Source organism: Leuresthes tenuis, unplaced genomic scaffold, assembly GCF_036924035.1.
Source record: "Leuresthes tenuis unplaced genomic scaffold, fLeuTen1.0.hap1 SCAF_5, whole genome shotgun sequence".
NCBI classification, from domain to species: Eukaryota; Metazoa; Chordata; class Actinopteri; order Atheriniformes; family Atherinopsidae; genus Leuresthes; species Leuresthes tenuis.
This window is the reverse complement of record NW_027325359.1, coordinates 29,819,965-29,964,143: the sequence shown is the minus strand read 5'-3', so window position 1 is coordinate 29,964,143 and position 144,179 is coordinate 29,819,965. Positions and strand designations below refer to the sequence as shown.

At 41.0% G+C, this 144,179-nt stretch overlaps 4 protein-coding genes across 4 annotated transcripts in view; 2 read left to right on the top strand and 2 right to left on the bottom strand.

Moving 5' to 3' along the window:
* The window catches only part of tead1a (TEA domain family member 1a), a 48,681-nt gene extending 14,592 nt beyond the window's left edge, over nt 1–34,089 (top strand). Inside the window, exons 2-12 of the mRNA XM_072386604.1 lie at nt 3,629–4,011; nt 12,899–12,963; nt 15,967–16,029; nt 17,669–17,800; nt 17,989–18,038; nt 21,023–21,084; nt 24,155–24,282; nt 25,884–26,057; nt 28,521–28,661; nt 28,975–29,127; nt 30,575–34,089. Of these exons, the coding sequence (XP_072242705.1) occupies nt 3,807–4,011; nt 12,899–12,963; nt 15,967–16,029; nt 17,669–17,800; nt 17,989–18,038; nt 21,023–21,084; nt 24,155–24,282; nt 25,884–26,057; nt 28,521–28,661; nt 28,975–29,127; nt 30,575–30,688 (1,287 nt within the window). The 5' untranslated portion in view covers nt 3,629–3,806 and the 3' untranslated portion in view covers nt 30,689–34,089. The remainder of the gene's footprint in view (nt 1–3,628; nt 4,012–12,898; nt 12,964–15,966; nt 16,030–17,668; nt 17,801–17,988; nt 18,039–21,022; nt 21,085–24,154; nt 24,283–25,883; nt 26,058–28,520; nt 28,662–28,974; nt 29,128–30,574) is intronic.
* A 3,557-nt stretch (nt 34,090–37,646) lies between these two features.
* On the top strand, nt 37,647–41,868 carry rassf10a (Ras association domain family member 10a). The gene has a single exon (XM_072386603.1). It carries the CDS (start codon nt 38,016–38,018, stop codon nt 39,426–39,428), a length of 1,413 nt encoding a protein of 470 aa, XP_072242704.1. The 5' UTR covers nt 37,647–38,015; the 3' UTR covers nt 39,429–41,868.
* Nucleotides 41,869–59,300: 17,432 nt separating this feature from the next.
* LOC140306691 (uncharacterized) lies at nt 59,301–110,163 on the bottom strand. The gene is made up of 15 exons (XM_072385290.1): nt 109,995–110,163; nt 109,237–109,324; nt 109,038–109,145; nt 107,488–107,680; nt 107,035–107,160; nt 105,362–105,485; nt 104,470–104,539; nt 103,984–104,098; nt 101,991–102,108; nt 96,620–96,732; nt 77,268–77,372; nt 75,792–75,976; nt 74,426–74,529; nt 70,347–70,625; nt 59,301–59,519 (listed from the first exon to the last, which is right to left on the bottom strand). Exons 1-15 carry the CDS (start codon nt 110,135–110,137, stop codon nt 59,426–59,428), a joined length of 1,965 nt encoding a protein of 654 aa, XP_072241391.1. The 5' UTR covers nt 110,138–110,163; the 3' UTR covers nt 59,301–59,425.
* A 2,702-nt stretch (nt 110,164–112,865) lies between these two features.
* Nucleotides 112,866–120,201, bottom strand: olfml1 (olfactomedin-like 1). Its single transcript, XM_072386602.1, has 8 exons — nt 119,692–120,201; nt 117,744–117,847; nt 117,425–117,615; nt 117,232–117,335; nt 115,773–115,964; nt 114,858–115,038; nt 113,423–113,582; nt 112,866–113,257 (listed from the first exon to the last, which is right to left on the bottom strand). Exons 1-8 carry the CDS (start codon nt 119,818–119,820, stop codon nt 113,116–113,118), a joined length of 1,203 nt encoding a protein of 400 aa, XP_072242703.1. The 5' UTR covers nt 119,821–120,201; the 3' UTR covers nt 112,866–113,115.
* Nucleotides 120,202–144,179: the final 23,978 nt, after the last annotated feature.

The following is a 144,179-nucleotide window of genomic DNA, read 5'->3' as shown; positions in this document are numbered from 1 at the left end:
TATAGGTTGTGTATCTTTCTGCTGGCTTACATTGTATTTCGTGTAAAATGTCTTGGTTCATCTCCGTGAGGTTGAAGATTGAAGTAATTTAACTCTGCAGTAACATTGACAGAGACGGTTTTTAACATTATGGCCTTCAACACTGTTTTGAAAGTTCACAACCCCTAAATGCAGAATAGGACTGTTTGATGTTTGAAGATTGTTGGGCAATTTTTAAAAGGGACTTTTGAGTGTTTTTTGATACAAGAGATGTAGAAATGAAGCCATGGAAGTATAAAGCCCTTTGTCAGCACTTCAGCAGTGGGCCTTTAGATATTGAATGTTTTGTGAGTAGTTCTTCATCTGAAAATGTCTGAAAAAGTTGCTGCGTTTGTATAACTTCATGTCTTAAGCTTCATGCTGATATCGTCATCTTTTTATGAAGGACACCTTAAAAGATGAGCTGAATGCAGGAACGCTTTTATACCTTTTATCCAAACTTCACTTTACTGTCAAGGTCTTGAAGAAAAGGCATCGGGTCCTTTTGATGCATTTTAATTACTTTTTAGAATGAGCCAAAACACAGAGAAGCCCCTCTTATAGCTCTTCATAATATTTCACCAGCAGCTGCTGCCAAACTTCGGTTTTACTTCTTTTAGATCTTACTGTGGCTTTTTATACAGTTGACCACTTGGTTTTAATCTAACGTCTTAATTTGGTAGGTTATCATTAAGTAAAGCTGTTCACAAGCATTATGAATTTAAATTTATACGCATTCAACTGACAGTTCTGTTTGTTTACTCCGTCAACACATTTGGACGAAAGATCTTTCATCCTGGATTACATAACAGATGAGCTTCCTGCTCCTTTGTAATGGTTTCATTATGATTTTATAACAGCCCAGTTACATTACTTAAACTGTCAATATTCTACTTTTCCATAATGTCGAGCTCATGCAGATTGAACAAGTGCATACACACAGAAAGCCAGCACAACACTGCAGCATTTTCACATATTCCCACTCCCTGAATCCATATCAACATAAGAGAAATGCTTCTTTTTATCTGTAATGAGGTAGGCACCATAGTACAATTAAATTAGCATCAAAATAAGCCGCCTCGCTAAACTAGCAATGCTGGTCTGTCTGTGCAGTTGGCTGTGAGATGAGCACGCAAAAGTCTACAAAGAGACACTGCTGCTTTGTTTCTTGTTAGATAAAGTTGGATATATTGTGATTTATTCTCAGTTGTCCAGTAAACCTACAGTATTTTGAGATCTGAATCAGTCTAAGAAGGTTTATTTATGAACTAATAGTTGAGGTTCCCACTCAGGTAAAACTTTAGATTTCTTTTCCAAATGCAAGTGGTCAGATTTCCGTTCACTAGTAAATCAAATCTAAATTGATCCTTTTAAAAGCATTAAAAAAAAAAAAAATTTGAATCAGACATGTTTCCATTGATCGGTTTAAAATGAAAACTCGAGGCTGTGCAGTGTCACCATAGGGTGGCGGTATAAGCTGTGCTGCTTGTGCTTGTAATTCAGTAGAAGAAGTAGTTGTCCAAACTGGAAATGCACCTGGAAGAAGAACACAGACGTGGTAGCCATCCACATGAAAATGTATAACTCTTAAAAAGAAAGAAAATCAAACTTAAAAACAACATAAATGTCATTTTTAAGCCTCTACTGCAAAAGTTGGCAAAGTTTGCAATGAAATTGTTGAACTGTTTGCCCCTACAAAACCTATCAAGTCTTAACCTGGTTTGAACCACCAGCGACAAAACTGAAGCCCCATATTTTCTTAAGTGTTAAAGGTCAAGAACACAGAGCATACAAATAGATAGCATAGAATTTGGTTCCCCTCCATCTTTGTAAGATGAGAAAATGTGTGCTACTAGTGAAGAGGGATACTTGACTTTAACACACACACAAAAAAATAATTTTGACAAATGCACACAAACTCTGTAAAGGAAACAAATGCTGCTGTGGCTCAACCATACAGCCAGCTGGGTGAATGAATCCTTGTTTGAATGGAAAAGTGCTGCAGAGGGTCAGGAGGGAAGCATGGAAGACGGCGAGGGTGGGAAGCTTGAGAGGAAACGGATATGAGGGTGAATAGAATAAGCATGGAGAGAGCACCAGAGGACAAACTCTGGTAAAGCTACTAGATCCCCTTCATTACTCATGCCTGTGAGTCCAAGCCAGCGGATGTTTTCGTGCCGACTTGCAGTGTTTTCCCTCTGGTGTTAAAAAAAAAAAAAAGAGCCTTGAGCTGAGCTCAAGTGTTCAGATGAAGTTAAAATGTGTCCAAAATGTTCCCTGCTGCTTTGCATGCTTCACTTGCATGCGTGCGTACTGTCAAGTGTAATTGTGTTAAAATTAGCCTGGCTGACACACACACAGAGATTTCACACTGCAGGCTTGTTCAGGCTGTGGCAGGGGACAGTGCATGGGAAGTGTGAACAGTAGAAGACCAGACAAAATGACATGTGTTCGCCCAAGGGGCTGGCACTGTAATTGTGTGTGTCACTGTGCATGTGTGTGCATATGTTTACGTGTGAGTGTGGTGGTTACTGCGCCAACCCTGCTGTTTACCGTGGGGGATTTTAGAAGAATTGTAGGCAGCTGGCAAGCCCCTTCAGTTCCTTTCTTTCTTTTTTTTCCCCTCCTCCCTTGAAATCTGTTTTTACTGGTGTGTAGTTGGACTCCGTTTGTCCCCCACTCACTTGCTCCACTTACGTGCATGTGGATTTGATGTACCGCAGCGGTTTAACAAAATAGGCAATTTCCTTCCTGAAAAGAAGCAATAATTTCCTTGTAGCAGCCTGGATACAGTCTTAAGACATGTTGCTCAGGACTTAAAGCTACATTGGAATATATCTTTTAGTGAATTTCACACTCAATATTGGCATGAATCATAGCATAGAGAGATTAATGGCTTTTTCTTTCTTTTGTTTTTAATCCTGGGTTAATTTAAATCAAAACAGCTGCACGATCAGTTCTTTAAGGATTCAGGTTGTTATCCCCTCAAATCTTGAAGAGCGAGACTATATTCAGCTAAAACTTCCAGCAGGTTTAATGAAATTTGAAAAAAAAAAGCTCACCATTTTAAGATGTGAAATGCTTTGGCCTCAGTTGTTTTAGTAAAGGTCTGTTAGTTTTTTTGTTGCTGTTTTTTTTTAAGTAATGCAGCGGATCAACTGAGACTTTAATCTTTTTGCTTATAGTTTACAGTGTGTGTCAGCTGCAGTAAATGATGTAAGAGCTGTGTGTGGTTTCCCCTCTGATGAAAAACACAAAAAACAAAACCAAAATTATTCTAAAAGTGTAGAAAATGCTATAACGTTTCACAAAACACAACAAAACAAATGAATACTCCCCTGAGGGTGAAAACGATGTAGAAGACGGACATGTTGCAAACCAAAACGACAGCAAACTTTCAGAAAAATGTGCTGACGGAGCAGAAAACACATTTTATGACACGTACGGCAAGAAATGAGCACAGTGGGCCCGAGATGAAAAACACAAAAATTACACAAAAGCGTGTAAACACTTGTATTCTGTGTATTCTGAAGTTTAGTTTGGTTGCTTCCCTGTAGTTGAACGACTGTATGAACTAACACAACATTTGTTTTTGTCTTCCTCTCTGCAGGCTTCCTGCAGTGTGGCGCTGGTTTGCCATTTCTGGTGGACGTACCATTATCGAAGTTAGCATTAGCCTTCAGTTTCTACAGTTATTACCATTGTTACTAATTAAAGCTTGAGTTTAGCATTAGTTTTGCCACCACTAGCACTGAACTCACATCCACTAGTTAACGTCAGCTGCCAGTATGGAGCACAGTAGCTGGAGCGGCAGTGAGAGTCCGGGGGAGGACATGGACAGACTGAGTGATTCAGGAGGGGACAAGACCATGGACGGGGACCCTGAGGGGGTCTGGAGCCCGGACATCGAGCAGAGCTTCCAGGAGGCTCTGGCCATCTATCCGCCCTGTGGGAGGAGGAAGATTATTCTCTCAGATGAAGGAAAGATGTATGGTGAGTGACTCCAGCGTTACTCGGTGTGAATAATATGCCTTTGAAAGTAGCATTAAATTTGCAACGGACCAATTAGCTCATTTAAAGGTGTTTTAACACAGGTGAGATGAAGTTCATGTGGATCTCTGGGCTCTAACGTCTCACACAGACTCATGAATGTTGGTTACACTGTCCAGGTAATGTCTCTTGTTAGTGTACTTGTATTGTGACGAGCGCCAACAGTTCGTATTGTTCACTTTGGGCGTTGCGCTGGAACGCAGTATCTCCGAACAACGATTTAACCACATCCTGTGATTGGCCGAGCTGTTGAGGCGCTGCTGTTAGACGGTGTGAATAACGACACAGACGGCTGTGATGGAGGGATGTCTCGCTGCGCATCAAGTGTCAGAGACACAGGAAAGAAAGATAAGCTGTAAAACGGAGGACGTGGAAGCAGGCTGTAGGTGCATTATGTGTGTGTGAATGAGTATGTGAGCGTGACAGAAGAGGCAGCGTATTTGTGTGTGTGAACTAATAGAGTGATGAACAGATGGTCCTCTGGCTGCCACCAGCTGCGTCCCCCTCCGACTCCATTTCACTCTTTTTTCTTTGCTTTGCTTTCTATCTGTTTGTCGAGTGCACTCTACTGATTTCTGTATGAAAAGTGAGTTTTTCAAATCTTTATTTCCTTTACAGATTCCTACTCTGTGAGCTCAGATTTAACACGTTACAGTGTTTACACATTAATATTTAAATTTTAACAATGGGCAGGATTGCACTTTAGAGTAATAAAGAGGCTCCTTAAAGGGACAAACTGAAACCAGATAATCCCAACAACAACCCTAACAACGGTGTTATTTTAGTTTTCTGTAGCTCAGTGGACTAAAAATAGCAATGGCACTATTAAACCAGTTGCACAAAACACCTTAAGTTAAGGCTTTCTTCTTGGAGTTTAGGGCAATTTCCTTTAATGGTGTTGTTTTAGTTTGGAAGGTTCCGTAGGGAAATGATCTGGAAGCATCTAGGGCCTTTACATCTTCCTCAAAGTTCCAAGATACATTTTAATGTGGGGAAACTCAAAATATTCTTAAGATGACAGTCTATAGGTGCTTCAAATCAAAGGCTATATAGACGGAGGCACACCCATCGGTAAAATAAATCAAGGTTATAGTTGCTAAGTTGCAACAAAATTGGAGAAAACTAGCAAGCGAAGCTGTCCCAAGAAGACATTCACGCAATCCGAGAAGGCAGCTTTAAACAAAGCAGCTGTCTTTCTTTACAATAACAAAGCTACAGACTCACCTACGAGTTTGTCACCCAAGTGGTGCAGCAGGAGTGCAACAAGCAAGCGATGAAATGTCGGGTGTTTACCACCGTCTGGCTGCCAGCCAATCAGCACAGTTGGCTACAGTAAGACCTTTGCCATTGACAAGATTGCAAGGTTTGTAGCAAAGATAAGCAATCTATCTGTGTTGTTTCAGGACAGAGGTTTGGGGAACTTTTGATGGAGTTAGGGCCATGATACACTTGACATTTACTGTAAGTTCTTTATACTGAGGAGCAGAGGTGAAGCCACACAGCTGGTCATGTTGCAGGAGGCATCTGCAGCACACTGGATTCATTAAACACCTCTTATAAAGCGGCTGTAGCTGTCCCATAAACTATTTGAGTTCAGAGCGATGTTCAGATTCATTCAAAAAACGTAATGTTATCCCAGACCTAATTTATGGTTTCGGCACTGGCTTGTGTGGGTATACTAGGGTCCATTTAGCCACTCTTAACCCTTTTCCACGAAATCATTTCCAGGGCTGGTTCGGGGCCAATACTGGTCCTGGTTCACAACTCGCTCAACTTGCGAACCAGCTGAGAACCAGTTTGCTTTTCCATAGCTCGGGGTGCTAAGGGGAGCCACGTTACGTCGCTGCGTTTGCCGACACGTTGGTGCAAACATGGAAGCAACAACAACACGGGGAAGAAGAAGAAGCAGCAGCAACAACAATAATGGATGACTTTGCGTTTGTACAGCTGCTGCTTCTGGCTGCTTCATCGGAATCAGAAAACGGTAGATCCGATATGTTTGTGTTGATCGGCAGGTTTTGAGTGGACGGCGATTACGTTCTAGGAGACAGGTAATAACCTAATAACGTTTTGAGTCTTATCTTACTTGCACTGAATGTGAGATGGTTATGTTAGCCTTTGTTATGAGCTAACGTTAGCCGGCGCTATGTCCCTGCTGGAATCGTCACAAATTCACAAATATATTAGGCTACTGGCGATTTTTAAGTCGCCGCTCTGAACCCCCCCCCAGCAAAGAGCTGCTGCTACCCTGGAACCGTTTTTTTCTGGCCCAGAGCCAGTTCTTTGTCAGTGGACACAGAGAACCCGGTTCCAAACTAAGCACTGGCCCTGAACCAGCCCTGGAACCGATTTGGTGGAAAAGGGGTATCTGTGCTGGTGTCCATGCGGCCCAGAACTTTGTGACTGAGCATTAAAAAGTACACAAGTATAAGTGCTATTGAAATCTGTTCTTCCATCTAGGTCAAATAAAAAAGAAATGGGAGGTAATTTTGTTCCCACGTGACTGTGGACTCATTTTGTATCACAAAGCACCTTTTTGTCGTCTCTTTTAAAATGTAAAGACGAAATAAAACTACTTCCTGAGTTTGTCACATCACAGGTTTTGGTCTTTGCTGACCTTTTTTACTCAATCCCTGGATTGTTAAGGCAGGTCTTAAATTACAAATCCATGACACAGGATTTGTAATGTTTACTGTGCACCTACAGTTTAACAGGCTAAATCTATAATTCGGTAAAACACAGTTCTCAGCCTTTTCGTCTTAACACATAACTTGTTTCCATGCAAAACTTTGAATTTACTTGACTCTGACACTCTATATGTAAGGTTTTGTTTTGTTCTTCCTCTTACTTTTAAGGAATCCCTTAAAGTTATTTACAGTGTTGAACAAAATACTGAATTTAAATCTAAATTTCAGTGCTACATTGCTGAGTTTATGTTGACGGAAGAAGAGAAATGAAACCGTCCTAAGAATAGTTACCCAGCTGGATTTCCTTAATGATGAGCTCTTCAATTGATTTTACAATATAGATTCTACCATGAGTTCGTTAAAGATTTGTCTGACTGTTTAGAGCTGGATCATTCCGCTTTATGCTGCTCTACTCCTCCAGCTCCTCAGCAAAACATTTTCCACCATTTTATGCTAACTGTTTCTTCTTCTTCTTTTGAAGTATTAAGTTCAGTCTTTTCATGCTTCCTTTTATTTTCAGATTCGTGTCTTCTTCTTTAATTCCTCCTCTTTTTCCCCTCGTTTACAACTGGGGCCACATTAACGCAGATTTAAGACGGTTTAAGTAGGAATTTGCAAAAACAAACAGGAAACTGAGTATTGGCTGAAATAGCAAATGTGATGGTGTACTTTTAGCATTAAGGTTTCAGGAAAAACAACCTCAGATCAAAACATAATGGACGTATGTGGCTGTATGGAGCAATGAGACCTGAAATGTTGACATGCAGAAGTCCCACTGATACTAAAACTCCTGCTCAAGCTCCTTTCGTGTTATTGATCAGTCTCCAATCAATCAGTCTCACTCTGTTCTCTGCCTTGGTGGCATGATCAGCGCTGTTTGTTTATCATGTTGACTCTGTGTCCAGCTTGTTGACACGTTTATCATAGTGACCTAATCAAGTTAGACAGTGTCTGTTTTCAGCAGCAGAGCAGGAGAGGGCGTAAATGGCAAAAAAGGGATGAGCAGCATTTGGCCTCGAGACTGGGGGGGTTTTAATCGTTACCTGGAACATCTGTGCAAAACAGACTCACGAAACAGCTTCCAGTTTCTTCTAATGTTTGGCTCCTGGTTCCCACAGAAGAGGACAGGCTCACATTTCAGTTCATGCATGCTGTGTCACTGGACTCTTGAGAGCATGAAGTCTGTGCTGTTTTTTTTTTTTTTTCCTGCTTGCACAGGAGCTACATAGTGTACACACAAAATATTTAGGCTACTTGAAAAGCATTAATTTCTTTGCAGTTCAAAGCAAACCCCACTATGATTAACTGGGGTTTTGTGGTTTTCTTGAGTGTTGCATTAAAGCAAAATGAGTGGCGGGTGAATAATCCCACAAAGAAGAAAAATATCAGAAGGTTAGGGGACCTAGGAGGGTCTAAAATACCTCCCGTGGGCCACAAGGAAATGGATTTTAATAGAAAAGAAAGAAAATGTACTAAAAGTGCTGTGATAATGTGGATGCATAAAAGGAGGAAATTACAAACAGGTGAATAATAGCGCTATTATCCCTGGCAAAGGTACAGCGAGGGTACAGTGTGATGGCTGGTGGCTTTGTCCCCCACAGACACATCCAATACAGAGCTGCTGGACCAATATGAAAATAAGCATTTATTTTCCTTTTCTACCTTTTCAAGCAGAGGATTAAGGGCACGTCAAAGTAGATGTTTGTGAAGGAAACCACAAAATTACAATGCCAATCAAGGCCGTGTAGGCGGTGGCAGGGTGAGACTACTACTGTCGTGATATTGTGTAAAACAAGCATACGTTTCCTATCAATGAACAATGTGATGCTGTCTTACTAGAGATGTTTCTTCATGTCTGTCATCAGAGCTGAGCGGCCTTGTTTGTTTACTGAAAACACGGCAAAAATATTACAAACTCCACTTATTACAGCATCACCGACTGCTCGAGGAGAAGACCGCCTCTTTCTGTGACTGCAGATTAAAACACCAGCTTTTGTCTCCTCGTGTCTTGTATAACATTTGCTCCTCTTTAAGCTCTGTTTTTGTCTCGACCACCTCTAAAGAAAGTATGTGCCTTTCCCCTGCTGTGTCTCACTGTTATGGGTGATATGTTTTATTTCTTTAGCTCCATTATCACCTGTGGTTATCTTTCCCAGTTGGGCTGTAATTTACAGCATTGTGAAAAAGTCCTGAGTCTCCTCTCATTTATTTCTTTATATTTTGCTCCCAAGCAGCCAGACTTTCTTTTAAAGTGGTCTTGAGCAACGGTTCTCCAAGATTTTAGAAGGTTTTCTAAAGTTTTTTTTATTTGGAAATGGACTGTTTTTTTTCACTAATTTTCACAAAGACACATCATTTGTTCCCATTTCTTTAGTTGCATCTCTGAAAAACACCAAAGATAACACAGTTTGACAGACAGAAAATAGGATTTCTGCAGCAACAAGGTGATTCCCAAAGAGCTATTAGCTGAAAACTTGGCATATCTCAGCACAGTGTGCAGTGTGTCCCTAAAACATTTGAGGAAACTGGACAAGTGGAGAACAAAAGAAGAAATGTCAGGCCTAAAAAACTATCTACAGCAGATGGACAGTATCTGAAAGTGACGTCCTTAAGAAAGAGGAAAAAATCCAGCAAAGACCTGACAGGACCTGAGAGATGCATCTGGACCTTCAGCTGATCCATCTACTGTTGGCCCAAGCCTCATCAGAAATGGTCTCCATGGAAGGGTGGCTGTCAAGAAGCCATTCTTAAGGAAGGGAAACAGGGAGAAATTTACAAGAAAGCAAGAGTAAGAGAGTTCAAGCTACGTTGAGGTACTGAAGGTGTCATACCTAAACCTAAAATATGCTGTATTTCCGTTTATGTTTGCATTTAATCAATTGCTGCACCTATTCATGAGTTATTGCACTGTAACTGGAAAACATGCAGCGCCCTTATGGATCATACTTTTGATTTTTGTTTTTTTCCTATACACCTGCCTGCCAATATGATTAGTCATGTATTTATTCATTTTGATGACTGTTGAACGGTATCTGACCTGACTGACTGACTGACTATCTTAAGGGACCTATTAAGGCAGACATTGCATACTGAGGCCTTATTTTAATCATAGTTAATAGTTAAAGATGTGTACGGGTTTCGGTTTTATGGTGTTTTATCAGGGTGGAGATTGTAAAAACACACAGATTATAGTCCATCATATTGTGTTATGACCTCCATGATAATATTAGAAATGTTTCAGAGCTTTACCTTGAACAATTACATTTTATTCAGACAGGGGCTGCCTCTTAGTTTCCTGAAAGCAGGCCAGATACACAGCTGCTGTTCCTCTGTACTGCTTTTAGTCAGTACCTGTGATGTTGCCACCTGTTGTGCTGTGCAGGTGACATTAACTGTCAGCAGGGAACCCGACAGCTTGTTTGTAACAAATAGCATATTAACTTGTAACAGTGGCTGTGATAATTTCAGAAATCCTGCTTGGAAAGATGAAGTGAGATCTCAAATCTTTGCACTTAAAATGCTGTTGTAACAGGCACACTCCAGGCTCCAGGCAAACTCCAGGCTCTGGGCCAGAGTTTTGGCCCCTGTGGTCACCGGGGTCCTCTCAGGGTACACAACAATACAAGCCACTCAACTGCAGTAAGTGCGGTCAGTGAGGCTTTGACCTTATTCTGAAACGGCTCTTTTGAGCTGTTCCATAAAGCAGCTGAAGCTCTTAATCACTCTGCTAACTGAGTGACGGGACGAGCAGAACACGGCTGCGGTGGCGTCACAGAAAACGGACACGTTTCGACTACATTAAATACAGGAAGCTGTAGATTTTTTTTTATACTGTATTTTGAGCTATCTTGTGTCATCTGAAATGGATTTAATTTTCACATCGTTTTGAGATTTTTGTTCAGCTTCTGTCGAGTTTTCAAACCTTCAGTAAATGATCCAAAATCACATTACAAATGTGTCATTTCTGTTTTGAGTGGGGTGTCCATGCACACCGAGTGGCCTCAGCCTGGAGACGGAGAGCGAGGGTTGCTTCTGTTCGTCATGGTTAATGACCATCTGACTTTGGCCTTGAAGTCTTTCACTGGCTGAAGAAGGAGGGAGCAGGAGGGAAGCCCATTCACGAGAAGAGGGACAGAGGAAGGGGGGGCGGGCAGCCAGACGAGAGCATGGATGGATGAAAGGAGGGAGGGGTGGTTGTTTCGTGTGTGTGTGTGTTTGCTGGAGAGTTTTTGAGAAAGAGGGAGGGTGAGAGCGAGGGATGTGTGCCGCAGGGTTAGTGAAGGATGATAATTCACCGTTAAGCCTCCTAGAAAGACCAGCTGGCCCCTCTGGAGTCAGATGTCAGCCTCCGCAGCCAGGCCTCATTCTGTTTATGTGTGTAAGTGTGTGTGTGCTGGCACTCATGCATGTATATACATCGACGTGTGTGTGTTTGCGTGTGTGCTGTCGTCGGTCACAGCTTTTGACTGCTAGAAGGAAAACACCTGCATGGGGAGCTGGAGATTTTATCAGTCTAAGCTCCCTATCTCAGTGTCAGCGGGACTGGTCAGAACACACACACACACACACACATGCACAAACACACACATGCACAAACACCATCTGCTAGTTAGTTAGGGCTATTGTTGCGAGCCATTTGGGTAGTGTGTAGAGGTTTGGCTTTGTGCAGATCTTGACCATCGGTTGGCCAGCTGGCCGGACTTCGGTTTTCCACTCGGCTGCAACAGAAAACGGGCCAAGAGAGAAATCAAACCAAACCAAACCAAACCAAACTGAGCCACAGAGGACCAAATTAGCTTGTTAGCAAATACAGCAGCAGTCAAATAACCTCATTTCACTGATTATCTAAATCTATCTGATGTATTTAGCTTTCAATCACTGTAAAGCTGTAATGTGGCCAGGCTGTGGAGACCTCTGCAACGTAACGTGTAAACACGCACACACCTGCTCACGCACACACATCTCTCTGTTGCAGGTTTTCTGGATTTAAAGTTGTGGTTTTCTGCATTTTTTTTCTTTCTCCCCTCTCTGTCCCCCTCTCCCTCACTAATCTATACTAGCCAGGTCATGCTGAGTCTGCTGTGCTCCCTATTGAATGGGCTGAATTATTCAGCATTGTGGGCGCGCGCGTGTGCGTGTATGTGCACGCACGCAAGCATGGGTACAGCTGGCCTGCTGGTTCCTTTAATCAGGGGACGGCCGGTCCACATGAATGCCTGCATTGTTGGGTCATGTGTATTCAGGGCCGTGGCGTGTGTGTGATTTTGAGTGTGTGTGTGTGTGTGTGTGTGGAGGACTCAACAGGGGTATCGGTGATTACAGCGTTTCTATGTGAAACTGCACGTCACAGGATCACTGGGTCAACAGCTCTAAATCAGGCACTAAGTTGTTTGTCGGGGTCATGTGATGTCTGCCTGCGATTGTCCCTGAGAAGGAAATAAAATAAAATGTGGTTTGATGTGTGTGTGCTGCAGAGGAAAAAAGGAGTTGGCATGTTTACAAAAAAACCTGAATTCATTGGGTTCGTCTGACCAAAACCAGACTTTAAAAAAACGCAAAAAAATGCAAAAAAAAACAAGTTAGTCTGACAGAAATCGTACAAATTCGAGCATCCCAACCCCAGAATGACACCTAACAGATAACTCCTGCAAATAAATGCTCAACTAGACCCAAATGGACCATTTTTTTACTTTTCATGAACAGTAAAGTGTAAGTGTATATTAATCCAGCTGAATTCCCGGTAAAGCTGCTGTCATTCACATATGTTTCTGTTTTGTGTCAGAAATCAGCTCATTAAGGCAACGTGCCAACTCCCTTAGAAAGCCTCCAGACTGTTGCTCTGCTCTAATAAAGTCCTGGTTTTACAGCAGCATCTGTTAAAATAACGTGTAAGCACATCTTTGCACGTGTCATGATCTCCTACAGAAAAAGTTAGAAGCAGCAGAATGTCTCGAACGTTTTCTCACACATTTCACAGTGTGGCGACGTCTTGACATACTAAAGTCAATAACTCGATTCTGCTCCTGTGCATGTTAAATAAGATGGATGGTGGTCCTCTTAAATGGCTAAGTTAAGCTGTCACCATACCTTGACCAACTGTGCACGTAACTGGGCTGAATGTGTTCTACGTCTCGTCTTTGCAGGTCGAAATGAGCTGATAGCCAGATACATCAAACTCCGAACAGGCAAGACGCGGACAAGGAAACAGGTAATAATGGGAGTGTTTTAAATCCAATCACACTGTCTACAGTATATTTATCACCGTGTACTGCGTTATACACACACCATGAGGGAAAAAGTAAGAACTGAAGTGATAAAAAGGTTGTCTGAAAAAGCTGAACTGTGAGGAAATCTGAACAAAGGAAAAAAACATTGAATTTACAGGTTTACTTTTCATTGTGATTAAGTGAAGGACACTGCTGCCTCTTTTCACTCTCAACAATAATGTCACATACATGGAGAGTAAAGAGATCAGAGGGAGGAGAGGTGCATGATGGGAGGTCCCCCAGCAGTCTGGACCTATAGCAGCATAACTATGGGATGTTTCAGGGTCACCTGAGCTATCCCTAACTATAAGCTTTATCAGAAAGGAAAGTTTTAAGCCTAATCTTAAAAGTAGCGAGGGTGTCTGCTTCTTGAACCCAAACTGGCAGCTGGTTCCACAGAGAGGGGCCTGATAACTGAAGGCTCTGCCTCCCATTCTACTTTTAGAAAATCTGGGAACAACAAGTAGACCTGCAGTCTGAGAGCAAAGTGCTCTGTTGGGAAAATATCCAACTACGAGATCTTTAAGATGTGATGGAGCTCGGTCATTAAGAGCTTTATATGTGAGGAGAATAATTTTAGATTCTATTCTGAATTTAAGAGGGAGCCAATGAAGAGAAGCTAAAACTGGCTAAATATGGTGTCTGCTGTTAGTTCTCATCAGAACTCTGGCTGCAGCATTTTGGATCAACTGGAGGCTTTTCAGGGAGTTCTTTGGCAGCAAAGAATGGCCATAGTCCAGTCTTGAAGAAACAAATGCATGGAGCAGTTTTTCTGCGTCACTCTGAGACAGGATGTTTGCAATATTATGAAGGGGAAAGAAAACCTGTTTTATTTGTGCATCAAATGATAAATTCTGGTTAAAAAAAGATAACTCCAAGGTTCCTCACTGTAGTATGAGAAGCTGAGGAAATGCCGTCTGGAGTAAGTATATAACTAGTCAGATTCTTCCTGAAGAATAAATTTGTATAAAAGAAGTGAACGTCACCACAAGGATGTCAGCCATTGCTTATGGATGATCCCTTTGAAGCCTGGAAATTAGCATTTGTCTGTTGCTGTCTTGTTTTTTTTCTTTTCGGTGATAGAAGTGACCATATTTGGACGACAAGGTGAATCTGGGGAAGGATAAAAGTACTTGTCCCTGAGGTCAAATGTCCACTTAAGTATGGATCTATTTTCAGAACAACCACCAGCACCGATCACAAGGGTTGGATTTAGCTAATGACATTAAGAAAAATGAGTATTCAGTGGACTGGGCGTGGCTTCGCCATCTCTTATGTACTTTTGTACATATGCACCTGAAGACTGTATGAAAGAGATGAATTATTGGTGTCTGGATTCAGTTCAACATTGTAGTTGCCATCTTTGGCTTTTGAAATTAAGAGTTAGAAGTGAGTGGTGTGACATCTGACTGTGAACCACTGAAATGATGAACCCCAAGAACTCATTTGCTGTCACATGATTCATAAAGGTGTTAATGCCAGATGGAGGGGAGGAAGTAGAGAGTTAAAGGAAACAGATAACAACAAAACACCACAGTATGAGTCGGATGTGATCTGCATGTTACCAAGAGGAATATTTTGAACCGAAGTGACACAGTCGACTCCCGTTGAGAAAGCAGACATTGAGGCATACAACGTTTTATCAGTTAGGCTCACAACTTCGCTACCAAGATCATCAACAGTGATCACTGTTGTAAATAACACAGCTCACTGCAGCTGTGTTTTTAAGCATTAGGTCAGAATAAAGGAGAAAAATGTCAGTACTTGCTGCGATAATCTGCAATAAAAGTGAAAATAAATGGCAGCAGCTTGAATGTTATAAAGTCAGGAAAAAGTTAAGCTAATTAAGTGGTCAGTGCATACAAGGGCATTATGTAACTCTGCTTTTCCTGACCACAGACAAGTGTTTTCAGGTGCTGTGGGGGTAGTTTTGCTTGGATTTCCCTCCTTTAAAACTACAACAAGTTTCAAAGATTGTACTTTCATTGTAAGAAATCACTTCCTGCCCTCAGTTTGTATTTTGTGCCATAGGAAGCTACCGATTTAGTTGTGTCTTTTAAATCAAAATAAAGCCCTGCTCTTTTATCATATATCTATCATATCTATTAGAAAAGACATGGAACTATAGATTGAAACAATAAGATTTACTGTGCTCACAGAAGCAGGACTGGAGTCATTTTCCCATAAATTTCTGTCTCCCATTAGACGCGCCCCCTGCTGGCCATTAGCTATAAGGCAGGTTTAAGTCATGTCTGCATTGGCTTCATTTTTCAGATCTTTTCCGTTTTTTCATACCACTCATGAAAACAGCACATCCTGAAGTGTACAAACATAAACTTGATGGTTAACAAAGCTCTGTGAAACACGCCGCTAATGCACTGAAAGGCCTCTAATTTAAAGGGCCTCTTCTTGATGTCCCTTTAAATTGCAATAAAACATTATAATTTACAGGAAGTAGATATGTTTGTCACGTACATCTTTGTGTCAGATTTACACTACACACAGGCACCAAACCTGATGGCATACAAAATTTGCCTCAGAATTAAACCACAAGGGCATTTTTTCTTTTAGTAGGGACATTATTCTCGCCATATTAAACCATATTAAATAAAAAAGGAAATAACAAATGATCACATAGCTGTCCAAGTAAAAACAGAGACTGTTTTGATTCTTTGAAACAGTACATAACATGGTAGTAAAGTGTAGTTCTTGGCCTGTGTTCCCAGGTGTCCTTTTGCTCTCTCAAAAGATGTGCATAGATGGGTCTATTCACTGTTGTCAGGGGAGTAGTGCATGTGTGTCTGTGTGTACTTCCAGTATGGCAACAATCCTTTCATAACCATGGCAACGCACTGTTTGGTCCTTCCTCCTCTCTTTTCTATCCTCCAACCCCCCCTCCCCTTCCTTTTACCCTTCCCTCTCCTCGCCTCCCTTCTCCTCTCCAGGTATCCAGTCATATCCAGGTCTTGGCCAGAAGAAAATCCAGGGAGTTCCAGTCCAAACTAAAGGTAAGGAGCAGTAGAAATCCATAACATTTCTGCTCCACGATTAATTTCCTGTGAAAAATCCACTGGCGCGCAGGAAGTGCTGTGTTTTACAATCCTGGTTTGTTTGGAACAAACACAGCTGATTAGTGAAGATTAGACCTCATGACTGCAGCGGATGAACAGGCTGAAAAAGCACCACCCACAGAAACCCAGATAGGTTTCTCTACGGCACATAATGCACAAGAACAATCTCAGTTCAGTGTTAGGCTCTTGCTGTGACTGGAAGGATGCCTGTCACAGTATCTGCAGTATCCTAGGTGTCTAATTAGGCCTGTTTAGGTTTTCCAGTCTCCCCCTCCTCTTCTAGCCTTTCTCCTCTATGCATACATTCATTCATTTTCCTCGCCTCTTCCCTCCCTTCTCCTTACTCTCTGTCCACCCTCCTTCCAGTCTATTAATCTCCTTCCCTCCTTGTCTCGTCCTCTCTTTTGGCGTCTCACTTTCTGTGTCTTCCTCACTGTTGGTTGTAATTAACTTCGTGTAAAGCAACAAAGGAGCTCTTGTTCTCCGAGAAGACAAGTCAGAACTCTGAATTGATGTTGGCCGTCATAAAATAAATGACACGCATCTAATTATAGTCGAGAGCAAAGATTATCAGTATAGATCAGTATGATATTACTGAAATGGTAAAAATGCTGAAAATTATTTCTTTGGAACAGGAAATGTATTTAATTAAGACTTTTTTTCCACGATTCATGAAAACATTTTTGGGTTGTTTTTCCCGTTTTTGTCTGATAAATGCTTCAAAATCCCAAGATATTATATGTCAAGTTCCAGATAAAACAGAAAGGCAGCAGATCCTCAAGTGTGGCAATATTCAAGTTGGGCTGGATGATGTGTCCAGTCTTAGATATACAGTGTATAATTCCTACGGAGCTCCTTTGGTTGCTATAGAACAGTAAGACATATTAAACCACTCAAGTTTATACCCACAACAGCAGCTGATATGCATTGATCCACATCTGAAAAGTGGCTAAAAACTTATTTTGTCTGCTGTTTAAAAAGAAAAGGAGACGTATGATCTTAGTAAATAATGTGTATTTTCTTTCTTTTGATTTGATCATTGCATGGGAGCTTAAACTAAAACACACGGGCTGCTTGTTCAGGTCAAGGATGTTATCAAACCCATATGGCTCCTGGTATTTAATATGAAAATCCAGCATGATTCCCGTCTCAGTACCTCCTATAATGTTATTACCTCTCCCAGGAGGGGAGATTTCTCTCAGTGCCAATTAACTTGAGTGAAGCTGCCAATTAGTGATTCTCCAGCTATCACAGTGCCTCTAATTCTATTTCGTTCAACTGTTTTGTGCTCCATGTTACCTTTTGTTCAGATTCTATAAATGAGCCCACAAATTTGATGTCTCTATAAATCTGCAGGGTTTAATTGTTTGCCTCGAGGCGGCTCCAGCCGCTGATGTTCACCGTGTCGTACGAGCTACATTTAGCTCTGCTGCACACCTTTGATGTGGCCTTGGTTTTTATTGGGATTTTAGATTCCTTTGCCCAAAATAACTGCTGTATTTCATGTGTAACCGTGCTGCCGTGCGTGAAGTGCACTCGTAATGATGATGGGGTTAATGTGAGCGTTCACGTGCAGGACCAGAATGCCAAGGAGAAAGCTCTGCAGAGCATCTCGTCCATGTCTTCGGCTCAGATCGTCTCGGCCACCGCCATCCACAGCAAGCTGCTGCCTGGAATAGTCCGAGCCAGCTTCCCCGGCAACGCACAGGTAACTCACACGTGTGCAACTCGACAGCAGGCAATTATTCTCCACAAATAATTACTCACTGTTTCTTTTTGTAGAATGAGCTGGCCACATTTGCACTGTTCAAAGTGCTCGAAGAGCAAGCACACATTGCTTTACATTAATAGATTGCATTTTCACGTCAGTGTTTTAATGTGTGCGTCTATTTTCAGCTGTGGCAGGGGATGATTCCTGGAGGACAGTCCAGCTCCACCACAGAAGAGTGAGTCAAGCTCAGATTACACACTCATGTCTGACTTACTGCTTACTGTCTTACTGACTTACTGTCAACCTTTATTTGTGATCGGTGGGTAGTTGGTTGTTCAATTCATTCTTCTGAACTAGCAACCGATCATTTTTAGGCATCTGTTAAGTCTAAAGACAATATTTTCTTTAGTGTAAAATCTTGAAAAAATAAGAATTTCTGTCTTTTCATTAGCTTCAAACTAGGGCTGGGCGATAAAGCGATAGAGGAATAACTTTTCCTCGATATAAATATGAAACATGATCAGTATACTTTTTCGATAGATTACATTCGTCCATCTTATAACAGACGATATGAATAGCCAATGACAACGAGAGTTCCGCCACGCTGAACCAATCACGTGCCTGGAATAGAGTCATGCCAGCAGCTAGTCGTGGTGTGTTTGTTTGAGCTGTATAAAAAAGAAAATGAGTGCTCCCTCGGAAGAAACGTCGGAAGGCACAGCCCACAGCGTGAGGGATGACCTTGTTGATAAGAAGGGCCCATAAGGTTCAATGGTGTGGAGGTATTTTGGTTTTTTGAAGTCCGACATGAAACAGAGTAGTGTTCACTGCAAATTATGTCGAGCATATGTTCCGACAAAGACGGGGAATAACGCTAATCTTTATCATCACCCAAAGCAGCGGCACCCGTTTGAGCACGGAGAATGCAAACTTTTACAAACACAGCCCGGAACAAGTGCTAATCTTCCCCCAATAACAACGCCTGTGCAGCAGCAACAGAAGACCAGAGTCTGCTTTATCCAGCGCCGTATGACAAAGAATCTAAGAGACAACGTGATGTTACAAACGTAGTAGCTTATTGTATTGCAAAATACATGTTACCTATAAGCACAGTGGAAAATAAGGGGTTCAAGTTATGAAGCCAATATATATCGATATAGACTGATATAAGAAAAAAAAATATCGTGATATGACTTTTTCCCATATCGCCCAGCCCTACTTCGAACTGTTCCTCCTTTCTTCTCTTCTATGTTACAACATTGGCCCAGAAGAGACCGACCAAACACTGGCTAAATGGCGGTTATTTAATTGTTTGCAATTTGCAAGATGTGCCACTAGAGGTCACTACATCCTACACACTGTTCCTTTAAAAGCAAAATAAAAGTTTCTTGCAAAATCTAGTGTATTAAACACAGCAAACAGGCTTCATTCATAAAAAGCCATGAACTCTGTCCAGTAAATTCTCCCAGTCGCTGTTAACAGTGGCGTTTTTATTTAAAGGAAGTGATTCCTGATACAATAAGGAAGCTGAGGTTATGTAGAAACAGCTGCTCAGATGTCCACAAATATTACAAGATGCCGAGTTTGTGTTTTTAAAATATGTATTTTGAATCTGATGCAAGTTGTTGGCTTTCTACTTTTCATCAGTAGAAAAAATGAAGTTAAGTGACTGATGCAAAAAAAAAAAGCACAGAAGATCTTCCCTGTGTTATGAAATGATGGGCCGTGCACACATTTGCTGTCATGCTTTAGAGGCTGACACAAAGACGCCTTCAGTAGCCATCGAAAAATGCCAAGAGACAATGTGGTGTGATGTTCCAGGACTTCATATTAGTTTCTCTGTAATACAGTTTGCTTTCTCTGATTCATATTGTTGAAAGATCTGAATGTATGAATGTGTGAAATCAATACATGTGCAACAGAAAGCACATAGTAAACTTTAGTGTAAAATTCGATCAAACTGTTTCACATGAGAAAGCTAACCGAGCTTCATCTGTGAAGCAATAATGATAAGGTTATAAATTTGATTTTAATCTCCGATAAACAACACAACAGGGATGAACACGCTGCTGTTGTAATGTTGTGTGTTTCCCTTAGTCATGATACGGAGCATTACGGTCAATGTCTGGAGTAAATAAACATGGTTCATTAGTTTTATTAGAGGAATCAACCACAGCTTCAGTCTCCTCTGATTTACAGCCTGATCAGAGCAGAGGGAGACATGATCATGATAGGATTTTTTATGATTATTAACCTGCATGTCAGCAACATCACCAACAGAACACGGGAGCTAATCCATTATTACTTACCGATAGCAGCAATGAGGCCAACTCTGCATGTGTTTATCACAGGAACGTTCACAAACTCCTCTAGTGTTGCTTTAACGTTTGATTATTAAGGGGATTGTGTCTTTCACAAGATTTGTTTGTATTCCACCAACTTTTGAGTTTATTTGATCCAAAGAGAGTTATTTGATTTTCGGGCTCTTTGGAAAGACGATGATCGTCAAACAGATGTAAATGCCTGTATCTGCACTCTATATAACACTTATACAGAGCCAGGCACGGAAATGTATTAATTGATATGATCCTCACTGACGAACAAACTTCATCTTACGAAAAAGAAGCTTTTCATTCAGTGTTGTTGGTGCTTTCAGGTGAAGATTGTCAAGTTTTTTTCCCTAAAGATACAGTTGCATCTTTTTATTTGTAGGAGCCAAACATCAGAAGACTTCTTCAGAGTCTCAGTCATAAACATTCAAATGTGCCGTCAGGCTGAATCTGCACATGCATGATCATCTCAGCTGATGATTCAGAAACCTTACTGTGCTTAAACTCACATGTCCACATGTTACTGCTGATTATTGCTATTGTCAATACAAAGACCACCTGTAGAGTTAAAAATGAAGTAAACAGATCTTAAACCCTGCCTCCTGCTGTTTCCTTGTCTTGCATCAGTGTCTGCTGCATGGCTCAGAGTGTTTCACCGCCAGCGGCTGGAACATGTGCACGATGGTAATGGTAGTAAATGGGACTGTGTCGCTTGTACTGAACTCAGAGCTGCTCTTGACCTCTGTGCTCCTGATTCTGTTCATACGAGACACAGAACAGAATTCTTTTTGTATAATGTGGGCACAATGAGACTGGTCCCACTGTGTGTCTCCTCTTTCAGCCTTTTCTGTATGTAATGTTCTTCTTTCTGTTTCTCTGTCTCTCTCAGCATCAAGCCGTTCTCCCAGCAAGCCTACTCTGTGCAGACAGCAGGCACCACCACAATCTCAGGTGAGAGGGACTGCGGGACAATTATCTTTTTTTCTGAAAAGCGGACTGGCGGTTCTTTCTCCTGCCATTTACGCTGCTTCCTCACCACAGGGTGGTTTCTGACTCTGTTGGGGCACCTGGGTCTCCTGCACTTCATTCTTTGTCTTGTGAAGAGGTCAAAAAGACTGTGTCAGTCTGACTTTTCTTATCTACGACCAATAGGTTCATCTTGGTTCTTACAGAATCTTACTTTTAAAACCTGACATTTAAACAGAAATTAGGTGTTGGTTGGTGTTGAATCAGAAGAAATTTAGCCGATTATATTAGATTTGCATGTTTAGATGGCACTTGAAAGAACTAATTACTGATATTTTGACCAAAACGCGTTAGAGCAACCAAAATAATTGTAACTCGATGTACTGCTGCATATATATGATCAGCTAAAGTCAAATGGACTTAGGTGCTCTTTTAGTAAAAACAGTAAAGTGTAAAGCCTAGTTTATGCTTCTGCGTCAAGTCGACTTGGACCCCTACAGGCTACGCTGTAGCCTGACGTGCACCTCCAAAAAAATCCTAACTACGTGTCGAGTTGACGGCATTTGTTCTTCAATATTAATGAGCTCCAACTGCCAATACAGCCGCTCCACCTCGGTTGCCATTGTTTACTGTTGTTAACTGTGACTGGAAGAAAAAGCAAGAATTCGGCTATAACCCCTGAAACCGCAGCACCGTGCTGCCGCCACACCCCCCCTAGCAGCATGGCGGTGAATTGCAGAGCAACGTGTTCGCTCACCGTCGACGTGACGCAGAAGCATAAACTACACTTAAGTGTATATTCATGCAGCTGGCTTCCCAATAAAGCTGCTCTGATTCACATATATTTATCTTTTGTCAGACGGCTAAACGTCAGAAGTTGTGAGAAAGCATTTCCAGACTGTGGCTCTGCAGCAACAATTAACAAAATCAGAGCTCAAGTTAAGACGGTTATACTTACATGTACAGTTATCTCCCAAAGAGAAAGTTAGAAGCGGCAGAATGTCTTCAACATCTTCTCATACAGTCCACAGCTTTGTGACGTCAGACACGCTACAACTTCCAAATTCCAAATGAATTCCAAATTAAATTGAAGGCATCAGCTTGATTAATGATTGATTGATTATTCAATTTCCAAACTGAACTGAATGCATCATTAGAGCTGCCAAATGCTGAATAGGCCAGACTTCTTGAACAGTTTCCTTCCCATGAGCCCTTTTTACACTGGTAAAAACACCCTTTAGCATTCAGGAGCACATGCTAATTGTCACTGAGGATGCTGCGGTTGGGGCTACAAGAGTGAGAACGGCTCACTTTTTCTTGACAGAATGGCACATTCACCTCTGAAACTGTAAAAAAGCAGTCAGCTGACTCTTTGTCCTGCTGTGTGGGGCTGACATCCATGTTCCTGCTAAAAAAAAATTAACTGACAGAGTTTTGCTTATCAGAAATGTGGTCCAACATGTCCAGTGATGCCATCCCCACATGTTGTCATAGTTACAGGCTTGTCCCTGGGATGTAGCGGTAGTTACTGGACCAGTAAATTGTTGTCTTCAAAGCGCTGAAAGTAAACGCACCACTGCTGGCAATATGAAGGGATTTAATCATGTTGTTTAGTGAGCGTGCCCGCGCGCAACTTTTGGTGTAAAACTATTATTCAGACACGTTGAGTCGGTTCTGTGACTAGTGTACTTCCACTGAGCTTCATGTCTTCCCCCAAGTGCACATCCATACCTTCCAAACAGGATGAAGGTGGCACATCAATTCTGCCTTAAAGAGAGGCACCATTGAAAGTGCTAAAGGCTGCCTATGCATGGATAGAGCTAATGTTTGAGATGTAAATCTGATGCAAAATATAAAATCACGATGACAAATAGGAATAAATGAGAGATAAAACATAGCAACCGCACAAAGTAATTCATTTATTTATCATATTCTACTCGAGTGGAAAGCTGCGGTGAAGAGGGAAGCGATTTGAAGGTTTATGGAGAAGTAAACTATTCGGTCACAACGAGAACTCGACCACCTCTGCTTTTTAATCCTGGAACATGTGAGAGCAACTGGCAGGCTGGCTGCAGTGCTCCTGCAGAGGTGTGGATGTGTTAAATAGGATGATGCCAATCCATTTAAAACTTTAAAAGTAAGCAATAAAATCTTTAAGTCTGTCTGGAAATGTTCAAGCAGCCAGTGAAAGTCATTTAACTTGATTTGTGGGAGGAAAAGTTATGATAAACTGACGTTAGCCACAGGGGAGATGCAGATTTTGCAAACATTAGTAACTAACTTTCAGGCCAGGCAAAAATGATAATGTGCATTTTGAGTGAACTGCACCTTATTTCTCATGAAAATCGAACACGTTTCCTTCCATCCTGCGAGTCGTGGGCCTGTGGTCTCATTTGTAAACTCCATGAATGGCTGATTATCTGTGGGTTCATGATTGTTTTTTTATTCTGAAACCAAACTGATTTGCTTCATTTTTTCAAATTGATTTAATAAATGAAGCATGAAGAACATATTTTATGGAAAAGCAACGGGGCAGTTGAGCGTGTCCCACCCATTCAGTGGTGACAGTGTAAGCCAATCAGAAGCAGAGGAGGGCAGGTTGGCGTTGCTATCCTTAGAAGAAACACTCGGTGGAAGATGAGGCTTATGAGAGGAGATTTAGAAATGGTTCTTCTCATTGCTTCCTGAGAAATAAATGGATATAATCTGTATGCATCTGTGTAACCTGCACCGCACCAGAGTGACGGGTCAACCAAAGCTCATTTTCAGGATTTTAAGAAAGCAACACGTCCTTTTATATACTTTAAAAACCCCACTGAGGTTTCCGTGTGGAAGATGTTCGCTGCTAGTTAAAGTAACACAATATTAAATGATAATACAGATGTTTTTTTAAGTTAAATGTGGTTTTTCAGTCTGGCTTTTTCCAGTACTGGCTTAAATTTTACATGTAATGCTCGTATTAGTGCTTACCCTGCATGATTTTACATGATTACAATGGTCAATTGGGGGTTAAACTCTCTCTCTCTATATATATGTGTGTGTGTGTGTTGTCCAGCCTACGAGCCTCCTGCTGCAGCCCAAACACACAGAGAGCCGGCGTGGCAGGGTCGCTCCATCGGCACCACCAAACTACGACTGGTGGAGTTTTCGTCTTTTCTGGAGACACAGAGGGAGCAGGAGGCAGTGAGTACACGATCACACACACACACACACACACACACAGCACCAGTGTACAATAAGCACTCCCTATTGTCTCATAAACAGAGATGACAGATAACCCTACAGTGCAGAACAGCATTAAAGCCCTTTGTGTGTCTCCTACTATGAATAACCTTTGTAAAGCTCTATCTCTGCATCTGCTCAGTCTATCTGTCATCCTGTCACACTGTGGACTCGTTGTCATTTTTCTACCTTGGGCTCACAGACAGCTGGCATTCATCTTGTTGCTTTCTGTTTGGACAGTACATAAAAATGTTCTACAATGACTTTGAAGCCGATTCTGTGAAACAGCATCATGTGTCCTGCATTATTTACACCACAGCTAGATGGGTCCTTAAAGGTTGTCATCATTAAATACAGTAAATCATTATTTTTTCCATAAGTTCCAGTCCTGTATTTGTTGTAAAAATATTCGGACTTTTAAGTCTACAACGACAGATTTTCTGTATCGTATAGTTTTCCCCACCAACTTTCTGCTCTCGGAGACAGATAAGGGCCCAATGCCTCCTGTGGGTGCTCCTCCTCTGTTTAGCAAATTTCCTTTGGGGACACAGAAGTAGTGGTCATCTCACCTTTTAACCAGGCTGGCGGAGGTAATATGGATTGCAATATGGCCGCCAATAAAACCGCTGCCTCATCGATTGGACAAAAGGAGGGGCGGGGCTACGTAGGAAGGAACCAGGATTGAGCCTTGGGCACAAATTCAGACTGATGATTTTACACCCTTATTTCCCTCATCTGTATCAGTTTTGCATCAGGTGCAAATATCTTAATAAAAACAACAAATTCTGACTAAATCTGATCTTAATCAAGAGTTTGTTAGAGACAACTCTCAGATTATAGTTCCAGTTGCAGTTAAATCTGTAATTTTCACCACCATTTCCAACTTTAATCCCCAAGTTAGCAAACTTTCTGAACGTTTCTTCCATAAACACATGGTGTGTACATGTTGGACTGTAGATAAGAAGCAGATGCAACCATGGCAACATCACTAATCTGTTTGTGAACTTTTGTCCTGAAGTCTCGGGTTGGGCTTTCAGTTAAGAACACGATTGGTCAAAAATACACCTGGTCAAGGGCTAATGTGAACCAGCATGCAGATCAGGAGCCCATCCGACACTGTAACAACATGTGGGAGAAGCACCAAGTGGTTGTTCGTGGTGTTGCAGATTAAACCCAATAGATTCACTGTTAACATGGAGGGATGGATGTACAGTGTATGTGTGTGTTATTTAGAGCTAACAGCCACGCCGAGTGTGCTTCCTTCCCATTACAATGTTTATAGGTGCAGCATTGACATAAATTAGGAGAGCGTCGGTTCGTTCCTAAACACACACCCTCTTATACAAGCAATCAGACTTCATTTGGAAGCTTTCATTTCTGATATGTACAGAAACTGAATTTCACAACCTTTTTGGATTTTCATGCTTATAGTGAAGAAGAAAAACTAAAGAGTGGAACAAGAGTGTTTGATTAATCACAATAAGATCAGTGTTGCAGCTAAAGAGTAGATCATGCTCCTGTTTTCCACCTTCATCCGATTCATCCTCCTCTCCTCCCCTCAGTACAACAAGCACCTGTTTGTGCACATCAGCCAGAGCAGCCCGAGCTACAGCGACCCGCTGCTGGAGTGTGTGGACATCAGGCAAATCTATGACAAGTTCCCGGAGAAGAAGGGCGGCCTCAAAGAGCTGTTCAGCAAGGGCCCCCAGAACGCTTTCTACCTGATCAAGTTCTGGGTGCGTAAACGCTTTACCGGCTTCATCGGTGCTCAAGTTCATTCCATGTTGTCTTTAGTTCTAACAGGTTTAATCTGAGAAAAGTTTCAATCTGTTGTTGAAATGTTGGTCATCAGTAAGCGGAGTAAGCACGGACCCCGCGTTTTTTTCCCTGTATTTTTCCACGCAGCGCCATGTCTTTGTCTGCACTTCCAGGTGTGTGTGTGTGCGTGTGTGTGTTCTGTCTTTCCACCTGGGATATAGAGGTGGTGGGTTGATGAAAGCTCAGTCGCTTTGTTTGAACACCTGCTCACCTCTTGACTCACAGGTTTCCACCTGTGTGTGTGTGTGTGTGTGTGTGAGCAAAGTGTATACTTCACTGTTCTTTCTCGGAACTGCTCGAGGCATTTTAAGAATTTCGCTCTTAAAATAACTTATTAACAACACATCAAGCTGTAAAACAAAGGATTAACTTTTCAAAATGGATCTTAGTGAGTGAACAAGCTGACAGTGACTAAATCTTATTTTTTCATTGTAGTACATACAGCTTTTACACTTTAAAGTGATGATTGGTTTGAAGTTGGAGGCTAAAGTGATTAAAGCCATGTCATAACATTCGATTTTTGTCAGCTCTCTCGGTTTAGCATGCTATGAAACAAGCTAAAATAGTAGCATTTAGTGTTTGGTGCCGTTGAAGGATTATCTTTATTATTTTTGAAGGGTGAAGTACTTCTAGTTAGTCATTATTTAAAGTGGGAGAAATTCCCTGATTTAGCAATGTAAAACAACCTAAATGTAAAAAGTGTGCACAGCGTGACTTTAGCATCGCACAGTTAATTCCTTTGCTTGGGCTTCTTCCCATAATGTGTTTCGTGGACTCAGTCTGTGCTACTGTCTGATGCAGAAGCGACATGGCATTAGAATCCAAAAGCAGTGTTTGCTCATATCATTATGAAACTTGAGAGGTTTGAGTTGCTTTCGATGTTGAAACGTTCCCCTGCCCGTCACCCTTCTACGTTGCTTTTAGCTTCGCTCCCCATCAGAATTCCTCAGATTCTCCAAACAAACTCGTTTCTACAGCAAGTAAGACTCTGACTCTGCATAAGTGTTGGATGAGAGTATCCCATAATATCTAGACTGGAAAAGATGAGCTTTAACCCTTTAAGCTGAGCCTACAGAATGACTACGCCTGTCTTCTTCCATCTGTGAGGAAGCTAATGATATTCTAACAAACTGTTGTCTGTTGTCAGTCACCTGGAGGATATTTTTACTTCATGTGCTCCGATGACTTCACAGAAGTTTATTTGTAGCTAATCTTAACCATCTTGCCTTTGGAAGCAACCTTATGGTTGTAAGCAAAGTATGTTATGAATTTCTTACACTTTCCTTGTGTGTGTTCCCCGTGATAATTCCTCCAAAACGTTATTGTTGGTCATGCACTGCACCACCAAGCAGAGAAATCCAAAGCTGGCAGACTTGATGCGCCTGGTTACAGGTGCTTATCTATGATTGGAGAATCCCTCTTTGGGGGCGGAGTTTGTTAAGATGAAAGTGACTGTCAGACAGTTGAAATCATGCACTGGAGGGCAGTGGCTCGCAAGCTGGTGAAGTGGCTTCGGTAAACTGTAAGTGCAGAACCGATGAGGTGTACTCGCAGCACAAAAACAAAGAGTGTGTTTGTGCGTCATGTAGAGAGCCTCCCCTCTGAATTTAATTAAAAAGCTCTCAGATCTACCACAATGGAGCATGTTTATGATAATCTGCTGCTTTAATAGAGCACGGTTTGGTGTGAGTGTTGCACATGTGGGTGGCTTAGCATATGGTGTTTCGTGTGTTTGTTCTCAGCCCTGAGAGACACGATGCTCCTTAGAGAACTCATTACAAATGGTACACACCCTTCCCCACTTCTCCTGTAATCCAGGTACAGCACGTCCCCTCTGCTCTGATCAAACATTTTCCGGCTTCATTGATACAAAATTGCAATATTATCCGCTTGCTTTTTACAAATAAAGCCCATCTGTACAGAGGTTTGTATAAGATGAGAATAAAAACGGGGGTCACGTCATCCAAATCCCAACAGAACATTTTATTTAGAAATATGGTCACATTCGGCCAGGTTTTGGTGAGAAAAATACCAACAATTTCCAAGCATTCACAGCCATGACAAATGACCTGAAACATGTTGTGATGTGCAGCTAAACATCAAATAGAGCAGAAATAAATAAAAAATGTTAAAGGCGACAGTGAAACCTTTGAGTTTGGTTATTTTGACACCTTATCAGATGAAATTAAGCTTCTGTTCCTGCTTTATTTGATTATTTTCCACTCGAGTCATAAGAGGATCAGTGGTGCAGTGACCAGAGTGGCCAGCAGAGGACAGTGTTGCCACATTCGTTTTCATGTTTCAGGTTCTGTTGATCAAGTGTGATGGCTGACTTGATCTTTAATGTTTTAATACTGATGTTGCTGCTTTGTGGTTTCCAGGCGGACCTGAATTATAACGTGCAGGATGACCCTGCGGCTTTCTACGGTGTCACCAGCCAGTATGAGAGCTCAGAGAACATGACCATCACCTGCTCCACCAAGGTCTGCTCCTTCGGGAAGCAGGTGGTCGAGAAGGTGGAGGTGAGGATGGATGCAGAGCCTCATGGTGCTGTGTCAGGGATGGGAGCAATTTGGGATATTTTTATTTTTCAAGCAAAGGATTTGACTTAATCTTGGTTCTGGACGTTATTATGCCATCATACTCTTGTCTAAACAGATTTGTGATCTTGCACAGCTTGTATGACTGCGTTTGCCTCTGAAAGCTGAGCAGTTTCCCTGTTCTGCACTTAATTACGAAGCTCTGTTGTGTAAAATCGGTGCCGTTTCCTTGCAACAGTTGCCTATCACACATGGAGTTTGTTAGTAATCTTCCTTCTCTCTCTTTCTTTGGCAGACGGAATACGCGAGGTTTGAGAACGGGCGATTTGTCTACAGAATCAGTCGTTCTCCGATGTGCGAATACATGATCAACTTCATCCACAAGCTCAAACACTTGCCTGAGAAATATATGATGAACAGCGTACTGGAGAACTTCACTATTCTGCTGGTGAGAGCATCAGTTACTGTGGGGTTGAGCTGTAACTGTCATGGTTGTACTGGGGGAGAGTAGCTCCAGCACTGACTGGAGTCTGAGCCAAAATGAAGGACAGAAAAGAGTTTGCGCTCTGTCTGATCAGGTTGGAATATTTTGAGCTACTCCCATTCACAGTTGTTTAGTTAAACACACTTCTGTGTGTGCGTTGGCGTGATACGAATCTTTTAGGCAAAAAAAAAGCAGATTTTATAACAGCTACACTGTTGCTGTACAAGTAAAAGCCAGAATTGCCTGGTTAGCTTTGACATCATGTGAGATTCGCACTTTTTTCTATTTGTGGTCACTATGTTTTACACGGCTACTGTGCGTTTGGCAGTGTGATATGGAGCTGCATGGACAGAGCCTTGTGTGTCTGTTAGCGTAAGTGTTTCTGAACTTATTTGTTAAATTCAATGTCTGCTGTCGAGCAAGTGACTGAAACCCGTTGTGTGGTAGCCTCGTTCGGCCCATCAGAAATCAATCGGAGTAATCAGGGGCGGTCACTCCCCTTTCTGAATTCACTTTGTCTGGGCTAACCCTCATTGGATGGCCTCAGCCAAGTGCAATCAGCTAAGGTGTGGGCAGCTCTTTTCGTGTGAAGACCTTGGAGGTAAAGACCTGCATGTCCACCCAGCCGGACGCCAGACGCCGGACCTGTTCTGCTTGCCTTATCTGTGGCGCTCTTTTCAAATGTTCCCGAATCAAATTCCTGTTGTCTCCTGCTCACGCAGAAGGTAGACTCTACACACCCTTAATAACCTCCGCTCTCTACAACACGCTTCCTTGTGTGTGGGGTTGTGGAATTGCCAATCAGCAGGAAAGAACCCAAACTTCATCACTGCTTATGCTGACCACCTGTCACTGGACATCCTGGATTAGGACTGAAAACAACGCTGCCGCAGCTTCAACTATTCTCATACATCTGGGCGAGGCGTTGGAACAGGCCTGCTAATTCCCAACGAGTGGAACTACAGCACCTTTGAAAACCATGCCATCTTGATAACAGCACCGGTCAAAATCTACATGATTGTCATCGCCCACCACCACACCTCAGTCACTGTCTGGATGAACAAGACACCTTGCTCTCTTCCATCCCTGAGCATAACTGTCCCATAATGGGCCTTGGTGATCTGAAGATCCACCTTGACAGTCCGAACTCTTCAGATTTGCTGACATTGAGCTGGTCTGCCGTCCTCCGACTCACAAAGCTGGCTAAAAACAGCTAAATCTTGTTTTCAGGCCTTTCTGTCACATCTGTGTCCTTTTCTACCTATGAGGCATCAGGAACAACATAACAGTGCCCAACACACTCAAGAAATGTTACCCATCTAATGTGTGAAAACAGATTGTTGCTTCTGTGTATTTCTATTTAAGCAGTTTGACGCGTCTTTAACCTGCGACTCTGTTGCTTTGTGTCCAGGTGGTGAGCAACAGAGACACTCAGGAGACCTTGCTGTGTATGGCGTGTGTGTTCGAGGTTTCCAACAACGAGCACGGAGCACAGCACCACATCTATCGACTCATCAAAGAATAACACTCACTCTTTTGCAAACACACATAAATGGCCTTTGCTTGGTGATTAATGGTGACATTGGAGGAAAGATGTCTGAAAAGCTGAACCCTACGAAACTCTGTCAGCCGAATGACTTGACTTGAAGAACGGAAATGGCTGCATTTTCACACAAAAAGACATTACAACCACCATAATGGGAGAATTGTTAATTAGCTCCAGATATGGCAGTGAATCCTCCTCTACAGGAGCATTTCAACACAAAATATTAACTACATACTGACTACCAGTAGCTTCTTAGCTGTAAAAAGCACAGTGGCAGTGCAGCCATGGAAACCCATCAGAATCAACCCAGGTGGTTTTCCCAAGAACATCCTGACTCTGGTATCACCGGGAGATGTCATATCTCCCACTAATTGGTTTCTTCCCCCGTCTCTCTCTCTCTGTACATTTGAATTATTGCTGCTGTGATGATGGAAATTTCTGTCATGTGCTTTTGGGAAAATCAACCCAGGGAGAAGAAAAGAAAATCTAAGTTTTCTCACCCCTGCCGTGACAAAAGTGTGTGTTATCGGCCACGAAGGTGGAGCACACTGAAGGTCAGACCCTGTGTATCATCAATAACCAGATGAGGTGGCTGTTGGAGGAAATAACACTTCTGCGTTATCATATAGTAGAGTATAGAGGTGGATTTGTACATATAGACACTGCAAATCGTGTGAGTTGAGTTCTTGCACAAAAGAAGAGGTCGTCCCAAAGAAAATAATCCAATTTTTACCTTTTTGTATGTTTTCTTTAAACAGAAGAAGAAAAAAAACCTTTAAACTTTGGGAAATTGTTTATTCATAGTAGCATATAGACTATATTTTAATTCCACGATCACTATCTGAAATTTATGTTAATAAAGTTATAATTGAAAAAAAAAATCAGGTACCTTTTTGAGCAACAGGACTCATCTAGATTCTAACAAAATTACAGTCCTTTACATTTCACTTGGCTGCTGGTGTTAACGTAGCGTTGGCATCAGCGGTGACTAGTTAACACATTAAATACATACTGTAGGGCTCGTTCACACGCAGCAACTGTGAACTATTCGGGTTAAAACGGCTTCTACTGGGAAAAAAAAGATGACTGAATCTGATCCAAAATTATGGAGATCTAAGGATTATAATCTTAAACACACTGTTGTGAGTCCTTTAAAAAGCACTGTGAATTTTAACAACTACACACATCGTTTGTGATGTCCGACGGAGAGAAACGTTTCACTCGGTTAAAGCAGAATTCTACTTCTTTCTATATGGTTTCACTCGGCTCAGTTGAGGATTTGTACCAGCAAAGTGGAGCCTTAACGTGTCGACACGGCACCGAAGTGCACAGCCACGCTTTGACCGACTGCCCTGACCAGAAGCCTTAGCACCTCCGAGTCGGGACAGTTTCAACTCAAGATGACACACTTTTAGCTTCAGGCAGTTCGCTTCCTGCTGTTATGTAACATTACGTCCGTGTGAAAGTCGTTTATGAATCAGAAACCAAAAACTGTTGATGGAGTGTACCGTTGCAGGTGTCGTCCGGTGGTTTTGTGTGTGTGTGTCATGCTCAGCAGCATGAAGTGCCTTTGGCTGGAAACGGCAGTAGACATTTCTGTTCTGTTTCACTGAAGTCCTGATGGTTTGGTGTCGTGCATGGTGTGTAGAAATGAAGGCATTTTAGTGTACATCACGTAGTTCGCTCTCTCACTCTTCAGTGTCTTTGAGCCAGTTAGACGGTTGTTTTTAATGTCAGTTGTTGATTATCAGAACCAACAGAATATCCTTAAAAGCTGTTTCTTACCCATAATGCGTAGGTTCTCACCTGTACGTGTGGAAGAGCGTCCACGGTTGACGCCATCTGGTGCCTCATTCTTAAAATGCAACTCTTTGGACTTCTAATAGACCATCGATAACTCAACTGTAGCTCACTCTGCTCCACAAAATGACCCTTAATCAGCTGGACTAATTGGTTTATCACGAGCACAATTGGCAGATTTTTACTTTATATTAAGTTTTCTTTACCTTTCCTGTTTCCAGCTGTTTTCACAGAGACTTTTTTACTGTTAAGACATGTCAGTGGTCTTAGTTTGTCATTATACTAATGAAGGAAACAGCAATTCCTCAAACTATTGGCTTGAAAATGCAGCTATGGACAACACCGTCATAGTTAGAAGAGTCCAGCTTACTGAACTAAGCACATTTTCTGAGGTATCCAGATGACGTCAACCTCGGACCTGAAAGGTGACATACTGAGTCAGAACGAGTTAGGACCGACATTTGATTTTCACAAAGTCAAACCTTTGTGTTGAACGGTCCCTGCGCTGGACAACGGTCCCCGCGCTGGACAACGGTCCCCGCGCTGGACAACGGTCCCCGCGCTGGACAACGGTCCCCGCGCTGGACAACGGTCCCCGCGCTGGACAACGGTCCCCGCGCTGGACAACGGTCCCCGCGCTGGACAACAGCTACCGTCATATTTCGACCTGACCTTTTGACCCAAATGAGCTTTAGACCTCCGTGAGTTTTGTCTCACACCGCAGTAACTTGTTTGCAGACAGCGCTCACGCTGGAGTGTCAACATGTAACATGCAGGCGATAACCTAACAGACAGCCTTAAAGGAGCTGAGATTGCAATAATAACTCCGTCTGGACACCGTCTACCACCTGCTTACCAAAGACAGTCATCATGTGACACAAAATACTGAGAAAAAGTGAGACGGGCCCGGAAGATGTTTGGAAAATCAAACACGGACACCTCTTATCACCTTGGTTGGCAGACTGAAAAAAGCCCCTCGTGAAAATGTCAGTTAACCATTACAGCCACTAAAGCTTACTGTTAAATGTCAGCGCGTTATAATCGATGGAGAATGCCCTCCCACTACAGGCGTCCTCTGTGTATTCTCCATGCCTGAAGGTTTCACAGTTGGGTGAAGCGTAGAGTTTCTCAGTCATCGTCGTCTGTGTTCTCAATGTCGTCTTGTACGTGTACGGTGGATATTTATCTTCTATTCCAGACCACATGTGGCACAGAGATCCTGTCTGTAATCAATTCCAAAATGGCCTTGAATCTTTTCGCTCCGGTGTACCTGCAGCACATCTGTGGGCGCACTGAGGGTTTTGATAAGGTGCTTTGTATAAAAGTGACAATAACGTTTATTACAGATGTTGTGTATATCTTTGATATTCTAATGTTTATCCTATTTTGTGAAGAAGAGAGTACATTTAGAAAAATCAAGAAGTTCGTAAAGTGTGTGTATTGGTACTGCACAGGGTCTGATCTTTGCTTTTTAAACCTTTTCCCCCCCTTCATGGCTAAAAGTATGTTAGATATTTTCTAGCTTTGTAGAGACTTTGTACGCATATGCTATTCAGTTTAAATAAATGGTCAGTTCTAAATTGTGCCGTTTGCTTTTATTATTCAACCTCAGTTTGATGTTTATTCCATTTTTACTTGGATGTATTAAAGGGACACGTTTTTCAGTGGGGGTGAGTACTCAGTAAAACGTCACACGAGCCCATTTAAAAACACAACATCCCTTTAAAGCAGAACTAAGAGCGAACATGGGTTTAACCATTAACATTTTAGTGAATACAGCCTGCAGGTCCTTGTCCAGACTATTTAATCTTTCTTTCTTTGTCTCAGTTCTTACACTAAGATGACTGATTTGCCTGGAATTGTTACATCAAACAGTGGATTCTCAGTTTTAAGAAAATCTAAGCCGATGAGCGCTGTAGGGGCTTTAAGAATTAACCAGTTAATGGCAGACATAGACGAGGCACGGCTTTGCATTTGTGTCAGCTTAAAGTGATTACTGCGATGGTGACACTGGCCTGTCGTGAAAATCGAGATGAGAGGAGGCCATGTTAGACGTAAACTGACGTCCCTCTCTGCTGTGCTTCAGCTCTTTCTTCACACGAGGAGGATTTAATATATCTACACAGGCTTTTAACTGTGACAACAGTAACAGTGGAAGTTACAGACTGTCTGATTCTGATTGGTTGTTTTCAATCAGGGATGGTTTATTCTTACAGAAGCGAATCTGTTGGCTATAGAGAATTTTGAAGTTCACATCACAAAGCTCACACACAAAAAGGCGAAACAAGTGGGAAAATCAGTGGGAAGCAACAGTTCATATACTGTAAGTCTACATTAGTGTTTCTACTTCATGATTTTGACCTTCATTACAGCACATTTCTGAGGCAAATACTTTCTACCTTTAGCTACTAATTGCATCGTTTTGATTTTACAAAACAAAGTTTAAACCTTTTGTTTTGTGAGCACCCAGAAGAAACATCTCTGTTTTATCTTAAATGATCCATGATTTGATGTCAGTCTCCTTGATTTAAAAAACCCAAAACACTCCCTTTTATTAAAATCGTGGATAAACCTGCGGTTATCTCGTTGTGGCCCCATCACTTCTCAACTCTGGACCGGCCGCGTCCATCTACTGTACACTAGGAACGGCACCAAGCCAACTACAGCAGTCCGATTCTGGATGCTGAAACCGAATCTGGTCTTTTCAAGCCAAAATCCAGGCTACCACATGTGTTCATTAGCTGGTCTGAATGCTGACATGTGTCCTAATTGTCTAAAAATGACACAAAATTCACTTAGCCGAACCCAAGAGACAGTCTGGCCTGCATTACCGGGCCAGAGCTGACTCACTAGAAACTGTATACATAAAAAAAAAACAACTAACAAACAAACAGAATGCTATAAGATGAAAAAACGACCTTCTAATTCCTTTCTATACATTTATTTTATGGGTCTAGATCAGGAGTGTCCACATCCGGTCCTTGAGGGCCGCTGTCCTGTAGTATCTAGATGTTTCCCTGCTCCAACACATCTGATTCAGATCAATGCAGGACAGCGGCCCTTGAGGACCGGATGTGGACATCCTTGATCCAGATGAACATCAAGTCTGTGCCTTCAGTTTACTCTTTCAACAGCAGAGGGCGCCATATCCAAAAAAGTCAAAGCTCCACAACAACAACAACCAAATTTGGCATTATTTCACATCGTTAAGACATCTTCACCACTTGCCACCAGAAAGATCTGTTGCAAACCAACAGTTGGCAGATGTTATAAGAAATCAAGCCTCTTTTTTATAAATATCACAACAAAAGAACCAAACCTGACAGCCAATAAGTCTGCAGGTCAGACAAAACTCACAGGAAATGAGATCAAAGATGAGACAAACCAATTGGCGTTACCTCCATCCCAGACAATCCTCTTAATCCAAATCTAGAGTTTGTAATACATTACCACACATTTGTAATACTGAATGTTTGTGCGCATGCGGGCTCGCATCTTAGTGTGTGCGCTAACATTCCCAGATGGTTTTCTAAGCAGTTATTTACCAACAAATGTGGCCTGAACAAAAGTTACAGCACACAAACACACTGATAGTGTGTGGTGAGGATGAAGGCTTGCAGTTGATATGCAACACACACACACGCGCGCGCACACACACACAGCAAACTTAATGCAGAAAAATCCTCTGGAGTTCCAGCGACCATGTTGTGCGCTGAACTAGCTGAACGAGCAGCTTACGGGGTCAGACATTATGTGAGGACTCTGCAGGGTGTAATAGATGGATTTCTTTCTGCTTTATGCTCAGTCCAGCTGAGCTCTAAAACATTCAGCCCAGTGGAGATTACACAGATAAAACTGTGCAACAATGCATACTGCAGTGTGCCACTGCTGAGTTGGAGCATCATCTGGGTTTCTGCTTCAGTCTGGGTTCTTCTAACCTGGACTCTGCAAAAACTCCTCCATGAGAAAAACTGTTCGCTACTAAAAGCTGCTCATTTCAAATAAGTCTCTCAATTACAACATCTAGCCTTTAAAAACAAACCAAAGTTACCTCAAAACCGCAAAGTTAAGCGACTGAATAAAACATTGAGTTAACATTACAACTCTGTAATAAAACCACGTCTTTATGTGGGGCAACGTTTTACTGTCAAACATTCAGCCGTTTAAAGATTAAACAAGTTAAACATAAACATGTCAATATTTCTGTATCAATCCAGCTCAATTTAAAATTTAAAAGAGACACTGATACTTAAGACTGCTTCCTCTTGAAATTAGGCAGAAACACAATCAACAACACAAAATAGTCACAATTAAGCTCTTAAAATTAGCTAATTTCAAGAGTAGATCTGCAACACTTTTACTTGCAAATATTCTTCAAAATATTATAAAATTTGAGAAAAACTAAGAGGATCCAAGTTAAAAACTAGAGAAAATGTTCAAAATGCTGAAAACTAGCTTTCACACTCACTTGTTAAACTTGTGTCACATCAAGAAAGAACTTGCCGAATGAGTTACATTTATCATTTATTACATTGATTCCATTTTATTCTAAAATGCATTAAATGGCAGCTGCAGAGCAGCTGTCTGCAATCAACTTTTGATGTTTTCAAATTCTTTAAACAGCAGTTAAAAAAAAACAAAAGACGAAAAAGGTTTAAAAAAACATAAAATGCAGACTGGCCTCTTTCACAGTATTATTCATTTAGCATACTATTGAATAAGCTTGTTATAAATTAATTGCTTCATCACGCATCATCTATTAGCCTTCTATGACATAGTTAAACAGGCACCATTTGGTCCACTTAACAAGAATGCTTCATATTTGATTTAATAAGAAACAAAATAAGATAAGTCCATAAAATGGAGACTAAAACGAAAGCCATCAAAACTGGCAAAGTGTCCGTCGTCTCTGTCTTATCACCTAAAAAGCTCAAGGCATTTACAAATCTCGCACCGAGACAGTTGTAGGAGGAAACTTTTACTTGACGTCCTTCTGAAAAGACACTTTCATTGTCTGAGTTGCAGGTTTCCCTGCGTGGGAGGGGGGAGGGAGGGAGACAGGCGGGAGGGGAGGGGAGGCGTGTCCCAGCCGCTACAGCAGCCTCCTGCTCAGTCCTGAACACCAGAGCTGCAGCCTGTCCTGACGAAAGGACGCTTTCCTCATCATCTCCTCTCCGGAGCAGAGCGGAGGGCTGACACCAATCTGCCGGGCAGAGAGGGATGAGGTCCCGGCAGGCAGCCCGCAGACACACCGCCGAGGAACTCTACAAGGATGTCATTTTCCAAGGACGAGTTTGATAGAAAATTAAGACGCAACTCGGTTATCTGGTCGGACTTCTGAGCGCATTTAAAGGGGAACCTGATCCGGAGATTATTTGTTTTATTTCATTGCTCCCCGTCCATTTGAGTTTTAAATACTGCCCCAAAACACTCCTGTCTTCTATATTTTCTGAGGAACTGAGAGGAATCACCAAAGAAACTTTTTATTGATCCAGTTGGTCCAGATATGGAGCCGGAGGAGGGAAAAATATCGGTGTGGGTCTGCCGGGAGGAGAAACTGGTTTCCGGGCTCACGAAGCGAACCACCTGCGCCGATGTTGTCAAAGTCCTGCTGGAGGACCAGAACCTGCAGCAGAGCGTTTCAGCAGCGATGCTGTCCGGCTCCCCTCAGTCCTACTGCGTGGTGGAGAAGTGGAGAGGCTTCGAGAGGATTTTGCCCAACAAGACCAAAATCCTCCGGTTGTGGAGCGCCTGGGGAGACGAGCAGGAGAATGTCCGCTTTGTCCTGGTCAAGAACGAAGCTTCGCTGCCTAACAACGGGCCTCGGAGCGCTGAGGCGCGGGTCGTCCAGAGCCGGGAGAGTGGCGGTCCGGGCGGACTGCTCAAGGGCACCGCCAGGACCTGCTGGACCGCCGCGGCCGCTGCGGCCAACCTGTCCCAGGAGAAACAGAGGCGCATCGTCAGAAAGGCCTTCAGGAAATTGGATAAAATGAATAAAAAGAAAGAGCAGACGGTTCCTAAGGATAAAAGCTCCGTGGAGAAGATGGAGACGCTGGTTCACCTGGTGATCTCTCAGGATCACACGATCCGCCAGCAGATCCAGAGGATCAAGGAGCTGGACCGGGAGATCGAGCGCTACGAGGCCAAAGTGCACTTCGACCGCATTAAGAGACACGGGGTGAACTATGTGCAGGACACGTACATGGTGGATTCCTCCACGGAGATTCCCTCAGAGCGTCAGGACGCGCGCTGCACAGCGGAGGCGCTCGCGCAGTTCGAGGAATACGCGCGCTGCTGCGAGGAGGTGGTGAGGCTGCAAGAGGAGCTGACGGAGCGCGAGGCTCTGGTGGAGAGCATCACTGGGGAGATTCAGGAGGAGCTCAACAGGAGGTGGATGAAGAGGCGGCGAGAGGAGAGAGGAGCGGAGGCGGCGCAGGACGCAGATGGTGTCACGGAGGAGATGTGTCTCACTGCGGCTCCAGCTGTGGAACCAGAGGTCGAGAATCTGTCTGACAATGAGCTGGTGCTGGAAGAGGAGAGGATCAAAACCCAGCTGGACACCAGCCTGTACATCGGCCTGAGGCTGAAGACAGACCTAGACGCCATCAGAGGGGACTTGGACCTTAGCCTGGCTCTTTGGGAAACCAAAGAGAGTGAACTGTTGGACCTGCTGGCCAAAGTTGAAACCATGGAGATAGAGCAAGTGAACAAAACACTGAGTGATGATGCAAAGGCAGAGCTGGGTGCAGGGGGTGCCGAGGCTGATCCAGGGTCAGCAGAGAAGAGCAGTGGTTGGGTGGAGCAGGCTCGAGGTCTGTCAAAGGCCTGTAATACAAACGATGAGGACTCAGACACGGGTCTGAGCTCCATGCACAGTCAGGACTCTGACAACCCACCTGTGTGTGAGTCACTGGTATAGACTCGCTTTGTTTGGAAGCATGTTGGACCTTTATGCAATTCAATGCCACAAGCTCAGGGGCAGAGAAATCAGTGTTGGCAGGAGTGGGAGATGTTCTCTCCAACTCAAAATGCACCTCGGTATGAACACAATTCTATAGCAATAATTCCTACATGTAGTCATTGCACAATAAGCTAGACAGGACAGCATGCATAGATAGAGGTTTGATATGTGTATGCTGCTCCATAGATGACCTTTGACCTCCATGAGGAAAGTCAACAAAGCACCACTTACTAGGAGAAGTAGCCTAGAAGAGTATTATAACAATCCACTTATGATTTGTCGTCCTCAGACTATCTTAAAGGTAAACCTGATCACAGATAACAGCTTGCTTTCATCTGTATATTCTGACAACTTGGCTAAGCAAGGTTAAGTGTTCCAAACGAGCACTGCAAGTAGGCCTTGTAGCCGTAATCAGCAGGGTCTCTTCAAAGTGTCGAGTGTACCTTAATGCTACAAAAACACGTAGAAGCTATCTCGAATAAATGCAACGTAAAAGTGGGATCATTCACAGCAGCTTCCACAAAACAGGACTGAAATTTGAAATAAAAACTTATAGGAGTGTTTTTGGAGAAATAAACTTTAGACTTTGTAAACTAAGAGTAGAAACACCGATCCTCATCTTGGATGCTAAACATAGATGTTAGATCACTTAATATCTGTAGCATCTGTCACAAAATGTAATTTATATCAACATGTTGTGGAGCTGAGTGGAGGTAAAGCTCCCACACTGCATCTTTTACCGCTCAGCTTTTAAGCGTTCGATTCTCGTCTTTGTGTCTTCACGGTGTTTCTGGGACTTTTAGCATTGTTCAAAGCTGTGGCTTGTAACTTTGTGGGATTATTACCCGAACAAACGTTCTGCGTGACACATTTCTATGATGTATGATCATTTCAGGTGAGCACAGTTATATGTGCTCTGTGTTAATCAATTATGATAATTGTAGAGTCCTGAGGAACCCAAGAAAAAAAGCTGAAAACAACTGTATGAAGTGCATTTACCGGTAGTTATTTGATCACTGGGGTGGGTCGCGGCACGAGAGGGTTGATTAAAGTGTGGTCACAAAGATAATCAAGTCAAAACAAAGATTTGAAAACAACTGGAGGCAGCAGAGGCTGGGATATCCTGACTTTTAGTCCTCGGTATGGATCGGCATCCATAAACTGCGGCTTGAAATAAACGCTTCTGGCGCCTAGCTGCCCACTGCTTTTAAATCACAGACATCTTGGTTTGTTAGATGAATATTAGACAAGCACGATGGTTTTCTGATGGCTATTTTCCCAGGATGGAATTAACTCCTCCAGAAGGTTGGGCTGAAGAGGGAAACTGGTGGAGAGCCCCTTTAAACCCGTGTATGGCTTATTGTTATAACATGAGTTGGGCTGCTCTAAAAGGGCTTTGTTTCCACGAAAAGCTTCTTACTCAATCATAATCAATGTGAACAGAGAAGAAAAGCCTCGTGCTTATATAGAGGTTTAGGTCAAGGAATAACTTCCTATATCAGAGGGATGGCACAAGTCGTTGTCTAATGACACAGGAGTAGATAAGTGAGCCTGCATCGTCAGGGAATACGACTCAGATTATGCTTCGTGTCTGATAAGCAAATTTATGCAAACATACTATGGACAGCCAGGTATTTCTGGCCTCCTTTGGTCCTTGTAGCATTATTTTCGTTGCCAGTGTGGACAGGTGTAACAAAAACTGCTACACGCAAATATAAATCTAAAAAGTGACCTTGTATCTGGACACGTGAATCCTCCTGTGAGCGCAAACGGCTGTGAGATGGGAGTTTAAGATGCTTTTGGGAGAAACAACCCATTTAGGAATCCCGCAGTCCCTGCATCTCCGAACACTGTGACATTAAGAGGAACTATTTTAAGGCTCAGCTCACTTTTTATCCTGAGAATAGTTGCTGCAAAGAAGTTTTTGCTGTGCTTCCTGGTCGAACCGGCTCCTCTGAGACCTGCACAAGCAAGAGGCAAAAAAACAATAAAAAAATAAGATCGAATTCATTATTTTAAGATTTACCTTCAGTGAAAGTATTTACTGTGTATTTTGTCAGGATGTTGTGATGTCAAATCTTACATGTCTGACTTTGTCCAACTGTAAATTGTGAGAAATATCTTTGTAACACCTAAAAGAAACTGAAGATACTCTTCCTGTGGAGTTCGCTGTATCCAAATACTCAAATGAACTGTGTGTAGCTAATTTATGTCACTTGATCAGGGACAGTTTGGGCTTCTCAGTCTGTGACTTTCAGCCTGCTTTTTCTAGATAAACGGCTCTAGATCAGTAATTCTAAGGCTACAGCAGGAGAACTCATGCACTGTGGCAGCAGCATAACGCACTCAGCACATTATTCCACGAGTGTTAGTGTTGAAATAAACAGCAAAATCTGGATTTGTGTGTCTTCATTCAGTGTGACTGACAGGTCTGAAAGCGTTTGTATGTATGAGCAGTTTGGTGTTTTCACACCTCGGCTAAACATCTTTTCAGTACGCAAGATCGGGCTCATCTGCGTGGGTTTTGGATGGAAAAACAGTTTGCTTACCTCAAGGCTGCAGAGCTTGACATTGAAAAATGTGTGTGTTTGCAAATGTGTGTCACTCCTCCTGTTATGCTGGTCATGCATACTTGTGCTTAATCGCTGCTTCCTGATCACTCTTGCACAAATTTCTGCATTAATCATGAGAGGATGAAAGGGAGATGTGGCTGTAGAAAACACAGCCATACAGCTCAAGTTCCATTTAGTAACACATCCCTTCACGTATTCATCAGGGGGCATCTTAAAGGGTCATTTCACCCACTTTAAAAGAACTATGCTTTATCGCTTACACCCTTTGCTGAACTCGATGCTTTGGTTTCAGGTTTACTGCATCCATCCAGATCAGCGGAGATGAACAGAATCCAATTTGTGGCGTTCGCAGCAATAACAAACAATAAATCAACAACTGCAGGGCAAACTACGTCTGCTGAAGATCATGTGACACAATCAAAGTTTTTAAAAAAGGGTTTGACTGAGCAATTCTCATCTGTGGCTATAGTCTATGCTTTTCATGTATGTATTTACACCGACACGCACTTTTTTCAGCTGTTCAACTGTCTGCACACTCCCTCAAGACCTCACTGACGAGTCAAGCGTCTCATCAGTCCAACTGAGAGAATTCCAGAAATCTGGCGATGCAGCTCTTTGATTGCGACACTCCTTGTGGTTGTGAGCTTTGTTTGGTATTTAAAGAATTATAAATGTGTGTAAGAATAATCTTAGTAGCTACAGCCTAATCTTCCACAAGGGAACTGGGTCTTACGTGTACAGAGAAACAAATTCATGAGAAATGAGTTAATTACCGGCTTCACTCCTGGTAGTTGCTTCAGCAATTAGAAAAATATGAACAAGTGTGCAAATGTTCCAACGAGAAAGGGAGAATGTGCATGCAGCGGCTGAAAATATGAAAAAGAGTTTGAATACTTTAACGCTAAAGAAGTGATAACTTGTTGTTGTGCTTCTGCAGAGTGAAGCTGACATGAAACAGGGGAAATCATTAAGTGTTGGTGAGAAACTGATGAAACACTGAACATGGAAGGATTTCACATATCTAATGCTGATTAAATGACAGCTGTGTTGCACGTGGCTCCTGCAGCATCAGTAAATACCCAAGTTTCAATGCAGCAGAAACGGTTTCAAACATTTAGTCTCGTGTACGTATAGAATTTTCCCCAGAGGGCCTGTCCCACAGTCGACTATCTCCACACTGATCTGTCTCGTCTGAACGTGCCACCTAATATACCCGCTGTCACCCGATAGCTTCCATTTCAGCACAACACCTGTTGTTAAACCAGTCGAGGCCCAAATTTTCCTGTTTAATTCATCAATGATTCCACTGACTTGTGAGTCCATCTTCTTTGGATTCTGACACCTGCATGAAGTGATCCAAGTTGATAAATGACACCAACTTTCTCCCGCGTCTTCAGTGACAGATTACGGCTCAGTCGGGTTCATTTGATATCAATCGGCTCCTCACCCACCTCTTCACTTTCTCTCTCAGTCTGCTTTTCTCAGTGCTCCCTGCTTCTTATCAGCCTCCAGCCAGCGCCAGGTTCTCACACTCTGGTCACGCAGGAATCTGCATCTTCAACACATGAACATGTTTAGAAAGCTGCTCATTTATTTGATCAAAACCAATCTCGCTTCTTTGAGTTGATGAGCAGCCGTCACGGAAACGGTTCCAGGCAGCTGTTTCCGGTCAACAAAGGTTCTTGTTTTGGTAAAAGGGACAAAATGAATGCTTGGTGGCGAAGGCAGCTACAGATTTGTCTCAGCTGGTAACCGATAGGCCAGTAGTGCACCAGCTTCTTCCCTGTGTAGGTAATTAGCACCACCAGCCTATCGGTTACAAACTCCATCTGATCAGTAGCTGCCTTTGGCAACGATACAGGCCTTCAAATTAAGTTTTTTCATTCAACTGATCAAAACTGATCAACAAACAATTTACTTTATGAACACGATCCAGTAACAGATGATTGATTAATCGATTTACTCCAATCAGCAACCTCCCGTCCAGGCAACAATGTTAAACATCTGGGCCTTTAATTACACGAAAAACAAAAAGTTATCGTCTGTCGTTGCGACGCTTTGGTTCAGAAAACGTTCAAGCCATAACTTGCTCAGTGGGACGTCACTGTACATATATTTAAAGTTACCAGAATGTGTCAGATTACACTGCAAGAGTCTGGAAATGGAAATGTCTTTATGGGATGATTTTCAGTCGTCTGACAAAACAAACAGGAAACTATGTGAAGGAGAGCAGTTTTATTGATACTATATTATAAGATTAATAAAACTATTGTAACATAACTAATTCTAACTATAATACAACATTTCTACTTTACAGTTTTTACAAATGGATGCATAGGTGAGTACATACATGCAGGAATCATTCAGTCCACTTCCTGGAACCAACGGGACCCAAAGGATCAACTGTCAGTGATCCGGTGCCAAATGGCCGAACACATCCTCAGAGGTCTTTGTCTCGATGGGAGCCTCCTCCACACCAGGCAGGAGGTCTGAATGCTGAGGCTAACCTCTGCAGCTGTACAGGAATGTGACTTCTATATGAGACGGTTTCCACTGCAGCACGAGTTGCTTCTTGATTGGTAAAAGAAGTCTGCTAAAAATGTTCAAACTGCATTTTTAATTGGTAAATGCAGCTTGTTTTTAATCTGCATGTACTTTTTTTCTTCCACTCTATTATGAGCCTCTGACCTCCTGCTGCTATGCTTGGCATTCGCACTGCGAGACCATTCATTTTAGTCAAAACACTGGAAATGATGTAACTTGACATTTAGGCTGGGGGGAATACTTTAAAAGAGTGTGAGAGCGTGCGACTGTGTGTGTGTGAGAGACTGAGATTAATAGACAAAAACAGAGCTGAAGAGAGAGCGATACAGTTTGGTTACGCAATCTTGTTTGAATAACGTCTGTGTGTGTGTTAGACCCCCTGAGGTTGGGTTTGACAGAAACAGTGTCGGGTGGTATGAGGCCAGTTAGCAGCAGCTGCTCACATCTTTACACCGAAAACACAACAATTTATATAACCAGACCTGGAAACACAAGCTGCTGAGAAAACATGATTGTGTGTGCATCGGTTGAGTGGTAACATGACTAAGCTTTATGCCGCACACTGAAGTGTAATATTGTGAAAGCAATGCTGAGATACAAGATTAAGTGTGCAGCTGGTGAATCATATTAATTTATTGGTAAATCCCAGTAGCAAAAACAATCTCTAACCTTTAAAACAAGTTGTTTGCTTTCCATTGAGCTCATTGAGGAGCTTGAACATGTGATTAATGATCACTTTCTGCTGCCCCGTCAGTGTTTTATATACATGTCTTAACGCCTGGAAGTTTCTGCATAAGCAGGACAGAGCGTGTGTGTGTGTGTGTGAGAGAGAGAGAGAACAGCAGCAGGGGAGCATAAAAATGATGCTTCGCTGTTACGTAGAGTGAACTGAAAACCTCAACATGAAAAACTACTAAGAAGCACAACACAACAAACAAACAAACAAAGGCTTACAACAACATGACAAACTGAGTAAATGAGTTTCTCAGAGTCCCTCGGGCTGACGACATGAATACACAAACAGCTGTTCAGCTCGGACAAAAGAGGATAATGATTGAGTGTGTGTGTGTGTGTGTGTGTGTGTGTACGTGCACGTGCAGTTGTGTATTGAGTTAATCCCCGATGACAGCTTGCAGACAGACAGAACTGCATGGTTGTGTTTAGTTTTGGTGGTCACGATGAGGTCTGTGTGCCTTCCAAATCACAGTCACTTCCTGTTCCAACAGATCTGATGGAGGTTCGCGAGGATGGACTCATGATCCAAACACGGTCTCAAATTGAAACTTCGGAGATCCGTGCTTAGTGGTGTCAGAGCTGATCATCAGCAAGAAAAAGGTAAACTGAGAAAACGGTCGGATTGGAGCGCTTCCATTTGCCCTTTTAAGCTGTGTGTGCGACACCTGTCAGTCACACAGCTGCTAACAGATGCAGCTTCATCTTTGCAGCTGCTCATTTAAAACACCTTATCAGCAGCTAATCCCTGTTCAAATTAAAAGCGAAATAAAGCTCTTTAACAGAATACATTTAGTCAGTATCAGCTGGATGAGGACGTCTGATACGGTGTTTATTTTGTGTGTTTCTGCAGTTTTTAATCTGGCAAAAATCAGCCGTGATCAGAGTGAAAGAAACAGCTCACATTTCCGCTCGTTTTTGTGTCCTCTGACACCTTACGGATGCCCTCTGAGGATTCAACAGATCTGAATCACCGAATTAGTATCAGATAAGTATAGTTTTACATATAAAAACTTTTGCACAAGCTGAGAAAATCTTACAATAATTCATTGTTTGGGGAATAGGACTACAAAAAGATTTCCATTTGGCATTTTAGCAAAGTTACAGAACCCAAAAGTGACAAATGAAACCAAACAGAAAAACCATCAATGAGACCATGAATATCTGCTCTGAAAGCCTAAATGTGTCATCTAGTTGTTGATACAAAGTAAAAAGCTTCTGCAGGATACCAGCAATCACCAGATGAACAAAGAGCAGTGACCCGGGCACATTAATTCCCCCTCAATCATTAACCTTTTTATGAAGCCTACACAGAGCACTGACCCCCGAGTCACTCGGCTCGTGAGTTGTGGAGATTGTCAGCAATATTATTTATTTAGGCAGGTTTTGACCTCAGGGTAGAGTGCGCCCAAATCCACGCAGCCTATAAAATCCACCACTGACAAGTGAGTAAGAGACTACGATCATAAATAATGAGGCAGAAACAGCTTGTAGGGCCAGAGCTGCTGTTCTGCCATGTCAACCTGCATTAACCCAGGGATGGATTAGAATCAGACTTAGAGGTTTACAATGTGGTGGCAACAGTAAGAGCAAGTCAACATGCATTAGCAGCAGAAGCAAGTTTACACTGGGAAGAAAAATAAAGCAGCACAGCCTTAAAGACTTTAGAAGGACACACATTTGAGCAGTTTTGTTTACAGGCTTCAACACGAAGCTGCTGGTTTGAACTCCGTAAGGAGGAAGTGTTCCTTCTGCTGAAGTTATCGAACCCTGTGGAGTTACAGGGCTGCTCTGACAGATTCCTTCACAACAAAATCCATTTGGGTTTGGAAACAATCCTCATATTGCACAAGAAAAACACCAAAAAAGAATAAGCAATTAGCCTTAAAGATGGCACCAAGACAGTAAAAAAATAATGAGATGAGTCACACGGCTCAATCAGACGCACACTGGATGTTTCTGTCCAGGTTCAGCTGAAATTCCATGTTTAGTACTAATTTTCTTGTGGGACGAGAACAGGTGACTACTTGCTAAATTTAGCTCCTGTTTTAAACTTCTGATTAAATTTATGGGCAATACTGCCAATTGTTTTCCCAGTAAAACCAGCTGGCTGCTGTGCATATGAGCAGCGTGGGTGGAAGAAGCAACACGTTAACAGGGACGAGCTTTTCCAGTCAGGAAAAACAAGCAGACTTCTGCGGAGAGGGATGACTTCTTCTTGGTAGTCTAGATTTAACCGATGTTGTGTGCCAGTGTCAGAGGAAAAAAGGACGAATCAAAGCCTTTCACCGTTTTCTGAAGATATTACTGCTGGCTGCCAACTAAAGATAAAAGGGTTGATCCCGCTCAGTTCACCGTCTTTAGAAAATAAAACCTTGTATGAACACTCCTGACAAATATCTCTTTAAAATGTGTTACTGTAACTTTGACAAATAACACATCTGCTGTGAAAAAGAGCAACTCTTAACTCTGGTCACTATTCATATTCTTCTGTCTTAACATTTCCAACACAGATTTAACTCAAAGCTCAATGTTTCACGCAGAAGTTCACAATGACTTAAGTTATATATAATTATTTCTCTTTCTGATTTTATCAGGATTCATTAAACATTTATTCTGTCCCCAGTGATCTGGGGGGGTGATCTCATCTCCAGCTCCTCACGTGTTGCTTCTGTCGCCTCCTCATTGGACAGCATGACCTGATCTGGGTAAACTATGAGGGTGGGAGACTTGCATGACAGGACTGTAATTCAGGCTGATAAAATAACTCCTGCTGACAATCTGCAACGTGCAGCTTTAAAATTTCAGCCCCATCCTTGTATATAATTTAACACAATGGCCTTTTCATGGGATTGTTCCAGTGTGTTTCCCTGAAAGTCAGACTTAGTCTCTTATTACCCAGAAAAGCAGAGATGGATGGAGGTTAAAACAACAAAAGGAGACAGAACAGCAGGTAGAAAGCGAGGCGTGTGAAGGCAGATGATAAACAAGAAGAACGAGACAGTGATTTATACAGGAAGGCGGAGGGAGTCGAGCCTCGAGGTTTATGAACTTGATGAGCTGGTTCTGTTCTTTTCTCCCCTCTGTTTTATTCGGTCACCTCAATCATCTCCACGGCACGACTTCTGCCCTCGTCTGCCAGTCAATTAAGGCAAACGCCAGCAGTGAGGGCGGAGAGATGATCAATATTTCATGAAGGCAGGTTGGCCAGACAGACTGCTGCTGCTGCTGGTGATGTAAGAGAAACACTGAAAGGCTCCAGAGCTCACCAGGCACCGATTTCTTTCAATCTGTGAAGAAAAACAAGCAGGTTTGAGCATCAAAAGACACTTTAGCTGCTGCTTTCTTCAGGTAAACTGAAGGATTGTTTGGAAGTTCTTGGCTGCTGCTACTGTACTGTGTAAGAGTAGAGTTAATCCTGCCGTTGTTACCGGTTTAACCTTTTCTTTAGATCTCCCTTCTTCAGGATGTTGTGATGTTCTCTCTCCGTACATTCAACAATGATTGATGTTGACAATGAGTCACTAATATGCGGTAAAAGCATGTGCTATATTTACACAATGAAAAACACAGATAAAATTAGCCATCACACACATTTTTACCCAATCTGCAAATTAATAGAAGGTAAATCTATCAAACTGGGATGATTATCAAATAAGTATAAAATCACACTGACCATGTTTGGTTTGACAGTAAAAACAACCTTCTTGTGCTTTTCTATTTTATATGTGTTGTAACAATCCCTTTTATTGCAATTTTGATGTAAACAAACTTAAATCCATACATATTATTGCCGGTAAATCCCATAAAGTTAAAAAATAACAATCAGTCCCTGTGTAGTCCAATCCTGACATTTGTTCCCTTAATCCTCTTGCATCATGTTTAACACAGAAATCTTTTAAAGGGGAACTCCGGTATTTTTAAACCTAGACCTTATTTCTAGCATGAAAAACGTTTATCTACTCACCGAGAACAGTTTGGTGAAAGTCGGCGTCCTTCGGAGGATATTTAGATTCCTCGAGATCCATATGATGGAGTGGGGCTTAGACATGTTTCTGCAACTATTTCCTGTTTTCCGGGCAATATCTAAAGAAATGAGGGTCGGCTGAAAACTTGTACCGTACTGTAATTAGTTTAAATTTTCGGGGTTTAAACCAAAGTTATTTGAACACTGAGGTCTCTAAAATCCTGTTTTCTATTTGAGAAATCAGCAGCGACTTTCTTTTTGAGATAAAAAGTCCTATTAGGTTTTAGGCACAGTAGGTAAAGGGTTAAATATTGTATTTTTACATGAACTTAAATGGGAAGTTTTTTTTTTTTTTTTAAACCTGGACCTTACTTCTGGCATAAAATGGGTTCATCTACTTGTCGATAACATTTTGGTGAAAGTCGGCGGAGTCGGAGTTTGCTTCTGCTAGTTTTGTGCAACATGGCAGACTATTTATCAGGTTTTGACGGCATGGACGACGACTTTGAGTACGATGGACGTCCTTAACGTTGTGAGCCAGAATAGTGGTGAGAAGATAGCCGACCATCACAGAGTAAATAAGCTGTGTTGCAGCAGCGCGCGGCGATGACGTCATTCAACGAGACGCGTGTGTAGAAAGCCCCCGATAACAACAACACGGCAGCTCTGAACTAACAGTGCAATAGTACGCGTTCATTCATTCATTCATATAAATATATTACAACCTTTGCACAGAACTTTGGGAACTCTCAGCGAACACACAGCACATCAGAAGAATCCTCACTGATCTGAAAAGCACTTGTGCTTTGGGTCATAAAGCCAGACAAGAACTCACATCTCCAGAACAGTCCGGTCACGAGTCCTCGTTAGAGGAAGGGAGCCCAATCACATGAAGCGTCAGTGCATCACCTGCAGCAAAAACAAGAGATAAAAGCATGTTGGAAAACTGGCACCACACATGAGAGCATTTCATTTGGCGTTGTCCTCGCATCACTTTCAGATCACAGGAAGGACATCCGCTCATCTATTTTAGTCATTAGTTTTCCAGATGGGCTGGGTCAGGTCAAACAAAGTGGAACAGTCACCATCAGACAGATGGAAAGAAACAGATCTGTGATGAAAAAAATAATCTAATCCTGTCGGGGTGATGCAATTAACCAATAACTCTAAATCTGTTAAAGGGTCACATATGTTTTCCAGGATGGGGCTGCACGTTGGTGTGGTGATTAGCACCGTCACCTCACGGCAAGACAATTTGAGGTTAGATTCCCAGCATGTTAGGTTGATTGGGGTCTAAATTGTCCATAGAAGTGAGTGTGAGCATGCATGGTTGAGTGTGTCTTGTTTGTCTCCATGTGGCCCTGTGATGGACTGTCGACCTGTCCAAGGTGTACCCCCACCTAATGACAGAAGATTTCCGGGCATCTATAGCGATGTTGACTGTCAGTTTTGTAAGATTAAAGGGGAACTCCGGTATTTTTAAACCTAGACCTTATTTCTGGCATGAAATACATTCATCTACTCACCGAGAACAGTTTGGTGAAAGTCGGCTTCCTTCGGAAGCTATTTAGATAACTCGCGATCCATATAACGGAGTGAACGGGGCAAAGACGATGCAGCCTCTAAATAAGGCATTATCTGTCTTTATTTCACCAATACTTTAAGACAAATTAATGAATGAACGTGTCCTATAGCTCTGTTAGCTCATAGGTGCTGTTATGTGGCTACTTGCAGCTATAGGAGAGCTAACGGAGGGATTTCTACACAGGCACTCTACTGGGACCACTTCATCCACACACACCCTGGAGCACAGTTTATTTACTCTTTTCTCTGTGACAGTTGGCTAACTTCATACGGAGTTTGCTACTGCTAGTTTTAAAAATACCGGAGTTCCCCTTTAAGTTTAGGTAAATCAGCTTTAGAGTGTTAGTATTTCAAAGAGCATGCACGGCATGTTGAGTTTGGTTTGGATAGTTACGAGTTTTGCACAAACAAGCAAGGTTGCTTACTTATTATTTGCTGACCTCAATGAGCATTTAAAACATAAAGATACTTGAAAAAGAGTTGGCAAGCAGAAAACAATGAAATCCTGAAAAGAAAAAAAAAAATCACATCATTCAGCTGGTTTGGTGTGTAACGTGGAATATTTTGGTGAAGTTTGGTTTAAGACTTGGTGAATCGGTGTAAATGGACAGCATTTATATAGCATTTCTCCATGAAATGCCACATTCACATTTGACCTGTGTAACATGGAAGGCCTTGAATCAAGCCTTGAATCAAGCCAACCTTCCTGTCAACTGAAAAAAAAAAAGTTTGCAGGTGAAACAAGATAAAAAAAACTTGTTACATTAAATGAATAAGCTTGTAAAATTCTAATAGACTGATTTAAGGTCTCTAAATGATACTCGGTTCTGCGGTTCTGGCTAAAAGGTAAGAAAGAATATACAATGAAATTTTAAATGATAACCCTCTAAACTCTTAGCTTCAGTCCAAATGAACTAATATCTGGATCAAAACCTCTGATACTCTGTTGCTTTAGTTTGAAACATGTTTCCATCTATGTTTAGAGGTGTTCTGTGCATGTTTCTGCCCTTTTCAGAGTATGGGGACTGAGCTCCACCCAACACAAATGTAAACTCTGGGTTAAACAGCAGCCAGGAGTCAACACACGGCCTGGAGCTACCTTGACCTCACGTTTCTCCTTCTCTTTTTTCTTTTTTTAAAGTAAATATGCCTGTCTGTGTTCAACCTCGAACAAGGACTTGAATGTGAGTGAGTCTGTCTGTGTGTGTGTGAGGCATTCTGGGGAAATGAGTGCGTTCATTTTCTCACTGGAAACTTAAATGTTCCCAGAGGAAAACGAGCTGACAGGTTGCAGCACTATGAGAGTGTGTAAATGTGTGTGAACTCTGAGTTCCCACCGGTGGGAGGTATGAGTGTTGAGAGCCAGCAACTTATCAATCATCTTCCAGTGGAACAGAGAGACAGGTAACGCTGCCTGTTCTTGGGTTCTCCTTTTCCCTTCAGGAGAAAAAAGGGAACTTTATTTTTTTCTGGACACAACTTGTCATTGAAAATAAAGGATATCCACACTCCATCAACAGTGTGGTGCCTGCCTCCAAACAATGCTCGTCACAGCAGTATAATAGCTGTCATCTACCTGGCTTAGTTGTTGCTTTTGTAACTCTATCCATTCTTTGGCAAGAGGGGGTGTTGGAACATGAGTTCTTACAACAGAAAACAACTCCTCTGAGCATGTTAGAGATGGCAGCTTAAACAATGAAGAATTACTTAAATGGGACTTCTAATTGCAGAACTTGTATCAAAGGAATCAAACTGTTTGGGTTCTAGTTTAGTTAGATTAGAAAACCGAGGTTACATTTACATGCAAAACACAAAACTACTCACTTTTTAGTTTGTGGTTTTAGAGGAAGGTTGACAGATGACATACAGAACCTGACTTCCAGGTGCTGGAACACACTTTCTGACAGAGGCAGGCTGGTTGTTTCTGTTCGTTATACAAGGTTCTACCAACTGGCTTTAGCTCTGTTTTTACAGTACAGACGTAAATAGTATCAAAGAAAGCACTGAGGCAGTCTTTTTTTAAAATCATTTTTGCCCTTATTTTTGTCCAAATCTAATATATATCTGGCTCAATTTTTACATCTCCACTGAACCAAACAAATACTGACAGTTGTCTCCTGGGAAATGACGCAGAGCATGAGTGACTTTACAGATGATGTCAAACGGAGAAGTGGCAGGGCTGCACATCTGGCCAGAAATACTGTGCGTATGAGAATGAGGGAAAGCGGCACTCAGGATGTTCACTTGGTCTCCAGCCTCGCCGTCAGCCTCACCAACAGATGAATCGAGGGAAACAGATGCTGCCTTTTCACTTCCTGACTGCTACTTCCTATTACAGTACACATACAGTGTGCGCTTGTGTGTATAAGATGTGTGTTTCACACATTTTAACTTTCCTTTTTTGCCCTCTTCAGCACAGCTGGAAAGGGAAAACCGGAACTACAGCTCCCTTTTTTTCCTTAACACTAGACATCCACGAGTCCTGCGCCCTCAAACCTGACTTCACTTAGTTCAGATTTAATTTAGACTTCTGCATAATTCTTTTATCCTAATTATTCTTATTTTTTTTCCCCTAACCTGTGATTCTTTGGCCTTTTGTGGCAGCTTGTTTGTCTGTTAAGCTGCCAATCTGTCACCACTGACGTGATGTTTGTAAGTTGCTGTTAATGCTGCTGATCGTGTTGTTCTGTTATTTATGTGACTGTAGAAGAGAACTGCTAAAGTTATCCGCGTTTAAATCAGGGTGTAGACTAGACATTAAACGGGAATGAGAAGCTGACATTGTGGTGCATTTGAGGTATCAGACACCATACTGAAGGACTCATGTTGACTATAACAACCATAAGGACACTGTAACAAACACAAAAAGTCGGGATGAGGATCAAGCAACAAGAAAGCCAATAAACCACCACAAAGATCCTTCTTGCCTGTTAAATGCAGATATGAGTCCAAACGGTCTCATAAACTACAACATAAATTGTTTTACTGCCTTATATGTGCAGCTGGCAGCACAGGACCTGCTGGCTCTGACTATGTAAGGCTCCCATCTATGAGAGAGACAGACGGATAGAAGACTGTACAGGTATCTGTTTAGCAGAGGTGGGGCCACAGCAACTGACAGACCAGAGTGAAGCTTTTATTTTGCTCAGTTTGTAGCAAACTTTTCTTGCATTGGAAGATTCCATCTCCAACTTCCCCAGTTCACACGTCGAAGTGCCAAAAAGTGTTTCTCATTCGTCTCAGTGTTTTGATCTGCATTTAGAATCTGATCACAAAAAGCTTTTGCAGCTGCATTCTAATATCAGATATGAGCTCATGTATTTAGAGTGGTCCTCTCGATCGGATGCGCGGAGATGCCATGTATCAACAGGCCCTGAGTCGTTCATCGTCTTAGACCCAACTGACTTGAAATTCTGATTTCCAGATAATCCCCTGGAGTTATCATAAAATCATCTTTGTAAACTTTTATGATGCTGACCTTTTTTTTACTCCATCAAATCTTACGTAGCTGTATTTCTGTGTCTTTAATTGGACTCATTATACATACAACACATTTGAAGTGATTCCAAGTGTTTATGCTGTTATCACCAGATATGAGGCTGCTGTTCTGGACTCATCCTCAGTGTCAGATCACTCATGCTGCAGGCATAATGAGTTCAGAGAGACTCTCCTCTACTTTCCCATGGAATGAAAGAATGTGATGGTAGATTAGCTCAACAGGGAGGATGCTTGGAAAAGGGTGGAAATCATTAACCTCCAGTTCCTATCCAGCTATGGATTTCAAACTCTTTGAATTCTTTTCACATATTTGTTACTGCTCAGTGCAAGATTCACAGTGTTTTTCTGTGATTTTCCCACAAAACTGTGAGTGAAACTACATTTATGCCTACATCTTCACAACCTCACGTGAATTTGTGTGAGCAAAACAATATCAGGGTGTAGTACTTTAAGAAATCACGTGAACAAAACTGATAACAAAGAATCCCTTCTGTAGACCGCAGCTGTGTGATGCTGCTGTCCAAAGCCACATCAAAACTACAAGCCGACACACAAAACCCTTCACTGATCATTTCAGCAAAGCATTCAAATGTCTGTGCTGCTCACATAAGGTATAACAAAGCTTATAGGGGGTAGGAAGCAGAAGTATATGGTCTAATAATGTTGTAATAGACGAAGGATTAGCCTTAACACTGACATATTACATCATAGTTTGGCATCTCTTTACCTGCACCTTTAGGTAAATTTAGCTTAAAGGTCAGAAAGGAATTTGATGTCTTTTCCTCCTGGTTCTGACAGGCCATTTGGTTCAAATAAAGTGGTTGTAATTTCAGCTAATGGTCTCAAAAGTATACAATTAAAAAGATAATAAATGAACAAACCCCTAACCTCCGTGGTGGCAGTAATAACACGTTACGTGCCTTAAATCTTTCATCTCCCCGGATATCCCAAACAGCAATTTTCTGCCTGGATTCTTCGCTTTAAACATCACGGAGGCAGGACATTTCTCCTCTCAAGAAATCCACCTGGAGAAGAAAGACAATGTACAACAGGCAGAATATAGGCATGTTAATTATTAAGTCTGCAGCATCACAATATTTCAAGGATGTGAGAGTAAACAACAGCGTTAATGTTTGACCGCTTTGCTTTATATAAACCTCAACTTAAAAATAGATACAGTTTCCAGTAAATTTTTCAAATCTCTGACTAGATGCTTAATGTTTCTCATACACTGAGTGCTGATTAAACAATGATGTAGTGAAACTGTGCAGCCCAGGTGAGCACAGGTATGTGACCCCTGCGTGTCCACCCCCGCGTTTCTGTGCAGGTTGTGCAGCTCTTCTTTGATCCTGAACTACTGGGTCAAACCATTACGAGGTCAGAGGGTCCACTCTGGAAATTCCACAGCTTTTAATAGGTCACTACTGAAACATGTCACATTCCAAAGAAAGTTTGTAAACTAGAGTTGTCGGACGCAGCAGGAAGAAAGAAACAGGTTCTCGTGATAATTAGTTTAACAGCCTGTACATTACCTGAGCCAAGTACAAGTGTGTTCTCTCACTTTGCACGACAGAAAACTCCTGCACTAAATCAACCTCTACATGACTAAACATGACAAACACTTCGATTTCCAGGGGAATAAAGACACACAGGAAGACACTTTGAGGTAAAAAAACAAAGAAATAAATCTACAGTCTTTTCTAAAATGGTAGGAACGACGCAGTGACTTGAATATCATTACATTGTTTACAGCTAACAGATGCATGTGATGTAAAAGGACAAGTAGTCATTACAACTTAATGGGTAAATAGCGTGACTGGTTTCTAAAATGTTCCATGACTGCTTTTAGGGTGTGTTCAGACAGTAAAAATAAGGCCACGACTCGAACAGGTAATGTTTGTACAGTACGCTGACAAACAAAACCCTACAAGCAGCTGAATTTAGGGACACTGTGACTTACTGACGTCTTTGATGGTTGATCAGCAAAGCGACAGAGCCAACGCTCCGGGGAGTCGCTGCACACGGCCAAGCAGTTTTCAGGCATGTCACTGTTGAACCGCGCCTTGTTCATTTTGCACGTACATTAATTACAGATTCATATAGATGTACAGGAGACGTGATTTCAACAGAGACGGGCTACTATATTTCAGACATTATGGGCGGTCTGCTTCTTATCCAACTCTCAGGTTGAAAGCAGATCTAAGATTTTACCAAATGTGGAACTGCTGCTGTAGGTTTACATAAAAAAAATATTTTGGCTAACGTAGCTGCAAAGTTTATTGATAAAACTGTCTGCTTTGTAACTTGTCTGATCACTGATCATGTAGGGAAATCTTCCTGAGGCAGTGGGGTTTAGTTGTGGATGAGTACGGATGTTTCCTTTGTATCAGCCATGCTGACAGATCAGGTCTTCATTTTTCTTCCAAAACCACAGTCACAGCATGTAATTACTACAAATGCAGGTTGGAGTGTCTTCCATTATTCACAGGAAGTGTGATTTGAGCATACTCAGCTAAAATAGAAACATGACCATCAAAATTCACTCCGACGTAGAGATGGACTGAAATCATTTCACATTTTTCAGTCAAACTCAGACTCCCTGCTGTCCTCCTGGATTTCAACAACATTCATTTCCTCTGAAAACATTCCAAAAAGACTAAGACATATCTTTACATTGCATTGTTACAACAGTGATGATACAGGCTGCAGAATGAAGTGGTCTATGACCTGGGATCGTGAACCAAGTGAAAAACCTTCAGCTGAACAGGAGGAATGACTTTAGATGATGTTTAAGTTACATAGTTAAAGTCCTCTCCCTTATATATGGAATTTATCTTTAGCATAGTGTGTCCTTCACCAGGCCTCTCTGATCATCTAATCTAACAAGCTTTATTGATTCAAAAAACCTTGATTTAGTCAGAGAGGACTAGAATCGCCGACATAGGAACACAAAAGGACAGGACAGATAAAAACGAGATAGAAGACAGACAATGGCGGGTGTGTGTAAGGTGTACTGTGGTGCGTACAGATGAATGTGTGGAAGTTTGTGTTGTGGTCTGTAAGTAACAACAGAAATAAAGCCGTGCAGCAGTCAGACATAAAGCAGTGATGTTGACCTTCAACACTTACTCAGCATCAATCAGTGACCACAGCCAGTGACAGGCTGGATCACAGCTGGTGCTGGTGTGTTGGGCCAGTGCCATGCACGTCCACCAGTGCTCTGGATTCCCCTCATGCCCAGCAGGACCCTACCAGAGCCAGCCAGGGCATGAGCCCCCTCAACCCCAGGGGCAACAGGAAAGGACCAGCCTAGAATCCAGAAGAGGTACCAGCCAGGGCATGAGCCCCCTCAACCCCAGGGGCAACAGGAAAGGACCAGCCTAGAATCCAGAAGAGGTACCAGCCAGGGCATCCTGAGTAAACCAGTGGCCCCTGTGAGTATGGTACGGACGGTAGGAGAAGGGTAGCACCCCGGCCCCCCACCCTGTGACCCTGCCGAGGGCCCTGCCCTTTCCCCAGGACGCAGGGAAGAGCCAGGAGCTGTACGACACAGGGCCACCACCCCCTGTGGGAATCTAGCTGTTAAACATCCTGGCGGGGGTTGGTAGAAAAACACCAGTGGGTTGGAGTGACACCGACTAAAACCTGCAGCATCGCCCCACCCCAGCAGGCCTCCCCCCGTGATATCACCACACCAGCCCCACGGTCCCCCAGGAGTCGAACCACCACACACGACAGGGCAAGCCAGGGGGATACGGAGGGGGAGAGCGAGGTGATGGAAAACGTCCACCAGGTTCAAAGTCCTGCTTTCTTAAGAGCCACAAATTGTATCATTAGCATCACCTGATGAAAAGTTTCAGATATCCAATGACTGGACTTCCTTAGTTCGTTTCTGAGTGAGTGGTGGGGAACTCCAGGCCTTCCATTCCAATCTCTTGTGGTCATGACAGTACATGGAGTCCGTGGGATGACATGCGGATCCCTGAGCGATCACGACAGTCATCAGGGTCGCCTTCTTTGTGATTATTGCTCCAGTTCACGGCAGCAGCTGAAAACAGACCGAATCCTGAAATGTATTTAAACAGTTTCTGAATGTTCAATCCACTGAAAGGGTAAGTTCAGACTTCCAAACAAATGAACAGGCTACAAAAGCACACTTACCTGCTTTTATCTTGCAAGGAAAACTCCAGCTTAAGAAGTTATGTGCAGATTAGCACATCCACACATGTTGAGCAGTTGTCCAGCACAGGATAGACAAACAAACACCCAAATCTGCAAGTGCTCACTTTTTCCTTTTCCCACGATTCCACTAATCTAAGTTCTGGGAAAGAATGCTGTTCCAAAATCAGTACTCAGAGTTAGTCACTCTGCAGGTGAATCACATTCTGCACAGAAACTACCCACCGTGAGCTAACTGATGAGATATATGCCCGCTGCTCTGCTACAGTTTCCTGCTACATCTGTTCTCGATTCTGGATGAGGAGAGTCGGTGAGACGAGCGGGATGCTGCTAATCAGGGCCACGTGATCACTTTTAACATTTGAAGAAGCCACTGCTTTCATCTTGCAAGCCAACTTTTCCAAGATAAAACCCAACTGACCTAATTCCACAAGTATTTTCTCTCCAGTAAATTCTAATAAACACAAACATAACAGAGTGTGACAACTGCCTGCAGAGCGTTCTAGCTGGAAGCAATTAAAGTTCTTACCGAGACTGAAGATAATTGCAAAGCATGATTCATGTGTGAAAGCAGTATCAACACACACACACACACACACGCGCACACACACACCACCACACCCACTTTAAGCACAACAGCCCTGAAGAAAGGAACACACACACACACTTCTAAACAAATAACAAGTCACCATTAAAACAATATCAATATTTTATTTATACCAATTATCCAAAACGATTAAAAAAAGAGTCAAATGGAAAAATAAACGGCACCAGCAGTCAGACAATTTGAACCAAAATAGATGTTGAGTTCATGCATGTGTTCACTGACAGACACAAAGCAGACAACTTAAAACAGATTTACAGCTCAACATAATTCACTAAATCAGGTTCACCACAGTCACATTCTTGATCAGCTTCGACTCTCTGGCATTCCCCAATGCTGCACTGCTCTGATGTCTGGATGACAATTCTCTGGGAAAAAAAGACAAAAACAAACAGGCGAATCAGAGAAAATCTGAATCCAATTCAATCTTTTTAACAGATTAACACGATAACATTAACATATTACTTCAGTATGAACCCAGAAACCTTCTCTGTGGAAAATGTCGCTGGGTTAATGAGGACATCCTCTACCTGCTATGTGAACAAAGAAGACTCAAGTAATCTTTTTTTTTTTTTTTTTTTAAATGAACAGATTCAGTTATCGTTTACATTCTCCTGCAGTTGTCTCAGATAATGATCACATTCCAACTGTACCGCAGTGTTGCATAATAACTCCAACTGTCAGGACATTAAATCACATCTTACTCATCTCCTAAAGCCAGCCAAAGTTCTCAAGTTCAAATAAACCCCAAACCTCAGCGTATACACCCATGCAACTAATTCATTTCATCAGTAAAGCAGCTTTACATTTACAAACATCTGAGGTTGAAAACAGGTGAAAGCTCTGAAAAACTACCAGCCGACTTTCTCCTCTTTTGGTTCCACTTCTCTTCTTGAAGCGTTTTCTGCACACAAAGCCATTATAGCTGAAAAGCCTCTGAGCAGAAAATGGCTTCAATGTAATTCCTATTCTCAGACATGAATTTAGGAATCAGGTCATTTCACAATGGAGCGAACATTTTCCAAAACAGTACATGTATGACAGTGTTTTTATCTTACTCTGCTCTGTGAGCCACTCACAACCTGCCAGCCTTTATTCCACATACCATGAATGAAAATGTCAGGATGATTGAGGACGGACTTGAGGCTGAGCAAGATGTAGCGAGTGTTTGATTAAGTCATTCTGTGTTTCAGTCAGTGTGTGAGAGGCGATTAGGCTGAGCACGTTAGCTACGGAGGCTTTAGCTGCATGCGGTTGGACACAAACTGCTAAAAAGCTGTTTGTCGGTTTGTTTTTCCTACAACACAAGTCTATAGATGTCATTAAGTGGCTCCACTGTTACTCATGCTGCAGCATATGTGAAAGTCAGTCTTTATAACCATTTAAATGGTTCACTAAGCAACCAGTGAGAGGGGCCCCACACTGTGCAGTCTACTGCCTTTAAATTAACTCAGAGAAAGTAGTGCACCAAAGAAGGAGAATGACTCAAAACATGCAAATATACAGTATCAGTCACACATTTAGACATATCCACTCATTCAAAATGAATGGGCGGGAGTGGCTCGAATAAAAACAACAAGTAAAACACCCTCTGGCACCCACACACAAGCCTTGTTAAAAAAGGAAAGAGACCCAACATACCCCTGCACAATCACTGGATCTGAGCCTGCGCGCTTAATGACCCGTTCATTGTGCACAGTATATGTGCACAGACATACTGGCATGATGCAGTAGCAGTTCCTTTTATTTGGGGTAAAAACACTTATAACACTTATATCGCTTACTAAACTAATGCATACAAAGTGAGAACTGCACTCCTGGATAAAGCGGTGTGTTCTGTGGTGCCAGCCGCCGCTTATAAACACATGCTGACTCTGCTCTGCGAGCATCTCTGCAGGCCTGCCAGGAACAGGCAGTGTGAAAGTTAAACAACTTCAACTCACTAAAAACTTGCTAATTTACCCTCCTGTCAAACAAAATGACTAATCTAGTTTCTATTCATGACAAGCCACAAAGGAAATAATAAAACATTTAGAGTCGGTGTCAAGTTGGGACCACGTAACAGGGGAGTGGGAGTTAAGACTGAGGTGACTGGGTGAGGGCACGTGAAGCCCCGTCTCACAAGCCATGTTAAAGTCTGCTGTGTGTGTGGGTGAATAATTTAGATTCAATTACACCGTCAGGAGACAAAGGAAACTGGAGAGACTCCTACAGCCTTGATGTACTGCACCAGTAAAACCATTTTCTTTGCCGTGACTCAGCAACAAACACCAGCTGGTCTCAGTTACTCAGCTCTTTCTGTCTCCGCTGACCTCTTAGCAAAGAGATGTATCAGTTACACCTGGTACCAGAGGCCGATTCACCTCAGAGAGCCAATGTGTAAATGCAGTTTGGCACTTTCACCAGAGGCATGCCCCGTTATATGTTATCATTAACAGGGATGACTTCTTTCATCATTAATCAAACGGATATAAATGAATTTCCTAAACCTAAAATTAGAAAAACTAACATAGAAAGCACTAAGTAGAGCGATCTGTTAACTCCATACAGTTTCTTTATAATCTCAGAGTGTTGGGTTTGAATGAATGTCCCACATCAACATGTTTGCAGGTCGACTGGTTCAATGCAGAGGAAGCGGTTTTTACAAATGAATATCTAACGTCGATGTAGAATTGTTTATCAACGAGATAGTGCTTCAGAAAAATTAATATTGACTCATGGGGGGGGGGGAGGCTGGAACAAAAAAAAGCCTGTATGTGTTAAAACCTTCAATGTAGCATGCTGACCTGCTAACATAGGAATTAACATGTAGTTAACCTATAACAAGCAGATATTCCCTTTTCAAAGATCCCGTCCACATACAGTATAACATGTAAGCATATTTAGTACTGTATGTAAATGTGTTGTTAACAGGTTCATTACAAACTTAGGCAGGGAAATCAGAGGCTGACTTTACTACAACAAAACTAAAGTCACAGCATACTGTATTAGTGAGGAGACAATGGCTCTATGTGAGGGCCAAACTCAAACAAAGGTGACAGGAGGAAGGAAGACGAAGATAAGGAGGAGCAGGGCAGTTGTACAGGGGCTTAACTTAAAAACCATCTAGCTTTATGTTGATGGTACATTGAGTGACAACGACAGCCCACTGAAGTTGAAGTCTTGTCAGAGCTTCGCTTCCTCGCCTGTCTGCTTATTCAACCAACATATGTCCATCTGACAACTCAGTGACAAGTTCTAGCTTTCACAAGCAGAGACAAAGGACCCCGTCACACACCACCAACCTTAACAGCGTCATCACCCCCATCCTGTCCTCAGCAGGTGTTCACAGTAAGACATCAGATATCAGACACTATGTGAGATATGGGTTATAGGAAGTAGTGGGAAGTTACTAAAGAACTGTAGCATGACAGTTTATATAAAACAACAGAAGTGTGGATCAGGGTGAGCACAGACTGGAGTGGATATCTGAAACCATTTCCCCAAACACAGTCTCTGTGAGGGTGGTTTTATATCACAGTCTCACTACATTACAGAGTGTGGAACATAAATAAATGAGAAGTTTGTGTCATCTACTTTCCGAACACTTAACATGCTCACAGCAAGCAAAGAAATACATTAACCATAGTCTTTGTAAAATGGACTTTTTTTTTTAGCTAAATGTTAATATAAACACACTCGTAACGCAGTGCAGTCGTAGGGTTTTAAGCTTTGACTCTAAAACCGTCTGCATGCGAGAGCTGGCCTCACTAAACTACACAGAGTAGAAGATTAATCCTGGTGGCCTGAATGCTGCAGTTCGGGTGTCTTTCAATGATGATGCCAAATCATTTAGCATCTTTAAGAGGTATGATGATGAGCTACAGTTCTTATTCGGGGAAAGAAAGTTCAGGTTAAAGAATCGGTCTGTTGAGGATTATTACTTTAAAGGAGAAAACTGTAAACAGGAACATGAAAACATTACGGGATAAAGTTGTGTAGGTCCTGGTTCCCTGATACATTCAAGCAGCTCTGGGCTTCTGTTCAATAAGACGAGACCTATATCAAAACATGCATTTCCTGTAATAATGAAGTTGGCCTGGATGGCATCTTATAAATCCAATTTTTGTTTGAATATAACGTACAGTAAAAGAAAAGGGGACTACCTTTCTGAGTAGCCTGATGACACTTATTTAAGCACCTACATAGTTGCAGCTTGTTTTCGGTTATATTCTGTATTTCACCTTTTTTTTTTTTGTTTGTTAATGAGCTTTTTATCACCAATGTTTAGTCATTATTTCTTATTTTTTGTTTAAAAAACCTGAATCACAGGAATATTTGCTAAACATACAGGTTTCCACTGTGCTCCACATCCTGCTATAACACACAGAACCAGGCCAGGTCTTAACAAGTTCCAAACCCTCAGTCATATAATAAAGCTCCTGTAAGTTCACACGAACATCAAACAGTGAAATGTTTGGTTTTCAAAGCTGACACGGTCACCAAATCACACGAATGAATAAAACAAAAAAGCCCAAAAGTGAGAAATATGAACATGCGATAAATAAATCATTGGACCTTTGGTCACTGAGCACCAGTGTCCTTTCATCCAGGCTCCATTTCCTTTTACATTCATAACCTTGAAGGTGTTAGCGTGTCAGTCATTAACTCGGACCTCTTCCATTCACTGCAGGAACTCCAATTCAAACCAAACCCTTTCATTATGATTGAAGACGGGCAGCAAACTTTGACGTGTTTCTGTGACATCTCATTTTTTCATTTTTCAATGAGCAATGACAAATTCTTTGTTACACAGAGAGAAAAATGACAAGTCTACCTCACAAAGCAATTTATGCTCAATCTATCCATTTTATTACTTCCCTTCACGGCAGGTATGAGGGGGCAACCCTTTCCATTCAGCTCTCACAAAAAGAGTGGGGTGTGGTCCATTCATGGTTCACTCACTTTTACATTTGTACCTGTTGGCTTTTGTTCCACTTTCTAGATAAATAGCAAAGCTTACAGTATTCTGTGCTGCTGGCTTGAGGCTGAGCCCCTCTCAGTAAGAACTTAACCCTTTGAACACAGTATGTGTACAGGCTTTCCTATAATAAGGTGATAAACTTAGTAAGGATTTCAGATTACCAGATATACACTGAGATAAGAGGCTTAAGAATCCAATGGTCATGTAAAAGGACTATCCTATACTTTATACTATGAATAAAGTATTTTTCTATTCTATTCCTCTATCATGATGACTTCAGAGTTGCTTTAGTTTGGGACCAATGAAAATACTTTGCAAACCACAGTAGCATGCAGCCCGTATTGAAGTTCTTCACAGTAAGAGAAGACACTTAATGTTGAGGTTAAGAGATGGTGCATAGAAACAAGCTAAAGCTAATTAATACGGTGATATAAAATATGTTTGTGTATGATAGAAATTGAACAAGGCAAAACTGGAATGGAAGACTTAAAATAACTGGAATTAGTTGATCAAATCATAACGAATGCAGCTCTGAGTAATAGAAATAACAGAGAAATAAAAACTATAAGGGAACTTTAGTTCAGTCCTAGTTTAACCAGTTAATTCCCTTTTTGCTCAGACTGAGGTTTGATCAATCAAACACCGAGGTGTGGGATATCACTGTGACTCTTCCATCCACTCATGTGCGACCCTCGGAAAGTTATCGTTCACATGGGTAAAACCTTGGGCCGTTGGAGCCAAACAACAGCCGGGAAACGCTGGGAATCTGGAGTGATGTCATGAATCATTAAGATCACAGTGGTGTCGAGTGTCGAGGGAACAGAAATCAAACAAGGTGGACTTCATGCCAGAATACCAGCTAAAATCCTGATGGGTTAACAGTGAGTACACAAATTGCCTTCCTCATCATGAATGAAACGTATCATGTGTGTGGCACTGTTACAGTTTATCTGAGTTGGTCAAAGGAACAACAGGACAGGTGAGATGAGTCGTGTTAAGCTGTTAGAAGGGACGCAGGGGCAGGCGTGTTCTGACTATTTTAATGTTTAGTTGCAGTTCGACTGCCAGAGAGATGAATATAATCAGGACCGTCTTCATGAAAACAGAAATGAAAATGCTAAAAACAGTCGTTAGCTCAGACATTATTGACGCCTGCTAACTGGGCTGCTTCATGAACAATAACGGACAAAGTATTGATCTGTTTTGCTGTGCTATGATGTTACGTCTTAAAAAATATTTAAAAAAAAAGTTTTCTGACCAATGATTTAAAACAACACCACTATAACGGGCAAACTTTAAAAAGAAAAAAGAAAAACATTCATCACTGCACAACAACACGTCATGCGGGATGACTAAACCACGCAGCTAGTTTGGTTAACCAGCAGGTTTTCTCAAAAGTTCCCCATCATGGATGACTAAAACAGCAGTTTATCCTTTAGGACGCTTTAGGAGGCTGGTGCTGACGTTGGAAATGTTTGAATAACTATTTAACTTCATGCAGAAAGCAGCAACAGATGATGTTTCTCAGTATTTGTTGTGACTATCCTTTCCCATAAAAACATCCATGGTAGTTATGGTGCCCTTACATTTAAACTATGATAAAGATGATCAAAGTTCAATCACTCGACTTCTGATTTATTTCTTCATGTTAGTGAGGATATCTCACTGCCCCTCCTAAAACTCCTATCAGAAAGTCCTGTTTTGTTACATCCTATTGACCCGTTCCATTAACCATACACATAGTAACAGTGACTTTAACTATATGCCAGAGAATTAATATATGACTATATGAATAACTTTTTTGGCCTTTTCTTACTTTTTAGCTTTTAACTACTGCACATTTTATGGTACTTCAAGTGAAGCTGGATTTTTCTGATGTATTGTAAGGGCTCAGGGCATGAAGGTGTCACATTGTTTCCACTGTGGCTTTGTTTATTTACATAGGGTGAGCTGTAAGTGTGTGTGTGTTTGATCACTCAGCCGTCCTGTATCTTCACAACCCTGTTATATAACTGCATTCATGCATTTCCCTTACCTATGGTACCTATGTTATAGGCGGTGTAATCTGCCACGCTCGACTTTTTCATTGATATGAAAATCTGTGTTTTTCTTCACATCATTATCCATGTAGATGAAGCATAAACAGCTCAAAGCTCTCGTCCATTAGTGTGCACGTGGGTATAAAACATGTGTACACAAACAGATTTCCCCAGTGTGAGGAGATGAGAGGTGAGTACAGGATGTGAAAGTGGCTCCCACACTGCTGAGCTTACGACCAACAACACGGGGGGATCCGACGACAAGCTTCAACCCACACATACACAGACACACGTGCACAATCTCTTACAGCGTGCACAGACTGTAATCGCCTTTTTTCTCCCTGAAGCATGCACCCTTCTGGCATGCAGCAGAGACACATATGTTCCTTTGTTACATTGTGGGAAAACTATGGCTCTAATTGGGTGAACCTTTGCACTTTTATCATTGTCCTCATAAACACAAACTTACCACCATCAGTATGGAGAACACCCCCCCCCCCCCCCTCAGATATAGTGTAATTACAGCCCTGACCCCACTATTTAACCTTGCACTGTTTCCCAGACAGATGCACCTGCACATACCAGCATTTGGTATGCCCTGGTCTCGATTTAAAGTCAAATACAGCCTCAGACTAAAGCGAGTCTTATTTTAATGCAATGAAACAAAGAGGATTAAGAATAGATTTGTGAAAACATTTTCAACTGTTTGTTCTTAGAGAAAAGATGCTGAAGAGAAACAACGTGTGTGTGCGTGTTTTCAGTGTCAAAACAGGGGCTGATTTCAATCTACAGCTATACGGCCCATAAAACGCATGAGTGATATGCAGGCAGTGCAATAGCTGGAATGGCAGAGTGTGTTCAAAGTGTAGAACAGTATGTTCGTGTCTGACTGCCAGAATACTGGTTGAACTAGTTACTTGGCATCCTGTCAGTGTCAATAAGTTATGGGATTCTCATCTGGAAGACACACTCTCCTCCTGCCAATCTGTCATTCACCATATTAACAAGCGATTAACAAGCCCATGTCTGACATGTGTGTGTGTGTGTGTGTGTGTCAGAAAAGAGGACGAGCAGAGGAAATGTTACATACTGAAAAACAATTTAGAACCAATTAAAAAAAATAATGAAATAAATCAGAAAATAGAAATGAGTGTGCTGTTCTGCTGAGTGTGCAATCAGCTGAGGCACCTGTCAGGTTGCATTTTGTAAAGCGAGCACACAACAAACCTTACAGGTGAGCATTTTCCATACTGGTGTTAGGGAGTATAGTGTATGTGTGTGTGGCTTCTTCATCTCGTTAATGGTAATCCTAAAAGTTCCACAAGACAGAACCCAATGTTCTTCTTTTGTTTTGGTTCTTGAAGATATTTGAACTTTCACAGCTAATCAGAAGCTCTCAGGATTATGATGTGATTAGTTAAACTGAGGGTCTACAGCCATGCAGTGTAAAAGCAATCTCAGTCTAGTCCTGCAAAGAAGGCAGACTGGCAACCATCTTCATCATCTTACTATGGCACATTAGCATGCTAGCTTTGCCTGCTAATCAGCGCTAAACAGCTGTGCCTCCGACAACTGGTTTAAATTTAAGGTGACAATTAGAAATGCGACTTTTAGGCACATTTAGATGGTCTGGAAATAAATGAATAAACTAAGCCCCACAGTGATGTCAGAAGACGGCTATTCGGTCTATGTTACACGTGGCTGTAACAAACAGAGACAGGTTGCTAACAACAAACAACACGGAGAAAGAAGACTAAACAAAACTTGTCACTAGGCCACAAACGAGAGAAAGATACCACCACATATGCTGGATATTTATTTAATTTTTAAAAAAAAAAAAATCACCTGGAGAATGAAACGGGTCATTTATTTCATGCGAGGGAAAAAACTTAATTTTAAAAAAGCGTCTCTTCAAAATCTTTGAGGCATCTGCAGCTGATACAAATGTCATGATTTTACTGAAATGTCATGGAAAATTGACAGAAAAAGTTTGAAAACTCTGTTATGAACATTTGGACCAAACAGTCCCTTAAAGGCACTTCCATCCTGATGACACATCATTCCATTTGATAGATTCTTTTCTTTTTGAGAACTACCGATTCGACTCCAGAACCTGGTAAGAGCAAAGAATCTATCACGACTTAAACTAATATGCTTTAATTAAGCTCACATGTGCGGTACAGGGTTTAGTATCGTATGTAATGTACTATGTAAAAATGCACAATGGAACAACATTCGTCATCTTCATCCATTTTCAGTCACTTTATAAACTTCTGACGAATCAGAAAAATAAAACTGTTCCCCGCATGTGGGCTGTCACAAAAAGTGGCAATAATTGGAATAATTCTCAGGCTGACAGATAGTGTCCATCACTGCTCAACTCATGCTCATGTGTGCGTTTCAAACTGAGAGGGAACACCAGCCCAAAAAAGTCATTAAAAACCATCAGTTGTCGCAGTGTGTTTACCTCCCATGTGATTCTTGGGAGGGACAAAATGTTCAGAAGGTGCGTAACCCACTAAACAGGAAACTACTCGTCTATTTTAGTGCTGTGCGGTCCCCACCCTGCTCTGCTGTGAAATATCATGGAAAACTCAGCGGGAGGCGTTATCTCTTTTTGTCAGTCCCTTACACACTTACATTACATCACAAAGACCAGAAACTAATAAGTTTAGCAGTAACCAAAGAACTCTGGCGGTGGTGCTCAGCCAAAAGGAAAAGATTTGTTCTTAAAATAACTTATCATAGATGAGTCTGGCACTGACAGTTTCAATTCTAACTCCTTTACATGTAAAACTGTAGGCTGAATTCTGTAAACCCAAATGAATAATCTCTCTGCAGGTACAGCTTTGGGAGGATTCGACGCTGTTCTCTTCATTCCTTACCTGGTTTAGGTACCTGACACACCTCTATATGTACTGAATGAATGTATGTCAAGATGATCTGTACCTGATGAGCGTTAAGAGCCATGCAACATATGAACTAAACCAGAACTGGTTAAGAAGGTTTAAACTACTCTTTTAACATCCAGTGTTGAAACTGGACATAAAACGGTGACTGAACTTTTCAAACATAAACATATGTAGTAAAATTTCGGACTGAAAAGTTAGTCGTATACAGACATAAAAAAGACCTCCTACAGACGGTAAAAGATCCTGAAACCCCTCCCTGCAATTTTCCTGTTCAACAAAAGCCGAGAGAAGAACCGGTTTGGAAGATTGATGATGCAGAGCGTCTATAGAATAAAAACACTTCCTACAACCAAACCCTGAAATCAGACTAATGCAGGATTGCAAGCTGCTCATTTGGCTGTGTGGAACCTGACGTTCTGTGTGATGTGGTTTGCTCTGCTCACCACACCGACTTTAAGTTTGAGCACAGCTTCCTATTAGAGCCGTCATCTGCCAATAAAAGGGATTATTTGGGAAGTTGATCCAGTTAATGACTGGTGAGGTTCTCCCAACTTCCTACACACTGTGACAGGTTGATAAATCAACAACACTGCTGACCAAAACCAGCTGGTGCCGATCGTTCTGTGAGGTTTCTATTTGGGCAAATAGTTTTGTTGCCAATGTCCAACAACAACCTGCTTCTGTTTGCAACAAAACCATTTACACCAATTAAAATTAATAAGCTTTGTGATTCCAACAATTCAGAACATTTGATAATCATCCCTTCTTGATCATGAACTTCCAAAAATCATCAAATTAGTGTTCAATGGATCCATAAATAAGTCTGAGCAACAGCTCTGAACAGCGGGATGGAAAACATTCACTGTAGGTGTGTGTGGTTTGTGCAATCCAATCTCAGTGGAAGGAGAATCAATGGCAATATGAAGTTAATACTTGAATCCAATTGATGTTTTATGCCCTTGAGCTGTATAATAGTCAGAACACTTTTCACTTTTAAAGAACCTCTGATTCTCCGAACCTGAGGTGTAAATTGAGTTTTTCACTCAAAGGGACACATGTTCTTGCTGTTTACTACAAGGAAAACGTGTGAAGATCATGAGGGGTCACATGTTGTGTCGGCAGGCCTGCCCTCACTGAACGTCTGAGACTCATGAGGGATTTCGTTTTAAAAAACAGTGACAGTAAAAGACAAAGTCATGCAGGGCTGCATGCAATTTTCATAACCCATTAAACAGCTTTATGGCTTCAAAGTGACAGATGAAATAGATTTGTGGATCTTACTTTATGACAGCCGTATTGGGCGTGATGTGGTGCTCTTCACTTTGAGGAGATTTGGAGGACTGAAGACGTGCAGGGATGGAAGAAGATGGAGGAAGAGTAGAGGAACGCAGGGATGAATGGAGGAGAGGGGAGAGAGGCCTCTGCTTCGGTGGTCCCTTGCCATTTCGAAGAAGACGAAGGGACTTGGCTCTAGCATGATGAATAATGCTGTGGTTGCTATGACGATGGGCCACCTTACCAGAAGGTCCTGCACCTGATCTCTTAAAGGTTTGTTCGCATCTGGAAACAGAATCATGAAGAGCTGTATTAAGTTGAAGTGACTTCCTTAATGTGTTTATTGATCGTGTGCATTTACAAATCAAAATCCACATTAAAGCCAAAGCATTACACAGCTATACAAATCAGACGGTCTTTATCTTCAGATGCCACATGAAACACCTGCGTAGTTGCTCATTATAGAAGAGGTTGATGCTAAGTGAACTACAACAGGGAATTAATATGCATAAATGCACTGTATTTTAAGCAGTATATTAGAAGAAAGGCACCCAGACGCAGAATAGATTGTATAATGTTCCAAAGAAAGCCTGCACATTTGTACACACAACCGAGTCTGAATGACACATAGTGTCAAGTTTCAGAACAACTACGGTGGAGCACTGCGACACTCCAGACTGAACCAAGTCACCCAACAAACTGCTTCACATGATGCCCAGTGCTGCCCTGCCAGTATGGAAACATTCAGTGTCAGTCTGCATCACCTGAAACACATGCATGTAAGTTTATAACATAATGTCTAGGGGAAAAACATGAAGTTATGGTGAAATGCTGCCTGTAAAGTACTTCAAAGGGCACATGCCACAAAGGACATCCCATTGTAGATTCAGGGTCCTGACCTGAAGATGAAAAGTATCAACTGCCTAACAGTCTGTGTACGACGTGCATATGAACCTGCTGAGACAAGTAGACAAGAAGGGGGAATTCTGAGACACGAAGAAAACAGAGCATTCCTTCTATTGTTAGAAACTTCTCTTCATGTGCCTTCGTTTGTGTTTTGTCTACCAGTTTCCCAACAAATTCAACATGTCTGACAATAATTCTGAAGAGATTCCTTTGAGACAACAACGCAGAGAGAGTCACGATGCTTGGAGATTACCGTGAGGCGACAGATATGTCACGTGGTCATGGCATAATGTTAAGTGACTGTGATATTCAAGTTGTGTGACCCTTACCCTCAATTAACCCATACAAGGCCACCAACCCCTAATCTCTGACGAGTCTACAGATGAACTAGATATATGATCTGCATCCTCTTTAGTTTTCTTTTCTTTGACGTTTGTTGTGACAATCATGTCCAGTTCACGCTTACGAAAGTTGTGCAACTCATATGAAGTAATGCAGATCATTTCTGATCTTCCAAGCAATGTAGAATCTAAGATGAGCATGTCAGCTAGGAGTAAATCAGAGCGCCCACATAAACATATCTGCCTCTGCAGACCTGAGATACAGCGTTGGACAGTTCTTAAGTGTGGCTCTATAATGAAGGGACCAAATAAATAAACTGTCCCATGCCAAAAATCAGCCACATGGTGAACATGACCACTTAACACATCATTCTGATATATCACTTATATATACAAGTGAATCACTCAAAGTTACCACTGACACCATCTTGTGCGACATTAGATATCAAACCTTCCTGTTCTGATGCATTCGTGGCATTGCAGTGCACGTGTTGCACAATGAGCTCAAACAAGACAGCCAGAGGTCGTTTTGACATGAGGTACCTGGACATTCCGCAAACAACACATCAAATGCTAAAAGTATGCTCACATTTAACCGCACCTTTGCTGAGATGTCGCCGTGTTACGATGTTGGATATTAAGAGACTTTAGGTTCTGATCGCTGACAAAACTGACCCGTTTTTCCAAAATTTTATGGTCATGATAGCGAATTCTTTAAACTAGAAAGGAATTTTCTTATAATTAGATTTGAAAAAGCCCAGTATATGTCATGCTTTATAATGTTGGAGTATATAAAAAACAATCATAACACCTGTATGATGACCTCATCATATAATTTAACATCCTCGGCAGATTCTTGCAGGTGCCTCTGTTCTGTGAACTCAAACACATTTTTCCCGTCTCTCCCTCTAGCGGAGGATCCATCACTTGACATTCCCTAATGGCCTTTCTGGGAAGTTAGGTTTTGTTAAGATAAAGTGAGTTTTAAAGATCTGACACGAGAGTTCCATCCTCTACAACCAATTACAATAATCCTTTTGGTGACCCCTGACGACCCCTGGTGACCCACAGCCTGGTTCGAACAACCTGAACAACTTGACACAAAGAGCAAAGCTGTGAGGAATGACAAGTATGCTTGAGACATGCGCACAAACACGTGCATACATACAAATGTAGGGAATGCGCACACACAGACACACAAGCCAGTAACACACAGGTGACTGCCCTTATTATCATTAGCAGTGTGCCAGCTGGAGGAAGAAAACAACATTGCAATGAGAGGATTAGACAACTATTGTGAAATTCTAAATGCGGCTGGAAAATGGCCTGGTTTTATCACAAAGAAACAAAAGCTGAAGACTTTGGAGTTGTAGAAATTTCTGGCATTAAGTTACTGAAGTGAGTTTCAGAGAAGACGGCAGGCAGAGCATGCTAATGTGTGCTTAAAGGCACAGTATCCTCTCTGATTGCACTCGTCAGATGCACTGGCGTTGTCTAAACAGTAAACACTAAACAACACAGCTTTAATACATTTTTGTGATAAAAAGAAAAGAGAAAAAAATCATTGCTTTTAAGCCGAATGCAATGATTGGATGACCTGCCAGCTCCACGTCCCATTAACCTTCACTCCTGTCTGTGCATTAATTGCAGGTCATTTAAGTCTACAGATGGCTGCAGGGACAGAAAAAGAGCAGCAACTTAAACCTTTCACATCAAGTACCGCCACAGGAGGCAAGAAAAGAAAGGCTGTATCAGAAAAGGCTAAAAATAAACTTTAGAGGAGAACTGACCACATGGTTGCTGTTTTCTGCTGGACAGGTTTGATCTGGTTTGTTTTGTGGGGAATTTGTTGTTTTCATTACTTTACAGCTAGCGCCGCCACATTGTGTGGCAGTTTAAGACTGATGCTTTTATCTTGGTTTCTGGTGCAGCCAGAGACTAACACAGCACAAGTTGTAGAGGAGAAGCTTTGGAAGGAGCTCTGATGGGAGCTTTTCGGCCTCAAAATCTAGCTTTGTCTTGCTTTGGAACTGCGCCGTCTACTGCAGTATTTATATATATGCAGACATGTCTGTGTGTGTATGTGAGGTGAGTCTACTGTACAGCAAACAGTGATAGGGCTGCATGAGGGTAACATTATACAAAACTGTTTCTTCTCAACAGGAAAAAGCGTAAACAAAAGCACATCCAATGTTAAAATCAGTAAACAAATGTGAGAGTGTCTTACCTATTATTTCTGTATAATGCTCTAAAAGATCAAAGGTTTATTAAATAGATCCAATAAAATAAAGAAAGCATAAAAAACCATCTCAGGCACTGAGAGACAGACTGATGATCAGCTGCCTGCTGACTGACAAAAGCTCTCAGGACAAAAATAATATTTCAAAATATAATTTATGACTGTATAAAATACAAAGGGCAGCTTACAGTCCAAACAGCTGCGGGGGGAAATTTGAAAGACTTGTGGGAATCAAAGACCAAGATACTTAAGTGATCATAAAAGGAAAAGAAATGATGAAAATAAAAGAGTCTGTCATATGAATTATGGCACCTGTCTGGAGAGAAGACAGAATAATGTTGAGAAAAAGACCGATGAAGCCATTAACAGTCGGTATGACCTTCCAAAAGACTTAAAGTGGTTTTGCTATTCATCATATTCAGAGTGCACATGTTCATGCTTCTCTTTAGTAGGCAGTATACATAATATAGGGGAAACTAGCAGGAACGTGCTGAGATCTGTGCAACGTCTAAATCCTGAGTCAAAAGTAAAGAAACACCTCTTCAGGAAAGCTCGGACCGGAGCGATTGCAGGTATGTCGTGTTAAACTCTGTCCTCACCTTTCAGTTTTCCCACAGCCAGCAGCCTCCCTTACAGAGACAGCGCCTTGCACTGCGTGCTGGTGGGCGCCACCTTTCTGCTGGCTCCGCCTTCTTGACCTCGCCTGAAAGAAGTTACAAATGAAAAATGAATGGGTGAGGAAAAAGTGAAGAGATGGGTCTCAGTCTGACCAGAATCCGTCCGGGTGTTCCATTATGCACGTCCCAGTTCGTTTCCTTTGTTAAAGTTCCCGCCTCCAACAGAGCGTGTGACTAAACAGCATCGACAAACCTCCAAAATAAATAAATTAATTAATAATAAACAAATGAATAAATGAAATAAATAAGTTGGACATTGAAAACTTTACATTCTATTAATCATTTCAGTACTTATTAATCTAATTTTGACTGAAACGGCTCTCCATACTCCCTGAAACACTGCAGAGGAAAATACAAACAATTGAGGGTTAAATCTGCTGAAAATCCTTGTTACCAAATATTATGAAAGCTCATCACATTAATAGTAGAGATAAGCGCTATTGTGTCAAGTGATTTCCATAAGATGCCAACTTTATGAGCTTTACTTCTCATTCTGGCTTAAGGAGGAGGATTTGGCAGCTAAATGGAGCTGTTGAAACTCTGGCTGCCTGACACGTGGTGCTTTGTCCGGGGCTTTCAGACTTGTGGCTCTAAGAGGGTCATGGTCATTTTGAGACCTCTTTACTGTTCAGATAAGGGACTTTGAGAGAGTCTGCAGAAGTCGCAGCACACAGAGCAGCATTACTGCATCATTAAACATTGTTAAAGAAGAAGAAATGTTAAAATGTTTAAATACTAGGAAAATATCAATCACCACAAAAGGTTGTGTGAACCCGGACGGAGAGAAAGTTTCCTTGCAGAATTTCTCATTTTGGTCTCACACACGTGAACAACTCTTGGGTTACATCAATTGGAATTTGAAGGAGCAACAAATTGGTTTAGCAGAAACACTGGAAATGGTGGGGAAAATAATGTAGGATCACGTTCCTTTCCACAAGCTTAAAACTCATTCATTTATAAGTTGATACACATGTTTCTTTAATCTACACCAAAACAGATGTGTAAGGGGGGGTGCTGGACCATTTCTCCGTTTAAGCAATGACTTCCTCACTGCTGATGGTGATGACATCCGTAAATCTCCAATTAAATAAGTAATTTAGTTTGAGTTTTCATGCTTAGTTAAACTAACCAGCTGGTGAGAAGCTGAGAGAAGAATAAATCTTGTTTAGACGACATAACAGATCCACAGCAGGAAGCGTCTACGCCAGTGACTACTTACAAGTTGACTTACGACACGAGAAAAGGAATTAAATGCTATTTTTTACAGACTGCAGGCAGAATGTTTTACCTGAGGTTGTGGTAATGAAGCTGAGGTCCGGCTCCGGAAGACGCGCCCGGGACTTCGCTGTCTGGGCTTTGCCTGCGTTTGTGAACTCTTCTCTTCAACCTGCTGTCGGCCCATAGGGTCAAAAATGTACCGCTGTGCCATGCGCATCACCCGTGTCAGTACACTTAAAGGGCCTGGGGCCGAGTCTGCAGGTGAAAAATATTCTTTGGCGTTAATTCTTCACACTTCAGTTGTCCACCATCAAGAGCTCATTAAAATGGCTTGTGTTTGAAGGCTCTAAAATGTACAAGATGTTCGAAAAATGCTCCATATCATTGTAGTCATTTTACCATTCAGAAGACATCTGGGGCCTAAGCAACACTGAGACAGAAAATCCAGAGGACAACTCTGTGATGATACAGCACATATCGTCTGCTCAACACAAGTTATCATTCCACTACAGACCGAGCCCAGCTGAAACGGCTGTGTGTGTACTGTGCATGTGCTTTGGTGTGAGAATGTGTCCTTTTTATACACAAATGAATGTTATCAGTAGCTCCCCATATTTACCCAGGGGGCAGAATCTGTCTGTTTAGGCAAGCTGTGAACACAAAGACTTTCTTGTACTATGTACTGTCCATGTTTGTGTGCAAGAACACTCATGCATACAATCACAGTCATGGACTCTGCCGCCATATCTCATGTTTACAGAGAGCAAGCAGTTCAAACAGAGAGATCATTTTTTAGAATGCAGGGAGTGTTGAAAATAGATCTGATGTGATTGAGAAGAGAAAGCATTGATCGAGCCTTCTTGCTGCAGTCCGAGGCCGCCATGCAACCCAAGAAGCAGCCGAGTCTGATGTTCCAACCACAACACTGCTGTGTGTGATCCAACGGTACCGTTGGTAAACCCGAAAGAATTTTCCCTATTTCTGCATAAATATTACATGGAATTTAATTGGATTTTCACATACTGCAAATTGTCCTATAAAATATCAAGAGTCCTAAAACTGGGAATGGAGAACCCAATTAAATAGATTGGAGAGAAGTGCTGGCTAATGGCGAACTGCACGCACCAACGGGGACGTGATGTTAAAGTTCCTCTGCAGACGACTGCTCAATCTCGCATAAAAACATGAATCTGCACCGATTTCAAAGTAAATGTAAGAATCACTTAGTGTTTCTTTTTTGTTTGATTAGCATTTTCCGTACCATCACAACGTAAAACATTAGCATGAAGGAGATCAAACAGGCTCGCACTCGTCAATGTTTTCATACGACTCGGCTCTGCTGACAAGCTGAACTGATTTCGAGCCACTGACTCCTTTGCTCATCTCAGCAGAGAACATTCAGCGAAGCGAGGACACGGATGCTTAGGGTTAAGACCTGCTGCATAGAATAATGTTGTACAAACAAACGTGAAAAACCCAATGACAGATGAGACTAATGCATTCATTAGCTACACATGTACAGTAGGGGCACAAAACACGCACTTACCCTTTGAAGTCGTCTTTTCAGCTTCACATGACGTCGATAGATTTTGGCGCTCTTTTTCTGTTCTGACTTGACTGGACAGTGTGTCCTTTTGTTTCTCCAACTGTTCTGCAATACATCACAGAATAATTACAGTATAGTTCACAATGCTGGGTGGAGTCTTTTTGAAGTGAGTGTACATCACATACAATGCCAACAGCTACGCAGTGACAGAAATGTGAAAGCCGTCTGTCATGTCAGATCTGATCACTGTTCATCCGAGTATTCATCAGCAATTGTTTAGAGTCATATGGACATCATCTCTGACCTTGGTATTGAATTCCATGTTTCTCCCTTTTTGGTTACTGATACCACAGACTGGAGGGCTTGTGAGATCACTGTGTTACAGGAGGGTGCAGAGGTAGAGCCTGCTGCAGGATTTCCTTCCAGTGAGCTGGCCAATCCCACATTCAGAGAGTCCTGTTGACTCCTGATAACCTCCTTTGGAGAAAAGTTAGTTGACTTTCAAACACTGGTTTGGAGCTGGTCATTGCTGCAGAGCAGCGGTTCGGATTCAATTAAAAAAATATTAGGCTCTTCTTCGTATTTAATGGCAGAAACAGGTCTCAAAAAAGTGCCAAAAGAGCATCAAAAGGCTGGAGAAGTAAGCGGTACTAAAAAGAAACGACAGGAGGAACATGCTGCAACTAATTAGGTTGACTAGCATGGGTGGGTATAAAAAGAGCACCTTACAGAGGCGGAGTGCCTCAGAAGTAAAGATGGACAGAGGTTCAGGAATCTCCTAACTGTGGAGCAGTTTCAGAATAATGACTTTGAATATACTATTGTTTGCAGTAGTTTATTTCTGTAAAAGATCCAGAGAATCTCAAGACATTTCTGTGCACGAGGGACACAACAACAATCAGTATTGTGTGTCTGATTTTCAGGCCCTCGGGCAGCACTGCGTTAAAAGCACCCATCTCTTTCATGGAAATCACTGCATTAGCTCAGAGGCACTTTCAGAAATCACTGTCTGTGAACACAGTTGCATATTTCAGCAACACGATGACAAAACACATGCTGCATGGCTTCATACTTTAAGAGTCTGGGTGCTGGGCTGTCCTGCGTGCAGTACATTTGGCACATCAAGAAACACAAAAAACAGGGACTGCTGAGCTGATTGAGCCCAACCATCAGACAAGAACAGGACAAACCAACGGTTCCCAGACATTTACATGCTACGCAGCAGTAAACGTGACCCTTCAACTCGTTGGGACTGCCATCAGACAAACGCCTCTCTGTTGATCAGCTTCATTAACAGAAATCAGCTGTCTTGCTCACTGGGAGGAAGGCTCGAGTTCATCCTCGGCTACAGCAGAGCACCTGTGTTAGTTACAGTTTACTTTCTGAAAACTATTTGTCCACATTTCCGGCTTAATTTTGCAATTCTGTGAAAAAAGAAAAAAGAACTCAAACATGAACACTGTGTTTTAAACTTTAGTCGTAGTAGTTCAGTGACTCGCAGGGTTCGGTTACAGCTCCAGTCCATTTTCTCAAAATCTATTCATCTCGTTCTTTGTTACCAGGCCACAGAAAAGCTGAAATGCATGTCTGGTTGTAAGTTTGTGCACTGTGGGAGGGCAGGAGTAATGCAGGCTTCTAATTTGTAAGAGCACATTTCACTGACTGAGCACAAGCTTCAGGGATGAGGCTTCTGCCTAACAGGAAGAGCCAATGATAAAGTGCTGTGTCTACTGCCTAATGCAAGGCTTTTGGAGAATCCTGAATAGGGTTATCTTTGATGTTAAAACAACTCAGTTTCCCAGACACACCCTCCCCCCTCCTATAGCCCATGGCTCTCTCCCTCTGCCTCATGTCTCTTTCCTTCCTTCCCTCCCTCCGATCCATCTCTATCACTGTCAGACATCAGTTAAGGAGAGGTCCCTTTCCACGACCAAATTCAAAACACTGATGTGTCACAGCATGTCTCCTGTTAACCACCCAAAGACTAACAGGATAAAAATGTAAAGCTTTAGCTCATCCACTGAAATAAATTAGGAGGCTAAATTATTCTGGCATTGTGGGTTTGACAAGATGTTTGACACTGTTGACTCTTCCCAAATCTAAACTGCTTTTAGAGTAATTGACAGGTTGGGAACCAAGTCAATTACATTACTGTAGCAGAGTACTGTTTTAACTCGGATATAATGGCGAGTTCCCTTTCCCCAGTTTGGAAAGGTCTAGTTAGTGCTTTGTTGCCTTCTCATTATTGCGGTTAACTGATGGACTACAAGACTTTCCTTTTGAAGAATATGACAAGCTGTGATAAAGTCAACACATGGGTCAGTGAAGTCCAAAAATCATGATAAAAATACACAAAAACATCACCGGCTTGAACAAACAGCTTTTTTTGTACTTTTTCATTAAGCACGTAAAAACAGGCTGCGGATGTATCAACACTGGTGAGCTCACCTGCGCAGCTCCAGCATGACTCAGGGTTGTAATGAGTAGGCTGCAACGGCTGTGTGAGTGCGTTCGAGTGATTTATTGCTGAAGCTAAGTCTTGTGCAGGCATTTCTACCCTCGCTAAGCTGCCACCCAGCAGTTAGACATTGATTCTCACCCAACCTAAAGAAAAAAAGAACAACTTTGACCAGCACAATAGTGTCAGACAGGACCTCGCTTTATCATATTATCATTACCCAACTGGGAAACTCTATACTCGCTTGTCCTGAGGAGGATCAGAGGCACACAGAGCTAATCTTGACACATATTTGGGAAAAGTTCACTTACACCTGGGAAAGGTACAATCTTTCACAGGTAAAGATTACAATTTATCAGGCCCCACTTTCAGTAACCTGGAGTAACCTCTGAGGAGAGTTGGAGATGAGTTCAGGTCCATGTCCTTGGTATGAACTAATGTAAGAAGATGTTGTAATATGAATGAGTTTTGTTGCACTGACGAAAAGTAGGGAGCAAACCCAGCATTGCGAGTTTTAAAACTACAAACGTGCAGAACATTTGGAGAGAAAATGAGAGAATGGCAGCTCTCATAGCTTCACTCTGTAATACCAGAGGAAACATTAACATTAAGTTCTAATTTGTAACAGCCGGACTTTAGGATGATATTCACAGCAGATTCTTTTGGCAGCTTTGTGTAACCTAATGAGAGAGAGAGAGAGTTACTGGAGGTAATGCGAATGGCTTCCACTGGAAAAGGAAATGTTAACATCCAGGGGTCATTAATTGGGGATAACAGTGTTTTCTTAACTGTCAGTATTCCCAAAGTAAAATAAAAGGCAACTACATTTAAAAATCAAAGTGTCTGATGAGCTAAATGCTCCCTAATAACTTCTCACAATAGAATACAGCTTAACATGAGGTTCTTTTCTTCCCATCTCTGCTCTTTGTCATAGATTATCTCCCCAGTATTCTGAGGAACACAACTTTATTTTTTAAACTTATAATTCAATGGACATTGGCTCAGAATCAAAGAAATCCCTTCAATCTTGGATTCTGTTCAGTCCCTGTAACACAGCCAAATTAGTCTTAAATTGCTGTTTTCCACACACACACACACACACAGCTCTTTTAACAGTTTTTTTTTTAGGTGAAACTGAACTGAAACACTGCTTTGAAAAGGACATATTTAAACTGATACAAGTAGAAAAATATGTAAAAATAACCAGTATGACAGCTTAATCTTCAACTACTATGGTCTTCTAATCCTTAACAGAGCGACATATCGGATGATTGCATCCACCTAAAACAAATACGTCACAACACAAAGTGATGAGGCAACTTGTTGCTGCTGTTAAATGAAAACATATGGTGAAAATCGTGACTGACACAGAACACTTACTAATGTTATAGTCTGTGAGCTCAGCTCCAGGCTTTCTCTATGACTCAGGGATATAATGAGAAGGTATGAATGACAGTGTGTGTTTTTCTGCCCACTCTCCATCTCTCTCCCTCAAAGTCAGTTTCGGGTGACAGAGTGCTCTGCTGATTCCTCAATGTCCAAGAATTAATGCTGATGACTCACAGCCTTTTGAAGGTTGTATTTTAGTGTGTTTGAAGCACTGGATGTCCTCTGGGAGTTGGCGGGGCAGCACACCTGTAGACGAGACTGAATAAGCTCCAATGTAAGCCTGGGGTCAGCAGATCCTGTAGCCTGGAAGATCACTGACACTGCTCAACGGCACCTTTGAAGTGCTGATCATTTGCAGAGAGGGGAAAAAAGTAATGGAGACTAAAAACTTCTCCAGGGAAGCAAAACACAGAGACCCATACATTCCACTCCTACTTATTTAAAACCAAGATAAATGCAAAAGAGAAACTACCACACAGCTTGTATTCAAAACTCAAGTGTGACAGCTGAACGAGACCCTCTCTGCTGTCACAGTCTGGAAATTTGATCTGAGCTGCATGCAACAGGTATGTATGAAAATTCTGAAGATTAGATTAGATCACGCTCCATCACATTATAACCTAAGGTCGCATGACAGCATTGGTGGCTGCAAAGCAAGACTTTCATTTGTTTGTCACTGTAATAAGCACATTCAAGGGTCCATCCAGCTGATGTATGGCCAAACAGACTGGATAGAGACCAAAAAGAAGAAACATTAGGGCAAAAGAAAGTTTAAGTGAATAAAAATGGCTTAATGTAAAGTAAAAGTAAGGTGACAGTAGCTAAGAGAGGTTAAGCCATTTGGTGCTTAAGCTGCATTCAAAAATCCCACATATATATATATATATGATTAAATCTTAATGAATGTAAGATACATTCTTATAGAAATACAAAATTAATCCTTTATGGAGTCATTGTACAACAATATGTAGTTTAAAGCCTTTGCAGGGCACAATATGAAAAGCTTCAGAGTAGAACAAGTAGAAAATGTGATCGTTTTATGACACATCATGAAGAAAGTACCAAATACTTGAAGATTGAGGGCAGTGTTTAAGATTCTATCTGAAACACATAAGATGAGTTAGTCTAATCCAGCTGGGGGGGGGGGGGGGGGGGGGGGGTCATCAACTGATCAACATCATTATGACTGACCGGCTGAGCGATCATTACTTGGCATGTTGGGAACAGAAAGCCTTTTTTCAGGTTGGAAAAGTGGTGGCAGATAGTTCAGAGAGTCATGTTCAGGCAGAAAACTCTGCTTGGAGTCGGTCTTACTGCAGGTCAAAGCTCGAATTGATTTCTTTTATTCAAACCAGATAATGTCAAAGTTTTTAAAAAAGATATCGTAATTACATATTGAACTTTACCGAGACGTTGAGAAGTGAGATGTGCCAAAGCAGATTCTCAGATATGACCCGACGGTGCAGTTAACACAGATGCCGAAGTCTCTTAATGTCCTTATCAGGGACGCAGTGAGAATAAGACCCGGATCAGGCATTTGTTTATGGTTATGCTGGTTATGACTCAGCCTGCAGTCATTCCATCGCTACGACGACACACTGTTTGGTGAGATAACATGGACAGTTAAAGCTCTTTACTACTGGAAAGAAGGATGAGAAGCCGAGGGTAAAAGCCTTACATAAAAGGACAGAGAAGTGAAAGGTGAAGGAGAAAAAGAGGAGGAGGTGGGCAGGAAGGAAGGAAACGGCTCAGATAATACAAAAAAAACCCTAAAAAACTGAGAACCAAGGCTGGATATCCAATTTTTGTGTAACGATAAGCTGACAGCATGACAATTAACCTTTAATTACAGATCCAGTCCGAAGCACAGACAGAACAATTCATAATACATTATATAACCTTTCAAATACGAATGGAAACTGCGCTGCATGCGATATTTCACACAGTGCTACAAATACATGTTTTTCATTGCAAACTGGAAGCATCTGCACCCATTCTGCTGGAGTCTGTGCCCAAGTATAGACCTTTTAACAAACTGCCAGTGTGGCCATTTATAATTTAAAATGTTGTTATTTTTTCTCTTCCACAATCTCATGCAGTTTCTTATGAAGCATCTTAGATTGCAGCAGGACAAAAAGGTACAACAACTAAAGTACTGAGGTACCAGCCAAGCTCAGATATGATCATAGTGGATGGCTGATGGGAACCATCTGGCTCTGCTTGCTCATCTAAGTTTATCAAATGTAAAATGGACAATCAGTCCCTCCATCTTTGGGTCAAAACTTCACTAAAAGTTCAAAATGGTGTTATCTGACTGCGTTTCCCACCAAAACCTGAATAACTTAGAATAGCATGACGAACCGATATGGACCTTTTAGACTGTTTTGGTTGACAGCACACAGACGAGAGGAAAGGAGGAGAGAGTAATGATAATGATAGAAAAAAGGAACCCATCAGGAGCTGATCAGAATTATTAAGTCTAACAACATCAGTCATGCAGGGTTCTGGGACATGGTTGAGCTGCACAATGGGAAAAGACAGGCCTGATCTTTTAAATCTGCTCATTTGGAATGCAAAAGAAGACACTTTTCCAACCATAAATGCTTATCAATGCTCATAATGTGCAGAAATATTTTTTGCTCATAAAGATCTACATCCCTAGCCAAGATGATTTTTACCATGTTATTGTACTATTTCTACACACCAAAGGTCTTTATAGATGGAAATAGAAAATATGTGATTAGAGTAATATGGGGGGGTGCTGTATATGTCCAGCAACGACCACGTATGCAAGTGGAGGTAGATGGTGGATTACTGAACAAAGGCATTTGTTTCTTGGTTTGACCTATAACGGTTAATCTGCAGTAAGTGCCAACTGATGCAGCCTGGAAATGTGGACACGTACACAGTTTATCTGTCTGGCTCATCAGCAACATCAAAGTTGTTTAAAGTTTACAGCCCTCAGCTAACCTCTAAAAATTCCCCAAAACTCCCACAGCATAAAAAAAAAGGTGTCGCACAATAGACCGAACAATCAGGAGTAATCACGTGATCCCAAACAACAGAGTTTATGTAAGCATAAACCTTTTATGCTCTATCACACTGGGCCGTGGCAGAATATAAAGAAAATGACCTAAAAATTATTTATTCAGTCTTTAGTGATCAAGAAAGGGAGGAGGAAGGAGGAAGTGAATAGAAGGAAGCATGAAGGCGAATGAAAAACAGAGATAAACTTAAGTCTAAGATTATGAGTGAGAAGAAGGGGATTTCCACAGGGAACTCATGGTCCATAGATGGAAAGACAGCATCCAAACGCATCATAAAAACCATTTTGTTTCAGAACTTGAAAGTTCTGTTTTGGTTTTCTTGAGCTTTTAATACAAACCGTCATGTCTTCAGTGTATGTGTGCTTCCATGTAATCGCATGTTTACAGGGGAACAAACTGAGAAAGAATTATCATTAAGCCAAAGAACAGTAACAGGCCAACAGATGGAGGAAAGTAGATAAAGAGGTTAAAGAAACAGAAGAAACAAAGCATTCAGCAAATTCTGCTCTAGGAGGGTTGAAGCCAAGAGGTGTGCAGGAACAACACACACACACACACACACACGTGCACGCACGCACCACAGAAAAATATCAGCAGCTGGAAAAGAACAATGTTAGCTAGTCTGACTAAATGTAAATATTTGTTAATAAAAGTAAAAGCTGGCCTTACCTTACAGACTCAAATGAGACCAATTAATGATGTTATTGTGTTGGATTTTTTTCTAATCAGTAAATTAATCAAACAAACAGGATCTGGACCTGTACAGACCACCCAGCCCAAAAACAAATATACAAAACAAATACAGCTTTACTGTCCAATATCTGCATAATATTCAGTTAGCCAGCATCCACCCTTAACATCAGTCTAATACTCAGTTTCCACATCCACTTGTTCATGTTTACAGCCCCAATCAAAGTTATCTAAATGAATAAAGTGTGAGAAAGTGCAGGGCATCCATGTAACTTTATTAATTCCAAATTCCTCTACACATTCTTCGATGGGGACCGACCAGCCTGTGCCGTCCCTTTGCAGAATATAGTTTTGCATCGTCTTTCTGAAACTACATGGAACGCATGGGGAAAAGATGTCATCTTGAAGGCAGCACATGTTGCTCAAAAATATCAATCAACTATTTTTGCTTGAATGCAGCCATCACAGACGTGTAAACGAGCTTTGCCAAGAGCAATGATACAACCCCCGACGGTCAGAGAGCCAGCGCTTTGAACTTGTTGCTTTGTAAGGGTCGTGATGGTCTTTTTATTTTTATTGGTTCTGAGTACTTGACATCTATTTCTTCCCAAAGATCTACAATAGTGGGGTTACATCAGCACCATCGGCTCGGATTAATGGCTAAATTACAATAAAACTGAGTTATTCAGTTCAGGTAGACACCTTAATCTGACAAAAAAAAAACGGATCGGATTATTCGTGATCCAATTAAAACCCAGAGATAACTCTATCCAACTGAACGTGCATGGAGACAACATTGGATCGGATTTTTCGAAGATTTTTTTCCCTGGATCGTCACCCGGAAGTCGAAGGAGGCGATATTGCTGTTGTTGTCGCCGCCGTCAGAAAGAAACAAACAACGCGATGGAGAATGCGCCGTTGTGCATCGCGTTTGTTCCATAACCAGCTCATCACAGATGTAGAGGGACGTAGCTTCATCTTGCTCTTCGTTCGCCATCTTTCTGAATGCCTGAGTTTTGTTGTTGTTGGTGGTGAAGACGCCAACAGGAAGTGGCTCTATTAGTGATAGTTGAAATAGGTACAGCGCCACCTATCGTACTGGGGTATGACATGCTTTGTGCCAGTGATTCCATTCATTCACCGCCATATATCCAAGGATAATTACCCTCAGATAAGGAGCATAACCCAACTATAGCTATAATCCAGTTAATCTCATCATGTAGACTCACTGACTGATCAGTCTGACCAAAGTGCACATTTCCACTGAGTGATGGCCAGAGTCCAGAGAAGTCGACGCTGCCTCTGGAAAAGGGTAAAATTAGTCTTCTTTTTGCACAGTAAAGGTTTACACAGCATTTCTCAATGTAACTCTGTATTGCAGTGCTGTGCTGTTTCCAATAGTAATCCACTGCCAAGGTAGTTTTCTAAGCTGTTGATGAATAAGGGTTGTTGATGCAGAGATGACGGGTGACCAACTTAGGCTCATACTGGTGTACTTTGCACACTAAGATTCCTCCTCTAGCTTTTGTTAGACCTCAGAGCCGATCAGACTTCAGCATGAATCGTCTGCTTCCTCCTCATTAATCTTTTTGGCACTCGCATCCATCACTCTACATCAAAAACATAAAATCATTTAAAAAACATGATGGTTTGATAGGTTTGTGTCACACAGCCATATGAAAAATGCCCCAGAAGAACCAAATGGAAAGGACAGACACATAAAAAATACTAATTTAATTTGAACAAAGAACCCCAACAGTTGTCGACATATTCAAAATTAACTGTGTAATAACTGAAATGGGTTTCTTTAAAATAAAGAATTATATTTCATTTAACAGCATGGGTAACTAATATCTTTCTCTGGATTAATGCAAGCAGAGAGGCTCATAAGACATTAAGACAAAGTGGTGTCTGAACCTGTGTAATTCTCTTCCTGAGTCGGCTCCCATTAACTTGATTTCAAAATCTTTTGACAATATATAATCTGGCCTCTAGAGCATCACAGCAGAAAAGCACTCAATCATCACTATCATAAGACCTCAAGACTGTTTGCATTTCTACATTTCCATGCAGTCCTTGAGAGCAAACGTAAGATCTTTGGCCAAACACTTACACCCACACTCATGTTTGTAACAACAGCCTGAGTTAGTAATAATACTTAAGAACCCAGTGGGATCAACTTCTCATCTCAGAGACAACATGTTCTTCTAAATCAAAAGCAGACAGCAGCTAAATTATTCTCGTGGTTTGCTTTTGTACGCGTGCTGCTTGAGTGAAACTGACGGACAGGAAAAGCTCTCAGAGTAACATGGTATTAAATAGTGGATGGGAATACACGCAGCAGTTAATACACCGGGCCTGCTCATGCACATATTCAGTCATTAATGTGCACAAAGCTCAGACAAATCAAAAGTTTCCCAAGTTTCTTGATAAATCCATGGCTTAAGAGTCTGAGAGAGGCGTTTTAATGGAATATAGTTAGGAAAATAGAAGAAGCGGGGAGGGACTGTAAAATAGAGACACTGGTGAAACAATTCAATAGTCACCACACATGTGGCAGGTTGTAAGACCCAACGAAACTCATGTTACCATGATGCTGCCGATATTGTCAAATAAGGAGAGCAGAAACACAACCAAGTTTTTAAAAATCAGAAAAGATCGAGTATGCAAAATAGCACAACTTCGCTAACAATTTATGCCCTAGATATTACTATGAGTAAACATAGATATAACAGTCCATTAATCATTCATATGGCACACCCCCTTCTAAAGACTGAGAGCAGAGTTCTATCTCAGATCATAAACACAGCTTTTACTTACATGTACAACCACAAAACCGTGCGCTTCTCCACCCATTACCTAACATACTCAGCATACACATGGCCTCCTTTTACCTCAGTTATATGGCAAAACTCCAGGATAGCTGCAGAAGCTCCACAGAGAGAAACAGCTGAACAGGGATAAGGTAGAGAAAGCTGTATTAGTTCTTATAAAGGTAAAAGCTAGCAGCATTAACGCCAGCAATGACATACATACAGAGAGGATATTACGTTGGCAGGAAAACCTTCAGGGTCTGACCTGGAGAAAAGTGTTCAGGGATCTGAGACAACACGGTTTTCCTTTTGTCTTCTTCTTCTTTCATCTCCCCTCCCACCTACAGCTTCTAATGCCCTCATTTAACACATATCACAAATAATTAATACTTCTCATAATTCTAATTAGGAACCATAACCTAGCACAGAATTCCCAACCAGCTGCCTGCTTCTAATTTAGTATAGGAGGATAAGAAGAGGCAGTTCATTGCTCTTGTTTTAGTCTTTTATTCGTCCTGCAGAAATTTAACAGTTTTACAGTCCTTGTTGTGTTTTACTGCTTAAAAACTGCTCGTTTTCACACTGACAAAAACACTGCTAAAGAGACTAGTTAATAAAAAGCTTAGCTGAACAACAGTAAAAGGTTTTCCTACACAAAGCTAAACCTTGGGCAGGCCACCCATTTAAATTGAAGGTCACTCAATTATATTTGGCAAACCATTGAGATATTTAGCCTGACATTTTGATAAGGAAAATCTTTTCTTGCTTTAGAACAACTTGCAGCACAAAACAAAGAAAAAAAAAATAATTCAGCCCTCTAACACAGACACATTACATCATCCCCTCCCTTCTTAATGCACAGACACACCAAATCAATACACAATCATTCATGTGAAGAAGGCCTGAAGGGTTCCTTTATCATCAAGTGGACAGCCAAGCTGACCAGGAAAGTGTTAGAAAACTGAGGACGTCAATTTTCAAAGAAGAAGAAAAAAAACTATGTGCATAATTGTGCTCAAGATGTATGGAGTGAGTGGATTTGCACAATATTTAAACAGCGGATCAACCAGCCTTAGATCAGCTGGTCAAAGCGGTTCATATGCACACGTTGTTGTTGTGAATGAGGCAAAAACCAATACAAAACTCATTTCTGACACAACTGATGATGCGCTTAAAAATTCTAAAATCTTAGAAGAAATCTTGCATCTAGAAATTAACTGGATTTTTGAAAAGGAGGGAATATTAGACAAAAGTGTGCAGAGCGTCAGTGGGGTACATGTAGCATGACATCATGGTGAGTCCATGGATGCTAACGCAAGCAGCAAAAACAAGGACAAGAACCATTAAAAACTTCCAACCGCTGCAACAACCCGGTGAAGTCAAAGGTAATTCCAGCAGCTGTTGTCTGATTCGCTGCTACAGGTTTGTGACCTCAGTGGGGTTGAATGTAATGGAATTTGTGACATAGTACTGTAGATACCTTAGAGCAGGGATGTCAAACTCCGGTCCTCGAGGGCCGCTGTCCTGCATGTTTTAGATGTTTCCCTGGTTCAGATTAAATTAATCTCTTCAAAAGACTGTTAGGTTCTGCACAAACCAGCTAATGAGGCATCGATCTGGATCAGGTGTGTTGGAGCAGGGAAACATCTAAAACCTGCAGGACAGCGGCCATTGCTGTGCTGAACATGTCTGAGTAAAGACAACTTAATCAAAAACGTATTAAAAAGAAGAGTCAGTGCACGATCAGAGACTCTCTTTCTGCTGGATGATTCAGTCGTGAATATTTGCTTATTTCATTGAAGAAAAAAAAAATCCACTTTTTTGCACTGTTTATGACAAAAATTCAACATGCCTAAGACGAGTTTGTGCTTGAACATCAGTAAGAAACCAAATTAAATGGCAAATGTTCTGTTCACAGTATAGACGTCTAATGATGGGAGTGGGTCAGCCCCGGGGCTGACGGAGCAGGTGGCATTCCACCTAAACTAGCAGAAACAAATGGAGAAGGAGAGGGGGGATTACAGAAAGGCTTACTAGAAAGCTGGCCCAATATAAAGGGTCATATGTAGGCTAAGTGTTAACAAAGGTCAGAGGTGACATTCTTATGGGACTAATGAACACAATCCAATTCAAACCATGGTTTAGGACAACAAGATCAACAAAGATGACCCAGATTTCTTTTCTTCTAGCCCCTTCATTTGAAAAACCAACAAAATGCACCAATGGCAAGCAATTCCATATACAGTTCTTATGATGAAAAATGTTGAGTTTTCTGGGTGGCAAGCAGCTCCTTATTGTGGCTATTTTGTTCTTGTTTCAGTCACCTTTGGGTCTGCTGGCGACACTGAACCCTTAAGCTGCTAACAGCAGCGTTGCAATGACAACACAAAGGTCACAAACTCCACATCTTGACCACTAAGCATCCTTCATCACATACCTTGTACTATCTTCTAATGTTTTTTGTGGTCATTCTAATAATGAAACTAATGCCATTTATATATATATATATATATATATATATATATACACACACATGCAGTTATTCTTGTCAGAGATGGACACTCAGCCATTACGTTAGTATTCAGTGCCTGAATCATTTATCATGAACCAGAGAGCAAAAAGAAGGCAAATGGTATCACTGTTCTCACAAAGTGATCTGGAAGATGCAGTCTTGCCCTCCCCACCCCCCCCACACAAACTTAAATATACATAAAGGACTGCAGTGAGTCTGTGGGAGCCAAATAACAGATGGACAGAGGTCAAAACGGTGGATAAAATGTAGAGAGCTGAAGACTATATATGACACCGAGTTCACTGAACACAAGAGGCAGAATATATATAAAACATACTATATTAATCGAAGCACAGCAAAGAAGATCATGTCTGCTTTATCCAACTTTTTCTTTTCTGGGTCATAAAGAGGTCCATTAGATCCAAAGCAGGGCTGAGCATTTGGATCAAAGGAATTTGATGGATGTGAATGATATTTTATTAGTGTAACATGTAAACATACATTTTATAAATATTTTTAAATTATTTTCTAAAACGTTATCCAAAGCCTAAAAGCTATCTGTAAGTGTTCGTTGTGCCCATGTTAAGTCCACATAGCAAAGAAATATAATGTAAAACACACAATTCATTTACAGTATGTGATAAACTGCTGCAGTAAAGGGTTTGATGGAGCTGCACACGTCTTCTGGCGCTCATGTAATGATCTCAACGACTGCTTTTATGGTAAAAGAAGACAGACGGGGAAAAAAAGGCACATTGATGGACGCCCTGGTTTATTTTTGGAGTTTCAGACTTTTTTTGGCCCTTCTTCTCAAGATGGCTTTAAATAACTTGATTTGGAGAACATGGACCATTCTACAATGGTTGGGGTGATTTTAGAAAAGTGCTTCTGCATATGAATAAATAAACTCGGGCTAAACAAAGGATATATAATTGGGTGTGACTCACCAAAAACCAGAGAAAACACCCTTTTGTGCCTCTCACTGAAGGATTAACATCATCTCTTTTTGTCATTCCCTGCTCTAATGCTACGGTCTCTCAAGTGTCGAGATGAACAGTGCTCAGACAGCTGTGTGAAGGTGGAGGCTGAGATGTGAAGGTGGAGGCTGAGATGTGAAGGTGGAGGCTGAGATGTGAAGGTGGAGGCTGAGATGTGAAAGAGGAGGCTGAGATGTGAAGGTGGAGGCTGAGATGTGAAGGTGGAGGCTGAGATGTGAAGGTGGAGGCTGAGATGTGAAAGAGGAGGCTGAGATGTGAAGGTGGAGGCTGAGATGTGAAGGTGGAGGCTGAGATGTGAAGGTGGAGGCTGAGATGTGAAGGTGGAGGCTGAGATGTGAAAGAGGAGGCTGAGATGTGAAGGTGGAGGCTGAGATGTGAAGGTGGAGGCTGAGATGTGAAGGTGGAGGCTGAGATGTGAAAGAGGAGGCTGAGATGTGAAGGTGGAGGCTGAGATGTGAAGGTGGAGGCTGAGATGTGAAGGTGGAGGCTGAGATGTGAAGGTGGAGGCTGAGATGTGAAAGAGGAGGCTGAGATGTGAAGGTGGAGGCTGAGATGTGAAGGTGGAGGCTGAGATGTGAAGGTGGAGGCTGAGATGTGAAGGTGGAGGCTGAGATGTGAAGCTGCAGGCCTTTCTCAGGGTCACATGTAACCAGGGAGGGGAACGCTGCTAAGTCGGACCCACTCTGGGTGAAGAGTATAGGTCCAACATGCTGTTTGCCGTCTCTCTGCATGCCAGTAGGATGGCACAGCTGGGCCAGAAAGAGCTAACTGTTCCTTTTGTGATACTCCTGTTACTGTTTGAGATTATTATTATTTTTTTAAATGCATGTTTGATTCTTAGTTATAATCTTGTTTTGTGTGTTATATTTTTATTGTGCCGTTATTCTCTTGCTGCTGAGAGACCAAATAAAGGAAGATCTTATTTTAATGTTGCAATTCAAATAAAATGGCTCTGGTTGGGGAGCGCAGTGCTATTGGCAAATATTCAAGTTCAAATACCAGAGTTGAACCAGAAACCAAGAAAGTGGATCGGTTGTCTCTGTTCTATTTTGCTCAGTAAACTAAAGCTTGCGATCTAATGACAGATAGTTTTCTGAGGACATCAGGCTGACACTTAGTCCATTTAGTAAAGCAAACAGCAGGAGCAGCTGAAACGGAGCCTCGTCTTTTCTGGCTCATCAATGAAACATTAAGCTGATTATCACAGTTGGTGTCTTCTGTGTGCTATATTTAATTTAAAGAGTGGGTAAAACATCTTTTCTTTTATCTAAAAATTGTAACACAATTAAAAAATAAAAGAAATGTACCAGGTTTAATGAGTTCATAATTAGCCTTACAAAACAGCTGTTTTGTGCCAACAGCATTTTTTATAACAACGAGTAAAGAGAAAAGGAAATAGCCCAAGTATCTTTTAGAAGTCACAGATACACGTCCACACTTTCAAACACATTTTCTCAGATTTATACTGCAAAAAAGGGAAAAAAACTCATGGACTCGTTTGCTTACCTGTCAGTTATCTCTGATTTGCATCTCAGCCTGGTCATCAGTGCTTAAAGCAAACGACACTGCAGATTTAGACATGACTCTTAGTCTGATAAAGGTAAAATTTATGCGAGTTATGCACCACTGGCTGTAGGAGGTTGTTTGGGGGCACTGCATAAAATTAATGCTGAGTCACTGCATGAAGGCTCAAGCAGCAGGCAGACGGGAAGAAAATAGTGCAGGTATCAGGGGAGCCTGCTGTGGAGAACAGGACTGTGACATTTGCTACTACAATAGGAGCGTAATGGAAAATAGGAGACAGAAAAGTTAGCAGGACAGAAAATGAAAGTAGAGGAAAGAAGAGAAGAAGATGAAAATGAGAGAAAGGAGAGAGCTGAAGAAAAGAAAAGTTTAATATAGCAGCGGTGAAGGACGTGAAGGTGAAAGAGGAAAGTGGAAGGAGATGAGGGGGAGAGAAAACAAAGGGTGCACAATAGGTAAGTAGCCTGGAGAGGACATAAGAACACATCTTTGTGTTCTCAGCCTGACGAAGCATAATTTAAAGTCACTTCAACTCAGTGCTTAAATGCTGACTCAGACTGTTGGACAGGCCCCAGAGACCTTATTGTCACATTTCAAACACTACAACATCATTCAACACCTCCTTTTTAAATAAATCTATCACACACACACACACACAGGAGGAGGATGAGTGATCAGAAAATAAGCTTTTCTTATTTACATAACCAAGACAAAATCTTATTTGAAGAATGTGAATAGTTGGCCAGTAAATGCAACTTTATTGTCAGCTTACAATGAGAATCATCATAAAGTAACTCCTCTGCCTGATGCATTTGCAATGAGGAGCTCTAAATGACTTATTTAAGTAGGGGGGGTGTAGAAGTCTCCATTTAAGATCTATCTAGATCTAACTATCTGCAAGCCTTAGCACTAGTCTGGGAGCATTTTTCCCAAGGCCCACCAATAATCTTTAGATAAAGACAAACTTGATAATATAATTTGGTTTGAAGTAGTAAAAAAAAAAAAAAAAGAAACACGTTTTTAGGCGTTCGACATTTTGCTGTGATGTTTCTTATGAGACTGAAGCAGATCACTGGGCTTCTGGTGGCTAATATCCATTCATCGGTGTGCAAAATGATGGGATAAAGCAGGCTGTGCACTAACCACATTCCAGGACTCATTTGCACTTCACAACACCATGTATCACATAAGAAGCACAATTCAGAGAATATAGACCTAAAACGTTTTCTTTTAACCTGAATTACTTCATTTTGGGACCGTGAACCCAGTTCAAAATTTCAAATGAACTATGAACACAAACTAGTTAGTGAAGTAGTTCCCGTGAAGTGTGAACTTGCACAACACTGGAAGATTTATTCATGCTGATAAAAAGCTTTTTTAGAGCAATAACGTTACAGCACAAGCAAAGTGTAATGAACCAGGGCGTCCTGCAGTCAGCTTAACACTGGATCACTTAACCTTCCATCACTCTATTTACACAGCCAATCAATGGTCCCTTTAATGGACTGTGGTAAACCTAATCAGTAAACAGAGAACACAGAGATGATGGGATATCATAGTCAGTTTAAATCTGTCAGAAACAGGTTTTTGTCAAGGTACTGAATTCAATATGCGTTTTAGTAGTTTGTATGAGGAGATTGTACGATGTAATACTTCCTGCCTGAACTTTCAGCCACAGTCAGTGGAAGTTAATATTATCCAGACAAATCCATCATTCATTATCAAAAATTCAGTTTCCTGAACTATTAACTTCACACCAAGTGCTTTAAAACAGATTCTCATGAGAAAAAAAAAATTGGTTTTTTCCATCATACCAAAACATGCCACTAGAGATGTAGCGACCATTTATCCAGCAAACAATTAGTGATTTCAGCGTATGGGCTCTGCGTGGTGACTGGCAGATACGCCTCGAATATATAAGAATCCTGACAAGAGTAAACCATATGATGTAAGCTGAGGTACTCGCATCAATAGGTGCTCAACAGGTCCATCATTTTGCTCAGCACAGCTCAGTCATTTGAACATTAAAACCATCTATAAATTATTAAGGAACTTGGTCCATGACCCAGACCCCCAAACACCAAATTTAAACTATTTGGATGTAGATTATTCAAATTAGTTCCACAAATTGATGTACAGAAAAAACGCGACATTTACTAAAGCAGTGATCCTGATAAATTCAGAGATAAAAGGCTAAAAACCAACTGTGCCTTTAACAAATACAGTAAACACACAAGTCACCTCTGCAAACCTCAGGTTGCTTCTTTGGAATCTAATAAACTGAAACAGAGATGCTTCTATAAAACACTCATTGATGGACAGTGTTCCAATGTGGAAAAGAAAGAAAGTAGCCCTTCAAAAGTAAACAGCCTGAACTAATAAGGGTATGTGTGACTAATGCAGAGAGTGAGTAAAAGTGTGAGAGTGGAGCAGAATAATAAAACTGCACTGGAGAGGCAGCCAATGAATCAGCTCATTTTCAACAGCTTGCTTGAGGGCTTGATAGTCTGGCAGGCCAGCAAATAAGGATGTCTCATCTGATACACACACACACATATATTTAAAAAGGCTGGCTCACACACAAACTTGTGTTGATGGGTTTTTCTCACCATAAATCACACTTTTGTGACTTCCATTTGCCCTGAAAGGAAAACTTCTCTTCCACTTTTTCCACTCTTTCTTTCATCCCCTCTCTCTGTTAAATGCACAAACACATGCCTATCCTTTAGCTTTAGTGAGTTCCAACCATAACATGCTCAAAAATCCCTTTAAACTTGTGGAGTACAGCATTTTTGTTCCTGCAAAGACGTCAGACCCCTCAAAGTCTAGAGAAATATACAGAAAACCACGACAAACACACACAAATTATGCTGCTCTCTTCAGCCCTGCGGCTATAAACATGTGAGTCATTTCTTAGCCTTTCTGAGTCTGTTAGGATGCACCGACCGACACGAGCATATGTGCACACTCACATGCACATTCCCAAGAAACCGGCATTCCAATCTGTCCTTTGTGAGGATCAGACTCCAGTGGAGAGGGGTTTCCAGTTCTTGAGAGTGATATCTGAATAACCTTCAAAAGAGAACAGCTCCTTTGATCTTTGGGGTGACAACAGGCACACATGGACAGACGCACACGTGTGCGAACACAAGGAGCCCATTACACAAGCTCTACTATCAGTCTTTTAAAGATAGTGCAGCCACAGAAAAACACTGTCTACAGTCTTTTTTTTTTAATGATACCAGTTTTAACATACTGACAAAAGTATTCACTCACCCATCCAAATAATTAAACTCAGGTGTTCCAGTCACTTCCACGGCCACAGGTGTATAAATTCAAGCACCTAGGCATGCAGACTGCTTCTACAAACATCTGCGAAAGAATGGGTCGCTCTCAGTGGATTCCAGTGTGGTGCCATGACAGGATGCCACCTGTGCAACATGTCCAGTTGGGAAATTTCCTCACTACTAAATATTCCACAGTCAGCTGTCAGCGGTGTTATAACAAAGTAGAAGTGAGTGAGAATGACAGCAACTCAGCCACGTAAAATGACAGAGCGGGGTCAGCGGATGCTGAGGTGCAGAGTGGGCAGAGGTCGCCAACTTTCTGCATAGTCCATCGCTACAGACCTCCAAACTTCATGTGGCCTTCAGATTAGCTCAAGAACAGTGCGTAGAGAGCTTCATGGAATGGGTTTCTATGGCTGAGGAGCTGAATCCAAGCACACCACCAAGTGCAATGCAAAGCGTCAGAAGCAGCAGTGTAGTAGTAGCAGAGACTGTTCTGTTCAGATCTGTTCTGGAAAAGTGACGTATCGGTGAGGTCTTCCCTCACTCAACCATCATCAACAATGAAGTTAGGACTGGTGTATGTGCATATAAGAGCCTGTCTACAGAGTGGTTCCTAATGTGTGTGTGTTACCTGCTTTAGGTCCATGCTGGCTGTCATCCAGCACCAGGTTGTTCATACATTTAAGCTCCCAGTCTTGGACCTCGGTGTTCCACAAGGCTGGAACCAACACACTGTACTGGGCCCTGCAGATGGAGGAGTAGTGGGAAGGAAATACTTCATACGAATGGCAGTACAATAATTTGGTTTTGAGAAATGCATATTGTGCACACAAGACAAGCTCATTCAAATGAGATATTACTGAAAATAAAGAAATGCTGTTTTATGATCGAATTGCAACCTCAGTGAAAAAAAAAAACAGTTTAATTTGGATATGCAACATGTCGCTTCAGCATGGCAAAGGCAAAGCAACAAACCTGCTATGTTACAACTTTTTTTACAGCAAAAATTCACACAGCTCTCATTTCCCGTAACAAATCTACAGGAAAAATACATCTGAACGAAAAGGACAATGCTATCAGCCACAGACTGTGTCCGGCTCCCTGCAGGGAGAAAGGGGAGGTTGTGCCTACACTCCAACCTTTTTGTAGCTCTTCTCTTATGTAGCAGTGTTGCCTTGTCTGAATAAACAAAATAACACTTAAACACACCACTAAGACAACTTCCAACTGCCAGTCTGGATAAACAACCTACACCAGCACAGGAAGATGTAGCTGGCCAGTGCAGAAGTGGGAGGTAATGTGGACATTTTAGAATCCAGGAAACGGGAAGATCATGTTATTTAAAACACTTCAACGAAGCAGAATGTGCATGGTGTTCCTTTTTTTTTTTTTGTTTGGATAATGTCAAACAGAGCTAGGCTCTTTTGGGTCATGATAATCAGCTTGTCTTAAGTTTTTTCTTAAGAAAAAAAAGAAGGCAAATGAAAAGAGTGTGTTTGGTGTCACAGAATCAGTGACTCGGAGACGGACACAACATTGAACATGTTACCAGAGTCCGACAGTGACGACAGGGCACACGCAAGGAATATACAGAAGACAGATGTTCAGAAATGATCCAGATGTGAAGGCCGACTGTCTGCTTGGTGGACAGATGGCCGATACGATAGATGGTGATCACTACCCAGCTCTGTTTGGACATGACGAGAAGCTTCTGTTCGGCACCTTCAACCCTGTTTTGAGCAGTGCTCTCCTCATTTCCACAGGGAGGGCAACGCTCTTTAGGAGGGGTGCAGGAATAATGCCTGGAGCACATTCTTCTCAGGAGTGGGGTGTATTCAAACTGACAGACATTAAATTTAAAAGGCTAAACTAATCATTTAAGTTCTTCAATTAACGTATTTTCCGCACCATTAGGCGCACCTAAAAGCCTTAAATTTTCACAAAAAATGGCCGCGCGCTTTATGTGTGCACCGGATTCCAAAATCTGTCACGGATTCTGCCATTTTGAATTTACCGTGGGGAGCACCGAGCATTCATCGGGGCATTAAGCCCCCTCCGCATCACTCACTTCGCGCCACTCACCGCCACGTTCACTTTTGCCGCTTCTCTTCGCTCTCCTACATTGGAAAAGAATGCCAACTGGCCACTTCCGTCGCTCGCTTTGCGTTCGGTGTGAATCCAGGGTCAGGCGGATCCCAGCCATTCACTCTGAATGGGGCGAAGATTGTATGGAGCTTGTACTTAGCGATTGAATCGTGTCATCATTAATGCTTTTGCCCATGTCCCAGTGAGTGTCTGTTCTTCAGTCTGAGATGGGTGATGCAGACCCATGTGCAGTTTATAGGTTTATAAGTTTAAAAGCCACCAACGATGTTGTCCTTCACCGTCGGACCTTTTCCCGCTGACACAGGGACGTAATACATACACTACGTGTGCTGGCAGCCATAAACCAATCAGAGAACATTAGGTAATACATACGCCTTATAATCAGGTGCACCTTATGTATGGGTTGAGTACAGAAATGGACCCCATAATTGAGGGTGCGCTTTATAATCAGGTGAGCCTTATAGTGCGCAAAATACGGTACGTTTATGTGCAGGTGAACTCAACCATAAAAAATAAATCACAATAATAGATAAGTTATTAATAAACTTTGACTAATCATCTTTTGAACATTCCAATATTTTTCTGTTTTACAACATATTTCATAAAAATAAAAAAAAAACAAAACAAAAAAAACACTACAGCATTTCTCAGTATGGTGTATTGATCACAGGGCCGGACCTTCCAGTAAAGCAGAGACGGACAAATGGTTCGAGAAAGCAACAGAGAAAGTGCTCGAGTATAAGTGAAAGTTGAGTGTGTGTTTGGTGGGAAGGGGAGACGGCTGAATTATGTGTAGCAAAGCTTTTGTCTGGGTTTGCTGTCAGTTCATTAAACAAGCCAGCATCTCAGACACAGTGACGTGCTGTTGATGTACGACATTATGTGCTTGAAAAACTCTTTGTTGAGAGCTGATATCATGAGGACACATGATGCAAAATCTCCAGCAGATTCTGAAATCCAGACACCGCCACATGCTCCCTTTCCATATATCTGGATGACAAAATAAAAAAGATTGGGAGTTGAGGTTTACTCAATAACCCCTGATATAAGTTCATTTGAATGTGTGAATGATGGGTGAGAGCCTTCCGTGAAGCCCGTCTTCTCACAGAAGTAAACAAATGATGTGTCACGCCCTCAGTGTCAATGTCACAATAAGGATGAATGAATGAATGAATGAATAGATTAACGGGCTTATAGAGGAAGAAAGGGGACAGAAAAGAAATGAGAACCCAGGACCCTCAGTTGGATTAAGCAGGTACAGAAAATAGATGGATAATACGGTGATGTACAGTACAGTGAGACAGAGACGGGACTCCTGGGAACAAGATACCGACTATAACACGATGAAAAGCAGACTTTAAAATGAGGAGGAAAATCAGTCAGAGAAAGGTTGTAACGTGTAATTAGCAGTAATTAAAGTTAAATGTGATGTCAAAGTATATTCTCAGACTTGGGATCAATTAAACAATAAACTAGAGAATAACTAGTTGGTTTGTGGACTTTATTGTACATTTGGTTTGGTTAAATAAATGTGGTGTGAATCATAAACCCAGTGCACTAACATCATTGTCACAGAGGCAAAACAACTACTGTGTTCAAGCCAGATTGGGTTTTATGACATCAGGAACTACTGATGATGACAAAAAACAAGTGTTATTGCAACTCTAAAAGAAAACAAACACAAAACAGATGGGGCTAAATCATGCTGCTCATTTGAACAAAATCAGAATTATGTGAATAGAGTTAAACTGTCAGACTCATTTGCAGTAAAAAGGTTATACTAGTTTCAATATTTTCTACATATAAACAAAGCCAACAATCCTACTGTGATACATATGTTTCATATACTTGATTGACATAATCTAATGTTGCTATTATGAGAGTAACTCATTTACTTTGCTTTTATGAACAGAGGCCTCGTATTATGCTTAATAGTCTAAACCGCAGAAATAAGAAATAATATCTGAATAACACTCATATCTGCCAATTCGTTAGGTTTGGCTAAATGGACACTAAAAAGAAAGTAAGACAAAAAAACCCAACACAAACTTGCACTATAGGATTAGACTAAAAGTAGGGAAAAAGGCCCAGCATTATCAAGCTGGTGACATGTTTTGTTGGGTGTCATTGTTGAGCCCAACACTGAGGCGACAGCTGATTGACAGCCCAGTAGACGGTCACATGAGATGGATGAGCCTCTTAACCAATCATTAATCAAAATGGCCTGCGAGAATGCATGACATCATATTTGTACCATTCACAGAAAGAAGAGCAAAGCTCCTTAAAGAGAATTAGGAGAGGCTGAAGATAGCCTCGCTCCCCTCCTTCATTTTTCTCCCTCTTGCTTTCTGACAACCCCCAGCAACAATCAATGAACCATCTCACAACCCTCCATTCATTCGTTTTTCCCCTCTTTCTCCACTCACTCACTCACTTTCCCTCTTTCTTCAGCAGGATCTTCCCAGTGTAAGGAGATCCTGCCCGGAGAGACAGTTGCCCCACTTAGTGCTGACTTCTGACCAAGCTTTCGTAACGATGCCAAGCAGGCAACAAGGACTTCTCAATGTGATGTGATGGCAGGCTGCCCACTGAACAAAACAGGTCTGTCACTGCTGCTCTTGCATGAACAAACAGAAGGTTCATACATGGATCAAAATGTGTCTCTGGGCAGAAAACAACAAAGCCGTCCATGTTATTTAGAACTAATAATCAAAGCTACAAAATGGTGTGATTGAAGTGTTAAGGATCGAAATGCTGGAATGTGTTCTTTATCGTGCTCTTTCATTGGTGTGTATCTCTCTGGCTCATGCTGGAGAGTTTTATCACTGTTTGTGACACAGCTATGTTTATGGAGACTATTTGGCCTTCATTTGTCCAGGGTCTACTCTCCACATCTTTCTCCAAGTTTACCTTAGGTCCAAACTGTTGGACCTTTTAAACTAGAAACTAGAAACTAGAAAAGGTTGAAAATGTAGCATCTAAAGAGAATATGTCAACTAGAACAAATCCTGATGCTTAATAATCGCAGTGCACTAATCCATCCTTGAGGTTGTATGTACAAACCCAGTGACCCTGCTAAGTTGCCATAACTACTGCTCTACATCAACAAAACATGTCTGTTGGCATGCAACATTTATATTCAGGATGGTAAGAGAAAGACAGAAGGCTGAAATTGAAATCAGCATCGGCTGGCATTAGAAGAACTCATTCAGCACCGACAGGAGAAGACATCATCAACATGTTGAGCCGACAGGGAGGCAGAGCAGAAATAAAGCCTCAGAGTAGCAGAACCTTGGTGATATATAGCTTGAATGTTAGCTTAAAAAAATTTTGCTTTACTTTTGGATGGGTGCACTTTGAATTCTAGGGCTCTATAAGACAAAACTGTACTGCCTAAAGTATAAAAACTTAATTTTGCTGAATGTATTAGTGAGCATTTAGAGTGCAGGACATAGTTACACTCTAACGTGAACATTCAGTGGAAAAGCCCCCCCTGTGAAAAAGTAAATAAATCAGAAAACTGTAGTTTTGTAAAAAACTAAATCAATCAAATTACAGATTTAGTCTGCAGAGGTCCAACTTGTTGTGAGGCGTTTGAACTTGAATGTTGTTTCTATGCCTGACTCATTAGGCTAAAAAAGGGCTGGGTTTTCTCATTTGTTTCACTGAAATCCCATTGTTCTCAACTGGGAAGATGTTTTCAAGTGTGTCCAACACCATGAACTGTTATAAAGAGTCATAAGACACTGCTCCTGATCAAGCCACACTTTTCTGTGTGTCATTAAATGCCCTCTGAACAGTGTTTCTAACCACCAAAACAACAATATTAATGCATACAAACGGAATAGACAACATAGAGACATTCTTAAGGCTCTAGAACATCAAATCTTACTTACACATCCACAGGTACTCTTAGCAGCAGGGGTAATACAGCCCCTTCGTCGTTCAGGTCCATCAGTCGAGGCTCCAGGAGCTGAATGATGGTCAGAGCCGTACGGACCACAGCTGGCAGGCCTGAGGAGAAAAGAGAAACATTTAAAAAATGATGGTCGATCACCTTGAATGAGATCCTTCCCTAAGTGGAGGAGTTCAAGTATCTCGGGGTCTTGTTCACAGTGAGGGAGGAATGGAGCGTGAGATTGACGGGCGGATCGGTGCGGCGTCTGCAGTGTTGTGGGCTCTGCACCGACCCGTCGTTGTGAAGAAGGAGCTGAGCCAGAAGGTGAAGCTCTCTATTTACTGGTTAATCTACGTTCCCATCCTCACTTATGGTCACGAGTTGTGGGTAGTGACCGAAAGAACGAGATCGCGAATACAAGCGGCCGAAATGGGTTTCCTCCGCAGGGTGTCTGCGCCTCCCTTAGAGATAGGGTGAGAAGCTCAGTCATCCGGGAGGGGCTCGGAGTAGAACCGCTGCTCCTCCGAACTGAGAGGAGTCAGATGAGGTGGCTCAGGCATCTGGTTAGGATGCCCCCTGGACGCCTCCCTGGGAGGTGTTCCGGGCACGTCCCACTGGGAGGAGACCCCGGGGAAGACCCAGGTCACGTTGGAGAGACTATGTCTCTCGGCTGGCCTGGGAACGCCTCGGGGTCCCCCCGGAAGAGCTGGAGGAAGTGGCCGGGGACAGAGACGTCTGGGTTTCTCTGTTAAAGCTGCTGCCCCCGCGACCCGACCCCCGGATAAGCGGCAGATGATGGATGGATGGATGGTCGATCACCTTTTTTTTTTTTAAATAAAAAACAAACCTTGTGACATCATGATTTCCTTTCTTGCTCAGAGTTGCATGAAAAATCCTCACTACTCTCACATCCGCACTCTGGATGTACAGAGTCAGCTTCGTGAAAGGAAGCTTTTGCTGGACAGCCAGAAAACACTTAAAGGCCTGCGTTTAACGCGGCACTTTTCTCTGGCCCTCCTAACACTTCCTGTTGTCATTTCTGTGCCTTTTATTCATTTTTCTTAATCACAAAATCTTGACAGCACAAGTCTCTTTATGATAAACCAGCTTTACCCCTTTGTTATGTATCACGGATTTGTCAGTCCATGATCTGTTTACGATCGTTTTTTTCCACTGTGATCACCAAACAGAGGACACTAATGTTGTCAATGGCTGAGCTTGTCAAAGGTGCTGGGGCTAGTTGTTGAATGACATACCAACCTGTCACTTTACATCTCTGACATCTGTCTGAGACGGCAATGTAGCGTATATCACAGCTTTGTGAAATAACTACTGCTAAAAAGAAGCCCGTTTCCAGGTCTGGTCGAGATAAAACCAGGGAAAATTTAAAGTAAGATTCCTTTCAAAGTGTTGGCGGTGCCAAAACACAACGTTCATGGAGATGATTGGCCCCACAGAGCATCTTTATGTGAGAAATTGTTGGCGATTTTCATTTTGACAGCCAGTTTCAGCTTCATTATCATCACATTAAGATTAAAATCAGCAACATTTAATGTCTGACCAACCTGCTCCATTAAAAAGGCTTTTTAAGAGAAACTTGCAGGTTAGCCACCCAAGTGAATTAAGGTATAGAGACATGTCTAAAAAGGCACTATATTAACATTTAGAGCCTTTTAAGTGTTTGAACACCCTTGAAAATAAGAGAGAATATAAAACAAATGAACTATGGATCCACACAGGTGGTCAAATCAGCCCAGAAAAACATTTCCAAAAGATGGAACCCAAAAGAAGGAAAACAGAACAACCAGAGCAAACACGTAAATAAACAGTTACAAGATAAGATTTATTAAAACCAGATAAAATGACCCCATCATCTGAATGAGTCATAAATCAATACACAACGTACATGCAGTGTTGTTCAAGTACGAGCCTCTTTCATCCTCTTTCTTCACTCTGTACATTTGGGAATGTGTGAAAGTGTGTGTACAAACCATGCAGAATGATGAGATCCCAGACAGCAAGAACAGAGTCCCAGCAGGGCAGGGAAGTGAAGAGAGTGAGGAACCAAGGCATCACAAAGTGGACTGATAAGATTCCCACTGACTCCTGCAGGGAAGTTGACAGAAGAGGAAGGGCTGATTTGGCATGGCCAAAAATGTATTCAAAATTTCTTTCACTGCCTTTTTCAGCCAAATAAGCTCCTTTACTTAGTCTGAAACTGAAGCATCCATCCACACATAATCTGCATCTCTGTCAAATCTTTGGCTGTAAACTTGGGGGACTATTGTGTTTAATACAAGCCCTATAATGCATGTGTGTGTGTGCAGATTTTGTGAGATATAAGGACCAAGATATTATGTAGTAAAAACAAACAGATTTTTCCATTATCAAGAGCAGCCTTGATAACACCAAAGCTTATAAGGACTATAATCTTTAATAGTTTAGCCCGTGAGCCTGGTTAATATTGGGCGACTCACCATGTGCTTGGAGAGCTGAGGCTTCCGGTGTTTCAGGAACTGGTCAAACATCTTCACCTGATGTTGAACTCTAATTAGAAGCAGACAAGACACCACAGTTTAGTTTCTTAGCTGGGACTCAGGACAGAAAATAAATCACTAAGTAAAAGGACACACAACAACAACAAAGGTTTATGAATACAGAGACATTTTCTTTAAGAGCTTGAATATAAACCAAATCTTTAAGACTGTGATAGTATCTGTTGTTTAATTTATTCAACTGTAATGATGCCGTGTGGGAACATGGCACGTGGGAACGTGGGAACATTTCAATCTCTAAATGGATTTTTCTAGTTTCTTCAGAAAAAAGCTTTTAGAGAACAGTTCAAACTTTTCCAGAAAACTGATGTTTTCTAAGCTTTCTTTTTGTCACTCCTGCCTCTTTATCAGCTGTAGAAGTTCAAAAGATGCCAAAAACGCTGCCGTATCCAGTTCTCGTCTTACGCTGATTCACAGTGAAGTAAAAGATACACAACTTAAGCCAAGTTACCTGTAGTCCTACGGCTCCATCATGTTCTTTACTCATTATCACTTCTGATGACATCTCAATGCTGATAGGCTGTCACAACAAATCCTCGCTCATTGTGAGCTCAAGCTAAAAGATTTTTAAAGTCCTTTCATTGACTATTTGTAATCATTCCACCCACGCAGTTCACTTGATCTTAACGCACCAATATGTTAATATATCTAACCAATAGGCCCAAATAATTTCCAGGGATCTTTTACAACATCCTCTGTATTTCACTTAAAGATGTATATTACAACTCTTTTTGACTGATTTCCATAAATTTTACACAAATCTGTAAAGTTGTTAATCTGAATCTACATTCTGTCCATTTAAGCCCATTCTTACTTCGTGAGACTGAGGTCAAACAGTTCAGCTAGATATTTGGATTTATCCAACAAGGCTGTCAGAGCCCAGAAGGCCTCCTCCTCTCCCAACTGCATCAGCAGCACAGCAGCTATGTAGGACATCCCTGTGAAGCAAACACACACAATTTTAAGGGATAATGCACAAAGAACAACACAGCTTTAATAAGATATAATGTACCAAGTGTGTATGTGCCTTGGATTTACAGTAGACTATAGTAAATACGTCAGCTATGTAACAATCAACATGTTCCATCGATCCACTTTGCAGTGTGAAGAGGTGTAATTTCAACACATTGGGAAATGTTATGTAAAGGTTCAATATGACAATAACGTGAAAAAAATAAAATGCAAAACAACAGTTTGACACTAAATTCTGTATCAAATCCATTTTGGCTTCCCGTATAATAAGACCAATCGAATGTGCAAAATGGGAAATGTTCTCTGTTCATCGAGCTTGTTTTTTTCCATCACGATCTCATGGTTGATCATTTAAATTCCCAGTGAAAAAAAAAATACATAAAAAAGAATCCAAGATCTGATTCAAAACCAGAGTTAATCAAGTTAAATCAAAAGTCCAACTATATCAAAACTATAAATGATTTTTTTCTTTTAGGTGCAGAGGAATAACTCACCAGCTACTTACACTGATGGTCTTCTATTGCCATCAGCTGGTCACAAAATGCATTGCAGTTACCTCCTTTAAATAACCGAAAAGGCTGAACACTTTTTAAGGACTCCCTGATCAGTGAGGGAACGTCATGTCAAGCTAAAATCCCATTAATCAGTAAAATAACATGTTAATCACCACTTAAATATGATTTACTGTGAAATATTAAGCAGCCCAGTCACTAATACATTTTAAAATATTTTTATTGTCCACAATAGTGAGGTCTTTTAGTGTATGGCCTCTCTTCATCCTAAGAACACCATTCGTAAAGTGAAGCATGGTGGTGGCAGCATAATGCTGTGGGAATGTTTTCCAATCGACAGGGACACTGATACAGGGAAAAACCTTAAAGTCTTCCAGAGATTTGAGCAGAGGATAACAGCACACTCAAATGTATTTTGTGTGTGTGTGTGTGTGTGTTATTTCTTGTTTGCATCACAATAATAAATGTTTTGCATATTCAAGTTTGTCGACATTGTTGTGTAAATGGAATGATAACAGCCACATTCACTACAGAAATAAAGCCGAAGTCTGTGAGTACATCCTGTTTGGACACTGCTTTTTACTAAAAAAAAGAAACCGGAAGAGTGAGGACAAACATATACAGTAAGTGAGGACTCCAGTGCTTGAATGGAGCCACACCAGATTAAAGGTGGTCCTTGAATGGTCCTTGGCGCCTCAGATTGGAGCCTGAGTGATCGTATCTGAATACATGTTAAGTGTGAATTAATCAAACTTGTATTTAGCACTGGTCACATGTGATCTTATTATCTCAAACACAGGTCAGTCAGAACAGAACTGTGTGTGTGTGTGTGTGTGTGTGTGTGTTACAGCAGCACCTTCCCTCATTACCTGACACACCAAACTGATACTTGATCATACATGGGATGAGTGCTCAGATAAATCCTGACTGTAAACTGGTTTCTAAAAACAAATTGACAGGTGCAGAACTAAATATTCAACAGTCCAATCTGGCAGTTCACTACCTTGGCTGTAGCCAACCTGTGGGTTGTATTTTGCGTAGGCGATGAGGACCCTGAAGAGTTTAGCCTGACCCTCGATGGCCTCTGGACTCTCTCCCATAAGAGAGCGGTGGGTTGGGAAGGAACGCTCTGTGGAAGTGGCCAAATCAAAGTGCTCTTTACGTTATTTCTACCTCGGTTAAGACATGAACTAAACCTTAACCTCAGATAATGTGCAACAGTTGAATAAAACACAATAAGATTTACAGAAAAGTTGTGTCACACGTCTAATTCTAAAGGTCAAAGGACTTTTAACCACTTTAAATTTGGTTGTTAGAATCGATTCAGCGTGACTTGCAGAACCATAATAAGAACCTTCGACTATGAAAGTAAAAACATTTTTCTCAAGAGAACAGAAACACAAAGTTTACAATCAATTTCCGAAGCTTCTAATCCCGTTTCCCTGTTTGAACTCACGTAGGTCCAGGGCGATCTGTCTGAACAGAGTGATGTCATCGACAGAGTAACAGGGCTCAGAGCAGTTTGAGGAATGCTGTCGGTTTAAACCCAGATCGTTCTGGGTTTCACTCAGTGTGGCAATGGCAGACAAAATGCTGTACTCGCTGACACCCAAGTCCACAAGGGGCCCTCGTACTTCAGACAAGCATGTCTGTTGGGGGGGGGGGGGGGGGGGGAGCATAATAATGAATAAAAACCATTGCAGCACGTCCTCCTGTTAGAAAGCAGTTTTATTTCTGCTATGAATGAATGACAGACACATGGTTGGTAACTGTACACAATCAACAGGATTAGTTCAATTATAATAAAATCATGGTTATTCATTGTGAGGATAAAATAAACCTCTCTAAAGCTCAGAGTCACAGTGGAGCAGCTGTGGGTAAAGCATTTATTACTTAAAACATTAAACACAGTTAAAGTGGTGACATCTGCTGGACAGTCTCAGAATTACATTTTGTCTTCACAGATATGTGCATGCAAATCAAAATTCAGACTCATTATCCTATTTTCAGACACTGACACAAGCTCCTGAGTTCTTAATGAAATGCCCGTGACCTGCTTTGGTGAGAACACCTCAGAAACAGTACAACAGCTCACTACACCGTGGATTTACTACTCTGTGTGTGGTGTGAAGTGACGCAAAATCTCATTAGTCATGTACTGAGATGACCCAACATCAAACCACACAATGTAACAGCCAATCAGCAAGTTTATAGTTACACACACAGTAATTACTATGTTACTTCTGCTTATATGTTCCTAATTTCTGTGTTACTGCTACTTTTCAACAAAGTTCTCAACATACATATTTTGATAAACTCAGGTCCACATAAAATGCAGGTTTAAGCAGATTTTCACTTATTTCGACTGTATTTATATATTTCTGTATGGACTGGAAAACTTTGGCTTTTTACTTAAAATATCACATTGAGCGCCACCATCCTCTTTGTTTACATGGCACTGGTGGACCTAGCCCTATAATAGCCTTGCTACAAAGACTTTTGATATGCTTGCATATAAATGAACAGTTTTGCGCCTATTACATTGAGGAACTGAGATGTAAGAACACATTATGAAATACACAGCTATATAAAACAACACTCCAAAGATAAAGACCCAGACGCAAACACTCCCAGTATTAGACCAGATCCAGTAAGACCTGAGTGGGACAACTCTGAGATAAAGGTGGTTTTTGCTGAAGAGCCGAGAGAATATTTGTAAGACATCGCTGATACATGTGACTAAGCTTCAAACTGTACAACTTCGCTTCAACTGAAAGCTTTTTGTCAGCTGAGCTGCAGCAACATGATCTTTTCTGCAAACAGAACGGGGAAAAACCCTGTTTTTAAGAAATGCGGATGTTCATGTGTACACATGATGGTGCATTCAAAGACAAAAGGGAGATAAATCATTATTTCATTATTAGACTTGATTAGTTTAAAACTGAACTTCTGAGTTCATACATGTAGACGATTACTGGTAAAGTGTAATCCTGATTTTTATTTTACCTGGTAGTTGAAATCACTGGTTTCTCTTAGACTGTCGATGTTGAGGAGACACTTCCAGACTCTACCTCGCAGGCTTGGAGGAATGCCCATCCTGATAAACCGCTCGATCTGAAAAGCATGACGTAGAAGAGAATGTTCAAGTAAGTACTGCACGTTAGAAATGAAAAACAACCCTTTTTGCAGATTGTACAAGGCTCACTTGACTCTTGCAGATAAAGCTGGCTCCATTCCAGTAGCTTAGCAGCTCACACAGCTCCTTCACCCTCACTGAGCTCAGCTGGGGGTAACTGACCGAGACAACACATCATTGTGAGTTTGGACTGATTCATCAGTTTTAGGGATTAGATAATTTGCTGGAAAAGCTTATAAGGGGTCTGAGCACAATACAAACCAGAATGATTATCAGTGATCTCACCCATGCTGATGTGAGAGGTTTTATATGCTTATGTCATTTAATCTTGTTTCTAGGAAGTATGCATATACCTCTTTTTATTTAGACGAGTGACCAATTAAAAGACCAAATTACAGTATAATGTGGAAGGGACCGAGTTCAAAATCTCAATCCAGTTTACAATTAAACCTCCTAGAACTACTTGCCCTGCGAAATGGACTTATCCTATTTGTTTGTCAATAGATAGATAGACAATACTAAGATATATGAAGCTATTCTAATGCATTCACAAATATGAATGATTTAAGATTTTATGATGACCATTTAAATTTCATGTAATTTAGTCTCAAACCCAAACACAGCGAAGTTCAAAGGCGCTTGCATGTTAGCCGCTATCAGAAAAGCAATTCATGATATTAATTAGCCAAATGAGCAGAATTAAAACGTACCCAAAACAACTCAAAAAGTTATACCACATGACTTTTGTCATGACAACAATGAGCTGCTTAGTTAGTTGTATGCTACTGTACAGAAGCTACCTTAACGGTAATTAACCTGCCCCGCACCTGTAGTCGTGACATCGGTGATGAAGTTTTTGGTCCTTTCTTTTAGTGAGAGCAAAGCCGAATTCATCAAAACCCACATTCTCACTGCGCCTTCTAATTGTTGAACTTCTCCTGTTAGCGTTACAGCTGCTTCTCCTCCTCATGGTTAAAACAAAGCCACTTAGTTTGTAGATTAAGTGGAAAATCTGAGTGGTTAACGTTTGTTCGGTTTGTTACTACAGTCAGTCTCAACGGCTGCCTTGGGACCGCCTTCTTTCCTACGTCACCGTCAACTGAAAATGGGCGGAATGAAAACAGAGGATTTTAAAACGTAAAATACGTGATTACGTCAGAACGTCTGGAGGTTTTAAGTTATGCATCAAGTTAAACACAATTGCCTGTACGGAGGTCCTGCAAAAATTCAACAGAAGTAAAAATACCGATATGGAATAAGGAAGCACTGCTACTTAAAAATCAATAAAACTGCTTATATAGTAATCTGTATTTATAAATGGGACCTAAGGTTGATACATCGGGCAATGAGCATTATTCAAATATGATTGAGGTGGAGCTTATTTCTTTGTAGGACTTCTTTACACTGTTTTGGTGGTCCCAAGTTCCCAAACCTGGACTTAGGGAAAAGTGACTGCACGTTCTGATATAAACATGCAAAAATAAATTTTTTTATATGCATCTATCATCTTTACCTAACACAGTTTTAAAGAGACTACGTGAGAAGTTTGGAGCAAAAAACACAAGATTAAAAGCCATACATCTTGGAGCCATTAGTTTAAGATTTAATGGTTTATAATATGCTTCTTTTTAATTGTTCCAGTTTGAAGCCATAAACTCAAAGGAACCTACTGTACACCCGAGGTGCAGTAAAACCTGTTAATCAGAATAAACACATGCATTTATGTTATATTTTACTGTTAAATCCATAATTAAAAGAAATCTCAATTCCCAAGCTTGTTTTGAATCATGTGGTTTTACAATATTTTCATATCATATGTAAGTCAAGGTTACAGCATAGGGGACTCTGAGTAATTGAAATGAAAAAGTGGATTATAGTTACAGAGTTTTACCACTGTAAAGTCAAAGAAAAGGGAATAAAATACATTAATATTCATCCAAATGTAAGCACAACCAACAGAGGGCAATATTGCTCTTCTGACAGATAATTCAAGGATATTTGATACTGTCCTGAACAGAATCTTATCTGAAATGGAATCGGTCTGTGTTGCTCAAATGTGTTTCCCAATACAGGCAAATCCCTAAAGCCACTAAAAAACAGTTAGTTTGCTTTAAAAACGCTGACATCATTAAATATAGATCTTGATATTACATGTGTCAGTTCTACTATATATCCTATAGTTTATATCTTTAAAACAAACATATTTTGAAGGGGAAAAGCTCCCATGTATAAGACATTAAATTGACAATTGAATTAATTTTTATTAATAATATTCAGACAAAATATTCATCAGACTTAAAGCAGACAAACAAAATATACACTTGATTTTTTTCTGTTCCCCTTCATAAATGCGATCTTTTATAGAGCATTAGATGTCGAACACCTTTTAGATTCTACAAAACCTGGGCTCAGAGATTTTTTCAAACTATTCAGATGTGAACATATGAGGCAGTTCCTGTATGCTTAGATAGAAAAAGATCTCAGGACAGATTTAGACCGCTTCATGGTGAAGGGAGCAGATGTCAAAAAGAGATGCTAAGTTTCAGGTTTTGTTTCATGCTCAATGCTAAATTAAATCACTTAAATGAATGTAAAATGCTTGAGAAACCGATATAACAGAGCTGATACCACAAGTGTTTATTAATAAAATAGGAATTTTATTTGTTGTTCATATAAAGTGACCCTTTTGTGACCCGGAGAAACTGGATAGTGGAGCTTGAGGCCCAATAACTCTATAAGTGACATTTAAGGACACAGAATGTCACCCAAAGATGCAGTTAACAAAATTTTTTTATCAGTGAGTAACTGATTTCTTAAACCCTGTACATTCTGTCCACTACTGATGATATGATCTTTTATCTAACTGGATTGCAAGACACAATCAATATGGCTCTCGATCACAGACACATCCTGTTGTTATGGTTTTATTCTGATAAAACTTCCAAACTACTTCACATCGCACATCCCCAGTGTATTAATAGAAATAGTTAAATGGAGTGAGAATAACCCAGATATTACATTAACAGTTTATTTAAGCATTATCATTTTCTTAGCATTATCTTGTATTTTATACACTGAAAAATCAGTCCAATAATTAATGCCTGACAGAGATATATCAGATATTGGAAGAGGAAATAGTTTGTTTCCAGGGAAGTTGCCCACATTGTCTTGTCATCCGGCCTTGTTTGGATTGTTCTGTTTACTTGTTGTGTGGTTGTTTGAACATGAACATTTACTGTGTTTGCATCTCTCAAAAAAAGGTTGTGATCTGAATTTGACATGATTGAATAGAAAAACTAGACTGAACTCAAATGAATAAGGTTTCCCATGTTTACAGATAATATGTGGCTGAGTTGAACCATTCAGCACCGGTATACTAAATTTAGTAGTATAAGAATCTAAATTAAACATGCAACACACAGTATATGGCCATACATACCGTATATAAAACATGCAGAATGTTAAACTGTGGAAGTTAAGATAGATAGTCAACAAAGTATAAAGTTGCTATACATTCTGGGTTGCATGTGTAGATCGTAGGTCAGACGCGTGCAAGTTCTCCTTCTGAATTTCAATAAGCTAAGAAAACATGAGCTTATCTAACATTAGCATAAATGTTGGTGTGTGGGAAATATTATCTTAAAGCTATCTGTGGATGTTTCATTAATTCCAAAAAAGCAATTTCACAAAAGATGCCAAAAACTTAAATGATCTTTATTGTATTAATCGCAGCTACAATGCTTACAAAATACATATAAGGCCTTTAGTTCATATTCACAATACCAAAGACATCCTCCATTGTCAGCAAAGGATCACTTTAGTGAGCAATAATAGATAGAACTTTCTTCTTGTTGTTGCACCATATGGTTTTATGTTTAAGTGATTATAAAGGTTTTGACCCAGGATACAGGATGGAAAATATGCATATCAGCATCACTTTGCAGTGATTCAGTCATTCCGGCGTGTCTCCACTTTGTATATTGTCTGGTAGCCATCGTCCCAGGCGTACAGCTGCTTTTCTCCGGGGTGGTAGTGGATGCTGCTGTGACTGGTGTAGCGCTTTGGGAAGAACATCACAGGACTCTCATTGCTGCCCATGGATGGCAGAGAAAAGGAAAAAAAAGTTTCAACACTGTAAATGGCTGCAGTTCTGAGAGACAATGCATTTGAATTAGTCAAACTACAGTTTCACTGCGACGATACGTGTTCATGTCGAGAGTTCACACATGCTTGCACTATATGCGTGTGCACCAACCTGTGGATGGTGTCGTGGATGTCATAAAGACACTGAATGGTGGAGCGTCCTCCATAGCGTGTGTTGTAGACCACATAAAGGGTACCACACATCAGGAAGGCTCCTTCAGCATCGCGGCTTCTACATTGTGTATCCCAGGTGTACTCCACTGCCAAAGATCCTGATTACAACAAACAATAATTATCAGCATAGCAGGCAAGCCTATGGATGCGCATGAAGGCTTCATGAGTCCATACACCACATTTGGCATCAATGTATCGCAAAGATAGGGTCTCACTTCCTGTTTAGCGTGTCAGCGCTAGAGTTTCATTGGCTGCTATGGGCACAATCATTTTTAAAATGAAATTAAATAATCCACATGATAACTTTTGTGAGCCTTGGTCTGAAGATTCTATGTATCAAGTGTTGTGGAAATCGGACAATCTGAAAAACCTGAAATGCTTTTTGAAGGTTTTCGATAAAATTCAAAATAGCGGAAGATACAATATGTCGAAAATGACCTCATATTGGTATGAGATGACCTCGTCTTGATCTAGGGATTCCGACGGTACCTCATTTGTGAAATTTGGACCAACGGCTCCAAAGATATGAGCAAAAATGCATTTTTGCCACATATAGCGCCCCCTAAAGTTCAAAGGTCACAAAAATTCTTGGACCTCTCAATGAAGTGGTCATGAGTCTGTGTTAGAAGTTTGAAGTCAAAACACCAAACTGTTGCCGAGATATGGCCTCACTTCCTGTTTGGCGTCCTCGTCATCGCCAAGTTTTATTGATTTGGCTGGTACGGGCAAACGGAAGCGTAATTAAATCCACACAAAAACCTTTGTGCGGTTTGGTCTGAAGATTCTATGTGTCAAGTCCCGTGGAAATCGGACAATCTGCGTGACCTGAAATGCTGTTTGAAGGTTTTTGATGAAATTCAAAATGGCGGAAAATCTAATTAGGCGGAAATTGACATCATAGGATGCAAAGGGTCGTAAATTGGACTCGTCTTGATCCAAGGATTCCAACGCTACCTCATTTGTGAAATTTGGACCAACGAGTCCAAAGTTACACAACTGAATGCACTTCAAACTTTGACGTGTTGGTGGCGCTAGAGAGTTCATTTTCCGGGCATGAAAATTCTTGACTTTGCTCATGGCATTGTCTTATATACGTGTGCCAAATTTCAAAACTTTTTACCAAAGTGTTCTCGGGGCTGCCATAGGTTTCAATGGCAGCGGAAAGTAGAGGAATAATAATAGGAAAATCTACAATAACTGGATGCTTTCGCAGCTTTGCTGCTAGGCCCCCAAATATATCACCATGTCCTCCTTTTCTTTGGTAAAGCTTTCAAAGGCACAAAAAGGATCTTTGGGAACTTTAAGTTTTATTGTCTGTTATGAGAAAAGTACAAAAAAAAAACATGTTAACAGCAGGAGGTGGTCATCTCTACCTTTATCCAGTTTGGTAATGACCAGGTTTCCTCTGTACTCAGGGTCAGCATGGATAACCCAGAGGCCGAGTTCGTCAACAGCCATGTCCAGGTAGGTGTCAGGATTCAAACTGTATACGGGAAGACGACCGGCTCCTGGCAGAAGGGTGCTGTCAACCACCGTGCCGTTCAGAAGGTCTACCTTTGTGGGAGAAGTTTGGCTTAGAGGCCAGTGAAAGGTTAATATAACATACTTTTTAAAGGGCAGCCATGCTCTGTGTGGGACACTGCTACTTCTTGCTAAATGCTAAGTTCAGGGTGGTAACATGCGTTTAATGATAAGACCGGATTTTGACCATGTTTGCAATCTGAGTTTGTTGCAGATTTTACCCGATGATGTTGCTTCACAGAAAGAGTTAATTGCTGTAAATTCAGTAGTTTATGATCAATTACAGAAAATCCCAACAAACATACAAAATCTAAATGAATGTAATCCTTTTTTTCTGCTCTACTTCTTGGATATGCTTTTTCTGAGTGCCGGTGGTTAATTCCATTTGCTTCAAAACACCCAAAGAATCTTTAAAATATTTTGTTTTAGTGGAACAAAATTATTTCTCTTGGCATCGTGGTCTCGTTGACCTCAGCTCACACAGAGATGCAAAGGAAACAGAACAGAGCCCACTCCCTGATGACTAAGCTTCCTCAGAGTGATCAGACTCCAGCCAAAGGCTGCACTGTAATTCAACACAACACTCTTATGAAATCAGTCTCAGATTGGTAAACTGTGTACAGTCGGTGACTGTTTCTTGTAATTTCTGCCTAGCAACATAATTTCCCCCGAATAAACAAACAGTTTTTTTCTGCAAATCACGTGAGAAATGCCATGATAGCACATGCATGGCATATCGGCTTGTGATTGCCTCACTAGTCACAAACCTTCAGTATTTGGTTGGGTGTATCTGCTTTGTGGTAATACAGGAATCCATTGTAAACCACGTGACCTGTCCCCTGCCAGTCGAAAGGCAGCTGCACCATCTTTGCTGGAGGCATAGAAGTCTTCTCTGTGAAGCTCTCCAGAGACACATACTCCTGCAGAGTGTTGTTACGAATTCCACTGAGCAGGTAGACCTGAAAGATGTACAGTTGGGACCAGTGAGAGTAGATTACTTTCATCCTTTATCCAGGAATAGCATATACACAGACACAGAGTGCAATGATCTGCAAATGATTCAAATCCTTCCAAAAATCTGTCAGACAATATGGGCTCTGTTAAAAGTAGAGTGCAGCTGTTGCTGTGTTATGGCGCTCAACGTACCTGCTTACAGACTTCTAAACTTGCACATTTAGAGTAATTTTCCATCAGTGTTTGTATGATTAGAAGAAATACAAAGATAAAATTGTCTTTTAAAACATATATGCTTGTTTTAAATTAGTTTTCAACACTTTTTCAGACAGTTTGGATGGAGGAAACAATAGTAAGGAAAAGTTGTGAATGTAGCATCACCTGATAGAAAATCACACAAGTCTTTAGGTCTGGAAAACATCTCAGCTATGAAGAAAAATAAATAAAACTGAAAGCTTCTGGCCCTTGTAAAAATGTAAAAAAAAAAATCAGAGGGGATTCAACACTCTGTAAAGAAACAGTTGTTTCCCAGTGTAAGATTACAGTAAAAGTTAGGAATTCATCGTCTACAATCAGCAGAACAATGCTGAAATCATGTATGGTCATGGTCTGTCCTCAAGGTGAACAAAGTGAGAGACAAACAGTGCATGTTATCATGTTATGAGTGCACGGATCAAAAGCCAGCGTCACATGCTGCATGCATCATAACAGCGGGACCTCATAGTCAATACTTCTGGTTGCCAAACTGGCCTGCATTCAGTTAAATTGAAGTGAATACTGATTTATGTGGACGATTTCGGTTACAATCATTATGCACCAAAGTACCTAAGTAACTTAATTTAACTCAGTTTGTTTTGCTCTTTCAGGGACAGCTGAACAAGCTTAAAACAAATTACTGACCCGTCACATAATTATTAAGACTAACATGTGAGGAAAAAGTACACGTATGAAGCAACATTAACATTCTTCAGGATTTGCGTTTCTACCCCCTGAGAAAATTGGGTAAAATTTCTTCAGAGAAATGAGCTGCTTACTAAACTACTACCAGACACCAGGGTTGATGAGAGGGCTGAGACTGTAAAATTGTGCTATGAGCAAATCCTCTTACATTTGTGTTTTGGCAAACTTTAGAAGATGGATGTTCTCACACGGCCCAAACAAACTAATTTGGATTGTTACGGTGAAAACATCAGACTATCCGTCAGATGCCACACACTGAGTGTGAGACAGAGAAAAGTTCGTTGTTACTGTAAATTCTCAGACATTACAGACCTTAGCTGAACCTTCAGAGGGGTCCTTGAACCAGCAACCATGTGTGTCTCCTGCCTTCTTCACAATCTTGAGAGACTTGATTTGACTCAGAGTTGTGCTGCAGTCTGGAGACGTTTGAGAAAGTACTTTTATTACTTGGTGTTAATTATTTCTTCCCTTTTAATCAGCTTTGGGCACTGCACACACTTCCTACCATTCTGTATTTTGATGGTGGACTTCTTTTTCAGCTGCTCCAGCTCTGCAGCTATTATCTGTTGTTCCAGCAGTGCCTCCTCCATCTCAATGTCAGACTGAGTTGGAATCTTATTTTCCAAATATTCCAGCTCTCTCTCCACTCGGTCTACGCGCGCAGACACACCATCCATCTGGCTCTTCACCTCTGATCTACGGAGAAGAAACAAAACGGATTCAACATATTTCTAGTCGTTATTTTCAATCATTTGATTAATTTGTCAGTATAACGTTGTTTACGTTGGACAACGGTTTGATAGAGGTGATTTAAACTGGCCTACCTCAGAACAGTGAGTGTGGACAGACAGCCCCTGATCTCAGTGGAGAGGTCATAAGTTTTCTGGCTGAAGCTCAATGTGTTTTGCTCACACTGATTGAGACGCTCCTGAATTCAATAACACAGAGAAATGGTGCAATGAATACTGAATTACAACAAGAAAATTTTAATTTTTATGAGTAAATAAAACTGTTTTCCTCTTACAAAGTTACTTTAAAAGTCGTGAAACAGAATCAAATAAGTTTTGTAACTCTAATTGAATGGGTTGTGTGTTCATGCAAGCAAAACAACCTATAAGTGCATTCAAAGAAAATGCGAAAGCAACTGCATGTGAAGCGTAAAGATGGCAGCTATCTGCAGACCATGACAGTGGTGTAGCACCGTCACTTATAACCGTAACAAATCCAGCAAAGACAATGACAACTTTTCTTAACATGTTGATGTGTCACCAAGGCAATCAGCAAAATGGCGTCCTATAACGAAACGGTGGTGTAAAAAGAACATACATGGCCTTCACCATAACCCTAACCAAGAAATGTTATTGCCTAAACCAAACCAGGGACTGACAGAAGAGTTTTAGTGAAGTGTTCGCATGTCATTGACGAAACATTACTAACAAAAAACTAAACTGCCATATCTGGGTGTAAAACTGAAGCAGATAAGAAAAGCAAGCGGGTGGATCGAAGAACCTGAGGACACAATCTGCCCCTACAGGCTTACAAACGTTTAGTCACAAAATCATGCCCAGATTTACCGGATCATAATATATAAAGTAAATATCGTGTTAAAAGAATACTCAAAACCAGCGATTGAGACCAACTCACAGGGAAAATACTTCCAGTGAGAAGTAGGGTACATTTTTTATAGCCTTCAAAAAGCCTGACTTCTTTCTGCCTTCTTCTGAGGAAGATAGTATGGTGGCCAGATAGTATGCAGTCCTCAAAGTTCAGTTGTTCAGTCCTCAAAGTCAAAGTCAAAGTCAGCTTTATTGTCAATTCTGTAATACATACTCAGACATTAAGAATTAAAATTTTGTGACTCTCGGTCTCCCTAACAACACAATAAAATTAAAAATAAAATAGTAAACATTGAATGAAAAAGTCTTAATATAAGAAAATACTAGAAGAAGTATAAGGATACAAAGTATAAAATGTAAAATGTATGCTATTATGTGCAGAAAAGTAGCAAAAACAGTAAACTATAAGTATAAAGAAGAAATAGAAATAACAGACCATGGATGCAGTAATGAGGTAGAATGAATAGAAGTACTTTATTTATCCCAAACTGGGAAATTACTTTACAGTAGCAGCATTTACACCCGAGTGTAATAGACATAGATGTGACAATGCTGGTTAATGTAAAAAATTGAGCAGTATGTAACAACATTATATTGCTGTATACATTATACAGTATACAGCTGTGTCTGGCTAATAAATGAAGTTCACTGACTTTCCTTTGCTTGGACTACACTCAAACAGCTTGGATTACCCAGTTAATGTCACCTGTGACCACTTCTACAAAAGCAAGTCTTTTTTAAAACACAAATGATGTTTAAAACGACTCAGACATGAAACAGGCCTACATTTTAGTACCTAACATGTGACGATCTACGAAATACATTTTATGTTGGCCTATCCAGATTCCAGTAACAGGCAGACTTATTACAAAGCAGTCAGACAACGACAGAGAGGATGCCAAAAACATGGCAGCCAGATGATCAGACCATGGTGCAAATATCAAAGGTTTTAGGTGACACATTCTTTTTCAAATGGATTACAAACTGATGAAAAATGTAAAAGAAAGGATAAAATAGAGGGACGACTGGACACTGCATATTTAAGGTAATGTATGGTTAACAGTCAGTAGTAAGAACGCTGAGGATTGATGCTATTCTCTTATGCTTTTGTTCTCCTGAAGCTGGTCAAAGTAACACAGAAGCAGCAACAACTCACCTCCATCTGAGCCAGTCTTCTCTCTAGGTACTGGATTATGAAGGTATCCTGGGATGAACCCTGGCTCTGGACTGAGCCCACAGTCAGACACAGAGATAAGAGAAAGAGAAGAATCCGTCTGCCTGACATCACTTCCCTCAACACTTCAACTTTTCAACAACTGGAGCTGCAATTATGTCTTAAATGTTTCTATTCCAGTGGCAATTCTTCAAGATAGAGCCGACTAATTCTTCTTTGAATAACTGTGCTCAGTCACACTTTAAAAAAATCCTGCTGTGTTGGAGGCAGTTCTTGAGTCCTTATATGGATGAGTTCCTTCTCCTCCTGTTGTTTTCTGTGAAGGTTTTAATCCTGTTAGAGGTTTAGGCTCCTGAACTTTCCGTCTTACTTCTCTAAACAGTCATTGCTCAAGTTTGTTTTTGATCCAAGTTCCCCTCACCCACGATCCTTCCCAGTTTTTCTGTCTGACAGTCTTTATGTCCGTCTTTCCCTTCTCCTCTCTGGGCTTCGTGCATTCATTAGAGAAAGCTAATAGAGGAGGGTAAAAAAGAGATAGGGAGAGCTAGAAATAAACCAAGACAGTTATACCCTATTGGTCCGTCCAGCATTTTTTTTTGGCGATTGTAATCCTCTCCAGATGGCTCATGGACACGTCCTCAGTTCTCCAGCTGAACAGAACATGGTCCATAATAGATGTTGGCTGTCACATGATCAGTGCCATCCTGTGTGAATTTACTACAAAACTCAGCCTGTGCACAGCAACCCAAGTATTTTGCTGTTTTCTGTGGGGAGAATAGGTTTAAATATGGCTCGATATAAATGTTCTAAATAAAGCAGGATTTAAATGAAACCTTTTTCACTTCTTTGCTGTCAGCTCTACACTGTGTGGTGTAAACCAACTGTTTCACTGTTCAAATGATGGTATTTGATTTTTTCTCTTTCACGTCTTATAGTTAGATAAAAACTTAATACCGACTGTAAATTCAAATAAATGAAAAATGTTGGCACCATCCTGGTTTTCCAGATGAGATTCACTCTGATTTCAGTCCAAAAGTTGTCACTAACTTCATGGAACATTCCTGGTTTGGCTGCTGCTTTTGGTGACAACTTTTACCTCCATCTGGTGCTTTTTACTGCCACCTGGCATGGCTTTCTGGCTTCTCCGTGATGACACACAACATCTGGCTGCCTTCTCTGGTGCACTGCAGCTGGCTGATATAAAAATGTGAACAAGACAAGGATGATATGGAATAAGATACTTACACACTCACAAAGCAGCATAGCTCTTCTTATCCACTTTGAAATAACTCAAACATCTTATCCCTCCCTTAGGTCTGATGTACTGCAGATTTTTACCATGAGATGGTGTCAAATCACCACAGAATTATTACCGAGCACGGCATCAAAGTAAAATCTGAGCAGTAAGAGCTGCTCTCATCTCAACAACCATCTTTCCACCCAAAACTTCCCCTTCTGTTGGTCATTATAGCCAGCTGGTAAATCTTAATAAAAGAAGAACTCCTGATAGTCCAAAAGTGCCCTCACAGGTTTATTTCTGCATAGTTATAGCTATGTTTCCATGACAGTATATTGCAAAAGTGGATCCAATTTCAAGATAATCAGAAAAATAAACATGCAGATACATGCATGTTGCTACTCACTACTGTTATTTGAATAAAAAGAGATGCTTAATTGAGACAAGTGACAGTTGATGCCAAATATTTGATTGATTGAATTATGTAACATGATGGAAAGCCATGTGACAGAACACATAACTAACACTGAGACCATATAACAACTTAATACTCCACCTGGGTGCTGTGGGAGGAATGAATGCATTCATAAGGATGGTGATTTTTGCAAGTCATCATTCATTTACTGAACTTTGGCTGAACCTGTTGTCTTTGCACTTAGTCGTGATAACATATTTCACTTTTTTTCATGCGTCTCGGGAGTAAAAAGAGATTAAATTAATGTTTTTTCTGTTTCCATTCGGATGTTCTAACGTGCAAACTGAAGTTGTGCAGAACAGCTTTATCAAAACAAAGCTGGGGAATAATTCACTGGAAGGGATTTTTTTACAGTAGCTGTGTTTCCAACTGTCAAGCAAACTTTGGAAAAGTTGGAGGACAGAAAAGGGCACGGCAGGGAGGTTCCTGTGACATGGTTTGTAGCAAATAGCACTGAAGGAAGACACCGCACTCACTCCACTTTATCGCTTCTGTCTCAGTAAGTCAAGATAGCCACATGATGCTGTTTGTCATGAAATTAAAAGAAAAGATACTTTATTCATCCCAAAGGGAAAGTAAATACATATGCAGGCTACACTAAGCACATTGTTGTGTCAATTCCCAGTTCATTCACAAGGCACTCTGATGCACTCCAAACCTGCAGGGGGCGACCACACAAGAAAGAAGGAGGTGGAACCGAAAACTTTCAGTAAGTGCTCTTAAGGGACCATATTCACACCTGCGCACCCACTGGAAAAGCGTGGGATGAAATGTTTGGATGGAGCTCAGTTAGCCGTGTCTCCTGGTAGGAAAAAACATCTTTGAATGTGGAAGATGTGTTGAGGTCATGCTTCTCCATGACTGTTCAGTGAATTAGTAAAGTGCAATTGAACTTGGATCATTTTATGCTAATTTAAGCTTATGTACTTTGTTTAAACTTTATGATTTTACTTTAAGTATGTATATTGTTACTTTAATCATTAACTGAGATTCTAGGTTAATTTGAGTTACTTTGTTTTAATAATCGAGAAACTATAACATTTATTCTTCAGGAAAACTTTGAGGGAAAATGTTTATTTATTAAACCTGCATCTCAAATAAATCTCAAGTCAAATAAATTGAGACTAATGCAAAATAAATTGCAGTTTTTTTCCGTTCATCTTGAAGGTTATCAACCTATTCCAAAACCATCTTCAAGGAAATAAAAATCAAAGCATAAGAAGAATGCAGTTGTCCTTTGCACCCTTCAGCAGTCGACCAAGCAGTTTGGAACGCACAGAACTTGACACATAAATGGTTAATATGGTATTTATTAGCTTCCACCTATGTGAAAAAGTCACATTATTTCCAAAACTAATGCATCTAACAAAACTACAAACAAGGAAGTCATTTTTTGATAACTAATTTAGTATTTCCCCACTTCCGTTCATTGAGCCTCCTCAGGAGTCCTTTGCCTGGGCTCTGTGATGTCATCAGTAGGTGGCAGCATATCTACAGCACATGTGGCTGTAATGAACGGGTTATGGTAATTCATTTAAAAGAACATGTCAGGGAGGATTTAAATTAATTTTTTTATTTATTTATTTATTTTTACAAGTGTTGTGATTATCTCTAAATGTCTGAGTGTTGGCTGTGTTTATTCAATAAAAGTGGAAACAGATGATCGATCGTTTGTGATCAGTGGTGGCAAAACGTATCCCAACTGGCTTTATGAACTTCATCTCTTTCTCATAAAAAAGGCAGAAAGTGAGTTTCCATGAATCTGCTGAAATGTGCAGATTTAAATATTCTGGATGAAAACATGACAAACTTGAAATGCTTTCTCTCCAAATTTAAGAACCTCACCCATAAGTGAGTCTAAAAGTGTGATTTATCATTTGTGTCGTCTGAATTTCTAATCAACAGTGCAGCTTGCAGATGCTGACATGCATTTCACGAATATGAAAGAAAGAAATCCTGTTAACCATAATTTTAACTAATGAAATGTGTTGGTTTGTTCTCTGTGCATGTAGCCCGTATATATTTCCCTTCAGGATTTCATACCTGATTTTATGGTGAACCTTCAGATTTATTACTGTGAAGCTGAATGTAAACATGCTAGTCCACTGAAAAAAGCAACTAAGTGACCCATCTAGCTACGTTCCAATTACTCACCCCATGTTCTATCAAATTTGCCTTCTGAAAACCACCATATGCTCTGTGTGACCGGAGCAACGTGACATTAAACTTTGTGGCTTATCATGTAGGAACGTAGTTTGTCTAAACTTCGCCTGGGTGTCCACACACATACTCATTTGTTCTCTCTTATCATGAAGCTTTAAATAATCCTCACTCACCTCAGACCGGGAGCATGACTCCTGTGTAATTGGTGTGTGTGTATGTGTGTCCTATGATCACGTAATCTAACACATTCACCACACCAGTGTCGTCATGGCTTCATTCAACACCAAAAGTAATCCTTCAGAATCGGCTGCTGTGCTTGTTTTTCCAGTTGCCAATCTTTAAAGCATTAGTTGGTACAGTAGGGTAAAGATTTGATCTTGTTCCGGGTGATCAGATTACTCGTAACTACCACTTTATAATCTTCCAGCTGTGCACCACGCATACACACTACATGTACGTGCGCACACAGAACACACAATGAGATGTAACCTCATGAAAGTTTCATGACGATTTGCAGAGGAGTCCTATAAAATATCCATGGAGTCTCAGCAAGATATGACTCCAGAGCGACAGGAGTAATCCCAGCAGCAGAGGGGCTGTATGTGTGTGTCTTTTTATTTATGTAAGACACGGGTATGTTGACAGTATCTATTTAAGGATGAGATTGATTTTAAGTAATGAGTGTTTCCTTAGGCTCTCCTGGAAGTGTGTTTCTGTTTACTTCATCACTGCCCCTGTTTGTTCGTGTGATTTCGTAACATTTTCATGTGCTAATGTATATATGTGTTGGACTGCTGACACACACTGGTGTGCATGTGGGCTTTAATACGTGTGTAGTTGTGTCTGGGTGATTGAGTGAGTGATGCCAGCTTCCTGCCACCCTCTGTCTCTTGACCTTTCCTACTTGTCTTTGTGTTTGGCAGATGATGAGTTTTTAATGCCAGCCAGTACAAACAGACCCCACCTGGATACCTCTGACACAGAACAGCGGGGTGGACGTAAAGAGAAAAGAGAATTATTAGGATTTTTATTTTTCCTTTGAAAAATTTTTCCTTTTTTTTTTTTTACCTTATAAGAACTAATGAATAATGTAATGTGGGCCCAAATGTTCTCAGAGGCAGACATGAAAGTGCAAGACAGAACTGAGCTTTAATTATTTCCTGGAAGGAAAACAAATAAATGAGAAAATAAAAATGAATGCACTGTTTGAGCCGGTAATCCAGCTAAATCCATGAAAAACAGAATCGAGCAGGAAAAGAAGCAGCAGGGCAAAGCGGGAATGCAGAAAGTACAGCACACAAACTAAAGACTGTAAAAGAAAACTGGAAATGATAAACTCAGTGGAAGGAGATGACTTGTAGAACACAGGTGTGTGGCAGTCACCACTCTGTGGGTCGACATGATGAGATTAACTGGATTATAGCTATATTTGGGTTATGCTCCTTATCTGAGGGTAATTATCCTTGGATATATGGCGGTGAATGAATGGAATCACTGGCACAAAGCATGTCATACCCCGGTACGATAGGTGGCGCTGTACCCATTTAAACTATCACTAATAGAGCCACTTCCTGTTGACGTCTTCACCAAAAACAAACTCAGGCATTCGAGAAAGATGGCGAACGAAGAGAAAGATGAAGCTACGTCCCTCTACATCTGTGATGAGCTGGTTATGGCACAAACGCGATGCACAACGGCGCATTCTCCATCGCGTTGTTTGTTTCTTTCTGACGGCGGCGACAACAACAGTAATATCGCCTCCTTCGACTTCTGGATGACGATCGAGGGAAAAAAATCTCGAGCATGCGCAGAACGCTCGATCCGATCCACTGTCGTCTACGTGCACGTTCAGTGGGCATTTGGATCGAGTTATCTCAGGGTCTTAATCCAATCACGAGTAATCCGATCCTTTTTTTTTTTTTGTCAAATTAAGGTGTCTACATGAACTGAATAACTCAGTTTTATTGTAATTTCGCCATTAGTCCGATCCAGTAGCACTCATGTAATCCCACTGAGTGAAAACTGGGTGTGAAACAAGGACGGGAGGCAAAAGATATCACACTGATACAAAACTTTATATCATTTGTTGGTTCGTTTGGACTCCATAGTGCATTCTCACTTGCGCTGAGGCTGTTTTTTGAATGAACAGACGCTGTAGGATCAGCTTTTATATCATATATCAGTCCATTTCTCATCCTCATGACCAAACGTTAAACATATTTGTGCCATGCAAACAGGAAAAACACATTTTCAATATTACATATTTTCATCAATATCGTGTGCTGTATCTATTTGGTAGTAGTATAATTATTTTATTGAATTAGCCAAAACATGGGGGTCAGATTTAGTGATGGATCAGATTTCGCCACAATCGCGGCTTGTTGATAACCACATCTTGATGCAATTAAACTCTTTCCCCTTTTTTCTTTCTTAATCTTGTCTCTTCTTCACTAGATTTTACCGTTTTTAGCCAAACAAAACTAGATCTAACCAGGCAACAGTGGTTTTAAATGAGGTAATTTTAGTGAATATTACTCCCAAGATGGTGCCGACGTCCCATCGTACAACAGGACATTCTCTATAGAAACAGAAAGCTTTCAAAGTTGCAGGAAGAAAACTGATTTTGAAATGGAACAAGTGGTACTTGGGAAAAGTAAGAAGCGTGGAAATTCAACTAAAAACACAGCAATACTAAAACAGAGAACAGAACAAAAGCACATCAACCGTGACAGTGTCTGACCAAGCAAATGCAAGCATCTATATAAAGAACTGGTCTCCTTAGTTCCCAGATGTCCACAGACTGTAAAAAGAAGGGGGGGTGCTGCACAGCGGGAAACATGGACCTGTCATGTTGCTGCTATCAAATTCAGGCTCAACTAATATTTCTCATGAAATAGTGAAATAATAAAGTCATCACATCCTCAATCTATAAAAGGAGAAGATATTAACACTTAATACTTAACACTTAATTAACAGGATAATAATGTTGATTGTTGGTCTCGTACTTTTTTGATAAAAGGACATTTTCGTTGTGTCATCAAGAGGTGAACATTTGACCTGCACGGTCGCACTGTTAGTACAGTATTTAGTCGGTATCCGCCTCTGTAATCATCTTTCCTCTAGTATTCTCTATACTATCTCACCTTCTCCTTTACATATTGCAGTATGTGCTGTACACCAAAGCCCCCCTTGTCCCTCACATTATTTCACAACTGCTCCCTGACCTTTTCACTCTGTTCTCCTTCACTTTGTCTCTTTTACTCTCACTCTGTGGGTCATTTGACTTCCTGTGGTTCTACTCTTAAAAAATTAATTACCAGGATGCTCCCTGGAGCAACAGGCCAAGATGAATGCCATGTCAACTCCAGGTATTGAAATTAATTAGGCTTAATTCAGCTGCGTTAATTGTTCATTGGCAGCAGCATTCCCATTGTCAGGAACTTCACTGTCTCTTTTCCCTATATTTCAAAGCCAATTAGTAACATCTACATTTGGATTTGTGAATCGGGAAGTTCCACAGACAAGTTGTAAAATGTGAAAATGACAAACAGGAAAAGATGTAATTAGAACAAACATAACAAGAACGCATCGAGGTTGAATCTTCAAAGAACCTTTTATTAGAAATTGCGTGCTAATACACCAAGGCTAAATGTAAAATGCAAGGTGTATGATCTCCTACTTCTTCTGTCTCGTCTTCTCTTTCTGCATAAATTTAATATAAACCAATAAAGCCAAAATCCCAGAGGGAATTGAAACCTGCATGTATCTGTGAGTTTTAGCTCTCACAAACCTCGTGGCTCTCTGCCTCTTGAATGGTGAACACTCGTGTTTCTCATTCACCCGTTAACACGCTACACTACAGTCCTTTTTATCACATATGGTCATGTGAAAAAAGTGCATCCACAGCAGCCTGGTGCTGCTAATCAGATGCACATGAATAATGATCATTAGCACTCTACTACTAAGAGTAGACGTTTTGACAGTTGTGCTAACCCAATGTCAAGGAGAAAATACTAAACAAACTAAACAACTAAGCTACATCTCAGACTCTACGGGCCTCAGTTAGCATGTTAAAGGTTAAAGTTCATGACAGCACAATTAGAAAAAGTATAGCTTGTTTGGAAGGGCTGCAGGAGAAAGCCTCTTCTCTCTAAAAAGAACATGGCAAAGCTGCATCTGAACAAAGCACAAGACTTCTGGAACAATGTCCTTTGGACAGACCAGACCAAAGTGGAGATGTTTGGTCATAATGCACAGCAGCACGTTTGGAGGAAACCAAACACAGCATATCAGTACAAACACCTCATACCAGCTGTCAAGCACGGTGGTGGAGGGCTGATGATCTGGGCTTGTTCTGCAGCCACAGGACCTGGGCACCTTGCAGTCATTGAGTCCACCATGAACCCCTCTGGATACCAAAGTATTCTAGAGTCAAATGTGAGGCCATCTGTCCCACAGCTAAAGCTGGCCTGAAACTGGCTCATCAACAGGACAATGATCCCAAACACAGCAGCAACTCTACAGCAGAATGTGTGAGAAAGAAAAGAATCAAGGTGTTGCAATGGTCCAGTCAAAGTCCAAACCTCAAACTGAAATGCTGTGGTGGGACCTTAAGAGAGCTGTGCATGAACCAATGCTGCAAACCTCAATGAGCTGAAGCAACGCTGGAAAGAAGAGTGGACCAAGATTCCTCCACAACCATGAGAGAGACTGATAACGTCACACAGAAAACCATCACTTCAACGTACTTCTACTGAAGGTGGTTCTATAAGATTATGCAGCGTGGGATGTTTGATTCACTACTTCTGCATTTTGACTTGATTCTTGTTTCATAAATAATGACACAAAGTAATTTCTCACATGTTGAGCACTGAGGTTTTATTTTAAGACCTTCAATGACCATATTAGAATTTAAATAAGTATACTAGTATTAGTTAAGTGTAAGTTTTGAAATAAGTATACTAGTATTAAGTATTCTATTTTACAGAATGCAGTATGTATGCAGTATGAATCAACAATGTACTTAAAGGTGATGGAAAGTGCACTGATGCGTGGATAGCACTGTTGCCTAAAAGCACGATGGCTGTGGCTTCAAACTGCTGGGCTGCATGATCTATACTGTGTTCCCTTTAGTCTATGTGGGTGTTTCTCCAGGTGCTCGCTGTGGCTTCTTCTTACAGTGCACAGGTTAAGAGGTGGGTATAAATTGGCCACAGGTGCAACTGTTAGCATACGTGGTTGTCTGTCTCTGCGTTACCCCGGTGACAGACTGGCCACCAGTCCCCACCTGTTCCTTCATTTTCATCTGGGGCAGACTTCAGCCCCCTGCAACCATCTCCAGGATAAGTGGGTGTTACTGATGGATGGAGATTGATATTTTGTGTTTCTCTTTTATACTTGAATATGTACTGTTACGGCTAAACCTCAGAACTAATTTACCTCGCTCCTATCAGCACCTCCAACTGTTTTCAGTTTAAAAGCATCTCATGGCAGTTAAAGTGAGCAACTAGTAAACAGAGATGAGCGAGTTAATGGGACTTACTAATGCTCTAATGAGCAAATGTTTGCTGACTGTTTGTTGAAGTAATGATATGACAAGGTCTTCTTTTTTGTTGCACTTCTTGAAAGTGGTCGATGAAATCAGTTAATGGATATATACAGAAGAAGCTCACAATGAGTTGAATAATAATCTGCCACACGCTAAAAGGGGCTGCTAATGTCTAGAGTAATTAAAGGGATTTCAACTGGGTGAGAAATAAGACTTAAGAAGAAGAACCATCTTAGAAAAGAGAAACAGGTCTTTGTAGCAGCCACTGACAGAAACCATAAACCTCATTCAAGTCGTGACTCATTTGGTGCTTTGCCAAAAGAAGTCACTAATGGGATAATTTTTCATTGAAGTTTCATATTTCCATGCTATCGTCAATTATGTCAGATACAGGGGCAGGGTAAAGAATGAAGCCAAACGAATTTTAATCATACTTGCCCACACTTCGATATACTCATGCTAAAACTTGTCTGAAACAGAGGCATGCGTAAGAAAGGCTGCCTGTAAGTTTGTTTTCAGGTTAGAGCAAATCTTTTTCATAGCTTAGGAATTCTCTGCTCTAAAGCCGTCCACAATGCCAAAATAAAGTGACCTATACCGAGCATTCAAAAGTGATTAATCATGTCACCACTGTCCTGCCCTGTTATTTGCATACATGCATCCCACATAATGTGAACTTTGGCATTTTCCTCATCAGTAAGCCCTCTTAAGACTGCCACCGGCTGGATGTGGGTTTTGCTTACTGCACCATTTAATGAATACTTCACGGTGTGGTGCTAAAATCACAGAACATACTGCAATAATGCAAATAGTTTCTGACAGCAGTGCTTACATTTTAGTGGTAAATCATTTGTCCTGTCCATTCTAATGTATAGTCGAGCCTTTTAACAGGTTTTTAACACCCAGAGGAGAGAGACGCTTGCATAAATGAAAGGTTGTGTGTAAAAAATGCGAAAGCAGGGTTTGGATTCATTTAATTTTGCAAAGAAAATTCCCATCGTGTGGGATAAAGCAATTCCCATTTGCTAAGTGATGTAAATACACCTCACCCTCCCTGGGTTTCCTCATCTCGTATCTTGTGAGAAGTTTTGAAGCAACACCTCCAGTAGAGATCAGGCTATGAAAGCACTCCAGACATCAGACATGCGTGAAGAGTGGACAGGATTATGTAATATGGCTGTTAATATTGGAGACTCTCAGCACAGTGAAGTGTGCCTAAAACGGATGGTGTCAAATAGAAATATGTCTGATCATCAACTGGAGAGAAAAACTAGATTTGATAATCAGAATATAAATGACAGGAACACAATGAAACCCAGAGGAAAAAGGTGACTGACAGCAAGGTGCAAGTTTTGCATGTTTAGCAGTATTTGAAAAATATTTGAGAGAAGACAAAAAAGGAGTCCACTGTCTCCGATGAAGGACATAAAGTTGCCATAGAAACTACTGCAGGGAGGTTTTTAGATGTATGGGAGAAAGAATGTAAAAGTAAGGTCACAGCACAACACACAAGCTGGTGCTTTATTGGATAACCTTTCCAGCTTTTTGTGAAGCGACAAATCACAATGTGAGCACAAAAATACCTTCTTTTGCAAAGGAAAAATATGGCTTTACGTCTAATTGGCATTGTTTCAGAGGACAGACTTTCAGACTTTCATTCAACTGTTTTTATTGTGTAATCCTACTCGACTCAGAGGGGAGATGGTGACGATAAGATAACTGATCAGTGTGGTTAATCAAACCCATTCTGACTGACATTCTTCGGATAAATAACATTAAGCTCTTTAAGTCAGCTGAGGGTAAAATAACATCTCACCAAACTTCCTGACAGAGAGGCTCTGCAAGCATGCAGCACTTTGAGGCTGCGTATTAGCACAAATTCTTTTAGCTAATTGCGATGGTGTCAACCATGATGATTTACAATCTGCATGCAGGTATAACTCAACTCAGATGAAGGTAGAAGTAGGAATATGAAGATGAATCCTATAGCACTTGTGTGCAACTGGCCTAAGTTAAGACTTAAAATTCAGCAGGAGTTTATTGGCTTGTTTGTCACAGAAATAATCGAACTAAATGATTTATTTCATGGTAATGCAACATTCATTATATCTTTTAACCATCTGATTGTTTAAAAAGAGAGTTTTGAAACATTGTATCAAACTGGCAAAAGATATTTAGTCCACAGCTGACGCTGCCATTGTTGTAAAGAAAAAAAAAAGGATAGAAAGAAAGGATAACTTCCCGTAAGTGTAAAAGTGGAGCATGTGTGCTTTGTTCCACAAACCGTATCGGTCTAAAAAATGTGGCTTAACTTTGCTGTCCATCTCAACAGAGAATTACAATTAGCTTGCTAATGATAATGTCAATTCAAATTGGCAGTAATGTTTTAATCACCTGATTAGAATACAACCCTAATTTTAGTAACTTAAGCATTGAAAACCAAGCGTGTCCCAGTTTTATGTCACTACTTTTTCATCCCTGCAAACACTTCTCCAAAAAGCCGGAGGTAACAAAGAGTTTCTTATGTTCTGTCTGCAGCTAAATCAAACCCGTTAATAATACCACTCATATTACACATAAAACAGGTGCATATTAAAGTCGGTACGCTGCCTTGATGGTGAGGCGTACTTTCACGAGGAGGAGAACATCCTGAGGTCGAGCTGAGCTGGAGAGGAAGATAGGACAGGAAGACATCGACTGAAAAGACTCCGAGATAATTCTATTGTCTTAGGCGAGATTCAAAGCAGATGTCTTGCTTCAGTCAGGGAATTGCTAATAGGAAAATCTAATTCAATACCTCCCTAGATTACATTATGAATTCACTCTAAGCCATGAAAAACAAGCTTTCAATTCATGGGGTGTGTCCGATAGTGGAGTTAATGTCCAGATGGCCTGAGGCTTTTCCCAGAAATTCAAAAATTATATGAAAAGAAGTATTCCAACCTAGTCTAATGCTAGCTACACCCTTGTTTTGCTGGATGGTTGTTCACTGCATATTAACGCTGCAGTTATTCTACAATACAAAGCTCGGTAGAAATGATGTTGGAGCTACACCTCATACAACTCACAAATGCACAAAACCAAACCGCAGACATAAGCTGAGAGATGGCTCAATATCTGAATAATAGTTTTATTATGGCTTTGAGAGGAAAAGACGAGGCATTCATGGCTTCTGATCACACTGAAGGTCATCTCATATGGAGAAAAACTGAAAGATTTCTAGACAGAAAGGAACACATTGTAGAGGAGAATAAAGGACAGTAAAATGTTGAAATTTAGGCAACTGTTAAAAACTAATTAAATGAAGAGCTTTACCCACCTTAGCATTACTATATATAAAGATGAAGATGCTTTTTTCAAATTAAAAACGTATCAAGTTATTATATCGAAGGCAAAAGTAATTCCTCAAATGACAAAAACAATTATCGCCTCACCAGCGTGTGTTCATAGAAATCCAATTAACACGTTAACTTCAGACGCAGTAACCACTCTTTCATATATACAATCAAACCATCTAGTATAATAACCCCACCTCCCCTCAGACGGAAACCTCCAATCAAATTGGTGCCACTCAAGTTTGTGAGCTGTTTGCTAGAAAGGTTTGGCCTCCAGGGGTTTCGAATCAGATGTTGCAGACAGCAAAAAAAAGCACTTGAGCATGCAGCCCTGCTACTTGTATAAGAAGAAAGGATCTCGCTGCTTGTGTGTGCCTAAAACATATTTAAAAATGGCCCAAATTTGTTTGGTTAAAATTGTGGCTGCGTATCTTGAGAGGAGATCCCACTGCAGCAACGTGCAACAAATATTTAAAAGTGGAGCTGCTGATGATGATGATGATGATGATGACAGCATGTCCGCAGGTTGGTAGCCTGATGTAATGATTGCAAGTCATATTGTCAGCACTTGGGAAAATACCTGCATGTACTGCCCTCATCGACACAATCTGAGAGGTTTTGGAGCCTTTGGATTCTTTCCCAACTACCATCAGCCAAGATACAGCCAAGCAGTCCATCACTCAGCTGAGACAGAGGCAACCACGCACACTCACGCCTACAGTCAATTTAGAATAACCAGTCAAGCAGTAGTAGTAATAGTAGAGTGCTGACCCTTGGAGCGTTAAGGGCTACAATGAACACTCTGGGATTTACATTCAATAACATGACTAGCTCCATAGTGAAGACAAGATAAAAGGATGACGTTACACAGAATCCATTAGACTGCAGTGGAGAACAACTTCTGATTAGCCTGGCTTTCTGAGATGGTGTATTTGATTGGACTGAAACACAAGCCCACACAGCGGGACTGAGACTGAGCTGTCTTGCACTCCGTTAAAATCGATAAATCTCGTTTTCTCTTTTTGGTCGTGAATTGTTGCCGTCACTCTCAGAGCCTCCATGTCAGTGAATTGTGCCAGTCTGCTTGCATTATGAGAGACTCCACCCACCCTGCACGTGGACTGTTGGCACAACTGTCCTCAGGCAGGCAGGAGGCTGCACAGCATCCTTGTAAGAACTGACCCAGGACCTGCTCCTCACAGCCATTCTGACAGCCTCAGGATCTCAGTGCTGCATTTGATACGATCGATCACAGCATTCTGTTACAGAGACTTGAACATGTTATTGGGATTAAAGGAACTGCATTAGGCTGGTTTAAGTCATATTTATCTGATAGATTCCAGTTTGTTCTTGTAAATGAGGAATCTTCCTCACACGTTGGAGTAAGTCATGGAGTTCCTCAGGGTTCTGTGCTTGGACCGATTCTTTTTACTTTATACATGCTTCCATTAGGTAACATTATCAGACAGCATGGCATAAATTTCCATTGTTATGCTGATGATACTCAGCTGTACTTATCTATGAAACCAGATGAAACCTACAGGTTGGTCAGGCTACAAGCCTGTCTTAAAGACATAAAGACCTGGATGACTCAGAACTGTCTGCTTTTAAATTCAGACAAAACTGAAGTTGTTCTCTTTGGACCTGAGCGCTTCAGGGAGAAATTGTCTAGTTATATAGTTACTCTAGATGGCATTTCCTTGGCTTCTAGTTCTACAGTGAGGAACCTTGGAGTTATTTTTGACCAGAATTTATCATTTGACGCACATATAAAACTGGTTTCTAGGACTGCCTTCTTTCACCTTCGTAATATTGCTAAAATCAGGAACATCCTGTCTCAGGGTGATGCAGAGAAACTAGTTCATGCATTTGTTACTTCAAGATTGGACTACTGTAATTCCTTATTATTGGGCTGTCCCACATATTCTCTGAAAAGCCTCCAGCTGATCCAAAATGCTGCAGCCAGAGTTCTGATGAGAACTAACAGGAGAGATCATGTTTCTCCAGTTTTAGCTTCTCTTCATTGGCTCCCTGTTAAATTCAGAATAGAATTTAAGATTCTTCTTCTGACATATAAAGTTCTTAATGACCGAGCTCCATCATATCTTAAAGATTTAATTGTAAGATATTTTCCTAACAGAGCACTTCGCTCCCAAACTGCAGGTTTACTTGTTGTTCCCAGAGTTTCTAAAAGTAGAATGGGAGGTAGAGCCTTCAGTTATCAGGCCCCTCTCTTGTGGAATAAGCTGCCAGTAAATGTCCGGGAAGCAGACACCCTTTCCACTTTTAAGATTAGGCTTAAAACTTTTCTTTTCGATAAAGCTTACAGTTAGGGATGGCTCAGGTAATCCTGAAACATCCCATAGTTAAGCTGCTATAGGCTTAGACTGCTGGGGGACCTCATCTGTCACACCTTTCCTCACTTTGCTCTCTTTTTCCCCCTGTTTAATTTCAAAATTGATTTTATGTACATGTGACATTATTGTGGTTATTAACCTATGTTTCCCTGTTCCAACAGATATCCTTTGAATGGCGTTATGGTGTTTTTCCCCCCTCTTTTCCCTCTTTTCTGTCTTCTCAAACCCCAGCTGGTCGAGGCGGATGGCCACCCTTCCTGAGTCTGGTTCTGCCAGAGGTTTCTTCCTGTTAAAAGGGAGTCGTTCCTTTCCACAGTCGCCACAGGCACGCTCAGGACGGGAGATTGGACTGAAGACACATTTCGGTGCAATCTGTTGGTTTCCTTAGCTAGGATATTAATTTTTTGAATTAGCTCTATATGAATTAATTGGATTATGATTACAATGAATTGAATTCCAATTGGCTTGAATTGGACTATATTACTTAAGTGCCTTGAGATGACAATTGTTGTAATCTGGCGCTATATAAATAAAATTGAATTGAATTGAATTGAATTGAACTGCCTCAAACTGCACCTTTTCGTGCTCATAGTCTGAAAAATGTGTTTTTTATGCAAATAAGTTACTTCTAGAATGATTTATTTGTAGAGCCATTCATTTATTTACTTATCTTTTACAAAATAATTGCTGTGCTGCTATTTATTAAAACACCCAGACCCGAATACTACGATTAGTTCTTGTTGTGCTTCCATGACAGCCACAGATGACAGACACAGAATGACAAAGTATGCTGGAATCTTCTTGTAAACCTGACCCTCAGTGAATATTGGCATTTGCTGATTGGAGTCAGAGCTGATAAATACGTTCTTTTTCTTTTCATTGATATTTAAAGGGATTAATTAAATTAAGTATAAAAGAAAAAATTTGTGTGCTAATTTTTCTTACATTCTGGCACCAAAAGTTGATGCTCGTAGTGTAAGACATTCAAAATGATCTGTGAAAAAAACAGAAAAGGTGAATAAAATGCATTAAACAAGGCACTCCTCAAGGCTCCTTAAACAAAAGGACAAGTAATTTTTTTTTTTTTTTAAACAGCAACCTCTGAGGTCTCCAATCAGATTCTCAGACTTTGAGCTACATCTCAGCTCTTGCTGTTTCTGTAAATTCAACAAGTGAATGTGACTCGGATGCAGAATATACCACTATCATGATGCCACTCATTGTCTTTACTGTGGGACTTGCTCACAGTTTATGGCTAAACTGGTGATGTAGTTTTCCTGCTACCGTAAATCAGTGTGTATTATCAGTTAAAATTTAGCTTGGGGTTAATTATATTCATGACATTGAAATCATGATTGTTTGGTTGATACTGGTTAAATGCCTCAAACTAACAGTGATAAACAGATGTTTAAAAAAGCTGGAGCTTTTTATATAATTTTGCCCCTTATAAATTCACACATTATAGCGCTACGGCTGTGATGTCAGTTACTTCTGTAATAGATTATGTTTTAGGGTGAAGATTGGGATTAGGCCACTCCTCACTAAGATGCTCTTTCTGTGGAGTCAATGTATAGAGCAAAATGGAGTTAAATAATTTTTTTATGTCTCGGTCTTATGGATGATCCAATTCTTCCATTTTCTATACCCCCTTCATACAATTTTAGGGTCGACCCTGGACAGGTCGCCAGCCCATCACAGGGCCACACAGAGACAAACAACCATGCATGCACACACTCACTCCTGGGGACAATTTAGAGTCACTAATTAACCTAACATGCATGTTTTTGGATGGTGGGAGGAAGCCGGAGTACCCGGAGAGAACCCACGCATACACGGGGAGAACATGCAAACTCCACACATAGGGATGGGAATTGTTAAGAATTTAGCAATTCCGGTTCCATTATTAATTCTCTTATCGATTCTCATTCAGTTATATATAGTACAAATATAATACAATATATAATGCGTGAGACTTGAGAGCCCTGTTACAATCAACAGGACCTGGAGGTTTTACGTTACCTGGGACTTTTGAGACGGAAGACACTGTGTCACAAGCTCCCCCGCGAGAGTCGCCGCCATCGCTTAGCAGCGTGTCAAAGACTTTACATTCGTGCAAAGTAATTGCATGCTGTGTGGTGGAGGTGTTTCCCCCCTTTGATGTGATCAAAGCTCTGCACTTGTTGCAACTGGTCAGAGTATTGTCCCTTTTGATGAAATATAACCAAACTTTAGAGTGCTTCTGCCTCGACGCCATGTTGGCAACATTCTGAGCCAAAATACGAAGCGTGCACATGACGTCATCGCGCAAAAGCGTCAGACGTTAGCAGAACCTATAAAGGGGATCGTTAGGCAGGCCGATAATCTTGCCGGGAATCAAACTGGAACTCTCTTGCTGTTAGGCGACAGTGCTAACCACCACACCCCATATCATGAATACTAAAATATATTTCCACTTGACAGTAGGCTGAGCACAAATATAACATATTTTTATCTGCTGGAGGATGAGGAGCTGGGTGGGGGGTACCTATTCTAAGATAACAAAATGTTTCACAGGTCAACAACCAGCTTTGTTTGTATCTACTGCCCTCACAACTAGTTAAAAAGACATGAGCAGGACTTATTTTAGAATCTGACAGCTAAAGCTACTTTGACAAAGCTGACATGCTGCAAATTTTGAATTATGGAGTACTTTAGTGAATATCGTGACAAACACTCACACAAAAATGCTTTGTTCCAAAATAACCATATTTCTAAGTTGCTGAAAAGATCAAACTGGATATCTTGAATACCCAAAGGTCTTTTTTCTGTAATACACACATACAAAGAAAAAGTAGTGAGAAGCTATAATTGAATGTTTTATTCTGCTCAATTTCTGTATGTATGTCAAAGCTTAAGTTAGAATGCACAACAACAAAAATGAGGGTGCCATTTATTCCTAACAGCAGGTCATGAAACTGTCATGCTGACGAGTCGTGACCACCTGCACACTTGATTCTCATCACCTTGATTCCCAGCTGCTGCTACTTAAGGTCCCGGCTTCCTCCTACACAGCACCAGATTGTTGTGTAGCCAACTGTTGTAACGCACACAGACCATTTTTCTTCAGTTCCCTTGTCTGTTTGAGCCAGCAATGAAACCCGTTTGTCCTCTCTCCCATAGTCTCCGACCTCTCCTTGTTCCTGAGAAGTTCCCCTGATTGCCTGGACCTTTTCCCTTGTCTGTCTGACCTGGATTGCCTGGACTCCCTTATGTCTGGAAAACATAATAAAAGATAATCTGTGGATTCTACTGCTCAGTCTCAGAGTCCATCCCTGCCTGAAGCGTGACAAATCTAATGATGTGTCCTTGGACATGACTTCCTCCTTTTGATGGATACAGAAGTGGAAGTTATTACATACATAAGATTATAGTCTCAGAATGTTTAAGACCAATAATTAACATTATCAATAAGGCAGTATTTGTTAAAACCACTGTTATTGTCACCAAGTGGCAAAAAGACTGAATAGTCACGGTTTGTTTGACCAGCTGAAAAACATAGAAAAAGGCGAGGAGCAGTTCTGCAATAGACTGTAACTGATGTCCAATGGATTTCTGCCATTCACAGAGACTGCTGAATCCAGGTTCAGTTTCCCATTTATAGTCAGTGTAACTGCAAAGTTTCTGCATTTGATGGAAAAAAACTGCAAACACTCCTTCTGGTCTGCATTTCGAATGAGGGTTGGATGTCAGCAAGTTAAAATGATCGAGGATCAAAAACAGGTTTATTCTGCAAATGAAATGTGTCCAGAAAGTGACTTAACTCTTTAAGTTTGCACCAAATATTTTCAAATTAAGTTTATGGATTAAGTCATGGATCGTGGAGGAGCAAGAGGCTGAGGAACCAAATGCAGCACTGAAGAGGCGAGGACAGTGAACAGTGCTGGAGCAGGACAAGTACAACCATGAACTAAAGGTACAAAAAGAAAACAGAGAAACGACTGACGGCACTGACAGAAACTACAAGAGACACACGGAAGGACCGAGGATTACAGCTACACAACACAATAAACTGACAAGGGAACAAAGGAAAACCAGGAGATTAAAGGGGAACTCCGGCATTTTTAAATCTAGACCTTATTTCTGGCATGAAATACATTTATCTACTCACCGTGAACAGTTTGGTGAAAGTCGGCGTCCTTCGGAAGATATTTAGAAAACTCGCGATAGGCGTACATCCATATAAAGGAGTGAACAGGGCAGGGACAATGCAGCCTCTAAATGAGGCATTATCTGTCTTTATTTCACCAACACTTTAAGACGAATGAATGAATGAACGCGTACTACTGCTCTGTTAGCACATAAGCATGCAGCAAACAATGATGTGTGAGACATTTAAAATTGGTGATGAACCTCAGAGCATGGAATTCATGAAGGAAGTCTTGAAACAATATAAAAGTCTGTCTGTCTGATTATTTCTCAGTTATCATGTTGCTAATAAGCTCAACAGCTCTTGATTTATAACACCAGGGAAAGGTTTGACTTGTTAACCTGAGGATCAGCATTACACATACAGGTATAATTTTTATATAGAGAGAGAGTTTTTGTGTTTGGCTTTTTTCTGGTTTCTTGGCCTTGCTTCCTGTTTCATTTTGTACATTTGAGCCCATGTGTTTGTAATTTGTGTTGTAATTATTTCCTGTGTTACACCTGCTTTCTGTTGCCCCACCTGTTGTTCATTTCCCCTTATCAGTACTTAAAGGGGAACTCAATCACTGGCATATTTTTCTAGGTCTGGTCCCATCCTACCTTCTGACCTACATCAGTCAGAGGAGCACAGAAGCCTATAACCTTCGTTCTCAGGATCTTTTTTTAAAGTCAGAACTGAACTGGGAAAAAAAGGCATTCAGGTTTGCAGCTCTATTTACTTGGAATAAACTACAAAAAGACCTGAAAAGACCCTTGTCCTGTCCAGTATCATGGCAGCAGAATTGTAATCTGAATACCTTTTATGCCAAACAGATTTGCTTTGCCAAGGAAAACTTTATGAATGTACAGCTCCCCTTGATGCCCATCAACAGCTTATTTATTTATTTTTGTTACAATATTTTACATATAGTAGTACCGAACCAGACCGGGGCACAGGGAAAGAGGAAGAGCAAAGAAGAAAAACCAGACAACCAGCTGCTACATCTGTAAAAACAAAACAGACAACAATCCATGGCCTCTGTGGGGAATCCAGCCTTAGCGCCTCCAGGAGCACCTGAAAGCAGACGAGCAGAGAAAAAACAAACACACAAACAAACAAAAACACGCACAAGTAGCGGCAATCGCTGCCCCTGATTCAAATGAATGGCTCCTTATCAGGCCACTGCAGAGCTTGATGACGAGCTGATCATTTGAATCAGGTGTGGTGGAGGAGGGAAACTTTGAAAACATGCAGGGCAGTGGGTCATGAGGACCGGAATTGAGAAACACTGGGCTACATGTTAGACGCTAATGACTCTTCCTCACTTATGTTTGCTATCGATGCCTACGATGCATTAGACTGAGGAGTAATAACTTATGACACTCATGTGGGTATCGCTATAAATAGACATTATGATAATAGAATATCTTATCCATATAGCACATGTTAATGTCTTAACTGAACACTTAATAATGGTTATACTTATGTGACTTCTGTTCAATCAACAGAAAACATGCTGCACCTGTGTTGTGTGCCTATTATTTTTGGCCACTGGCTCATTAAACCAGTTTAGTAAATTTGGACCTTACTTTGCTGCACATAGAGAGACATTGAAGAGATGAAGAGGAGCTCAGCCTGTGTCTCTCCTCTGTTCATCTGAGTTCCTGTGACAAGCTGCCATGTTTTGTTTAGTCGACAAAGCCACCGTCTCCTTGTTAGACATGAGCACATCCCTGTGTCTGTGTTGCAGCCTTTCAAATATTTTAACAACATAGATGCTTTTGTAACTCAAAATCCTCTGATGTAGTTTTACTTAACTGTTCAGCAGGCAGTTAAAACTATCGTTGTTAAGTCTTTTGTTCTAAGCACATTCACCTCAAAGAGTACAAAACATATTCACATATGTTTATTAACAGTAAAATGAGTTTTTTGTTAATTTAGTTTGGCTGTGTCGCCATTCAGTAAACACTTCATAATGAGCTGCATGTATCTAAGGAATCATGTTTTTCAGAAAAGCTCCTCACATGAGTTCCAATTATGAACAAGCATAATATGCTTAAACTAATAACATAAATTCAATTTTGTTCACAACATTTGCAGTGTAGGCTGGGAAATAAAATCAACAAAAGTTAATTGGATTCAGAGGCAATAATGACAAACAAGGAAAGGAGAGTCCTATCAATAAAACAAAATGATGTAACTTTCCCTTAAAGTTTCGAATTACACCTGCTGATGTAAACCATGTTGCAATCAATAGTTTATTTTCATTAGCTGGAAACTGTAGAAAAATAGTACCAAAGATGTTTATATGACCACATTGTCTGTGAAACTTCTATAAATACAGACAATGTAGCACTACTACTTTCCATGTAGGTGGGTGCTGAGTTGACTGCCTTAATGCAAAACAAAACTAACTTTATTTAGTTATTACATAGCGCATGGCCTGATTGACCTGATACGACAAACTGCTGAAGTGAGCAGCTGTGCAGACTACAGGCATGCAGACTTTGAAATCTACCAAACTTCAGTCTACCAATTCAGTTCAGATAAAACCAACAGCTTAAACCAGGGATGTCGTCATCCGGTCCTTGAGGGCTGCTGTCCTGCAGGTTTTAGATGTTTCCCTGCTTCAACACACCTGATTCAGATGAAATGGATCACTTCAAAAGATTGTTAAGTTCTGCACAAGCCTGCTAATGATGCCTTGATCTTAATCAGGTGTGTTAAAACATCTAAAACAATGTTACACTCTAAAAAAAACCCAAAGCACCCAAAATGTCTCAGCTTTCGGTTTGGCTTTACAATTGTAAACCTAAAACACTCGTCAGTCACTATTAGCAAAGTTTAGGCATAAAAAAAAGCATGGTTAGGGTAACAAATCAAATGTACTTGGTTAGGGTGAGGAAAATATCACAGTTTGGGCTAAAATACATCAGTTTACAGTGCTAGAGTTAAGTTACAGAATGCCATTTTTTTTGATTGCCTAGTTTAAATGTCTGCATTCGAGGTTGCATATCTTTTAAACACTAAAGTAACACAACATTGGGACCTCCTCACCTAGTACTGAATATTCTTCCTTGTGCTGTTAAAAGAATTCTCACCAGTCAGGGCACAGACAAAGAACATTTTAGGGTGTCCCGGAGTGTCTGGATCTTAACAGTAGATCCTTCGGGGCCCTGTGGTTTAGTGGCTGTCTCTCTTAGTTGGGCTTGCTTCCCCCAGACATCATCAGATCCCATCAGGTTTGTATCTGGGAGTATGGAGGCTGTGTAAATGCCTCAGACTCTTGTACGTGTTCTCAAGCATTTCCTAAGCAGATTTTGCAGGGTTAGGCCGCCACTGGTCTGCATAAATGTTAAGGTGGGTTAATAGTGTCACAATAACACCCATATGAATGCCACAATGCACAGTGAGGAACAATGTGACTCACTGCACCTGTGAAGGGTTTTCGTGGTTTGACTGACTGTAAGTTGAAGTACTCGCTTGGAAACAAACTCTTGGGGTAATTTTGTACGACAGTCTCAATTATGTTTTGATACACAGTAGCTCAAATGATGGCTATTGTACTTTTATGTAATAGTTATTGCATATCTGTCAAATATCTATCAGATCTTTTCATGACAGCTTGAACATGACAGTTCTGAAAGTAATGTGTTATGTGACCATAAATAGCTTAATGTTTACTTTAGATGTTGAAACTATGTCAGCCAGACTGGTGCCAAAGAAAATGTTTTAATATTATGTTTGATGCTGGTGAAACCTCCGGACAGATAGATGGGTAGAGGAGGTTCAAGGACCCTCTCAGACCGCTTCATCTTCGTTGTAAAAAGAAAATTGCCTCCGAGTTTTTTCCTCTTGCATCTTTCTCTCTCACTTCTCACATCCTGTCAAATGCCAGGCCTTCAAAGACCCACTTGTTTGCTCAGCCAGCGCCTCCCTCTCTGTCCTCCTTTAAACACTATCTCACTGTTCTTCATTTTTCATCCTTCTTTCTCTCCTTTTTCTTCAATACTATTCAAATGTAATCAATTTGCTTTGCCATCCTTGACAGAGATACTGCATGAATAGATAAAAGCACTAATGTTTAGTAAATAAGAGCCCTAAGAGAAATCTGTTTCCAGTCCATCCTCATTGATCTGACAGAACAATGGCTCCTTTTCAAACTAATTCTTATTAAACTGATGTGACTGAAATGTTTTTATATTAGATCTGACTGCACAGTGGTTGAGACATCGTGGCTGTGCTGTTCAGTTCTATAGGGATGCAGACTGGACAGAAAGCTGTGTCTTCAGATGTGTTTTATAGATTTTTTTTCTTCATGTAAAGTGAACAAAGACGCACAAAGAGGTGAAGAAAGCTGACAATATTTACCCTGTTGGTCTGTGTCAAGGTTTTGTGTGTTCATTAGCTTTTGGGGTGATGAACAGCAGCTGTGGGACTACTTTAGAACCAAACTATCTGATGCAGACAGTCTAATCATTGAGAAAATGACCCTATAAGTTGTGTGATCAATAGTTTTGTTTTAGTATTAAGGAAGCTCTACAGGTTTTTGTGAGGCAGCAACGTTTAAGTGAATATCCTGATAAATTATGTGTGATACAATTATGTTCCAGTGACAAACTCTTGTAGTTTCTGTTCTGATTGTGACAGGAGAAAAGAAGGCGAGTAAAGTCGTTAGAACATGCAGCCTGCAGGCAGGAGTCGAGTTGGATGGAGGGGTTTGGCAAAACGTTTCACTGGACTCAGGAGAATACTGTTCATTTCTTTTTTCATACTCATAGTCGACATGGTTTCTTTTAAGCTGATTCACGGCTGCAGTGTCCGCATGCTCTTGCTGGCTGGGACTTTGGGGATGTACGTGCGATTCAATTCAAAATAAAGTTTGGGTGAACCGCAGTGAAGCTTTCGAGATATCTGCATTAATAAATCATACAGTTCTTGTATTCCTACAGTGACAAATAGAAGTGTATGAAGGTGAATCTCCTCTGTCTCTACTCAAAATAAGCATCCATGTTTTTCTCCCTCTGCTCGTTATCCTCTTCGTCTGGTGTGTGCTCCATGACTGTTTTTTTTTTTTCCAAGGGCATGCATCGTCCTCACAAGTGAACCTGGAAACCATTATTGACCCCTTACCATAATCATTCCATAATCTTTGCTGAATATTTTACAGATACTAACCCATATCTCAGT

Excerpts from the sequence above, each read along its gene's own strand:
- rassf10a (XM_072386603.1), top strand. The coding sequence starts at position 38,016 with ATGGAGCCGGAGGAGGGAAAAATATCGGTGTGGGTCTGCCGGGAGGAG.
- LOC140306691 (XM_072385290.1), bottom strand. The coding sequence starts at position 110,137 with ATGAGGAGGAGAAGCAGCTGTAACGCTAACAGGAGAAGTTCAACAATT. Across the intron at positions 107,161-107,487 it reads ACAGATCGCCCTGGACCTAC|AGCGTTCCTTCCCAACCCAC; the intron begins GTGAGTTCAAAC and ends CCACTTCCACAG. Across the intron at positions 105,486-107,034 it reads ACAGGTTGGCTACAGCCAAG|GGATGTCCTACATAGCTGCT; the intron begins GTAGTGAACTGC and ends TTTGCTTCACAG.
- olfml1 (XM_072386602.1), bottom strand. The coding sequence starts at position 119,820 with ATGTCAGGCAGACGGATTCTTCTCTTTCTCTTATCTCTGTGTCTGACT. Across the intron at positions 117,848-119,691 it reads GAAGACTGGCTCAGATGGAG|GAGCGTCTCAATCAGTGTGA; the intron begins GTGAGTTGTTGC and ends TATTGAATTCAG. Across the intron at positions 115,039-115,772 it reads CACCCAACCAAATACTGAAG|GTAGACCTTCTGAACGGCAC; the intron begins GTTTGTGACTAG and ends TCTCCCACAAAG.